Here is a 144,179-nt window from a genome sequence, read left to right on the forward strand (position 1 = left end):
CAGCAGTGTAACAAGGGTTATTATTCGAACCTTTTTGTGGTACCAAAACCGGATGGTCCAGTACGGCCTATTCTAAACTTAAAGTCTTTGAACCCTTATCTCAGGGAGTTTAAATTCAAGATGGAATCTCTGAGAGCTGTCATCTCAGGACTGATGGAGGGGGAGTTCCTGGTGTCACTGGACATCAAGGATGCTTACCTCCACATTTCCATTTGGTCGCCGCATCAGGCATACCTCAGGTTTGCACTGTTGGACGATCACTATCAGTTCCAGGTGCTGCCGTTTGGCCTCTCCACAGCACCAAGGATCTTCACCAAGGTGATGGCGGAGATGATGGTTCTCCTCCGCAAGCAGGGGATGAACATAATTCCATATCTGGATGATCTCCTGATCAAGACGTTGTCCAGGGAGAGGTTGTTGTGATCCATCGCGCTCACGACACAGCTGCTCAGGAAGCACGGTTGGATCCTGAACCTTCCAAAGTCTCATCTGGAGCCGACAAGGACGCTTTCTTTCCTGGGAATGATCCTCGACACGGAAGTGCAGAGTGTTTTTCTCCTGGTGGAGAAAGCATTGGTGATTCAAACAATGGTCCGGGATGTCTTAAAGGCTACCCGGTTATCAATTCATCAATGCATCCGCCTTCTGGGGAAGACTGTTGCCACCTACGAGGCTCTGCAGTACGGCAGGTTTCATGCTCGACCTTTTCAGCTGAACCTATTGGACCAGTGGTCGGGCTCTCACCTACACATGCACAAAAGGATACGCCTGTCTCCAAAAGCCAGGATTTTGCTCCTCTGGTGGATACAACTTCCTCACCTTCTGGAAGGCCGAAGGTTCGGAGTGCAGGACTGGATCCTTCTAACCACAAATGCAAGTCTAAGAGAAAAAACAGACTGGAACTGCGCTTAATATCCAATTAAAGATTTTATTCACTCTAATAAAAATGATATATATTTATACAATCACCGGCCGGATTTTATAAATTTGCACATACCATAAATATCCTAATAGAAACCTTCAACGCTTCTATAGCACATAATTAGCACATAATTGGCATGTTTAAAAAACATATATTAAAAACTCATTGCACACATAGTCGTTCTACTGACTATACGACTGCTCATAGGTGACTCCTATAACCTTGCAGGTGTCCCTGCAGTATATAACATTACGTCTACTATCCGTGTTATTTAATTCTGTAACAGCAACGGGAAGAAATATTCTTGTAGCGCCCCTTAATCTGCAGAGTTAGACTGAATGTCCGTCATCAGTTATAACTGTCCCATGAGCCTTAGGTCAGCAAAGCGGTGTAATTAATGCGGTTATGGCAAGCTTGTGAATGTCCTTCCCATTAGCACTATGGTACCAAGGCTGTCTCTGACTGCAATTTGGCTGTAATATAACTCAGGTCTGGGAGCACACTCCCTATTCCCCCTTAGCACTGGGGTCCGGGTACCGAGCTGATTAGTTGGTTAGTAAGCCGTCATGCAGAGTATGCCTAGTAATCACTTGGTATATAACTTAGCCGGCCGGCTAACAACTCACTTATCCACTCCTCCACATACGCGTTTCACCGCCTCGATGTACCGTCGGCGGCTTCTTCAGTGAGGCGGTACATCGAGGCGGTGAAACGCGTATGTGGAGGAGTGGATAAGTCAGTTGTTAGCCGGCCGGCTAAGTTATATACCAAGTGATAACTAGGCATACTCTGCATGACGGCTTACTAACCAACTAATCAGCTCGGTACCCGGACACCCGGACCCCAGTGCTAAGGGGGAATAGGGAGTGTGCTCCCAGACCTGAGTTATATTACAGCCAAATTGCTGTCAGAGACAGCCTTGGTACCATAGTGCTAATGGGAAGGACATTCACAAGCTTGCCATAACTGCATTAATAACACCGCTTTGCTGACCTAAGGCTCATGGGACAGTTATAACTGATGACGGACATTCAGTCTAACTCTGCAGATTAAGGGGCGCTACAAGAATATTTCTTCCCGTTGCTGTTACAGAATTAAATAACACGGATAGTAGACGTAATGTTATATACTGCAGGTACGCCTGCAAGGTTATAGGAGTCACCTATGAGCAGTCGTATAGTCAGTAGAACGACTATGTGTGCAATGAGTTTTTAATATATGTTTTTTAAACATGCCAATTATGTGCTAATTATGTGCTATAGAAGCGTTGAAGGTTTCTATTAGGATATTTATGGTATGTGCAAATTTATAAAATCCGGCCGGTGATTGTATAAATATATATCATTTTTATTAGAGTGAATAAAATCTTTAATTGGATATTAAGCGCAGTTCCAGTCTGTTTTTTCTTGTTCTATTAAAGTGGTGGCAGAGGAACCAAGCCCCAGGAATGTGCGGCTAACATCCAATTGAAACACTAGCGCCCAATTTTGTGTTTTCTTTTTGGTATAGCAAGTCTAAGAGGTTGGGGAGCAGTCGCTCAGGGGGAAACCTTCCGAGGACGGTGGTCAGATCAGGAATCCCTTCTCCCGATAAACAAACAGCACACCTTCTACAGGAACGGGCTGTTCAGGTGCAGTCAGACAATGTGACCACAGTGGCCTACATAAACCGACAAGGCGGAACGAAGAGCAGGGCTGCCATGTCAGAGGTGTCAAAAATCCTCCTCTGGGCAGAAAGGCACGCGGTGGCGATGTCAGCAATCTTCATTCCAGGTGTAGACTACTGGGAAGCAGACTTCCTCAGCAGACACGATCTCCATCCAGGAGAGTGGGGCCTCCATTCGGGGTTGTTCGAGGAGGTAACCGGTTGGTGGCGGGTTCCTCACATAGACATGATGGCCTCCCGCCTCAACAAGAAGCTGCGGAGGTACTGGTCCAGGTCAAGAGACCCACAGGCAGTGGACGCACTGGTAACACCATGTGTGTTCACGTCGGTGTATGTGTTCCCTCCACTTCCACTGATACCAAAAGTTCTTCAACTGGTAAGAAGAACAAAGGTTCTGGCAATCCTCATTGCTCCGGACTGGCCAAGGAGGTCTTGGTACGCGGACCTGCTGGATCTTCTGTTGGAGGATCCAAGGCCCTTACCTCTTCTGGAGGATCTGCTACTGCAGGGGCCGTTCGCTTATCAAGACTTACCAGGGCTACATTTGACGGCATGGCAGTTGAACACTAGATCTTAGCTCGGAAGGGTATCCCGAGTGAGGTCATTCCTACCCTGATACAGGCTAGGAAGGGAGTAATGTCTAAACATTACCATCGCATTTGTAAAAAATATGTTTCTTGGTGTGAAGTTTCAACTTGGACGTTTTCTCCTTTTCCTGCAAGCAGGGGTGGATATGGGGCTGACATTGGGCTCCATCAAGGTCCAGATCTCTGCTTTGTCCATCTTCTTCCAAAAATAATTGGCTGTCCTCCCTGAGGTTCAGACCTTTTTGAAAGGGGTTCTGCACATCCAGCATCCCTTTGTGGTGCCAACGGCACCCTGGGATCTAGATGTGGTGTTGCAGTTCCTACAATCTGCTTGGTTTGAGCCTCTGCAGGAGGCTGATCTTAAGTTTCTCACATGGAAGGCGGTCACTTTGTTAGCCTTGGCTTCTGCACGACGCATGTCGGAATTGGGGGCTTTATCTTGTAAAAGCCCCTATCTGATCTTCCATGAAGACAGGGCGGAACTTAGGACTTGTCCACAGTTCCTGCCTAAGGTTGTATCGGCTTTCCATATCAACCAACCTATTGTGGTGCCAGTGGCTACTGACTCCTCAGTTGCTTCAAAGGCCTTGGATGTAGTGAGGACTTTGAAGATTTATGTGCAGAGGACGGCTCGTCATAGGAAAAGTGACTCTCTGTTTGTCCTCTATGATCCCAAGAAGATTGGGTGTCCTGCTCCTAAGCAGTCGATTGCACGCTGGATCAGGTTCACTATACAGCATGCTTATTCCATGCCAGGATTGCCGTGTTCAAAATCTGCAAAGGCCCACTCTTCTCGTACAGTGGGCTCTTCCTGGGCGGCTGCCTGGGGTGTCTCGGCTGTGCAACTCTGCCGAGCAGCTACTTGGTCTGGGTCGAACACGTTTGCCAAGTTTTACAAGTTCGACACTTTGGTCTCTGATGACGTCAAGTTTGGTCCGCGCTCTCCCTCCCGTACTGGGAGCTTTGGTACATCCCCATGGTACTAATATGGACCCCAACATCCTCTAGGACGTAAGAGAAAATAGAATTTTAATTACCTACCGGTAAATCCTTTTCTCGTAGTCCGTAGAGGATGCTGGGCGTCCGCCCAGCGCTGCGTTTTGCTGCATTGGTTTTATAGTTCAGTACTGCCTGGTTCCTAGGTAATCTCTGTGTTATTTACTGTTTCAGCTGTTGCTGAGTTGTTCCGGCATGTTAGCCGGATTTGCATGTTGTGTGAGCTGGTATGAATCTCGCCACTATCTGTGTAATTTCTTCTCTCGAAGTATGTTGTCTCCTCTGGCACAGTTTCTAGACTGAGTCTGGTAGGAGGGGCATTGAGGGAGGAGCCAGCCCACACTATTAAACTCTTAAAGTGCCAATGGCTCCTGGTGGACCCATCTATACCCCATGGTACTAATATGGACCCCAGCATCCTCTATGGACTACGAGAAAAGGATTTACTGGTAGGTAATTAAAATCCTATTTTTGTAGTATCAGCCTAGGCAAAAGCACAAACATGCTGGAAACACATCGGAATACTTGAGGTATGGCCTTAGAATCCGACGCACATTGCTGCAAAATTGTTGGCTAATGGGGGTAATTCCAAGTTGATCGCAGCAGTATTTTTTTTAGTAGTTGGGCAAAACCATGGGGGTGATTCCGAGTTGTTCGCTATTTTTTTCGTTCGCACAACATATTCGCAAAATTACGAATACATTGCACAAAAGCGAAAATCCGCCCCCAACGTATTTTTGCAATTTCGTACGCAGTAATACACAAAGTAGGCATAAGCCAAATGACATTGCACTAATGCGAACCCATCGCAATACCACAAACCTCATCGTATAAAACCTAACTTCTCGTAGATTTACACATTCCTCTTAAAATTGCACACGCTTTTGGTAAAAAACGCACAGCAATGGTTTTTTTTCCCTTTTAAGTTAAATAAGGCTCCACAAGCCTTCCTCAATTACGAATCCAATTAGTGTAATGATTGTTAATGGTCATGACCAATTAAGTCTCCAAATAATACCTGAAGAACACTTTGTAGGCGTAATTGGCCATTAACATTAAAAATAAGTAATTTTAAATATAGATGTGGTAAATGTGGCTTGTTTTTTTTTCTGTAGAGGTGTAGTGTGTGCATAAATGTGTTAACATGTTTTTTAAATCAATAAGCTCCTAACAATTTTTTATGTTTATTTTCGGTTTTAATTTTAAATTCACATTCTTAAGTTACATGTCAGAAATGTTTAAGCTAACCAATTTCTGCTAGCAAATCTGCAGTTCCTTTATTGCATAAATAAACACCCGATTAACTTGAAACAAAAATGTTTATTTGTACATTTTTTTATTTATTTTTTACATTTTTTGAAATAATAGAAGTGTTTTTTTTAAACAAATTTTTGCAGCAAATCAACTGTTGCCATTAAATTTAGAAGTTGCTGGCGCATGCTGGCCAGAATTCCTCCCAAACTTGTGGGATGTCCAACCGCAACATCTGAAATTAAGATGCAAAATAAACATTACTAACTTCCTCACATTACCTATTATACAAACAAGGCACAAAGCACACTTTAATGCAGGCATGTCCAAACTGCGGCTCTCCAGCTGTTTGTAAAATACATATCCCAGCATGCCTTGACCCAGTTTTGCTGTCAGAGAATGCAAAAGCTGTGTCTGGCCATGCTGGGATGTGTAGTTTCTCAACAGCTGGAGGGCCGCAGATTGGACAGGCCTGCTTTAATGGCCAAGTAACTACATCATGGATGTTTTAATGAGAAAACGTTAGCAGAACAACACACAAGCCTGCTCAGCAAGGTTTTTTATTTTTTACTTAAACAAAGTGTACGACACCATGGGGTACATACAGTAATATGGGAGTTATATTGTAGATGGAACGTTACCCATAGCAACCAATCAAAATCAACATATTATCTTGTAGAAGGTGCAAAATAATTGAAAAGTATGATCTGCTTGGTTGCTATGGCCAACATCCCAACTTAAATAGTAATACCATCTTAGTAAATGTAGCCTCAAGCAGGGATTCATTCACATCTTTAGTGAAGTAGTCTTTTCTTTTTTGTTTTTGGCCCTGCATCATCACACTGCATATCCACATCTTCAGAAGGACCACATATCGTAGCATGCCCACACTCCATGAAAGCCTGCCTTACAACATAAGGTCTAACAGCTTTCTAAATGTATAAATCCTAAATAGTAGGAGTGTAACTTTCACAACACAAATCACTGTGTCCTTAGCCTGCCTAACAAAGTGAATCCTGCGACTTTAATGTGAAAATATTGCAATACCCAGGCACAATTGTAAAAGTAAAACCACACAAAAAGTACCACTCAGGTCTAAATGTTTTGCATATAATGTATCACATACAAACCCTGTTGTGCAGCCAAACCTGTCGACATAGTGATTCGCGACCCAGAGTGGGCATCCTCAACATTGCAAATGTAGACACTGTACATATAATGTTCCTCACACAAATGTAAATGCATCATCCATACCATGATGAAGACAAGCATTTAACCTTGACAAAAGATTGGCCACAGTACAACACTGCATTTATTTGAATGTGTCGTAAATTTATTTTTAAAAATAAAAATGAATGTGTGTGAACTTACTCTCCTCTGCCACTTGCCCACCTCCCTCAAGTGGCTCCGGGGCCTCTGCTGCCCATTCGGATGGCGGCGAAGGTGGCTGGCTGGGGGATGTAGACTGGATGGGTGTTGTTGGCTGGATGGGGGATGTGGGCTGGATGGGGGAAGGAGGCAGGATGGGGGAAGGAGGGTCTATTTCTGTAAGAGGATGGAAGGGGGAGGACCTTACAGAGGGGGTTTGAGAATGATAGGGTGAGGGTGGTGGAAAGGATTTTTGGGACACAGAGGGGGAGGGGGGCAGAGAGAGGAATTGTGAAAGAGAGGTGTATTGGGCCGGAGAGGGTGATTGGTCGGGAGAGGGGGATTGGGCAAGAGAGTGGGATTGGGCCGAAGAGGGGGATTGGGAAAGAGAGTGGGATTGGGCCGGAGAGGGTGAGGGGGCCGGAGAGGGTGAGGTGGCCGGAGAGGGGGAGTGGGCCGGAGAGGGGGAGGTGGCTGGAGAGAAGGAGGGGGCCGGAGAGGGGGAGTGGGCCGGAGAGGGGGTGTGGGCTGGAGAGGGGGAGTGGGCCGGAGAGGGGGTGTGGGCTGGAGAGGGGGAGGTGGTTGGAGAGGGGGAGTGTGCCGGAGAGGGGGTGTGGGCTGGAGAGGGGGAGTGGGCCAGAGAGGGGAAGGTGGCTGGAGAGGGGGAGGTTGCTGGAGAGGGGGAGGGTGCCGGAGATGGGGGGTGGGCCACAGAAGGGGAGGTTTGTGGGGAAGGGGCTTGGGCTGGAGGGATTCTTCTGCGAGCCAATGCTCGCCGTTGTGCTTGCCCTAGAATGACATATGTAATAATTAGGTTGTGTCTTTTATTGCTTACAAAACATCATGTTTAAAAAACATTGTTAGTTACCATGTTAAATACACATATAAAGTTATTTTGTTGAGCCGATAGCATGTGTACCAACTCTGTTCTACGCCATTAACAGTTTCACAAGCTTTTTGCTACACACTCAGTACTGCAAACCATAAACACACACAATGTAGTAACTTGTGTAAGTTTTGGCCTACAATAGTGTCATTACACAGTCATCAAAATGTATAAGTATAGGTCCTCTTAGTGTAAATGTGATTTATAGACAATTTAAAAGTGCAGCAAATAATCTCAGTGTAATCAAAATTTATTTAGTGTTCAACTTACTGCGTCTACGCCGTATGCAGATTCATTGGTGTAGCTCCGCCAACAGCTCCGGCGTGCGACGGCGGAGGTCGCTCCACCGCCTCTCTAATTAGATGATGCTCCTGTATGCGGTGGACCTCCGCGTAGTCCTCGCGCTTAACCCTATTAGGGATCACGGGCCATGCACGGCCTACGCGGCGGTCCATCACAGCCACAAGCACGCGCAGCTCCCGGCGTGAGAAGGCAGCTGCGCGCATGGTGCCAATGGCGTTTTCCATACATGGACATATATTTATAGTGTGTGGGGTGCATTTTGATTGGTTGAGATGGGATGGTGTCATCTGTATTAAACTTTATTGATATGTGTACATTAATGTTTAGGACAGTGTGTATATTTAGCATCAGCGGAAATGCGCATCTGCGTACATTTAGTGTAAAAAAATGGAAAATAAACATTCACACACAAACTCAATCGCAATCATACTCACACACACACTTTTTGTTACAAATTTGGTGTCCACATACAGGATTTAAAATTACTAGCATTGTAGATTTGTATGATAAAAAAAAAAAAAAAAAGTACATTTGTCTGCAATATACTGAAACAAAAACTCACTCAGCAAAGTTTGTCCAAACACGACCACCTTGTCTGAAAATCCACAGAACTCCATCTGCCATCATACACTAACTCACACAGGCTGCAATCCAGCCTTTTAAATAGGCTGGACAATTACTGGAAGTATTAGCATAATTGACACCTGTGCGAATTACCGAACTGGACACGCAGCTATAAATAGCTACACACCTGTGCGAACACACATGCCACCAGCAACATGGCTACTCGTGAGCAGATGGCAGCAGAGCTGGACCGCGTGCAGCAGCAGATGTCTGCTTTGACACATAGGCGCCTAGCACTGCGGAGGCAGATGCTCGAAGCTGGAAGTTCTGAATTTCAGATAGCAGGACCCAGTACTGTACAAAATCAATCTTCTGATACCCAGGAGTTAGAAGTGAATCCCCTGTCAGACATAGATACTGGGGTAACTGAGGGAGATTCTGGAATCCCATCTCAAACACAAAGTACACAAGCAGCTAGTGAAGAGGAAGATGGTGATGAGGGACAGGACGATAGCTCACAGGCTACATAAAAAAAAAAGACAGCCCACCTTCACTAAGAGGGAGTTACGTGTTTTGGTCACACAGGCCATGGCCAAAATTCGAGGACCGAAAAACATGGGTGCTGCATCCAAAGAGCGAATCTGGAGGGACATCACTGATTCTGTTAATGAAGTTGGCTCAATAGTCCGCACACCACAGAAAGTTAGAAGACGGTAAGTGTATATTTAAACACCATTTTCTGAGCCAAGTATTATTAAAACCTTAGTGATGTTGCCTATAGCAACCAAATACATAACATGTGTACTATCAATTAAAGCAGGTATTCATACTTTCTCTGTACTTTGCCTCTATTTCTCATCACATATGTAGTTGGGCCGACTTCAAATCCCGCCTGAAGGGCAAGAGGTCTGCGGAGTGGAATGCCTCGAGGGCAACAGGGGGAGGTCCAGCTGCCACTGTGGAGTACACAGATCTTGAGGAGATGGCGATGGAGTGTGTGAGTTATGAGGAGGGGGTTGGGGTGTCTCATATGGACACAGACCTGCCTGAAATACTGGATGCACATGACTTGCCAGGTAAGTTTACACACAGATTACAAAAAAAAAATTAGTGGTTCAAAAAGTCTCATGTTGTTTGTTTCTACTCTTTTCCCACTCATTCTTATTTTTGCTTTGAACATAACATAGCACAGGTGGGTGAGCAGGTAGAGTCAGAGGAGGGTTATGTGGCTGAGGTGGGGGGACCTAGTGTCTCTGGCACTGTGGGACCACAAATTCCATCCATCCAGATTCCAACTGGCCCCCCCACCCAACCCTCTGCTATCCCGGACATCCTGGCTGAAATTGCAAGGTATGGTGAGAGCCTGAATGCTTTTCAAGCCACGATGATCCGGGAGGTAAGTCAGATACCTGTCTGGCTCACTGAGCACAGAACCAGTGTGGAGCAAGGTGTAGCTCAACTCTGCCAAGGTCTGACAGAGATCAGGCAGGGCCAATAGCAACTCTCCTCCTCCTTCAAACAAATTGCAAATTCCATTCTGCAAGGGCTCCAGGACATCGCTGTCTCCCTTGCCCACAGTGGCAGAGAGCCAGCCACATCTGCTCCCACCCCTCCCTCTACCCAGGAAGAACATCCCACTGGGCAGGGCCCTCGAAGGTCGCTTCGCAGACCGAGCCGTGAAGAACTACATCAGGCGGGAAAAAAGAAGAGAAAGTGATTTCTCTCCAGATGGGCAGCACCCATGTTTTACATGTTGCCTCAATGTTTTTTTTTTATTTTTGGCTTGTGTTGCCAGAATGTAGAACTCCCTCAAAGTGAAAGGGTATATTTGTGCTTATTTGAATTTCAGCCCGTGAGTTATTTTCGTGTACACCTGAGCCATCTTCCTCTAACTAGCGTGCTGTGTATGGTTGTGTTTGTGTGTTGGTTCAAGAATCGAGATCAGTTCCCCTAAAACTTTTGTCTGGCTGGGGGTTCACAACATATACTTATTAAATATTAAACATCATATTTTGTCAGAAGATGGTGTTACCATAGTACTGGGTTCTGCTATGTATATTTTGTCAGTGGCATCTGCTTGTTGCTATGTACATCTTTGTATGTGATGCTCATCTGTAGCCATGTTGTGTTTCTGATTTAATATATTTTTAGAAGTAAAAAAATATTGCAGAAAAATTTGTTTGTGTGTTTTATTAAAGGTTATGCACTATGGAAAACTTAGCCATGTAAACTTTAGCATGGCATATAGACATTTGTGGAACAAGGGAACAATCAGAATATTTAGACAAACATTGCATATTCAAAATTTAAACAGGTATGCCTGGCACAACACTTAACTGGGCATCTAATTTAAAATTCAAAAATAGGACTTTGGGTTACTAGGGGCAACATTACATAATATTAGATATGGACACATATTAGCAACAAATTGAAATATAATTTTATTAAGTAACATTAAGTGTAGCCGGCATTATGTGGTTTATGTTATTTGGTATGTACAAAGGAATATGTCTATGTCGATAAGATTTAGCTGATGTAGTTTATAAGTTGGTTTATTCACACTTGATTGCATTTGCTACTATTAAAAAAAAAATACAACATGCATTTAACATCAATGTTTATTTTGCAAATATAAATAAAAACAAGATTATTTGGGAGCGTGTCAGATTTGTAGGTGCTAACAATAAAAATGTTATGTGTCCAGACAATTGCTGCTTGTAGTATTTTGGCTGAGCAGTGTTTGCTAAGTGATTGAACAACAGGTGACTTCATTGGCAAATTAATTGCTAATTAGGGCAGACACACTTGTAACAGTACTTCGCAAGTGCAGAGTAACTGCAGACTTACTCCTCGGCTGCGACAGGCTAGCGAACATTTGTTGTGTACATTTTACCATCGTATACGCATTTCTGCTCAAAACACGCCTACTGCTGATTGCATACTCCCACACTAGCCGCCCACTTTCACGACCATTTCGTTAGATAGCGAAGCCGTGCCTCTGTCACGCCTCCGTCACTCCCTGTTTTCGGTGGTGTAGTACGAGCAGATTTTCAGTTAGTAATTTTGCTCAAGCGTCGTATCGATCCCTTTGCGCACGCGCAGTCCAGCCGTTGTGCATGCGCAGTTTGCGGATTTTCGCCATTTTGCGATGCGATGAACTGCTACGATCAACTCGGAATGAGGGCCCATGTGCACTGCAGGGGAGGCAGATATAACATATGCAGAGAGAGTTAGATTTGGGTGTGGTGTGTTCAATCTGCTATCTAATTTGCAGTGTAAAAATAAAGCAGCCAGTATTTACCCTGCACAGAAATAAAATAACCCACCCAAATCTAACTCTCTCTGCACATGTTATATCTGCCTCCCCTGCAGTGCACATAGTTTTGCCCAACTGCTAATAAAAAATCCTGCTGCGATCAACTTGGAATTACCCCCAATATACTAGAGATGAGCGCCGGAAATTTTTCGGGTTTTGTGTTTTGGTTTTGGGTTCGGTTCCGCGGCCGTGTTTTGGGTTCGACCGCGTTTTGGCAAAACCTCACCGAATTTTTTTTGTCGGATTCGGGTGTGTTTTGGATTCGGGTGTTTTTTTCAAAAAACACTAAAAAACAGCTTAAATCATAGAATTTAGGGGTCATTTTGATCCCAAAGTATTATTAACCTCAAAAACCATAATTTACACTCATTTTCAGTCTATTCTGAATACCTCACACCTCACAATATTATTTTTAGTCCTAAAATTTGCACCTAGGTCGCTGGATGACTAAGCTAAGCGACCCTAGTGGCCGACACAAACACCGGGCCCATCTAGGAGTGGCACTGCAGTGTCACGCAGGATGTCCCTTCCAAAAAACCCTCCCCAAACAGCACATGACGCAAAGAAAAAAAGAGGCGCAATGAGGTAGCTGTGTGAGTAAGATAAGCGACCCTAGTGGTCGACACAAACACCGGGCCCATCTAGGAGTGTCACTGCAGTGTCACGCAGGATGTCCCTTCCAAAAAACCCTCCCCAAACAGCACATGACGCAAAGAAAAAAAGAGGCGCAATGAGGTAGCTGTGTGAGTAAGATAAGCGACCCTAGTGGTCGACACAAACACCGGGCCCATCTAGGAGTGTCACTGCAGTGTCACGCAGGATGTCCCTTCCAAAAAACCCTCCCCAAACAGCACATGACGCAAAGAAAAAATGAGGCGCAATGAGGTAGCTGTGTGAGTAAGATAAGCGACCCTAGTGGCCGACACAAACACCGGGCCCATCTAGGAGTGGCACTGCAGTGTCACGCAGGATGTCCCTTCCAAAAAACCCTCCCCAAACAGCACATGACGCAAAGAAAAAAAGAGGCGCAATGAGGTAGCTGTGTGAGTAAGATAAGCGACCCTAGTGGCCGACACAAACACCGGGCCCATCTAGGAGTGGCACTGCAGTGTCACGCAGGATGTCCCTTCCAAAAAACCCTCCCCAAACAGCACATGACGCAAAGAAAAAAAGAGGCGCAATGAGGTAGCTGTGTGAGTAAGATAAGCGACCCTAGTGGCCGACACAAACACCGGGCCCATCTAGGAGTGGCACTGCAGTGTCACGCAGGATGTCCCTTCCAAAAAACCCTCCCCAAACAGCACATGACGCAAAGAAAAAAAGAGGCGCAATGAGGTAGCTGTGTGAGTAAGATAAGCGACCCTAGTGGCCGACACAAACACCGGGCCCATCTAGGAGTGGCACTGCAGTGTCACGCAGGATGTCCCTTCCAAAAAACCCTCCCCAAACAGCACATGACGCAAAGAAAAAAAGAGGCGCAATGAGGTAGCTGTGTGAGTAAGATAAGCGACCCTAGTGGCCGACACAAACACCGGGCCCATCTAGGAGTGGCACTGCAGTGTCACGCAGGATGTCCCTTCCAAAAAACCCTCCCCAAACAGCACATGACGCAAAGAAAAAAAGAGGCGCAATGAGGTAGCTGTGTGAGTAAGATAAGCGACCCTAGTGGCCGACACAAACACCGGGCCCATCTAGGAGTGGCACTGCAGTGTCACGCAGGATGTCCCTTCCAAAAAACCCTCCCCAAACAGCACATGACGCAAAGAAAAATTAAAGAAAAAAGAGGTGCAAGATGGAATTGTCCTTGGGCCCTCCCACCCACCCTTATGTTGTATAAACAGGACATGCACACTTTAACCAACCCATCATTTCAGTGACAGGGTCTGCCACACGACTGTGACTGAAATGACGGGTTGGTTTGGACCCCCACCAAAAAAGAAGCAATTAATCTCTCCTTGCACAAACTGGCTCTACAGAGGCAAGATGTCCACCTCATCATCATCCTCCGATATATCACCGTGTACATCCCCCTCCTCACAGATTATCAATTCGTCCCCACTGGAATCCACCATCTCAGCTCCCTGTGTACTTTGTGGAGGCAATTGCTGCTGGTCAATGTCTCCACGGAGGAATTGATTATAATTCATTTTAATGAACATCATCTTCTCCACATTTTCTGGATGTAACCTCGTACGCCGATTGCTGACAAGGTGAGCGGCGGCACTAAACACTCTTTCGGAGTACACACTTGTGGGAGGGCAACTTAGGTAGAATAAAGCCAGTTTGTGCAAGGGCCTCCAAATTGCCTCTTTTTCCTGCCAGTATAAGTACGGACTGTGTGACGTGCCTACTTGGATGCGGTCACTCATATAATCCTCCACCATTCTTTCAATGGTGAGAGAATCATATGCAGTGACAGTAGACGACATGTCCGTAATCGTTGTCAGGTCCTTCAGTCCGGACCAGATGTCAGCATCAGCAGTCGCTCCAGACTGCCCTGCATCACCGCCAGCGGGTGGGCTCGGAATTCTGAGCCTTTTCCTCGCACCCCCAGTTGCGGGAGAATGTGAAGGAGGAGATGTTGACAGGTCGCGTTCCGCTTGACTTGACAATTTTCTCACCAGCAGGTCTTTCAACCCCAGCAGACTTGTGTCTGCCGGAAAGAGAGATCCAAGGTAGGCTTTAAATCTAGGATCGAGCACGGTGGCCAAAATGTAGTGCTCTGATTTCAACAGATTGACCACCCGTGAATCCTTGTTAAGCGAATTAAGGGCTCCATCCACAAGTCCCACATGCCTAGCGGAATCGCTCCGTGTTAGCTCCTCCTTCAATGTCTCCAGCTTCTTCTGCAAAAGCCTGATGAGGGGAATGACCTGACTCAGGCTGGCAGTGTCTGAACTGACTTCACGTGTGGCAAGTTCAAAGGGCATCAGAACCTTGCACAACGTTGAAATCATTCTCCACTGCACTTGAGACAGGTGCATTCCACCTCCTATATCGTGCTCAATTGTATAGGCTTGAATGGCCTTTTGCTGCTCCTCCAACCTCTGAAGCATATAGAGGGTTGAATTCCACCTCGTTACCACTTCTTGCTTCAGATGATGGCAGGGCAGGTTCAGTAGTTTTTGGTGGTGCTCCAGTCTTCTGTACGTGGTGCCTGTACGCCGAAAGTGTCCCGCAATTCTTCTGGCCACCGACAGCATCTCTTGCACGCCCCTGTCGTTTTTTAAAAAATTCTGCACCACCAAATTCAAGGTATGTGCAAAACATGGGACGTGCTGGAATTTGCCCAGATTTAATGCACACACAATATTGCTGGCGTTGTCCGATGCCACAAATCCACAGGAGAGTCCAATTGGGGTAAGCCATTCCGCGATGATCTTCCTCAGTTGCCGTAAGAGGTTTTCAGCTGTGTGCGTATTCTGGAAACCGGTGATACAAAGCGTAGCCTGCCTAGGAAAGAGTTGTCGTTTGCGAGATGCTGCTACTGGTGCCGCCGCTGCTGTTCTTGCGGCGGGAGTCCATACATCTACCCAGTGGGCTGTCACAGTCATATAGTCCTGACCCTGCCCTGCTCCACTTGTCCACATGTCCGTGGTTAAGTGGACATTGGGTACAGCTGCATTTTTTAGGACACTGGTGACTCTTTTTCTGAGGTCTGTGTACATTTTCGGTATCGCCTGCCTAGAGAAATGTAACCTAGATGGTATTTGGTACCGGGGACACAGTACCTCCAACAAGTCTCTAGTTGGCTCTGCAGTAATGATGGATACTGGAACCACGTTTCTCACCACCCAGGATGCCAAGGCCTCAGTTATCCGCTTTGCAGCAGGATGACTGCTGTGATATTTCATCTTCCTCGCAAAGGACTGTTGGACAGTCAATTGCTTACTGGAAGTAGTACAAGTGGTCTTCCGACTTCCCCTCTGGGATGACCATCGACTCCCAGCAGCAACAACAGCAGCGCCAGCAGCAGTAGGCGTTACACGCAAGGATGCATCGGAGGAATCCCAGGCAGGAGAGGACTCGTCAGAATTGCCAGTGACATGGCCTGCAGGACTATTGGCATTCCTGGGGAAGGAGGAAATTGACACTGAGGGAGTTGGTGGTGGGGTGGTTTGCGTGAGCTTGGTTACAAAAGGAAGGGATTTACTGGTCAGTGGACTGCTTCCGCTGTCACCCAAAGTTTTTGAACTTGTCACTGACTTATTATGAATGCGCTGCAGGTGACGTATAAGGGAGGATGTTCCGAGGTGGTTAACGTCCTTACCCCTACTTATTACAGCTTGACAAAGGCAACACACGGCTTGACAAATGTTGTCCGCATTTCTGTTGAAATACTTCCACACCGAAGAGCTGATTTTTTTGGTATTTTCACCAGGCATGTCAACGGCCCTATTCCTCCCACGGACAACAGGTGTCTCCCCGGGTGCCTGACTTAAACAAACCACCTCACCATCAGAATCCTCCTTGTCAATTTCCTCCCCAGCGCCAGCAACACCCATATCCTCCTCATCCTGGTGTACTTCAACACTGACATTTTCAATCTGACTATCAGGAACTGGACTGCGGGTGCTCCTTCCAGCACTTGCAGGGGGCGTGCAAATGGTGGAAGGCGCATGCTCTTCACGTCCAGTGTTGGGAAGGTCAGGCATCGCAACCGACACAATTGGACTCTCCTTGTGGATTTGGGATTTCGAAGAACGCACAGTTCTTTGCGGTGCTTTTGCCAGCTTGAGTCTTTTCAGTTTTCTAGCGAGAGGCTGAGTGCTTCCATCCTCATGTGAAGCTGAACCACTAGCCATGAACATAGGCCAGGGCCTCAGCCGTTCCTTGCCACTCCGTGTGGTAAATGGCATATTGGCAAGTTTACGCTTTTCCTCCGACAATTTTATTTTAGGTTTTGGAGTCCTTTTTTTACTGATATTTGGTGTTTTGGATTTGACATGCTCTGTACTATGACATTGGGCATCGGCCTTGGCAGACGACGTTGCTGGCATTTCATCGTCTCGGCCATGACTAGTGGCAGCAGCTTCAGCACGAGGTGGAAGTGGATCTTGATCTTTCCCTAATTTTGGAACCTCAACATTTTTGTTCTCCATATTTTAATAGGCACAACTAAAAGGCACCTCAGGTAAACAATGGAGATGGATGGATACTAGTATACTTATGGATGGACTGCCGAGTGCCGACACAGAGGTAGCTACAGCCGTGGACTACCGTACTGTGTCTGCTGCTAATACAGACTGGATGATAATGAGATGAAATCAATATATATATATGTATGTATATATAATATCACTAGTACTGCAGCCGGACAGGTAGATAATATATTTATTAGGTAATGATGACTGATGACGGACCTGCTGGACACTGTCAGCTCAGCAGCACCGCAGACTGCTACAGTAAGCTACTATACTATAGTAGTATGTACAAAGAAGAAAGAAAAGAAAAAAACCACGGGTAGGTGGTATACAATTATGGATGGACTGCCGAGTGCCGACACAGAGGTAGCTACAGCCGTGGACTAACGTACTGTGTCTGCTGCTAATATAGACTGGATGATTGATAATGAGATGAAATCAATATATATATGTATGTATATATAATATCACTAGTACTGCAGCCGGACAGGTAGATAATATATTTATTAGGTAATGATGACTGATGACGGACCTGCTGGACACTGTCAGCTCAGCAGCACCGCAGACTGCTACAGTAAGCTACTATACTATAGTAGTATGTACAAAGAAGAAAGAAAAAAAAAAACCACGGGTAGGTGGTATACAATTATGGATGGACTGCCGAGTGCCGACACAGAGGTAGCTACAGCCGTGGACTAACGTACTGTGTCTGCTGCTAATATAGACTGGATGATTGATAATGAGATGAAATCAATATATATATGTATGTATATATAATATCACTAGTACTGCAGCCGGACAGGTAGATAATATATTTATTAGGTAATGATGACTGATGACGGACCTGCTGGACACTGTCAGCTCAGCAGCACCGCAGACTGCTACAGTAAGCTACTATACTATAGTAGTATGTACAAAGAAGAAAGAAAAAAAAAAAACACGGGTAGGTGGTATACAATTATGGATGGACTGCTGAGTGCCGACACAGAGGTAGCTACAGCCGTGGACTAACGTACTGTGTCTGCTGCTAATATAGACTGGATGATTGATAATGAGATGAAATCAATATATATATGTATGTATATATAATATCACTAGTACTGCAGCCGGACAGGTAGATAATATATTTATTAGGTAATGATGACTGATGACGGACCTGCTGGACACTGTCAGCTCAGCAGCACCGCAGACTGCTACAGTAAGCTACTATACTCAGTCTATAGTAGTATGTACAAAGAAGAAAGAAAAAAAAAAACCACGGGTAGGTGGTAAACAATTATGGATGGACTGCCGAGTGCCGACACAGAGGTAGCTACAGCCGTGGACTAACGTACTGTGTCTGCTGCTAATATAGAGTCTAGACTGGATGATAAATTATTGATAATGAGATGAAATCAATATAATATCACTAGTACTGCAGCCGGACAGGTACTATATATATTTATTATGTAATGACTGATGACGGACCTGCTGGACACTGTCAGGTCAGCACAGCACCGCAGACTGCTACAGTAAGCTACTATAGTAGTATGTATAAAGAAGAATGAAAAAAAAAAAAAACCACGGGTAGGTGGTATACAATATTATATATATATATATATATATATATTATATACAATTATATATATATATATATATATTAAACTGGTGGTGATTGATTATTAAACTGGTGGTCACTTCAGGACAGGTCACGTTGCAACTTGCAACTAGTACTCCGAGGCCTAAGCAGACAATCACAAAATATATTATTATACTGGTGGTCAGTGTGGTCACAACAATGGCAGTGTGGCACTGACTCTGGCAGCAAAAGTGTGCACTGTACGTTATATGTACTCCTGAGTCCTGCTCTCAGACTCTAACTGCTCCCCACTGTCAGTGTCTCCCCCACAAGTCAGATAATACACTTACAGTCACACTATCTAATCTATAAATAAAATATCACTTCAGCAAGTAGTATTATAGTAGTATACAGTAGTACTCCTCCTAATAATGCTCCCCGAAAATACTGTGTCTCTCTCTTCTCTAAACGGAGAGGACGCCAGCCACGTCCTCTCCCTATGACTCTCAATGCACGTGTGAAAATGGCGGCGACGCGCGGCTCCTTATATAGAATCCGAGTCTCGCGATAGAATCCGAGCCTCGCGAGAATCCGACAGCGTGATGATGACGTTCGGGCGCGCTCGGGTTAGCCGAGCAAGGCGGGAAGATCCGAGCCTGCTCGGACCCGTGTAAAAAACCTGAAGTTCGGGCGGGTTCGGATTCAGAGGAACCGAACCCGCTCATCTCTACAATATACCCTGCAATTTAAGGGCCACAGTCTCCGGTACCTTGCAGTTTTTTAGAGTCCTAAGAGTTGCTAAAATTTGCCGACCCATTACATTCCATTCTTAGATACACAAGCACTTTTTTTTATTAGCTTTTTGTGTTGTTTGTATGTAAAAAGAAACTGGTAGTCCTGGCTTCCAGCTGGAGTTTTTGTTTTCCAAGACTGAAAATCAATAGCTTAAAAAATGGCTGGGGCACCTAGTGTACAAAATTTCTACAACTTCATTGGTTGTGAAAGGGTTAATAAATATAGTAAAAAAGAATACTAGTATGAGCAATACTAGCCAGTGCTGTAACTAGGGGTGTAACATAGGGCAGGCACTGTCACATACCCTCGACCCCAGCGCCTGGCCAGTAGGGCTGCTCCTTCTGATGTTCTAGCTATGCACCCTGCAGCCTTTACAGCTGCTCAGAGTATCCTTTGGCTGCTCCAGTCAGTCCCTTGCTGCTCCAGTCATGTCGCTATCGCCCAGCGACCCCCTGGGGTGCGGCTTTATAGAGTAATGCGCTCAGGAGAGGAAGTGATGTCAGCACAGGGTGCAGTGGTGGAACCAGCGAGTGGTGGGCCCAGGTGTGACAAAATGCTTTGTCCCCCCCCTCCCCCCTCACCCCTGGAGAGGATCTGGTGAGGGGGACCTGCTCAGGGCCAGAGAAATGGATACCTAGCAACAGTGCCGTAACTAGACATTTTATCACTGTGTGCAAGAAATGGCATCGGAGCCCCACCCCTGCATGCAAAACAGGGGCAGTGCGCACCGAAGGCACGTGCAAAAATACATAGGGGTGTGGCTTCGTGGGGAAGGGGTGTGGCCACAAAATAATACCAATTCATAAAACTGTTCACAGTAGTCTCCATTATTCAAATTATGCCGCACAGTAGCACCACTACACCAGGTAGAGACCCTTTTACACCTTACGGCGGACAGCATCCCCTTTTTACACATTACGGCAGACAGCATCCCCTTTTTACACATTACGGCAGACAGCATCCCCTTTTTACACATTACGGCAGACAGCGTCCCCTTTTTACACATTACGGCAGACAGCGCCCCCTTTTTACACATCAAGGCAGACAGCGTCCCCCTTTTTAAACATAACGGCAGACAGCATCCCCCTTTTTACACATAACGGCAGACAGCTCCCCCTTTTTACACATAACGGCAGACAGCGTCCCCTTTTTACACATAGCGGCAGACAGCGTCCCCTTTTCCCCTTTTTACACATAACGGCAGACAACGTCCCCTTTTTACACATTACGGCAGACAGCATCCCCATTTTACACATCACGGCAGACAGCGTCCCCTTTTTACACATTACGGCAGACAGTGTCCCCTTTTTACACATCAAGGCAGACAGCGTCCCCCTTTTTAAACATAACGGCAGACAGCATCCCCCTTTTTACACATAACGGCAGACAGCGTCCCCTTTTTACACATAGCGGCAGACAGCATCCCCTTTTCCCCTTTTTACACATAACGGCAGACAACGTCCCCTTTTTACACATTACGGCAGACAGCATCCCCTTTTTACACATTACGGCAGACAGCGTCCCCTTTTTACACATTACGGCAGACAGCATCCCCTTTTTACACATCAAGGCAGACAGCGTCCCCCTTTTTAAACATAACGGCAGACAGCGTCCCCCTTTTTACACATAACAGCAGACAGCGTCCCCTTTTTACACATAGCGGCAGACAGTGTCCCCTTTTCCCCTTTTTACACATAACGGCAGACAACGTCCCCTTTTTACACATTACGGCAGACAGCGTCCCCTTTTTACACATCACGGCAGACAGCGTCCCCTTTTTACACATCACGGCAGACAGCGTCCCCTTTTTACACATCAAGGCAGACAGCGTCCCCCTTTTTAAACATAACGGCAGACAGCATCCCCCTTTTTACACATAACGGCAGACAGCGTCCCCTTTTTACACATAGCGGCAGACAGCGTCCCCTTTTCCCCTTTTTACACATAACGGCAGACAACGTCCCCTTTTTACACACTACGGCAGACAGCATCCCCTTTTTACACATTACGGCAGACAGCGTCCCCTTTTTACACATTACGGCAGACAGCGTCCCCTTTTTACACATCAAGGCAGATAGCGTCCCCCTTTTTAAACATAACGGCAGACAGCGTCCCCCTTTTTACACATAACGGCAGACAGCGTCCCCTTTTTACACATAGCGGCAGACAGCGTCCCCTTTTCCCCTTTTTACACATAACGGCAGACAACGTCCCCTTTTTACACATTACAGCAGACAGCATCCCCTTTTTACACATTACGGCAGACAGCGTCCCCTTTTTACACATTACGGAAGACAGCGTCCCCTTTTTACACATCAAGGCAGACAGCGTCCCCCTTTTTAAACATAACGGCAGACAGCGTCCCCTTTTTACACCTAACGGCAGACAGCGTCCCCTTTTTACACATAGCGGCAGACAGCATCCCCTTTTCCCCTTTTTACACATAACGGCAGACAACGTCCCCTTTTTACACATTACGGCAGACAGCGTCCCCTTTTTACACATCACGGCAGACAGCGTCCCCTTTTTACACATTATGGCAGACAGCGTCCCCTTTTTACACATCAAGGCAGACAGCGTCCCCCTTTTTAAACATAATGGCAGACAGCATCCCCCTTTTTACACATAACGGCAGACAGCGTTCCCTTTTTACACATAGCGGCAGACAGCGTCCCCTTTTCCCCTTTTTACACATAACGGCAGACAATGTCCCCTTTTTACACATTACGGCAGACAGCGTCCCCTTTTTACACATTACAGCAGACAGCGTCCCCTTTTTACACATTAAGGCAGACAGCGTCCCCTTTTTACACATCAAGGCAGACAGCGTCCCCCTTTTTAAACCTAACGGCAGACAGCATCCCCTTTTTACACATAGCGGCAGACAGCATCCCCTTTTCCCCTTTTTACACATAACGGCAGACAACGTCCCCTTTTTACACATTACGGCAGACAGCGTCCCCTTTTTACACATTACAGCAGACAGCGTCCCCATTTTACACATTACGGCAGACAGCGTCCCCTTTTTACACATCAAGGCAGACAGCGTCCCCCTTTTTAAATCTAACGGCAGACAGCGTCCCCTTCTTACACATAGCGGCAGACAGCATCCCCTTTTCCCCTTTTTGCACATAACGGCAGACAACGTCCCCCTTTTTAAACATAACGGCAGACAGCGTCCCCCTTTTTACACATAACGGCAGACAGCGTCCCCTTTTCCCCTTTTTACACATAACGGCAGACAATGTCCCCTTTTTACACATTACGGCAGACAGCGTCCCCTTTTTACACATTACAGCAGACAGCGTCCCCTTTTTACACATTACGGCAAACAGCGTCCCCTTTTTACACATCAAGGCAGACAGCGTCCCCCTTTTTAAACCTAACGGCAGACAGCATCCCCTTTTTACACATAGCGGCAGACAGCATCCCCTTTTCTCCTTTTTACACATAACGGCAGACAACGTCCCCTTTTTACACATTACGGCAGACAGCGTCCCCTTTTTACACATTACAGCAGACAGCGTCCCCTTTTTACACATTACGGCAGACAGCGTCCCCTTTTTACACATCAAGGCAGACAGCGTCCCCCTTTTTAAACCTAACGGCAGACAGCGTCCCCTTTTTACACATAGCGGCAGACAGCATCCCCTTTTCCCCTTTTTACACATAACGGCAGACAACGTCCCCCTTTTTAAACATAACGGCAGACAGCGTCCCCCTTTTTACACATAACGGCAGACAGCGTCCCCTTTTTACAGATAGCGGCAGACAGCATCCCCTTTTCCCCTTTTTACACATAACGGCAGACAACGTCCCCTTTTTACACATTACGGCAGACAGCGTCCCCTTTTTACACATTACGGCAGACAGCGTCCCCTTTTTACACATTACGGCAGACAGCGTCCCCTTTTTACACATTACGGCAGACAGCGTCCCCTTTTTACACATCAAGGCAGACAGCGTCCCCCTTTTTACACATCAAGGCAGACAGCGTCCCCCTTTTTACACATCAAGGCAGACAGCGTCCCCCTTTTTACACATAACGGCAGACAGCGTCCCCTTTTTACACATAGCGGCAGACAGCGTCCCCTTTTCCCCTTTTTACACATAACGGCAGACAACTTCCCCTTTTTACACATTACGGCAGACAGCATCCCCTTTTTACACATTACGGCAGACAGCATCCCCTTTTTACACATTACGGCAGACAGCATCCCCTTTTTACACATTACGGCAGACAGCGTCCCCTTTTTACACATAACGACAGACAGCGTCCCCTTTTTACACATAACGGCAGACAACGTCCCCTTTTTACACATTACGGCAGACAACGTCCCCTTTTTACACATTACGGCAGACAGCATCCCCTTTTCACACATTACGGCAGACAGCGTCCCCTTTTCACACATTACGGCAGAAAGCGTCCCCTTTTTACACATCAAGGCAGACAACGTCCCCCTTTTTAAACATAACGGCAGACAGCGTCCCCCTTTTTACACATAGCGGCAGACAGCGTCCCCTTTTTACACATAGCGGCAGACAGCGTCCCCTTTTCCCCTTTTTACACATAACGGCAGACAACGTCCCCTTTTTACACATTATGGCAGACAGCGTCCCCTTTTTACACATTACGGCAGACAGCATCCCCTTTTTACACATTACGGCAGACAGCGTCCCCTTTTTACACACTACGGCAGGCAGCGTCCCCTTTTTGTGCACATCAAGGCAGACAGCGTCCCCTTTTTACACATAGCGGCAGACAGCGTCCCCTTTTCCCCTTTTTACACATAACGGCAGACAACGTCCCCTTTTTACACATTATGGCAGACAGCGCCCCCTTTTTACACATTACAGCAGACAGCGTCCCCTTTTTACACACTACGGCAGGCAGCGTCCCCTTTTTGTGCACATAGCGGCAGACAGCGTCCCCTTTTTACACATAGCGGCAGACAGCGTCCCCTTTTCCCCTTTTTACACATAACGGCAGACAACGTCCCCTTTTTACACATTATGGCAGACAGCGTCCCCTTTTTACACATTACGGCAGACAGCGTCCCCTTTTTACACATTACGGCAGACAGCGTCCCCTTTTTACACACTACGGCAGGCAGCGTCCCCTTTTTGTGCACATCAAGGCAGACAGCGTCCCCTTTTTACACATAGCGGCAGACAGCGTCCCCTTTTCCCCTTTTTACACATAACGGCAGACAACGTCCCCTTTTTACACATTACGGCAGACAGCATCCCCTTTTTACGAAGGAAGGAAGGAAAAGGAAGGAAGGAAGGGAAGGAAGAAAGGAAGGAAGAAAGGAAGGAAGGAAGGAAGGCAGGCAGGCTCCTCGGTGTAGCTTCTGGCAGACATCACAATTCCCGGGCAGGAGAGGAGGAGCAGGGAGCTGCAGCAGCGCTGTGTTATTGGTGGAGGCGCTGCTGTCCCAGTCCTTCAACATAGGCTGTTCTCCGCCGCTGTGAATGCTGGGATGCACTTCACAGCGGTGGAAGACAGCCTATAGTGAAGCAGAGGGACAGCAGCGCCTCCACCAATGAAACAGCGCTGCTGCGGCTCCCTCCTCCACCTCCCTCCTTCCCCTCGTGTCCGCTGTGCTCCTCTCCGGGCGGCTGTGTGCTGTAGGCAACCGGCATGTAATGAGTCAGTTCGACTCATTACATGCTTTGGGCCCCTGGACAGAGGCGGGCCCCAGTGCAATGCACTGGTTGCACAGGCGGTAGTTCCGCCTCTGACAGAGTGCATAGAAGCCCTGTTATGGAGCTGATACTAAACAGCACAAACAATGAAGTACTGATATTATACATTTGTGGGATATATACAGTGGTGCAAGTAGAAATTGTTTCTTAGTGGTATGATAGTAAAAATGGGCATGGTCACATGTCATGAGGGGGCATGGTCACATGAAACTAGGGAGCAGCTACATGACAATAGGGGCATGGCCACATTATGCCACACACCGTAATGCCCCTTACACATTATGCCAAACACTGTAATGCCCATTACACATTATGCCACACACCGTAATGCCATCCTACTTTCAGCACTGGATATACAGTATATAGCATATATCTACAAAAAAATTCTGTCTATTAAAACACTGTTCTATTTTAAATAACAGCCAAATACTTTCCATTAATTAGATATTGAATTAAACTATTCAAGTGGATTTACAAAAACAATTTTAATTTTTTTGCATATTTGCTTTATAACAAATAGTATGTAAAAACTGAGGAGGCCATAAGTTGGCGTAATTTAGGTCAGTTTCTCAGGTCCTTATAAGCTGCTAATTTGCTTTTTACATATGGATTGTACATATTGTGCAGCCATGAGATTGGCCAGTGTAGATGAGATAAAATGCTGGTGTTATAGTAAGATGCAGAGCATCAATTGGCAGCCCTACATGATGATGTCATGGATGAAGGGAACGATGGAAACTATCAAACCTTGGAGAGGGATCACATGGAGAAGTTGCCCATAGCAACCAAACAGCACCTGGCTGTTATTTTATAGACTGTACTAGATAAATGATAACTATATCAATAGTAAATTCTCCACTTTTCTGTCTCCAAGTATTGATACATCTTCGCCTACTGTATGTGTTTGCAGTGACTTAACTGACGTTTTCAGTAAAGAAGACTTTTTACTCAAATACTCATTGTGGGAGTCTTTGTACCCTTAAGTATTGTTCTGCACACATCTAAGAACTTGCTGTATTGTTCATTATTTTTATGAAGTTGATCTATGTGTCACTTATCAGCATGTGATAACACGTCCATAGGGATGGGCTCTCCTACCCATGAAAGGGATGGGTGGTGTTACTTCATGATACATAGTATAAATCTAAATCTGGATCCAAAATAAGTGGTTGACCGGCTGTATACAGTATGTGAAATTAAGTTGCACTAGGCACTTACAAATGAAACATAAACCAATAAAATGACACCAACAAAAAGCTTTCATTTAGAAACCTAGAACTTACTGTACTTTTCCATTTGCCTTAACAAAGAATATTAAAGCTCAAGTGATCTATTTACCTGGCGGTTACTATTCATTATGTATTATTGCTGCATAGTGTGTCAGCTTAACCTTTTCACTGCTGAGGGCTTTTCACACCTGTGCTGAGTTTATATTTCCACATTAGCACCCTTCACATTCCAATATCAAAATCAATGATTTTCTTTATGCTGCTCCCACACAAATTCTACCTTGTAGTTTTCAGAAGACTTTGCAGTTTGTTTCAGAAAATATCATTAGACTTTTTCTCATTCTAACACATCAAATAAAATGTAACTAAAATGGGCAAAATACATTTTTTCTATTGAAATTTCAGGAAATAGAGAAAAAGCAGAAAGAAGATGTGATTTTTGAGTACTGGTATTTTAAATACTTTGTGGTTCTTGCTGCAGCATTAATTCACCATTTAACAATTGAAACCCCCCTCTCTTGGCCAGTGCCTCAAATTATGACCACAATATGGTATTTTCAGAATGAGTTGTAGTTTTGCAAGAAATCGCAAAACTACAACTCACGTCTGTAGCATGCGGAGGGCAGCCCAGCGCAGGGCAAGGCTGCCCCACATGCCGGGTCATCCCCCCACTAAAATGCATGATAAGGGTAGCTGTGAAGGCAGTCACCGGGCAGCCATGTTTCGGGTTGCGGCGGTTGCATGTGACATCACGCAGCCATCGCGGCCCGCCCCACATACGGTCTGGACACTCCTCCTTTGTCCGGATCACGCTCCACGAACTGAGCATTGACACCTACAAAACGCTGCATCGACACCCCATTCCTGCCCCCCCCCCCCCCCCCCTGCCGGGACTTAGGCTGCGATCGCATGTGATCACAGTTTAAGTCCTCACACATGTGTGCAGCAGCATGCACACATGCGCAGAAGTGCTGATATCAGCAAATAGCGATTTTAGCACTTCAGCGACCCATGCTGAATTAGGCCCATAAACCGATTACTAGAGCTGCCACTACAACATGCAGTTTAAGGGACAGAGCAGAGCTACTGCACATGCCCAGTGGTAGCAGCTTCTTCTACCACATTTGCTCTGTGTGATTCTGAGCCCTCAATCAGTGCACAGGACCAGAGAGTAGCTGCCAGGAAAAAGAGACAGGAGCCTTACCATGGGTTGGAAGAATGTGTGCTTAGAAGTGCAGTTCTGTCTCCTACTGGTTCTGTTATGTTTGTGTATTTTACTATTTATTTATCATGGGATGGTTAACCTTTTGCTGACCATTTATTTTATTTATATTAGATAAATATGTTTGATACAACCTATACTAAAGACCATCTACATTGTTAAATATTAATTCTGTATTCCATACAGTATCCAGTGTATAAAAAAAAGAAATGTGTATATTAATGTCTATGGTCCCCCAGACTCCAGCACTTGCTCCAATGTTCCGCAGAGTGGGAGATTGTGGATTACATTTGAAAGGCCCCCCCCCCCCCCCCATCCTCTTTAGAAATCCTGTGTTTGCACCTGTCCAGCTGTGTGTGGAATTAATTTTTATAAGCATGTGCTGTTTAAGTGATGATCTGGTAATAATAACTGCTAAGGGGGACATCCATTATTAAACAAGGGTATCCCCATGCGAGTGCAGGCCAGTATGGAAGAGTTAGGGACAATGTGTCTTCCCACCCACATACAGAAAACTTGATTTCTGTAGCAGGGTGATATTCACCAGACAATAGCTACTAGGGGGCCACATCACTTGAAAGAGGGTACTCTTCTCTTTCATATGTGGGAGCCTCCACATGTACAGGTAAAACACTGGGTTAAGAGAGCACGTAGTGCCTTCCCATCCATATTCAGTAAATCCATGTTATGTTATGTTTCCATAAACAGCCCTATCGTTTCCATAAACAGCCCTGTACTGGCTCAACTAGGACTCTATACTTTAACAAAGCAAATTTTGAAAAGATGAGGGTATTTTTCAGGGATATTGAATGGGAAGGTTTGTTTTTAGGAAAAAATACTACGGAGAAATGGGAGGTACTAAAATTCCTGCTAGCTAAAAATACACTCAAATTTATTCCTACGAGCAGCAAAAAAAGGAATAAAAATCATAAACCGATGTGGCTTAACAAAAAGATTAAGGAACTTATGGGCAAGAAAAGGTGAGCATTTAAAAAATACAAATCTGACGGGGAAGCAGAGTCATTTCAGCACTATAAGGAATGTAACAAAATATGCAAAAAGGAAATAAGAGCGGCTAAAGTAGAAACTGAAAAACTAGTAGCAAAGGAAAGCAAAGCGAATCCCCAAAAATTCTTTAAATACATTAATAGCAAGAGATTAAAGAAGGAGAGTATATGCCCTTTAAAAGACAAGTTGGGAGTCTTAAGCAAAAAGGATAATGACATAGCGGACACACTAAATTAGTTTTTTTCAACAGTATTTACTAGAGAGGACCCAATTCAGGGACTAACATATAATCTCAATAATGAGAATATCCCACTGATAGGTACTTATTTAAGCAAGGAAGTAGTCTGTGACCGATTAAAACATTTAAAGATTAATAAGTCACCAGGTCCCGATGGTATTCACCCAAGGGTTCTAATGGAGCTATTTTTGTTCTTTAAGGATTCAGTAATATCAGGTATGGTTTCCAAAGACTGGCGTATAGCGAAAGTAGTGCCTATATTCAAAAAGGGAAGTAAAGCTGAACCAGGTAATTATAGACCAGTTAGTCTTACATCTATAGTGGGGAAAGTATTGGAAGGTATTCTAAGAGATAGTATTCAGAAGTTCCTTGAAGTCAATAAGGTCATTAAAAGGAATCAATATGGGTTTATGAAGGACAGATCCTGTCAAACCAACTTACTTGGCTTTTATGAAACAGTAAGCGCAAACCTAGATCAGGGTAAAGAGGTGGATGTAATCTTTTTAGATTTTGCCAAAGCGTTCGATACTGTACCACACATGAGACTTATCTACAAGCTACAAGAATCAGGGCTAGGATGCACAATATGCACTTGGGTCAAAAACTGGTTAGATAATAGGGAGCAGCGCGTTGTTGTTAATGGATCTTTTTCAACTTGGACTGAAGTGCTAAGTGGTGTGCCGCAAGGCTCGGTATTAGGACCGCTATTGTTCAATATTTTCATTAATGACCTAACAGAAGGTCTAGAGAGCATGGTGTCAATTTTTGCAGATGATACCAAATTGTGTAAAGTTATAAATGCGGAAGGGGATGCTGAGTGTAAGGTAATGCACTGTGGTAACAAGAACAAAAATAACACCTACCTACTAAATGGGGTAAAATTAGGGGATTCTGTACTGGAAAAGGACTTAGGTGTCCTCATAGATAGCAAAATAAGCAGTAGTACCCAAAGTAGGACTGCAGCAAAGAAGGCTAATAAGATATTAGCATGCATAAAACGGGGAATTGATGCTAGGGACGAGAGTATTATACTCCCGTTATATAAATCACTTGTGAGGCCACACCTTGAATACTGTGTACAATTCTGGGCACCTTACTACAAATAGGATATCCTGGAGCTAGAAAAGGTTCAAAGGCGGGCGACCAAACTAATTAAGGGTATGGAGACCCTGGAATACAAGGAAAGGCTTGCAAGACTAGGCATGTTTACACTGGAAAAGAGGAGATTAAGAGGGGACATGATCAACATTTACAAATTTATAAGGGGACAATATACAGATCTTGCGCAGGACCTGTTTTTGGTTAGATCAACACAGAGAACTTGTGGACACTCGCTCAGGTTAGAGGAGAGGAGATTCCACACAATACGGCGTAAAGGCTTTTTTACGGTAAGGACGATACGTGTTTGGAATTCCCTGCCTGAGGGAGTTGTAATGGCCAACTCAGTCAACACCTTTAAGAATGGGTTAGATAAATTCCTAATGGATAAGGATATCCAGGGTTACGGAGCATAGTCACGCACTATGGTTATTATAAAAAAGAGGGGTTAATGGGAACGGCAGTCAGCAACTTCAGTCAAAATTTTATACAAAATAATCGTGCAAAGGAGACCACACATAGGTTGAACCCGATGGACAATTGTCTTTTTTCAACCTTAGAAACTATGTTACTATGTATGTTATTTATAGTGCTGGGTAATATTGTCTAGTGATCATAGCTACATTTGAAAGAAGGGTCCCCTTATTCTAAAGTGGGGTTTCCCTTCACTGGAAAACAACATTTTTGCTACTATGCAAACTCTTTGGTGGGATTCAATTGGGGGCGAGATTTAGTGTGGTAAAAAACCTTGCGCCCAATTTTGGATTACAGAGGGTATGCGCGCTCCCGATACCCATGGTATCCAATTCAAAAAAGTGGTTGCAGGGTTTTCAAAGCCAAAAACCCTGCAGTGTGTGTAAAAAAATAGGATTTTAATACCTACCGGTAAATTGTTTTCTCGTAGTCCATAAGGGATATTGGGGACACATTAGTATGATGGGTATAGACGGGGTCCAAAGGAGCCAGTGCACTTTAAATTTCTTCAACTGGGTGTGCTGGCTCCTCCCCTCTATGCCCCCTCCCACAGGCAGTTATAGGTAAAACAGTGCCCGAATGAGAAAGGACATACTCGAGAGAAGAATCATTAGCAACAAAAAACAGTAGTGAGATTTATACACCAACGCACCAACAACACGAACAAGACCAGCAACGGCTGGCAACAAAAACAGCAACAGCTGAACAGATAAGACCAGCAACAGCTGGCAACCAAACAGCAACAGCTGAACAGGGAACCACCAATAGACAACATGCAGAAAAGTCACCGCACTGAGGGGGTGATTCCGAGTTGATCGTAGCTCTGTAAAATTTTGCAGGGTTACGATCATGCCCATAGACATGTGGGGGGACGCCCAGCACAGGGCTATCCCACCCCGCATGTCAGTGCCACCCACCCCAACTTGCAGAAGTGCAAAAGCATCGCACAGTGGCGATGCTTTTGCACTTTAGGAGTAGCTCCCGGCAAGCGCAGCTTTAGCGTGCTGGCCGGGAGCTACTCATCGCTCCCCGGCCTGCAGCGGCTGCATGTGACATCACACATTCGCTGCGGCCCGCCCCACCGCATGGTCCAGCCACACGGCGGGCAAACGAAATGACGGGCAAACGCCGCCATTCCACCCCCCTGCCCAGCGACTACCTCTGCCTGTCAATCAGGCAGAGGCGATCGTAGCGCAGCGATGGCCTTTCGGCCATCTGGCATGTGCCGGCGCACTGCGCAGTTCTGACCTGATCGCACCGCTGCAATAAACTGCAGCGTGCGATCGGGTCAGAATGGCCCCCTGGGGCGGGCGCCCAATATCCCTTATGGACTATGAGAATAGGATTTACCGGTAGGTATTAAAATCCTATTTTCTCTAGCATCCATAAGGGATATTTGGGACACATTAGTACAATGGGGATGTCCCAAAGCTTCCAGAACGGGTGGGAATGTGCGGAGACTGCTGCAGTACCGACTGTCCAAACTGGGTATCCTCTTTGGCCAGGGTATCAAAACCGTAGAACTTCACAAAAGTGTTCTCCGACCAGGTAGCAGCTCGGCACAGTTGCAGGGCCGAGACTACATGGGCAGCCACCAAGGAAGACCCCACTGATCTTGTAGAGTGGGCCTTCAGAGATTGTGGAACAGACAAGGCTGCCAACATATAGGCTTGTTGGATAGTGAGCTGAAGCCAACGAGCAATGGACTGCTTGGAAGCAGGGCAACCTTTTTTCTGCGCATCATACAGCACGAACAAGGAATCCATCTTTCTGATTCAAGACATTCTCTTGACACAGATCTTTAAGGCTCTCACATCATCCAATGCTTCCGAAGGAGCAGAAACGTCAGAACTAGACGAAATTACAATAGGTTGATTCAAATGGAATACGGACTTTTACACAATAAGGCACCCAATTCTGAGACACGTCTAGCAGAAGCCAGGGCCAGTAACGTCACAGTCTGCCACGTGAGGTATTTGTCTTCTACCAATATCAGAGGTTCAAACTAGTGATGAGCGGGTTCGGTTTCTCGGAAACCGAACCCCCCCGAACTTCACCCTTTTTACACGGGTCCGAGGCAGGTTCGAACCTTCCCGCCTTGCTCGGCTAACCCGAGCGCGCCCGAACGTCATCATCCCACTGTCGGATTCTCGCGAGATTCGGATTCTATATAAACAGCCGCGCGTCGCCGCCATTTTCACTCGTGCATTGGAGATGATAGGGAGAGGACGTGGCTGGCGTCCTCTCCGTTTATTGTTGAAGTTGATTGCTTTATTGCTTAATTGTGGGGAGGACTGGGGAGCAGCTGTTAGGAGGAGTACAGTGCAGAGTTTTGCTGATAAGTGACCACCAGTTTTTATCCGTTCTCTGCCTGAAAAAAACGCTCCATACCATATCTGTGCTCAGTGTGCTGCATAATATATCTGTGCTGAGTGCTCACACTGCTTAATTGTGGGGACTGGGGAGCAGCATATAGCAGGAGTACAGTGCAGAGTTTTGCTGACAGTGACCACCAGTATACGTTGTCTGCCTGAAAAACACTCCATATCTGTGCTCAGTGGGCTGCTTTATTGTGGGGACTTGGGACCACCAGTATAATTAATATTATATAGGAGGAGTACAGTGCAGAGTGCACTGCTGTACCTACCTCTGTGTCGTCATCCATTAAGTATACTATCCATCTACATTCTATACCTGTGGTGCATTTTAGTTTTGCAGTTTGCTGACACAGTGACCACCAGTAAACTATATATAGCAGTACGGTAGGCCACTGCTGTACCTACCTCTGTGTCGTCATCCATTAAGTATACTATCCATCTACATTCTATACCTGTGGTGCATTTTAGTTTTGCAGTTTGCTGACACAGTGACCACCAGTGTACTATATATAGCAGTACGGTAGGCCACTGCTGTACCTACCTCTGTGTCGTCATCCATTAAGTATACTATCCATCTACATTCTATACCTGTGGTGCATTTTAGTTTTGCAGTTTGCTGACACAGTGACCACCAGTATACTATATATAGCAGTACGGTAGGCCACTACTGTACCTACCTCTGTGTCGTCATCCATTAAGTATACTATCCATCTACATTCTATACCTGTGGTGCATTTTAGTTTTGCAGTTTGTTGACACAGTGACCACCAGTATACTATATATAGCAGTACGGTAGGCCACTGCTGTACCTACCTCTGTGTCGTCATCCATTAAGTATACTATCCATCTACATTCTATACCTGTGGTGCATTTTAGTTTTGCAGTTTGCTGACACAGTGACCACCAGTATACTATATATAGCAGTACGGTAGGCCACTACTGTACCTACCTCTGTGTCGTCATCCATTAAGTATACTATCCATCTACATTCTATACCTGTGGTGCATTTTAGTTTTGCAGTTTGCTGACACAGTGACCACCAGTATACTATATATAGCAGTACGGTAGGCCACTGCTGTACCTACCTCTGTGTCGTCATCCATTAAGTATACTATCCATCTACATTCTATACCTGTGGTGCATTTTAGTTTTGCAGTTTGCTGACACAGTGACCACCAGTATACTATATATAGCAGTACGGTAGGCCACTGCTGTACCTACCTCTGTGTCGTCATCCATTAAGTATACTTTCCATCTACATTCTATACCTGTGGTGCATTTTAGTTTTGCAGTTTGCTGACACAGTGACCACCAGTATACTATATATAGCAGTACGGTAGGCCACTGCTGTACCTACCTCTGTGTCGTCATCCATTAAGTATACTATCCATCTACATTCTATACCTGTGGTGCATTTTAGTTTTGCAGTTTGCTGACACAGTGACCACCAGTATACTATATATAGCAGTACGGTAGGCCACTGCTGTACCTACCTCTGTGTCGTCATTCATTAAGTATACTATCCATCTACATTCTATACCTGTGGTGCGCCTCTTTTTTTCTTTGCATCATGTGCTGTTTGGGGACAATTTTTTTTAAGTGCCATCCTGTCTTGATTGACACTGCAGTGCCACTCCTAGATGGGCCAGGTGTTTGTGTCGGCCACTTGTGTCGCTTAGCTTAGTCACACAGCGACCTTGGTGCGCCTCTTTTTTTCTTTGCATCATGTGCTGTTTGGGGACAATTTTTTTGAAGTGCCATCCTGCCTGACACTGCAGTGCCACTCCTAGATGGAGCAGGTGTTTGTGTCGGCCACTTGTGTCGCTTAGCTTAGCCATCCAGCGACCTTGGTGCGCCTCTTTTTTTCTTTGCATCATGTGCTGTTTGGGGACTATTTTTTTGAAGTGCCATCCTGCCTGACTCTGCAGTGCCACTCCTAGATGGGCCAGGTGTTTGTGTCGGCCACTTGTGTCGCTTAGCTTAGCCACACAGCGACCTTGGTGCGCCTCTTTTTTTCTTTGCATCATGTGCTGTTTGGGGACAATTTTTTGGAAGGGCCATCCTGCCTGACACTGCAGTGCCACTCCTAGATGGGCCAGGTGTTTGTGTCGGCCACTTGTGTCGCTTAGCTTAGCCATCCAGCGACCTCGGTGCAAATTGTAGGACTAAAAATAATATTGTGAGGTGTGAGGTGTTCAGAATAGACTGGAAATGAGTGGAAATTATGGTAATTGAGGTTAATAATACTATGGGATCAAAATGACCCCCAAATTCTATGATTTAAGCTGTTTTTTAGGGTTTTTTGAAAAAAAACACCCGAATCCAAAACACACCCGAATCCGACAAAAAAATTTCGGTGAGGTTTTGCCAAAACACGTCCGAATCCAAAACACGGCCGCGGAACCGAATCCAAAACCAAAACACAAAACCCGAAAAATGTCCAGTGCACATCACTAGTTCAAACCAGAATGACTGTAGAAAATTCAACACCACAGTCAAATCCCAAGGTGCCGTGGGTGGCACAAATGGAGGTTGTATGTGAAGCACCCCTTGCAAGAAGGTCTGAACTTATGGCAACACTGACAATTTCTTCTAGAAGAAAATTGAGAGGGCTGAAATCTGGATCTTAATGGAACCCAGACGTAAGCCCTTATCCACACCAGCCTGCAGGAAACGGAGGAAATGTCCCAAGTGGAACTCTGGAGGCGGATACGAACGTTCCTCGCACCAAGAGACATCTCTTCTCCAGATATGATGATAGTGTTTTGACGTCACAGGTTTCCTGGCCTGAACCATGGTAGCAATGACCTTCTTGGAAAGGCCCTTGTGAGCTAGGATGTTCCGCTCAACCTCCATGCCGTCAAATGAAGCTGCCGTAAGTCCGTACCAAGTTCTCCGGGGCCAATCCGGGGCAATCAGGATTGCCTGAACTCCCTGGTGTCTGATCCTCTTTAGTACACGTGGGGTCAACGAAATTGAAGGAAACAGGTAGACCAATACATCCAAGGTGACGTTAGTGCATCCACTGCGCTCGCCTGAGGGTCCCTGGTTCGCAAGCAATAGTAGCGAAGCTTCTTGTTGAGGTGAGACGCCATCATGTCGATTTTGGGCAACCCCACGGGTCAATGAGCTGTTGGAACACCTGAAGGTGTAGTCCCCACTCCCCTGGGTGGAGATCGTGACGACTCAGGAAGTCCGCTTCCCAGTTGTCCACTCCCAGAATGAAAATTGCGGACAGTGCTCTTGCATTTCTTTCTGCCCAGAGGAGTATTTTTGACACCTCTCGCATGTAGGCCCTGCTTTTTGTCCCTCCTTGTCGATTGATGTACGCCACTGCCGTGGCGTTGTCCAACTGAACCTGGATCGCCTGATCCCTGAGTAGAGGAGAGGCCTGAATCAGCATTGTAGATTGCCTGAAGTTCCAGAATGTTGATCGGAAGTAGGGCTTCTTGGGCAGACTACCTGCCCTGGAACTGAGCCCCTTGGGTGACAGCACCCAATGACATATCAGACATCATATTTTTGATTGCACCCAGCCAGGAAGGCTCTGGACCCTCCAAGACAGCCTCCTCAGTGATTTGTGAGGACTGACTACATTGCTCACAAGAAATGGAGTCAGAGGATAGAGGAGAGAATCTGGTGTACACTCACTGGACAACTTGTGTTTTACCATGATTGGAGTAACAACACAGACATACTGTATGCATACACACAGAAAAGTGTAAAACAAGCCTGCCCTTACTGTATGTGAGGTGGAGACAGAGAGAAGGCACCAGCACGCCATGCTACCCAGTCCCACTGAGGCTGTTAGCTGATTTTTACTCAGTGAAACACTGTAAATATATATATTCCCCCTGGGACACAGACTGTGCACAATAGCAGCTCTACCCCTGAGACACACCCTGTACTAAGTTTCCAGCGTGTTCCTGCTTGTCTGGAGGAGCAGTGCACGCCTGCTGCTGTGCAGAGGAAGGTGCCAAAATGCAGCCGAGCCCGCTCTGAGGAAGCTCCCCCCGCAATGGCGCCGGAGCTTCAGAATTACTTATACTGGCAATATCTCCCAAAAGTGTAAAAAATAAGAATTTACTTACCGATAATTCTATTTCTCGGAGTCCGTAGTGGATGCTGGGGTTCCTGAAAGGACCATGGGGAACAGCGGCTCCGCAGGAGACAGGGCACAAAAAAGTAAAGCTTTACTAGGTCAGGTGGTGTGCACTGGCTCCTCCCCCTATGACCCTCCTCCAGACTCCAGTTAGGTACTGTGCCCGGACGAGCATACACAATAAGGGAGGCATTTTGAATCCCGGGTAAGACTCATACCAGCCACACCAATCACACCGTACAACTTGTGATCTAAACCCAGTTAACAGTATGACAACAGAAAGGGCCTCTTAAAGATGGCTCCTTAACAATAACCCGAATTAGTTAACAATAACTATGTACAAGTATTGCAGATAATCCGCACTTGGGATGGGCGCCCAGCATCCACTACGGACTCCGAGAAATAGAATTATCGGTAAGTAAATTCTTATTTTCTCTATCGTCCTAAGTGGATGCTGGGGTTCCTGAAAGGACCATGGGGATTATACCAAAGCTCCCAAACGGGCGGGAGAGTGCGGATGACTCTGCAGCACCGAATGAGAGAACTCCAGGTCCTCCTTTGCCAGGGTATCAAATTTGTAAAATTTTACAAACGTGTTCTCCCCCGACCACGTAGCTGCTCGGCAGAGTTGTAATGCCGAGACCCCTCGGGCAGCCGCCCAAGATGAGCCCACCTTCCTTGTGGAGTGGGCTTTTACAGTTTTAGGCTGTGGCAGGCCTGCCACAGAATGTGCAAGTTGAATTGTGTTACAAATCCAACGAGCAATCGACTGCTTAGAAGCAGGTGCGCCCAACTTGTTGGGTGCATACAATATAAACAGCGAGTCAGATTTTCTGACTCCAGCCGTCCTTGCAATGTATATTTTTAAGGCTCTGACAACGTCCAACAACTTGGAGTCCTCCAAGTCGCTAGTGGCCGCAGGCACCACAATAGGTTGGTTCAGATGAAATGCTGATACCACTTTAGGGAGAAAATGCGGACGAGTCCGCAGTTCTGCCCTATCCGAATGGAAGATTAGATAAGGACTTTTATAAGATAAAGCCGCCAATTCAGATACTCTCCTGGCAGAGGCCAGGGCTAGTAACATAGTCACTTTCAATGTGAGATATTTCAAATCCACCTTTTTCAATGGTTCAAACCAATGGGATTTGAGGAAATCTAAAACTACATTTAGATCCCACGGTGCCACCGGAGGCACCACAGGAGGCTGTATATGCAGTACTCCCTTGACAAAAGTCTGGACCTCAGGGACAGAGGCCAATTCTTTTTGGAAGAATATTGACAGGGCCGAAATTTGAACCTTAATGGATCCCAATTTGAGACCCATAGATAATCCTGATTGCAGGAAATGTAGGAAACGACCCAGTTGGAATTCCTCCGTCGGAACCCTCCGATCCTCGCACCACGCTACATATTTTCGCCAAATGCGGTGATAATGTTTCACGGTGACTTCCTTCCGTGCCTTAATCAAGGTAGGAATGACTTCTTCTGGAATGCCTTTCCCTTTTAGGATCTGGCGTTCAACCGCCATGCCGTCAAACGCAGCCGCGGTAAGTCTTGAAAAAGACAGGGACCCTGCTGTAGCAGGTCCCTTCTCAGAGGTAGAGGCCACGGTTCGTCCGTGAGCATCTCTTGAAGTTCCGGATACCAAGTCCTTCTCGGCCAATCCGGAACCACTAGTATTGTTCTTACTCTTCTTTGCCGTATGATCTTCAATACCTTTGGTATGAGCGGCAGAGGAGGAAACACATACACTGACTGGTACACCCAAGGAGTTACCAGTGCGTCCACAGCTATTGCCTGTGGATCTCTTGACCTGGCGCAATATTTGTCCAGTTTCTTGTTGAGGCGAGACGCCATCATGTCTACAATTGGTCTTTCCCAACGGTCTATTAACATGTTGAAGACTTCTGGATGTAGACCCCACTCTCCCGGATGAAGATCGTGTCTGCTGAGGAAGTCTGCTTCCCAGTTGTCCACGCCCGGGATGAACACTGCTGACAGTGCTATCACGTGATTCTCCGCCCAGCGAAGAATCTTGGCAGCTTCTGCCATTGCACTCCTGCTTCTTGTGCCGCCCTGCCTGTTTACATGGGCGACCGCCGTGATGTTGTCCGACTGAATCAACACCGGCTTTCCTTGCAGGAGAAGTTCCGCCTGGCTTAGAGCATTGTAGATTGCTCTTAGTTCCAGAATGTTTATGTGAAGAGACTTTTCCAGACTCGTCCATACTCCCTGGAAGTTTCTTCCTTGTGTGACTGCTCCCCAGCCTCTCAGGCTGGCGTCCGTGGTCACCAGGATCCAATCCTGAATGCCGAATCTGCGGCCTTCTAATAGGTGAGCCTTCTGCAACCACCACAGAAGTGACACCCTTGTCTTTGGTGACAGGGTTATTCGCAGGTGCATCTGCAGATGCGACCCTGACCATTTGTCCAACAGATCCCTTTGGAATATTCTTGCATGGAATCTGCCGAATGGAATTGCTTCGTAAGAAGCCACCATTTTTCCCAGGACTCTTGTGCATTGATGTACTGACACTTTTCCTGGTTTTAGGAGGTTCCTGACCAGATCGGATAACTCCTTGGCTTTTTCCTCTGGAAGGAAAACCTTTTTCTGAACCGTGTCCAGAATCATTCCTAGGAACAGCAGACGAGTTGTCGGGATTAAATGGGATTTTGGAATATTCAGAATCCACCCGTGTTGTCTTAGCACCTCTTGAGATAGTGCTAAAGCTGTCTCCAGCTGTTCTCTGGACCTTGCCCTTATTAGGAGATCGTCCAAGTATGGGATAACTAATACGCCTTTTCTTCGAAGAAGAATCATCATCTCAGCCATTACCTTGGTAAAGACCCGAGGCGCCGTGGACAATCCGAACGGCAGCGTCTGAAACTGATAGTGACAGTTTTGAACAATGAACCTGAGGTACCCCTGGTGTGCGGGGTAAATCGGAACGTGTAGATACGCATCCTTGATGTCCAAGGATACCATAAAGTCCCCTTCTTCCAGGTTCGCTATCACTGCTCTGAGTGACTCCATCTTGAACTTGAACTTTTTTATGTAGAGGTTCAAGGACTTCAGATTTAGAATAGGCCTTACCGAGCCATCCGGCTTCGGTACCACAAATAGAGTGGAATAATACCCCTTTCCTTGTTGTAATAGGGGTACTTTGACTATCACCTGCTGAGCGTACAGCTTGTGAATGGCTTCCAACACCCTCACCCTTTCGGAAGAGACGGTTGGTAAGGCAGACTTCAGGAAACGATGAGGAGGATCCGTCTCTAATTCCAACCTGTACCCCTGAGATATTATCTGCAGGATCCAGGGGTCTACCTGCGAGTGAGCCCACTGCGCGCTGTAATTTTTGAGACGGCCCCCCACTGTCCCCGAGTCCGCTTGAGAGGCCCCAGCGTCATGCTGAGGTTTTTGCAGGAGCCGGGGAGGGCTTCTGTTCCTGGGAAGGAGCTGCCTGTTGGTGTCTCTTCCCTCTTCCTCTGCCTCGTGGCAGGTACGACAAGCCCTTTGCTCTCTTATTTTTGTAGGAGCGAAAAGGCTGCGGTTGAAAGGTCGGTGCCTTTCTCTGTTGGGGAGTGACTTGAGGTAAAAAAGTGGATTTCCCGGCAGTAGCCGTGGCCACCAAGTCTGATAGACCAACTCCAAATAACTCCTCCCCTTTATACGGCAAAACCTCCATGTGACGTTTTGAATCCGCATCGCCTGTCCACTGTCGTGTCCATAAGGCTCTTCTGGCTGAAATGGACATAGCACTCACCCGAGATGCCAGTGTGCAAATATCCCTCTGTGCATCACGCATATAGATAAATGCATCCTTTATTTGTTCTAACGACAGTAAAACATTGTCCCTATCTAGGGTATCAATATTTTCAATCAGGGATTCTGACCAAACTACTCCAGCACTGCACATCCAGGCAGTTGCTATAGCTGGTCGTAGTATAACACCTGCATGTGTGTATATATTCTTTTGAATAACTTCCATCTTTCTATCTGATGGATCCTTAAGTGCGGCCGTCTCAGGAGAGGGTAACGCCACTTGTTTGGATAAGCGTGTGAGCGCCTTGTCCACCTTAGGGGGTGTTTCCCAGCGCGCCCTAACCTCTGGCGGGAAAGGGTATAATGCCAATAACTTTTTTGAAATTATCAACTTTTTATCAGGAGCAACCCACGCTTCATCACACACGTCATTTAATTCTTCTGATTCAGGAAAAACTGTTTGTAGTTTTTTCACACCATACATAATACCCTGTTTTACGGTATCTGTAGTATCAGCTAAATGTAACGTCTCCTTCATTGCCAAAATCATATAACGTGTGGCCCTACTGGAAAATACGTTTGAATTTCTACCGTCGTCACTGGAATCAGTGCCCGTGTCTGGGTCTGTGTCGACCGACTGAGGCAAAGGGCGTTTTACAGCCCCTGACGGTGTTTGAGGCGCCTGGACAGGCATTAATTGATTGTCCGGCCGCCTCATGTCCTCAACTGACTGTTTAAGGGAAGATAAACCATCACGTAATTCCACAAATAAAGGCATCCATTCTGGTGTCGACCCCCTGGGGGGTGACATCTGCATATTTGGCAATTGCTCCGCCTCCACACCAATATCGTCCTCATACATGTCGACACCACGTACCGACACACACCGCAAACTCACAGGGAATGCTCTAATGAAGACAGGACCCACTAGCCCTTTTGGGGAGACAGAGGGAGAGTCTGCCAGCACACACCACAAAGCGCTATATATACAAGGGATATCCTTATATTAAGTGCTCCCTTATAGCTGCTTTAATATATATATATATAGCCATTAATGTGCCCCCCCTCTCTGTTTTACCCTGTTTCTGTAGTGCAGTGCAGGGGAGAGACCTGGGAGCCGTTCTGACCAGCGGAGCTGTGACAGAAAATGGCGCCGTGTGCTGAGGAGATAGGCCCCGCCCCTTTTTCGGCGGGTTCTTCTCCCGCTATTTTTCCAGTCAGGCAGGGGTTAAATATCTCCATATAGCCCCTATGGGCTATATGTGAGGTATTTTTAGCCTTGTATAAGGTTTATATTTGCCTCTCAGAGCGCCCCCCCCCAGCGCTCTGCACCCTCAGTGACTGCCCAGTGAAGTGTGCTGAGAGGAAAATGGCGCACAGCTGCAGTGCTGTGCGCTACCTTATGAAGACTGAGGAGTCTTCAGCCGCCGGTTTCCGGACCTCTTCACGCTTCAGCATCTGCAAGGGGGTCGGCGGCGCGGCTCCGGGACCGGACTCCACGGCTGGGCCTGTGTTCGATCCCTCTGGAGCTAATGGTGTCCAGTAGCCAAGCAGCAAATCCACTCTGCATGCAGGTGAGTTTACTACTTTCCCCCTAAGTCCCACGTTGCAGTGATCCTGTTGCCAGCAGGACTCACTGTAAAGAAAAAAACCTAAACTAAACTTTCTCTAAGCAGCTCTTTAGGAGAGCCACCTAGATTGCACCCTTCTCGTTCGGGCACAAAATCTAACTGGAGTCTGGAGGAGGGTCATAGGGGGAGGAGCCAGTGCACACCACCTGACCTAGTAAAGCTTTACTTTTTTGTGCCCTGTCTCCTGCGGAGCCGCTGTTCCCCATGGTCCTTTCAGGAACCCCAGCATCCACTTAGGACGATAGAGAAACAACAAATACATGCAAATTTTTCACTAACCGCTGCCAGTGTACACAGGGAACTGTAGTGGGATACCACACCAGGAGGGTCCCTTATGCCTCCCCTGCGTGTCAGCCACACCTGAAACCGATGGACTCCCCTAGCGGGGCCCCCGGTCTGTACTCACCACTGATGTCACCTTGCACCTTCAGACAATGTTAGGGGCGTGCGGCATGCTGCGATTGCGACAGCCAAGGCGCAGTGCCCTGCTGAACAAAGAACCTCTCAGGACGGTGGTCCTGCAGTGGGAAAGCGGCTCTGACACCTCGCAAGGCCGGTGGCCGTTCTCCCCCTAACTCCCACGGTGCATAGAGCATACCTGCCTACTTCTGAAAAAGCATTTCAGGGAGATGTGAAAGTAACATCTATCAGTGCGGAGGTGTACTGCTACATCTGAGCAGGGCCGTAACTAGGTGTGTGCGGAAGGGGCACCGCACATAGCGCTGCAAGATAGGGGGCGGCTGTTGGTAGCACTTGTAAATTATCTATTTTAATTCCTTTTCACTTGCAGCTTTCTCCCTTTGTGAAACCCAGCATCTCCTGTCCACCCCTGTCTCCTACCCTGACCCATTCTGTCTCTAATACCAATACAACATTCATGAACTCAACTTGAGATTTCTTTGTTAGTCAGTCACACTGTCCTTTATTACATTTCAAGATGCTGACATACACGGGATTCAAACCCATTGCCTGTGGCATTGCAGTCAGACAATCTATTAATTGAGCTGTTGGCCCTAGCATAGAAAGCTAGAGAATTTTAAGCTAGAGAATTCTAACTATTTGAAGCTTACCTTGTACTTTGTGAAAAATATTCAGCATTGCAGCTGAGCAGATTTATGTAGTGTGTGGCAGCAAGAGATTGGATGTGTGGCTCTACACTACATAGATCTGCTCAATTGCAATGCTGATTATTTTTTTATACATAGCACCAGTAGCTTCATATAGTGTTCATAGTTTTAATGTAGGATCAAATAGCTCAGTGAGTAGGGTGTGTGATTACAATTCAACAGGTTATAGGTTTGAATCCTGGGTATGGCAGTATATTCAATACTGCCATACCCAGGATTTAATAAAGGGTATTGTAACTGAATAACAACAAGCTCTCAAGTTAAGTGCATGAATGTGGTATAAAGAGGATTCTTGTTAAATGTGTGTGTAATATATACTGTATATATAATGTGGGAATGGGCATCATAACATGGGCTTTCTCTTTGTATCAATCTTGTCAAGCCCCTTCCCCATGAGGCATGTACCTTATGCCCCTATTGGAAAAATGGAAAATGGGGGGGCAACTCTCTCTATGGCACCAAAAAGTCTAGTTACGGCTCTGGGCGCTACTGTGCGGTGTAATTTGAATAATGGAGACTACTGTGCAGCGGACTATAAATTGGTATTATTTTGTGGCCACGCCCCTTCCCCATGAAGCCACGCTCCTATATTTTGCCTTATTCAAAATATGAATGGGGGGCGGGGCGATGATATTCCTTGCACACAGCGCTAAAATGTCTAGTTACGGCACTGCATCTGAGAGGCGTGTCATAACAATGACTTACATCCTGTCACGATCCAGGTAATTCCTTATTAGTATTTACCTTCCAAATGCCTCCTGAGACTGTCCCAGTGTCCCAAGCCTGGATTCCATCTGCGCTGTCTGTGTGCAGCATGCTGCATCTCATTGTCTCAAATCTCTTTACTGTGATTCTGGCAGCTTCATGGTTAAAACTCACATGCAAGTTACAAACAGTCTTTCCCTCCAAGTTCAAACATGGGCGCAGCCATGTTTGTTTTCATCACATGTTACTTTTCAGCCAATCAGCTGCACTCTGCTCCCAGCCTGATTACACAGCAGCTGCACTCTGGTCTCTGGTTAATTGCCCACCAATCCCTGCTAACCTGTGGGTTTAAATAGCCTGTCCCAGCATTGAAGGATGTCAGTGCTTCAATGGTCTTCAGTGTTTCCAGTGAGCAGTTCTTCCATGGACTTTCTCTGCAGTGCTTCATTTGTCTCCAGTGGTTCCTGTGTGCAGTCTTCTACAGATTCTCCAGTGAACTCTCCTGCATTCAAGCATGGCTCCTCCTAAGTTCAAGTACCCGTCAGCCCCTACAGCTGAGGCTCCCAGTCAGGGTCTCCAACCCTCAGTTGTGACAGTAAGCACTGACCTAATGGATCTGGCCGGAGACCAGGCCCAAGCGTTTAACCCGATGCAACGACTTGCAGCACGCTTAGAACTTCTGGAGGCTGCACAGGGTCACGTTTTTCACTGTCTCCAGGGCCTTTTCACCCGGCTGGATGGAATCCAAGTAACCCTTAATGGTTCAGGGGCATCCAGTGTCCTGACTCTCAGTCAACTGTTGGTTCAGTTACAAGACCTTCTTTCTAGCATCGTTCCAGTTATTTCAAAGTGTCTCTGTGATACTCCTATTATCTCTGCTCCCGTCTCCATGAAAGCCTTCCCACAGTCTGCTGAGAACACAGATGCAACAGCTGCCAATCTCTCTATGTCCAAGTCGTTTCCCCTTGCTCCAAGTAAAGATAAGTTCCGGAGTAAGCCACGGTCTAGACTTTCTGAAGAGGAACGCAAGCGTCGCATGCAGTTTCAACTCTGCTTCTACTGTGGGGGTTCTGATCACTTTATTAAAGAATGTTCTCTCCGTAAGCCGAGGAAGTGGGATAGATCTCCACATCACAGCATTCATAGTTACAAACCTTCCTATGTGGAATCTTCAGCTCCTTCTGAGCCGGTCAAGAAAAATATAAAAGTTGATCAAAGAAAAACCCAATTCTACAATTGGGGTCCTGTGTCCAGGAGCCCCATTTCCAATTCCGGGAAACAAAAGAGATTTAATGAGACTTTCTTCACCAAAGGGAAATCCAATTCCGCAGCCAAAGACGGGGCGTCTGTTTCTGCAGCCCAAGACGGGTCGTCTGTTTCTACAGCTCCAGGAAAGGTATCCAATGTTCAAGCTCTACTAGGGGCATATGAGTCTTCTCAAAAAGGAGTTTCTGATCTGTTAACCCCAGGAGGGGTGCTGGAGAAAACAACCCTGAGAGAGGTGTCTGATTCGTCAACCCCAGGAGGGGTCACCGAAATTTCAGCCCCAAGGGAAGTATCCAGAGCCAAGTTCCCAGATGGAAATTTTTGTGCTACAGATGCAGTTATGAACTCCTGTTTGCCGTTTTCAGAGAGCACCACCCTGTTGGCATCCAGCATGGACCAGGTCCAGGATGGTCTAACTGAACACTTGGATACTACTCATTCCGGTTCCAACCGGATTCTGACTCCTTCGGTTCCAGCCGATTCCAGTAAGCCTCCTTCAGTTCCAGCCGATTCCAGCACCTTCGAATCTAATCAAGTCCTATCCGTTAGTCCAAAGACTCCTCTGGTTCCAGCCAGTTCAAGTTCATCAGGATTCAATTCAGGTTCCGAAGGTGAATTTGTTGATGACTCAAGCTACATTATGGGAGGTCCTGCTCTTTCCTGTTATGCTTTCACGCATGAAGAGGTTCCAGAATTACCAAAAAGTTCTACAGGTTTCTGTATGAAAAGTCCTCGTTCTAGAAGAAGATTTAATTTAAGACTTAGTGGAGTGCTAGCTTCAAAAGCACGATTTTCTCGTACTTCTAATCCAGGAAAGGGACCTTCTACAGGTTATTCCTCAGTCCTTTCAGATGAAGAAGATTGGGAGGACTTCTAGCAATCCAGTTGCTTCAGGCTTTCCACGCCAGATTTCCTCCTCAAGCCTAAGAAGTGTCCTGGGGCCACTCCTAAAGGGGAGGGTACTGTCACGATCCAGGTAATTCCTTATTAGTATTTACCTTCCAAATGCCTCCTGAGACTGTCCCAGTGTCCCAAGCCTGGATTCCATCTGCGCTGTCTGTGTGCAGCATGCTGCATCTCATTGTCTCAAATCTCTTTACTGTGATTCTGGCAGCTTCATGGTTAAAACTCACATGCAAGTTACAAACAGTCTTTCCCTCCAAGTTCAAACATGGGCGCAGCCATGTTTGTTTTCATCACATGTTACTTTTCAGCCAATCAGCTGCACTCTGCTCCCAGCCTGATTACACAGCAGCTGCACTCTGGTCTCTGGTTAATTGCCCACCAATCCCTGCTAACCTGTGGGTTTAAATAGCCTGTCCCAGCATTGAAGGATGTCAGTGCTTCAATGGTCTTCAGTGTTTCCAGTGAGCAGTTCTTCCATGGACTTTCTCTGCAGTGCTTCATTTGTCTCCAGTGGTTCCTGTGTGCAGTCTTCTACAGATTCTCCAGTGAACTCTCCTGCATTCAAGCATGGCTCTTCCTAAGTTCAAGTACCCGTCAGCCCCTACAGCTGAGGCTCCCAGTCAGGGTCTCCAACCCTCAGTTGTGACACATCCAAATGTAAATGAGCCCCAAAGTTAGTAACATCTACTTGTTGAAGAAAAGACTCTTATATTTTGCAGAATTTGTGTATTATGCTTTACAAGAGGTTCCGTATACTGTAAGTGGTCACGAAAAACTTTATTTAAAATGCATGTAGCCATAGGGATCATTGGTGGTCATTCCGAGTTGATCGCAGCAGCAATTTTGTTAGCAGTTGGGCAAAACCATGTGCACTGCAGGGGAGGCAGATATAACATGTGCAGAGAGAGTTATTATGAGTTATTATGCCACCAGGGTCTCAGAGTAAGTCCCACTGAGTTATTATGCCACCAGGGTCTCAGAGTAAGTCCCACTGATTTTCCCTAAAAATTATGATTTTAGGAAAAATCAGACTTGCCCTGGAGGTGCTAGAAAAAAGACAAAGTGATTTCTATAGAAATCACTGCGTCTAATTTTCTATCCAGCAATTGAATACCAAAACCCCACGGCTGCAAGAAAAACCCTGCCCACGTTTTTTTTTTTCTTTATTTCCCACCTGCAATTGAATTACTTTGGTGTTCTAGGCTAATTTGAGTGTGCCGATTTAAAATCTGAAATCAAAATTTACCTAGAACATCAGGATATCAAGTTATAGACATTAGCAATGTTTAAACTGTACTGGGAGGAATGTAATAGGACACCCTTTATACTTCCTTTAGTTTAGGCTGCAAGGTGATTTAAGAGCGCAGGTGGTTCATTTTGTTTGCAGTATGAAATGTAATAGGGTATGAGAATCAAAAAGTGAGAGAGTTTGTGAGAGTTGTCTAATATAATGTTAGAGGTGGAGTGTTCTACTGCACAGTCTGCAACAAAATGGTTCCTCTTAGGAAACTTCATTCCCTAACCAAGATGGCTGCCTATAGTGTATCTGCACATGCGCCGCGCCATCGTGCCACTGTGTATGAGCAGCATGGTGGAGGATGGACGTCCTGAGACTTGCAAGTTCACCCTGCTATTACCACTGTTCCAGAACCCTGCACCACTACCTGAAACAAAGAGACACTAACTGGTCGGTGAATTGCCTACACCCCTCCCCCGCTACAGGCTCTGCTGCATCACTGAGCCAACCAGTGTAACAGTGAGTATGGCTGTATATTCGCTTGTGCCCAATAATCCAAAAATACCTGGTTAAGCCACTGGCCTGGTCATTGCCTACATTATAGCTGCTGGTGTGTACAGTACTCTGCTCACCCACAAAACTGCACACACAGTCCCAACAAATTATTGTATGCCAGGTTGGAGGAGATCTTCCCCCATCCCTGGACTCTATGATATTTCTGTAGTGCATTTTGTACACAATGCCGATGTTCACGTAATTCAGCGATTATTTGCAACTACATGGCAAAAAAATCAGAAAATCCTTACGACAAATGTCGGGAACGATGGTATCAGATATGGAGGTGGCTATAAGTGAACTCAAAAAAGTCAGTCTCCGTGAGCTGGTTATGGGAGAGCAGAAAGTGTGTCAGTGAAAGCAGCTGTGTAATTGTTGGGTTGGCCCAGCTCCCATATTTCTAGGTGCCATGGTGGGGATGAAGAGTGACAGAAAATCCCTCCTCTCATAATTTTCATTCTTTTTTTTTTGTGACATGAGGTGTTGGAATCGGCTAGATTCTGTCAATGTTCCAGATATTTAAATGGCAAGATTGAATGATGGCCTGAATGTGTGGAATGAGAGAATGATGTAGTCAATAGAGAAATAGGTGGGAAGAAGAGAAAGGACCATGGAAGGGAAAAAAAAACAATAAGATCGCTCTTGGCCATATAAAATTTCAGGAGCGCTAGGCCGAAGGCCGTCTCGATGCGCTTATGTTTTTGCCCCCACTACCCTGTCCAGGTATCCTGCTAGCTAGAGGCAAAGAATGTGGGGCAGCGACAGTGACATACCTCTAGTTACATTTAGTGTCAGCAATGGCAGTGCTGCATAATCACAGGGAAAATGGCACTGCATCTGTGCATGTGCAGTAGAAAAATTGCCATGAAAATGGCAGCAGTGCCATTTTTCAGGAGACCTGTGCATGTGCTGTAGTTTCTGGCACAGCACCAGAGTCTACTCACTTGTACCACTGGCTAGAGAGGAGGTGGCCCTGGTGGAGACTGCACATGGGCCCCTTCTTCTCCTAATATGGAAACATAGAATTTGACACCAGTTAAGAACCATTTGTCCCATCCAGGGCCGGATTAAAGGCCACATGGGCCTGGGACTGAAAATGTTCAAGTGCCTACACGAAGAAGGAAAGGGCTTTGACCAGTGCTGTGTGGGAGGGGCCAAAACCACATGGGTGTGTACCCCTACACTACCCCCCTACACTATCAGCCCTTCTATCACTCTATATACAGAAAAATAGACAAATTGCTTAATTTTGAGAAAAAAAAACCCATAGAAATACAATTTGAATTCTTCTAATTTATGGCTGCTGTAGACTTGCACATGCACAGTAGAATCTGGCCCCTAACAGAGAGGAATGGGCCCGCTACGAGCCTGCACATTGGCCCCCTACTCTCTTAATCCGCCCCTGCTTACATGTCCTCAGAGCTATCTGCTAACTGCACACAGAGAGTGGGGAATTAGGGCAGGGAGCTGTGGTCTGGCCCTGGCTGTGCATTGTCATTAGGATACAAGACGTACATATTATTATACCCCATTAGTATACCTAGGGCCATTTTAACAGCAGTGTGGGCTCCTGGGAATAGCAATGCATGGGGACCCATATTCACCTATCCTCCGCGAGAGGCAGTGGCAGTTGTTTTATCTGCAATGGCTGCGCCCATTTTTAGTCAAACCCTCCACCCCCCACCCCCAGGGACTGGGTCCACTGCATACCTGCATAGGGAACACCCCCAGCTACTCCGTGGACAGCCTCTTCATGTGAGCTGCCACCAGCTGTGCCTCTTCCAGGATGAAGAAGTTTGATTCTGCCCAGGAAGGTGTCCAGGGGCAGCCAGGGAGCAGAGGATGAATAAGGGAAGGTTAGCCCTCTCCCTGGCCCCATGGCTCTCTGCAGCCAAACTACTGCCGAAATCTTCTGCTGGGGAAGTTCTCAGCCCTCTCTCAGCAGCTAATGCTGGCCAGGGTTGCAGCTGGGCAGGGAGCAGGGATTGCACTTGTTCTCCTGGGCGACTCATGTTTCGGATCTGCCAGAGTCCCGGGGAAAGTGCGAACTGATGAGGACGGGGAAGGAATGTGAGAGGTGGGGGGTTGGTGGTATCAGCAACAGGTAGGCGCGTGGTCTTTTTGGCCACTGACCCAAGGAATTCTGGGGCCCTTGAGCAACTGCCAATTTAGGCAATAGTTAGAGAACAATCCTGAGTATACTGTACTGTGGCCACCGTCATTCCATTAGCAAACAAAATTACACCTAAGTTGTGACCAACATTATCATAACATGCTGTACACAACTTTATTCCAGCAATACTCACAGTGATAACAACAGTGTCAAAAATAATAAGATGCAGCAGCCACTTTTATGCCAGCAGTAATCTGTGTGACCAGCTTTATAAGGGCTGAGGTAATGGGTATATTTTAGTTGAAGTACAGTTCTACCAGACCTTGTAATCTCTGGAATTTTACCAGCCCAGTGTTAGAGGGCTCCGCCTGAATGCACAATGTCATCACATCCTCCAATATGAACTGTGCAGCTGTAAAGTACATCTGACCAGCTTTGGGGATAAAAAAATAAACTATGCATTTCCGTGTTACCGGGTCCCTTTCTCAGGAGGAAGAGGGTCAGGAAGCCCTAATACACACATTCCTGTGCCTTCTGCTCTTTGAGTTTTTTTTTTTTTTTACATGTTAATTTACAAAATTGATGATCACAGCCTGAGAACGCTATAGGAGAATACTGGCTAAATCTGAAAGGCCAGTAAACCTATGCTGTGTGAGTAAAATTATTTTCTTGCATCTTTCCCACAGGTTCCACGTATCTTGTGCAACATCCAAAAGTCAGTAGCCCCTCATTAAAATGCCTTTCAAATGAATTACTATGATGAAACATTTGAAGTGTAGAACATACTGTCACTAGCATTATTCATTGAATACTCAGGAGTATGGAGTGTAATAGGAAACTCAGCTTTTGAGAACCCCCACAAAAGAGTGATGAGGGCAGCTGCTGACTAAACAGAAGGATGGTCAAGTACAGGCCAAGGTTGGGGCTGGCAGCACTTTTTTCATTTCAATCCAAGGTCAGAACAGACAATGCAGATTCATAAAAAGATAATTATGGCAACGTCAGAGTCACAACAAACAAAAAAGAAAAAGAAAGAACACTCTTTTTGGGTGCACTCTTAATGAAATCAGATAGAAAACTACAGTGTAGAGAAATTAAAATATATTATATTTATTAATTCATATTAAGAGATTAGAACTTAGAATTAGAATTGGTATGTCAAACATATAGTAAACAGACACAAAGTTTAAAAATTACACATCAGAAATTCCTGCAGTATAAACAATACATGAGATGATCTCATATAAACTAGATCGTAGATGTGTTATGGACATTTTCAATCTAGTTTATATGAGATCATCTCATGTATTGTTTATACTGCAGGAATTTCTGATGTGTAATTTTTAAACTTTGTGTCTGTTTACTATATGTTTGACATACCAATTCTAATTCTAAATTCTAATCTCTTAATATGAATTAATAAATATAATATATTTTAATTTCTCTACACTGTAGTTTTCTATCTGATTTAATTAAGAGTGCACCCAAAAAGAGTCTTCTTTCTTTTTCTTTTTTGTTTGTTGTTCGGAATCATACTGACTCAGAGTGTACCACCAATTTAAACATCTAGAGGAATTTTGCTCTCAAAATTATGTAATTTCGGTTTTATTTCATGCTGACTAGCGCAATATCTATGATCAGTGCGGTATCCCCCATACTTTTTTAAACTTCAGAGTTACAAGCAAATGAGTGAGTTCAGAATAAGGCAATAATATATATTTATATATTAAAAATGAAAAGTAGCTTCAACAACTAAAGGTAAAAAAAAACAGTAAAAGAGCTGGGAAAGTTTGACCCAAAGTTCCCCAACCAGCACATAACTAGGCAAACCTAGTCATTCAGTAGCATTAGTAAAGCCAGCAATTATACAGCAGTACAAGTGCCAGACAAAGTTAACAGGAGCAGAGCACCATACAAAAGATAATGTACAATTTCTTACTTATTATATCATGTGTTTATTTTATATTATCAAAAATATATTTATATTTTGAGCTGTATAATTGTGGTTACCAAGCTTATGTTGTATTCCAAAAGTTAAAGTAGACCCTTTCATCACCGAGGAAATATCTTCTTAATAGATCTTCCAATTTGGGGTATATTTTACGTGTTCAGGCCTGTTCAGTATTCATAAACTTTTTTGTATTTTTAATCTTCTAATATTTTACTACCTCCCTGGGTATTGCTATATAAAACAAAAAGAAAAAAGAAAGAAAGAAAAAGGAAGAAAAAAAGAGAAAGAAAGAAAGAAAGAAAGAAAGAAAGAAAGAAAGAAAGAAAGAAAGAAAGAAAGAAAGAAAGAAAAAGAAAACGGAGGAAAGAAAACGGAGGAGGAGATGAAGTATACATTTTAGTCTTACCCTTCACATGTTGCCCAAATTTCAAAACACAAACAAAAAGTTCAGCCTTTTTCAACAGGGAAATTGGATGTATATAATTTTTTTTTACCAATATTCGTTTTCCAGTAAACCTTTCTCTCTTCTTTCCTGGGCAGCAGCTTCACTTACTAACATTAGCAGTTCCAATGGCTAGAGAATCGCAATTGCATGTGCATACAAATATGCATTCTGCTCATAATACAGTGCTGCTGCACGTGTTCAATCCTCAAGGAGATTTGTGTTTTGACATACACTGTAGGGCACAATTAGTGTTGTTCACAGCCTCCAAGAAAATGTGTAGACTCATCTTTGGCATAGGGGTATATTCAATTGAAGTCAAAAGCTGCCGTCTGTTGAAAAGACGGCAGTTTTCGACTTTTTTAGGTCGGAAGGGGTTCCGACCTATTCAATATAACCCCAAACTTTTCGACAAGTCAAGTAATTCGACTTGTCGAAAAGCACGTGGATCGGCGGAATAGCTGCCGATCCACGTGCTTGTGTCAAAAAAGGGGCCAAACTTTATGACCATCTCACTTCGACTTTAAAAAAAAGTCGAAGTGAGATGGGGAGAGCAGCGCCGGAGACGGGGAGAGCAGTGAGCGGCAGCTGTGATGCAGGGACTTCAGAGAGGAGGTACGGGGAGAGGCAGAGAGACTGGGGGGGAGACGGATGAGAGCCGCGGGCAGACGGGGGAGAGCAGCATTACAGCAGCGGCTATATAGTACTGCTGCTGTAGCGCTGCTCTCCCCCATCTGCCCGTGGCTCTCCCCGTCTCCCCTCCCGCATCTCAATTCGACTTTTTTAAAAGTTGAATTGAGATGTAATTGAATAGCCCAGGTCGGATGCATTCCGACAAATGAATGTCGGAATGGATCCGACTTCAATTGAATATACCCCATAGTCTGCACTCTTGCATTTGTGAAAGATTTGTAGTAGCAAGGGGTCATGAGAGCTTATCAGGCATACAATATATATCAATTATTTGGTTTTGGACCCAGTAATTGTAATTATTGGCAGATGACTACAAGTTCATAGGTGCATAATGGATGTGAGTAAGGAGGTTAGTCCACAAGTTGACGCCAAACCAGGGGTTTTATTGAAGACCTTTGCACACATCTTCGCTAGCGTATATATCTTCCGAAAATAGAAAATTCTTGACCTTTGCTCACGTATATGTCTTCCGAAAATAGAAAATTCTTGTCCATAGTTCATAAACAGTCCCTAGAAGTATATTTCTCCCCCAAAAAATTATATTTATAAACATAGTCATTTTGAGCTTGTGGAGCCTGCACACTGCACGTGCCGAGTGTCAAGCATCTGGTTTTTCCTTTATGGTTCATCTCCCTCAATTTCTTCCTAGGTCACTAAGCTATCCAATCAGTGGCGTAAGTTCGTCCTAGACGCCCGGAGGCAATATAAATACAGGTGCCCCCCTATATAGAGGCAAAAAAATAAAATTATATATATATATATATATATATACATACATACATACACACACACCACACCAATATTGATCCTGCAGGCTATATATATATTTTATATATATATATATATATATATATATATATATATATATATATATATATATATATATATATCCTGCCATTCTTTGCAAGCATAATGGCGTATGCATGAAGAAATTTCCAAAGGACAGCTCTTGCGGTGAGAGCTATTCTTTGCCATGATACAGTAGAACTTCCCGGTGTATGATCCGGAGTCCTATCTGTGCATGCGTGGGCTGATGCGCCCCACTGGGGGGTGCTGGGAGGGGTCCAATGGGAAATGTGATAGAAGCCCATCTAAAGATGGTGTTGCCCACCGCATCCAAGCCCTGGGGTCTAGGCTTGGTGGATAAGTAGTAAGCCGCCAAACCTATGAAAACTGCATTTTTGGAGGTTTGGCTGCATTTTTAACCTTGTGCTAATGATACATCCCAGCAGACCAGTGCCAGTTTAGGGTCCACATGGGCCTGGAGCTGAAAGTGAGTCTATTATGTGACCGATACTGCGGGAGGGGAGGCAATCATTTTGCTGGCTGTCGGGATTCCTAGCGGTCAGGATACCGACACCAGAATACCGTCTCACAGGTTTTATTCCCATTCGTGGGTGTCCACAACACCAATAGAGTGGGATGGGAACCACCGAGACCACTGAGTTGCGAGCGCAACAAGCAAGGGCCTTCATTGCGCACGCCCCCTGCCAGCATTCTGACGGACGGGATGCTGCTGTCAGGATGCTGACAGACGGCATCCCGTCTGTCGGTAAAACATATGTATTCCCTGCGGGAGGACAATTAATTATGGGAGGAAGATGGGGAGGGATGGTCGCGGACGGGCAGAAGGACTTGGCAAATGGGGGGGGGGCAGATGGAGTAACAGAGGTCTGGAGGACGGGATGAGGCAGAATGGGGGTCATTGTATATATGACAAAAATGCAGATTCATTAAACGGACATTGAAACGTTGCACTACTTCAATTGGTGTCAGTGTGCAAATCATTGGAGTGCTGCACCACCTCTATTTTGCTAAACTACTTTGCTGTGAGGGCACCCAATGTATTAGTCTATTATGTGGCTGTGCCAGACCCCTACCTCTATCTATATATACAAACATACATACCGTATACTGGCAGTGCACTTATACAGGGAGAAAGGGAGCATAGATGGATACCTTGTGTAGTGAAAGAAGGCTCTTCTCTCCTCCCCAATTACCGGAGGCAGAGCGCAATTAGGAAGTGGAATACAAGGCAAGCGTGGTACCAGCTCTTAAACACCGCCTCGCACGTGTGTCCATCCATCCCGTCCCCCCCTTCCCCACAGCAGCGGGGCAACGGTAGCAGCAGCTCCTCTCCTACCTCCCACAGCAGGCGCGCACCAGCGTACTCTCCTTCATTACAGGAATGAGTCAGTTCAGTGACGCAACTAGAAATTTTTCTCCCCCAAGCCAAAAAATTATTTGCCCCCCCCCCCTCCATAATTGGCAGTATAGAGTGTGTGGCTTCGTTGGGATGGGCGTGGCTTACCATAAAGGGGCGTGACATTGCAGGAAAAGACTGCGTTATACCCCAGTTTTCCAACCTGCACGCCCAGACGGGAAAGAAAAATAATCCTGATTCATGCCCCTTACATTATTTGTAATTTTTCCTCCTTATAGTAATGCCCAGTATACATTATTCCACATACTGCAGTGGCCCTTAGACATTATGCCACACACAATAATGCACATGACACAATATGCACACACCATAATGCCCACGACACATTATGCCACACACCGTAATGCCCCCGACACATTATGCCACACACCGTAATGCCCCCGACACATTATGACAGGAATCGCAATGCCCGTTATACATTATGCTACACACTGCACTGCCCCTGATACATTATACCACACACCGTAATGCCTGTGACACATTATGACAGGAATCACAATGCCCATTATACATTATGCTACACACTGCAATGCCCTTGATACATTATAGCACATACAATGTCTTTGACACAGTATAACACACACCACAATGAGCCTGAGACATTATACCACATATCACAATGCCCGCGATATAGTATACCATACACCGTAATGCCCGACACATTATGACACACACCGCAATGTCCGTGATACATTATGCCACACACCGTAATGCCCATTACACATTAAGTTCTACAGTAAGGCTTCTAATTACTTTTAAATTACCTGCTCGTTGCCAGGGGTTTCATGCTCTTGGTTCCATGCACGGTGCCAGGGGTTTTCATGCTCAGGGTGTCATGCTCGTTGCCAGGGGTTTCATGCACTGGGTGTCATGTTCGTTGCCAGCGGTTTCATGCTCTTGGTTCCATGCACGGTGCCAGGGGTTTTCATGCTCAGGGTGTCATGCTCGTTGCCAGGGGGTTCATGCACTGGGTGTCATGCTCGTTGCTAGGGGGTAGTGCTTGTTGCTAGGGCCGTGCTCCCAGTGCCACATATGCCCCCAGTGCCAGATATTCCCCCACAGTGTCAGGTATATGCCTCCAGTGCCAGGTACATGCCCCCAGTGCCAAATATACCCCCCCCAGTGCCACATATGCCCCCTCAGTGCCTGCTCCCCCCAGTGCCAAATATTCCACCACAGTGCCACATATGCCCCCTCAGTGCCTACTCCCCCACAGTGCCAGCTATATGCCCCCAGTGCCTGATATTCCTCCACAGTGCCAGGCATATGCCCCCACAGGGCCAGATATTCCCCCACAGGGCCAGGTATATGCCCCCAGTGCCAGATCTTCCCCCACAGTGCCAGGTGTATGCCCCCAGTGCCAGATATTCCCCCACAGTGCCAGGTATATGCCCCCAGTGCCAGATATTCCCCCACAGGGCCAGGTATATGCACCCAGTGCCAGGTATATGCCCCCAGTGCCAGATATTCCCCCACAGGGCCAGGTATATGCCCCCAGTGCCAGATCTTCCCCCACAGTGCCAGGTATATGCCCCCAGTGCCAAATATATCCCTCTCCCCAGTGCCACATATGCCCCCCGCCCCAGTGCCAGGTATATGCCCCCCAGTGCCAGGTATATGCCCCCCAGTGCCAGGTCTTCCCCCACAGTGCCATGTATATGCCCCCCAGTGCCAGGTATATGCCCCCCAGTGCCAGGTATATGCCCCCCAGTGCCAGGTCTCCCCCCCCCCCTCGTGCCAGGTATATACCCCCCAGTGCCAGGTATATGCCCCCCAGTGCCAGGTCTTCCCCCACAGTGCTATGTATATGCCCCCCAGTGCCAGGTATATGCCCCCCAGTGCCAGGTCTCCCCCCCCCCTCGTGCCAGGTATATGCCCCCCAGTGCCAGGTATATGCCCCCAGTGCCTGCCCCCCCCCCTTGTGTTGGAGGGACACGGAGTGCATAGAGCGTTTCTCCTGTGTCCCTCCCTGGCTCTCTCCCCCGGCTGGTCTAATACAGGAAGTGCTGGTTCGTGAGCCAATCAGAGCTCACGAACGGCACTTCCTGTATTAGACCGCCGGGGGAGAGAGCCAGAGAGGGACACAGGAGAGACGCTCTATGCGCTCCGTGTCCCTCCAACACAGCAGGGAGGGAGACCGCAGATTGACATGCGGACGCTCGTCCGCATGTCAATCTGTGTAAAGTCAGTGGCGCCACTGCGAGGCGCCCTCTGCAGGTCAGGAGCCCGGCGGCAGCCGACTCCGCTGCCTCCCGGACTTCCGCCCCTGTATCCAATAGTGAAAACCCCATCCAAATTCATCCAGTAGTTTTTGCGTGATGCCTGAACGAACAGACAGACAACCAAAAAATACAACTTTATTATATTATTACTATTATTATCCTTTATTTATATGGCACCACAAGGGATCCGCAGTGCCCAATTACAGAGTATATAAACAATTAATCGAAACAGGAAAACAATGACTTACAGTTAAAGACAATATAGGACAAATAGATGGTAAATAAACCGCTACATCAGCAGACGACACTGAAATAAGTATCAGGGTGGCAGAAAACTGTGGGATTAGGTGCAGTCGAAGATATGAGGGAAGAGGGCCCTGCTCGTGAAAGCTTACATTCTATAGGGAAGGGGCAGACAGACCGGGGTGACACAGATGGGAGAGCCTGTTTAAAGTTTTGTAGAGAGGTGGACAGTAGAAACCAGAAAGAAAGAAGTAATAATGCCACTGTATAGGTCATTGGTATGGCCTCATCTAGAATACTATGTTCAATTCTGGAGGCCATATTTTCAAAAGGATATTAATGCATTAGAGCAGAGCTGGCCAAACCGGTCCTCGAGATCTACCAACAGTTCATGTTTTCCTGGCCTCTTGGAGATCTCTAGAACTTATTCGAAAGATTTAAATCTGCACAGGATATAGCAATTATAGAGAGATAAATGGATAATATTGTTAGACCAACGTAAAAGCCTACTTTGGTAATTAGTTCAGCAAATGGTTGGTGGTGTTCCCGGAAGATAGTTATAACAACTATGAAACAACGGGTGTGGTCTTTTGGAAAGACAAAAGACAAAAAGCAACTATATGCCTTTTCCAGGGTACACTTGAAAATTGAAATTGTGAAATTATTAATACATAACTTTTATTATAGTATACTTAAAAAAGGCGAGAGCAAGCATTCATAATCTAAGAGCATTAATACTCATAAACATTGATATTCATATTTTAGGCGAAATAATGGTGTAAGTGAGCGAAAATAAATGGTCCCTCATTCCAGAAAGGACGTATTCATATCCTCTATAATAGAGATTCTAATAGAATGAGGTCACTCCCTCGGGTCTGATAGGGTCCAATAATTATTGGAACCTAGAGTCAATTCCTGACCGTGGGTCCTGAGGTTATATTGTGCGTGGGAAAATAAAATACCTACGGTACCTAGTATTCCCTGGTGGTTCCCCATCCAGGTACTGACCAGGCCCTGCAGTGCTTGGCTTCCAAGATCAGACGAGTTTGGGCATACTCAGTGCGGTCTGACCGTAGGTGGATAAGTCTCCCAGGTGCACCGTATTCCAAATATGTGGGGACCCACAGGTGTCAGTAACAGTATCGGTAAGTATTGGGCTGGTTAATTTATCAAAAAATTGTCAAGAAATCAAGTTGTGGTAAGGATATATCATTACTGTAAGCTATCTCTTTGCATTGCATTCACTGATAATCCAAAGCCCCACCCTTGTGGCCTTGCAACAATTTGTTCAAAAAGAATATATAAGAACCAAAGGGTTAACAAAAACCACACATAGGAGGCAATGCCAAATTAACATAGACAGAAGTATTGAACACAAGTATGTATTTTTCTCAAATGAAATGGGGAACACTGTAAAAGAATATGCTGCTAGATTTAGTATATAGATGTCCTAAAGGTCTCTCCACTTCCCATACATTTGTGAGCAGATGCCCAAAAAAATGTTTCAAGCAGTTTTGAATGAGGCAATGTTGTCAGCAAAAAATGGAGCTTAATAATGGCCACAACTATTTACCAACAAAACAATATGTAAACCACATAAAGTAAAATTCAGTGTATTGCCCAATACTGTGAACCCTGAAATTTATTGGATTCTTAAATCCTGGATGCATTTATCCCTTATATGCTGATCCTCATATGTCCACTCTTATGTAGTAATCCTGCACAAATATTGGTATTTGGTGCAAGAGGCCATAGATATTATAAGTGCAGAAAAGGAACCAGAACTCCACCATATCCTCTATTGGCTGGGTATTGTGTGGTGATCCCTATGGATAAAGAGAGGAGAGCCCTGGTTGGGCAAAAAGGCCCCGTATTCCGGCCAAGGCCGATGACAGTCTTACCCAACCTGGGAGAGGTGTTCCTGGGCCAAGGGACGAATTCAGGAGCCGAGGAGTGAGGTGCCGGCGGCCGCGGTCCGTGCGACCGGAAGTTCGGGTACCGGAACCGAAAGTGACACGCGTTTCGCTCCGAGAGCTTGGTCACATGATCGCCTGCTCTCGGAGCTCCCCGCTGCCTTTCTTAAAGGGGTGGATGGCCTATCAAAGATGAGAGGGGTGTCACAGACACGCCCATACTCACCTTAGTTTGTAAATTAGGAAATAATGGTATAAATTTGGAAAGGCTGGGACTGATTAATTTCGGGAAGGAATGATCATTAAAGACATGAGATACAACAACATTTTGTGTACTGGTTTCTTAAGTTTGGAGAGCAGGTGATGATTATAATTATGAATATGGAGAAAATTATGTATATAATGCATATAATGCACAAAACGTTAGGTGGGCATGAGTATAAGCCTAAGAAAAGGGGGGAAGAAAGGGGATATTTTTTAATAATTGAGTATAATTGATGCTGAGGATATGGTAAAAAATCCCTGGGCTGAAACAGTATTAATTATATACTAGTAGACAGTTGCTTAATTGAAAAAAGAAAGAAAAAATATTAAATAAAAAAAAAATTGAAAAAAAAATTGAAAAATATGAAAAATTACATTTGTAAAAAATATATATGTATCTGTGACCAATGTGCAAACATATATCCTATTATGGGGGATTAAAATAGGTGAATGTGGTGAAAGATGAAGGAATGAGAATCTATATTATGTTATGCTGTGTGAAAAGAGGGGCAGCATTAGAAAACCATACTCGTGGGTTAGATAGTTGAAACCCCGGAATGGGGCTAAACGTATAATCAAAGCTAGCTTGGTATTGTGTTGGTTGCAGGTATAAAAGTTTATGGAGAGTGAAGGTGAGAGGAGAATGGAATGAACTGGAATTGGTGGGGAGTTGGAATAAGTGACAACCCTATGGATGCGGTGGAAAGGGGTGAGTGGATGGGAGAATGATGGGGGGGGGGAGTGGGGAGGGGAAAAAATAAAAAAATAAAAAGGGGGGGAAAGGGGAGGGGGGAGAGGAAAGAAGGGATAGAAAAGAGTGTAAGGGAAAAGGAACAAAGGGGAGGTTTGTATAAAAAGGGGAGGTTTGTATAAAAAGGGGGGGTAGCTTGAGGAGAATGGATTGGGTGGGGAGAAAAGTGGGGAGATGGGTGATGGAAGGGAGATAGGGGCAAAAGTGTAGGGTGGTTTGGAAGAGGTGGGGCAGGAGTTCATGTTGGTGAAGTAAGTGATCTGAATGTGCAGATTGCAGGTAGGGAAAAGGGTAAGGTCTGATGATGATTATCAGTGAATGCAATGCAAAGAGATAGCTTACAGTAATGAAATATCCTTACCACAACTTGATTTCTTGACAATTTTTTGATAAATTAACCAGCCCAATACTTACCGATACTGTTACTGACACCTGTGGGTCCCCACATATTTGGAATACGGTGCACCTGGGAGACTTATCCACCTACGGTCAGACCGCACTGAGTATGCCCAAACTCGTCTGATCTTGGAAGCCAAGTACTGCAGGGCCTGGTCAGTACCTGGATGGGGAACCACCAGGGAATACTAGGTACCGTAGTTATTTTATTCTCCCACGCACAATATAACCTCAGGACCCACGGTCAGGAATTGACTCTAGGTTCCAATAATTATTGGACCCTATCAGACCCGAGGGAGTGACCTCATTCTATTAGAATCTCTATTATAGTGGATATGAATACGTCCTTTTTGGAATGAGGGACCATTTATTTTCGCTCACTTACACCATTATTTCGCCTAAAATATGAATATCAATGTTTATGAGTATTAATGCTCTTAGATTATGAATGCTTGCTCTCGCCTTTTTTAAGTATACTATAATAAAAGTTATGTACAGGTTGAGTATCCCATATCCAAATATTCCGAAATACGGAATATTCCGAAATACGGACTTTTTTTGCATGAGATTGAGATAGTGAAACCTTTGTTTTTTGATGGCTCAATGTACACAAACTTTGTTTAATACACATAGGTATTAAAAATATTGTATTGAATGACCTTCAGGCTGTGTGTATAAGGTGTATGTGAAACATAAATGAATTGTGTGAATGTACACACACTTTGTTTAATGCACAAAGTTATAAAAAATATTGGCTAAAATTACCTTCAGGCTGTGTGTATAAGGTGTCAATGTAACATAAATGCATTATGTGCTTAGATTTAGGTCCCATCATCATGATATCTCATTATGGTATGCAATTATTCCAAAATACGGAAAAATCCCATATCCAAAATACCTCTGGTCCCAAGCATTTTGGATAAGGGATACTCAACCTGTATTAATAATTTCACAATTTCAATTTTCAAGTGTACCCTGGAAAAGGCATATAGTTGCTTTTTGTCTTTTCAAAAGACCACACCCGTTGTTTCATAGATCTCTAGAACTGTCAGTTAGGAATGAATACAGCAAATCTTAATCAGTAACGACTACACCTGTGCACCAGCTAGGTGACCTGTAAAATGTGAAGTGTTGGTAGATATCGAGGACTGGTTTGGCCAGCCCTGCATTAGAGACTGTACAAAGAAGGGCAAAATGGTGCATGTCCTACATCACAAAACATACCCAGAAAGACTAAAAAAATCTCAATATGTATAGTTTGGAGCAGAGAAGGGAAAGGGGGGTCATGATAGAAACTTTCAAATATATCAAGGGTTTTAACAAAGTCCAGGAGGGAAACATTCTCCAAATGAAGAGGAGCAATAGGACACAAGGACATGCACTGAGACTGGAGGAGGGGAGGTTCAGGGGAAATTTGAGGAAAAATTCCTTCACAAAAATGGTAGTGGACAAGTGGGATAGCCTCCCATCAGAGGTGGTAGAGGCTAAGAAGGTAGAGCAATTTAAACATGCATGGGATAGACATAAGGATAGCCTTACAAAGAAATAAGGATCAAATAAGCTTTAAGATAAAAATATGGTAATAAAAAGGGGCAGACTAGATCAGCTAAGTGGTTCTCATCTGCCGTCAAATTCTATGTTTCTAAGAGTCTGAGGGGGAGAGGTAGAGAATTCCAGAGAAAGGGATCCACATGTGAAAAATCTTGGATGTAAGAGTGAGAGGAGGTAATCAGTAGGCAGGAGAGGCTGCGTGCATTAGCAGAGTGAAGAGGATGGGTGGGAGTGTAAAAGGATATAAGGTCAGAGATGTAAATGGGAGAAGAGTGGGTGAGGGCTTTGTAAGTGAGTGTGAGAAGCTTGAATTGGATTCTAAAAAGGAAGGGGGGCCAGTGAAGAGCTTGTAGGAGAGGGGAGGTGGACATAGTGTGTTTGGTGAGGAAGATAAGCCGGGCTGCAGCATTGAGGATAGACTGGAGTGGAGAGAGGCATTTGTCAGGGATGCCAGTCAGGAAGAGATTACAGTAGTCTAGTCTGGAGATGACAGGATAGTGGATAAGGGTCTTAGTAGCATCCTGGGTGAGAAAGGGTCTGATACTGGAATTATTTTTAGATGAAAACGGCAGGTGCTGAATGTGTGGTTTTAAGGAGAGGGAGCTGTTAAGGAATACTCCAAGACAGAACACTTGGGGGCTAGAGGAGATACTTGTGCAATCAAAAGTTAATGAAATTGTGGGAGGTGAGGTTGTGCAGGAGGGTGGGAAGATGATAAGCTCAGTCTTAGACATGTTAAGTTTAAGAAAGCGCTGGGACATTCAAGAATAGATAGCAGAGAGACAGTTGGAGATACGTGTGAAGAGAGTGGGGGAGAGGTCCAGAGAAGAAAGTTAGATTTGAGTATAATCAGCATATAGATGATATTGGGAGTCAAAAGGATTAATGCGATCACCGAAAGAGTAGGTATAGAGAGAGAAAAGGAGAGGACCGAGGACAGAACCTTGGGGGACACCTACCGTTAGTGGTAGTGGGGGAGGGGGAGGTAAAGTCATGAGAGGATACAGAGAAGGATTGGTCAGATAGGTAGGAAGACAGCCAAGAGAGGGAAGTATTATGTAGATCAATGGAGTGATTGGCAGAAGGAGAGGGTTGTCCACAGTGTCAAAACCAGCAGAGAGGTCAAGAAGAATAAGCAGAGAGTAGTGGCACTTATAGTTGGCAGCATGGAGGTCATTGCAAACTTTTGTGAGGGCAGTTTCAGTGGAGTGGAGGGACAGAAGCCAGACTGGAATGGGTCAAGCAGTGAGTGTGTGAGGAAAGAAAGGCAGTAAGGCAGTTGTAGACAATACGCTCAAGGTGTTTAGACGCAAATGAGAGGAGAGAGATGGGTCGGTATTTGGAGAGGGAGTTTGGATCAAGGGTAGATTTTTTAAGAATAGGGGAGATAAGTGCATGCTTCAAGGCAAAGGGACAGTGCCTGATAAGAGGGCAAGATTGAGAAGGTGGGCAAGATGGAAACAGGCAGAAGGAGAGAGGTAGCGGAGGAGGTGGGAGGGGATATGGTCAAGTGGGGAGGTGGTGGGGTGGGAGGAACAGATGAGGGCCATGACTTCCTCACCAGATACATGGGAGAAAGATGTGGTAAGGGATAGGTGTTGGCTTGTTGCTGATTGGTGGGATGTGATGTCTTCATGCATGGAGTCAATTTTGGATGTGAAGTAAGTGGCAAAATCAAGATTAGAGAGTGATGAGGGGAGACCAGGTGGGGGTGGGCAGAGGAGAGAGTTGAGAGTGGCAAAAAGGCACCAAGGGTTGGAAGACTGGGAGGAGATGAGATTCTTGAAGTCCTTCTGCTGCGATGGCTCTGCTGTTGTATATCGTATATGGCTTGGTAAGATGAAATGCCAGACCAAAATGTATTTATTTACCAGTTATTTATATGGCGCACACATATTCCGCAGCGCTTTACAGAGAATATTTGGCCATTCACATACGTCCCTGCCCCAGTGGAGCTTACAGTCTATGGGGGTAATTCAGACATGATCGTAGCAGCAAATTTGTTAGCAGTTGGGCAAAACCATGTGCACTGCAGGGGAGGCAGATGTAACATGTGCAGAGAGAGTTAGATCTGGGTGGGGAGTGTTCAAACAAATCTAAATTGCAGTGCAAAAATAAAGCAGCCAGTATTTACCCCGCACAGAAACAAACTTACCCACCCAAATCTAACTCTCTCTGCACATGTTATATCTGTCCCCCCCCTCCCCCCCTGCAGTGCATATGGTTTTGCCCAACTGCTAATAAATTAGCTGCTACGATCAGGTCTGAATTCCCCCCTATATTCCTTACAACATGTACACGCATTCACACTAGGGTTAATATTTGTTGCAAGTCAATTAATCTACCAGTATATTTTTGGATTGTGGGAGGAAACCGGAGTACCCGAAGGAAACCCACGCAAGCACAGGGAAAATATACAAACTCCACACAGTTAGGGCCATGGTGGGAATTACACCTATCACCTCAGTGCTGTGAGGCAGTAATGCTAACCATTACACCATCCGTGCTGCCCCAAAATGTTGCAAAATTGAATTAATGCAAAATTAATTGGAAGCCTTCCATGTTACTCTAAACTTTAATATCTATAAAAATTTGATGCATATTTAACAATTATTTGGAGAGTGCCTATTTCATTGGATGTTATATATATATATATATATATATATATATATATATAGAGAGAGAGAGAGAGAGAGAGAGAGAGAGGGAGAGGGAGAGAGAGAGAGAGAGAGAGAGAGAGAAAGAGAGAGAGAGATAACAGGGTACAGGTGATAGAAGAAAACCAGCAGCCAATATAATAAGGTATCAAGCCCTCCTGGGTTAAGTATTGTACAGCCGTACAGCATTGTGACACTCCAATAACACAGTGACAGACTTGGTCATATGAAGACTCACCTCCAGTCTAATCAGCCTGCCCATTAAGTCTGGTAACTCAGACATTTGAAGTTATTGTGGTTGATGGGTCATGCACAATAACACAGACGTGATGTAACTGTGGAGGATGAGTCATCGCAATGGAATATACTGCGCTATATAAAAAACTGTTAATAAAATAAATGCACAAATAACATTCAGTTAAGAGACAGCTTGTAGTGTTTAACAGTTTAACTACTTCAAAAGTACTTATTTATCAATGCTATTTGCGAAAACTTAGGATTTTAATTAACTACCAGTAAATCCTTTTCTCGTAGTCTGTAGAGGATATTGGGAATCTATTTAGTACCATGGGGTATAGACGGCTCCACTGGGAGCCCTGGGCACTTTAAGAATTTGATAGTGTGCGCTGGCTTCTCCCTCTATGACCCTCCTACCAGACTCAGTCTAGGAAACTGCCTGAGGAGACGGACATACTTTGAGAGAAGTATAGATAAGAAAAGTGGTTGAGATTATGAACCAGCACACAGAAGAATAGGAAAGCCATGCTAACCAAACTTGAAACATGAACAGCAACAGCTGAACAAACCAGAATACTTAACCAAGTAACAGTGCAGGAAGAACGAAGCAACGGGCGGTCGCCCAGTATCCTCTACGGACTAGGAGAAAAGGCTTTACCGGTAGGTAACTAAATCCTATTTTCTTACGTCCAAGAGGATACTAGGGTCCACATTAGTACCATGGGGATGTACCAAAGCTCCCAAACTGGGTGGGAGAGTGCTGAGGTTCCTGCATAACTGATTGACCAAACTGAAGGTCAAAGTATCGAACTTGTTAAACTTTGCAAACGTGTTCGAACCTGACCAAGTAGCTGCTTGGCAGAGCTGTAAAACCGAGACACCCCGGGCAGCCGCCCAAGAGGAACCCACCGACCTAGTAGAGTGGGCCTGTACAGATTTTGGAATCGGCAATCCTGCAGTGGAAGAAGCATGCTGGATAGTGAGCCTGATCCAGCGTGCAATTGACTGCTTTGAAGCAGGACACCCAATATTATTGGGATCATAGAGAACGAACAGCGAATTGGATTTTCTGTGACGAGCTGTTCTCTTTACATACACCTTCAAAGCCCTCACAACATCCAAAGACTTTGAAGCAGCAGAGGTGTCCGTCACAGCCGGAACCACAACAGGGTAGTTTATGTGAAAAGTGGTCACCACCTTAGGAAGAAATTGCTGACGAGTTCTGAGTTCAGCTCTGTCCTCATGGAAAATTAAGTAGGGACTCTTGTTAAACAAAGCCCCTAGTTCCGACACACGTCTTGCTGAGACCAAGGCCAACAGTGTGATTGTCTTCCACGTAAGGTACTTTACATCAACCTCCTGTAATGGTTCAAACCAGTCCGATTGGAGGAACTGCACCACCAAATTGAAATCCAAGGTGCCGCGGGAGGCACAAAGGGAGGCTGGATGTGCAGAACACCTTTCAAGAACGTCTGGACCTCAGGGAGAGAAGCCAATTGTTTCTGAAAGAAAATAGACAAAGCCAAAATCTGAAATCAAAGTTCACAAATTGCAGATGCGCGCTCCTTCTGGGAATAACTTCTAATGTATAACCCTGGGGATCTTCCGCCACTCCTTTGGTCTCAAGATTAAACACACTTCATCTTCAACACTTTATATCCCCATGTCCATATCCCTCAAATAAAAACAGAGGTGGGAGATAATAGTGAAGTACAGTTTTAATAGAGAAATGGTACAGTAAAAACCACTCAACGAACAATTTTCAATGGCAATCCACCACAATCTAAGGTCAGAGTGTGCGTACCACGATACGAGGAGTGTCATACGATGCCCACCCAATAGCACTTATAAATCAGGTACCTCCCGGGATATCAGCACCCTTACGCCACTGGTCAGGAACCTTCCTCCTCGCATTTGGTCTGCTGCAATCTGTGCCAAAGGTGGTATCTTGGTGGTAGCAACGGAACCTAAGCATAGGCCCACATCCACTCCTGACTGCAGAAAAAGCAGGAGACATCCCAGATGAAATTCCACTGCGCAATATTGTCTGCTCTCACACCAAGAGACATACTTCTTCCGTATACGGTAGTAATGTTTAGACATTACCCCTTTCCTGGCTTGGATCATAGTCAGGATGACCTTGTCAGGAATCCCTCTCATTGGCTAGGATCAGCCGTTTAACCTCCATGCCGTTAAACGTGGTATGTCTTGATAGACGAATGGGCCCTATTGCAGAAGATCCTCGCGAAGAGGCAGATGCTACAGATCTTTGAGGCGCATCTCCAGAAGGTCCGTGTACCAGGCCCTTCTTGGCCAGTCTGGAGCAATGAGTATTGCTTGAACCTTTTCCTTTCTTATTCTTTTTAGAATTCTTGGGATCAGAGGAAGTGGAGGAAACACGTACACCATCTGGTAGACCCATGGAGTCATCAGAGCGTCTACCTCCCACTGCCAGTGGGTCTCTCAACCTGGAACAATACCGCTTGAGCTTCTTGTTGAGATGAGAAGCCAGCATGTCGATCTGTGGATATCCCCACCGACGTGTCAAGAACCTGAACACTTATGGGTGAAGGCTCCACTCCCCCGGGTGCAGGTTGTGTCTGCTGAGGAAGTCCGCTTCCCAGTTGTCTACTCCCGGAATGAAGACCACCGACAATGCCACGGCATGTTTTTCCACCCAGAGGACAATTCTTGACACCTCTGACATTGCTGCAGAGAGTAGTGGCACTTATAGTTGGCAGCATGGAGGTCATTGCAAACTTTTGTGAGGGCAGTTTCAGTGGAGTGGAGGGACAGAAGCCAGACTGGAATGGGTCAAGCAGTGAGTGTGTGAGGAAAGAAAGGCAGTAAGGCAGTTGTAGACAATACGCTCAAGGTGTTTAGAGGCAAATGAGAGGAGAGAGATTGGTCGGTATTTGGAGAGGGAGTTTGGATCAAGGGTAGATTTTTTAAGAATAGGGGAGATAAGTGCATGCTTCAAGGCAAAGAGACAGTGCCTGATAAGAGGGCAAGATTGAGAAGGTGGGCAAGATGGAAACAGGCAGAAGGAGAGAGGTAGCGGAGGAGGTGGGAGGGGATATGGTCAAGTGGGGAGGTGGTGGGGTGGGAGGAACAGATGAGGGCCATGACTTCCTCACCAGATACATGGGAGAAAGATGTGGTAAGGGATAGGTGTTGGCTTGTTGCTGATTGGTGGGATGTGATGTCTTCATGCATGGAGTCAATTTTGGATGTGAAGTAAGTGGCAAAATCAAGATTAGAGAGTGATGAGGGGAGACCTGGTGGGGGTGGGCAGAGGAGAGAGTTGAGAGTGGCAAAAAGGCACCAAGGGTTGGAAGACTGGGAGGAGATGAGATTCTTGAAGTCCTTCTGCTGCGATGGCTCTGCTGTTGTATATCGTATATGGCTTGGTAAGATGAAATGCCAGACCAAAATGTATTTATTTACCAGTTATTTATATGGCGCACACATATTCTGCAGCGCTTTACAGAGAATATTTGGCCATTCACATACGTCCCTGCCCCAGTGGAGCTTACAGTCTATGGGGGTAATTCAGACATGATCGTAGCAGCAAATTTGTTAGCAGTTGGGCAAAACCATGTGCACTGCAGGGGAGGCAGATGTAACATGTGCAGAGAGAGTTAGATCTGGGTGGGGAGTGTTCAAACAAATCTAAATTGCAGTGCAAAAATAAAGCAGCCAGTATTTACCCTGCACAGAAACAAACTTACCCACCCAAATCTAACTCTCTCTGCACATGTTATATCTGTCCCCCCCCTCCCCCCCTGCAGTTCATATGGTTTTGCCCAACTGCTAATAAATTAGCTGCTACGATCAGGTCTGAAGTACCCCCTATATTCCTTACAACATGTACACGCATTCACACTAGGGTTAATATTTGTTGCAAGTCAATTAATCTACCAGTATATGTTTGGATTGTGGGAGGAAACCGGAGTACCCGAAGGAAACCCACGCAAGCACAGGGAAAATATACAAACTCCACACAGTTAGGGCCATGGTGGGAATTACACCTATCACCTCAGTGCTGTGAGGCAGTAATGCTAACCATTACACCATCCGTGCTGCCCCAAAATGTTGCAAAATTTAAGTAATGCAAAATTAATTGGAAGCCTTCCATGTTACTCTAAACTTTAATATCTATAAAAATTTGATGCATATTTAACAATTATTTGGAGAGTGCCTATTTCATTGGATGTTATATATATATATATATATATATGTGTATGGGGTGAACTGACAGCGCCAGAAAAATTTGTAGATAAAGTTTTTCACTGTATGTCTATTATACTCCCTATGAAATGTTAGTTCTCTACGATACCACTCCCCTTTCTTTATGGGGCGTCTGCTCAATCTTAAATAAAACCTACACTTGTACGTGTGTAGGAAAAAGAGATTTTCGAAAAAGTGGATAAGATCAGAGCGACCACCGGTGGTAAAAAAGTATAAAACTAGAGATATATATTTAAAAGCACAGGCGGGATTTATTTAAAACGAACGTAATCAGTTAAAAAAATTCTTTGACACACATGTCAACAATATAAAAGGTATTTTTTTCTAAAAAAGTTTTCTGTTTAAAAGTATACAGTAAAATATATTCAGAAAAAAGGCATACAAAAAGACACAAATGAGTACTAAAAACAGGTCCTCATGGTCGTAATATAGGTATCATGCGAGGTATAAATATATCTAAAATTAGTTAAAAAAAGAGAAGTGATGAATATAATGAACAGCTTATCTTTGGATTTTCAGTAATGGCAGGAATCACCCAGGTGATTCCTGCCATTACTGAAAATCCAAAGATAAGCTTTGGATTTTAAATATATATCTCTAGTTTTATACTTTTTTACCACCGGTGGTCGCTCTGATCTTATCCACTTTTTCGAAAATATATATATATATATATGTGTACTGGAAAGATATCAGCGCCACGGATGCAGTATCTTATGTGTTAACACTAGAATGGGAACCCTACAGGTAGTGTGACAAAAAACTGCTTGATATGTTTGCACTCCCTTTTGTATCTCAGGGTGTCAGCTCGTTACCTCAAATAGATATAGGTATTGGTACCGTTACCTATGAAAGTGGTTATGTGGACAAGGGATGAGGTGGTAGAGAGCGACCAAAGGTGCCAAATAATTGTTAAAAGCAGTGTGATGTTATAAAAAAAGGGGTATACAAATTTATTGCAGTGGAACGCACTATACAAAACTGGTTATAAAATCATACAAGCTCATATAAAAAAGATATATATATGACTCATGTAAAAAACATAAAAAATAAAAAATTTTACAATTTAAAAAAGAGGAAGAAAAGAAAAAGGCATGGTGACATAAAACACATGTGTTGTTAAAAAATCTTAGAAGTATCACTCCGGTATAGAAGGTAAAAAATACTTAAAAAAGGTTTAAAAGGCACATGGGAATAAAAAAAAAACTTTCAAAAGATTTTAAAAAGAGGAATCAAGAATAGCTTAACTTAGTAGTGAGGTTGTGATCAAGGAGTAGCACCCAACGCGTTTCGTCCTATCTGGACTTCATCAAGGGGTAATTTGAGACTAGAGACAAACCATACTTATATATCCAAAATAAAAGGAAGTGATGTCCACATCACTTCCTGTGATCAATTAGCATAACTATTCAGATAATGTAAAAAATAGGTGGTAACACACTATATGAGATGCAGATATTGATTTGAGCCTTGGAGAGGAAAAAACGAGTGAGAAACAATAATAGAAACAACTAAAATTCATAATAGACGCTCAGAGCCGCAGACTTCCGGTCCGGGCTCTGCGTGACGTCATATCCGCCCCACATCCGGTGTCCGGCGCATCGTACTGCGCCTGCGTTGTTCTTGTGCGGCGGAGGTTGCTGTGTTGTTGATTCCCTCTGGACGGTTGCCTGGTTACCCGGCGGGCTTGTTATGTGGAAACATCAAAATCTTGCGGCAGCCATTTTCTTGTAGTCTGAATGCACGGCGGACATTCTTAGGTAATATGAGAAAGACTTGTGGCGGACATGCTTTGAGAGTCTGTATTAACAGAGTATCGTCTGTATGTAAAAACTGGATCCACAACTGGGTCAGCTCCGGATTGAGTATAAAACAGAAGAAGGATAGATTCAGTGTAAATGGTCAATAATTATAAATATGAAAGAAACAGTTGCTTCATTAAAACTGTATGGAAATTAGGGATTCTTAGGTTTTTTAGGATAGAATACTTAATAATAGCCCATAAGAGGACCAACATGGGAAATTTATAAGTGGAAAAATTATGATCCTATGTACATATAAGTATTATATAAAAAAATATAAAAAAATATATATATATAAAAAAAATATATATACATAAAAATATATATAAAAAAAATATATATATAAAAAAATATCCAAAAAATATACAGAGTCTGCAAATGAGGATGCACTAAAATAAATATAGTAATTTCCATACTTTGGAAATATCTTAAGACGTCATTCATGAGTTGCTGCATATACACAGTTTTTCATCATGCATTTACAACACCCGGTCTTCCAAGTGGGTCTCCCATCCTTGTACTAGCCGAGCCCAGCCTTGCTTAGCTTCCAAGTTCGGACGGTATTGGGCGTCTCCAGACTGGTATGATTGTAATAGTAATAAGGAGAGGCCTTTAGTGTATGCAGCAGACTGATGACGAGAGATATTCGCTAATTTAGAGTATGGTTTTAGTAAAGCAGGGACCCGGACATAGATAAATAATGTAGAAAGACAGGGAGGCAGCATATATCAATAAAATAAGGGTTGAGATCGGGATATTGCTGGGTTTGGGATTCCTTATGCAATCTTTTCTTACAGCACCTGGTCTCCCCTGGAGGTCACCCATCCAGGTACTGGCCAGGCCCAACACTGCTTCGCTTCCAAGATCGGCCGGAATTGGGCATGTCCAATGTGGTATGGCTGTAATGAGGAAGCAGAGGTTCCTTGTAAACCAGAGACAGGGAGGGAAGATAGGTGGGGAAAGGGGAGGGGGGGGGGGGCGGAGGTAGGAGAGAGTGTGGAACCAAGATTGTATGAAGGAGCGATGGCTTACGTTACAAGAAGGGTGCTATCTCGTATCCTTCATTGAAGCCGTCCGGATGGAGAGTGTTCAATTCATAAATCCAGAACATTTCTCTCCTAGAGAGGAGGTTGGAAAGGTCTCCTCCTCTTTCTCCCAACGATACCAATTCGATACCTTTAAAAGTCAATGACTCTGGATCCGAGTTGTGGCATTGATGGAAATGTCTTGATACTGCGTGTGTGAGGACTTTGTTCTTTATATTCCTGATATGTTCTTGGATACGAAGTTTCAGGATTCTTTTGGTTTTGCCAATATACTTCAGACCACAGGGACATTCCAGAAGATATATTACAGATGGTGTGTTACAATTGATGAACTGTTTAATTCGATATTCCTTCTTAGTGGTAGTGTTGTTAAAGGATTTCCTGTTGCGATGAAGGTATTTACAAATGTTGCACTTTCCACACTTAAAGCTGCCTACACATTTTGGCATGGGGTTCCTAGTTTCAGGGTTTCTTAGCATGCTAGGTGCCACCAGGTCCTTCAAACTTTGCGACTTTCGGAAAACTAGTTTGGGTTCTTGAGTAAGGTATTCCTTTAAAATGGGGTCCATTAGTAAGATATGCCAGTGTTTTTTGAGTGTTTGTTTGATAAATTTCTCATGTCTGCTGTATGTCGTGATGAACTTAACATTCTCGTCCATATTTTCCTTAACTTTGTACTTCAGAAGTTCGCCCCTTTCCAATTCTTTGGTTCTAGCCATAGCTCCTTCCAAGAGTTGTGCAGGGTACCCCTTTTCCTTGAATCTCTCCTTATAGATTTCCAGTTGCTGATCCCTTTCTTCATTTCTCTTACAGTTACGTGCTACTCTGTTGAACTGGGAGAAAGGGATGTTGTCTTTCCACTGTTGTCGGTGATTACTCTTGTAGTGCACGTAGCTATTCATATCTACCTTCTTAATAAAGTTGCTCGTGATGATATCACTACCTGAGTGTGTCAAGACCAGGTCTAGAAATTCAATTCTTTCGGTGTCCTCCATTGCTGTGAAGCTGAGATTCATATTGTTTACCGAGATATGTGTTAAAAACTCTTTAAAAACCTGTTGATCCCCTTCCCATACAATCAAAATGTCATCAATATATCGTTTATAAAAAATGATGTTGTGTTGGTACGGATTATTTGTAAAAATGTGTTTGTTCTCCCATTGTCCCATGAAAAGATTTGCAAAGCTCGGTGCAAAGATAGTCCCCATGGCTGTGCCACAGATCTGGAGATAAAATCCATCTAAAAACTTAAAATAATTATGTTTTAAAATGAAAAGCATAATTTCGCACAGGAAAATTCTGTGCTCCTCTGTGATTAGATGGTCCTTGCTGAGGAATTCGTTGCAGGCTTCAATCCCTTTGTCATGTTCTATGCAGGTGTATAAAGATTGTACATCTATTGTGACCCATCTGTATGTATCCTTCCACTGGAAATTCTCCATCAGGTTCAAAACCGTTGTAGTGTCCTTCAGATAAGCCGGTAGTTCCATGACGTATTTTCTTAAAAAGTGGTCTACGTACTCTGAAAGGTGTGAAGTCAGGGAATCAATACCTGCCACTATGGGTCTCCCCGGGGGATTTTCCAAAGACTTATGTATTTTCGTGAGGAAGTAAAATATGGGGGTGGTGGGGTTGGAATTTAAAAGATACTGGAATTCCTCTTTAGTGATGATTTCACGTCTAAAACCTTTTAAAAGCATTGTCCTTAATTCTTCTACAAAGGTTTCCTTAGGGTCGTTTTGTAATGGAATATATGAAGCTCTATCACCCAGTAATCTGTTAGCTTCTGTGGTATAGGCTTCTCTATCCATAATAACCAACCCCCCCCCCTTATCAGCCGCTTTTATAACGATGTTTCTATTCTCCTGAAGTCTTTTTATTGCTTCTGTTTCTTTATTCGTGAGGTTTCTTTCCTTAATTGGTGTGGTGGTAGTGTCACAGAGGTCCTTTTTCACTAAGTCGTAGAACAGGCCCACATAATGTCCCTTGGATTCAAGGGGGTAGAATCTGGAAGTGGGCTTTAGGCCAGATTTTGATTGTTCATAGTTTTGTATAATTGCATCCTCTTTTTTAAGGAAATGACGTTTGAGGGTGATTTTCCGTATAAATTTGTTTAAGTCAATGAAGACATCAAATTTATTCATTCCTTTGGTGGGTGCAAACGAAAGACCTTTACTTAGCAAGGTGGTTTCGTGTTCCGTCAATACGTGGCTGGAGAGGTTATGGATACCTTTTGGGGCTGCCGGTTCTATTCGAGATTTCTTCTTTTGAACAGGTTCTTTCCTCCTACCCCCACGGCGTCCTCTTCTTCTTCGAACCTTCTTTTCCGTGGGGATGTGTTGGTGGTTTTCCATTTTTCTGTGGTCCTTGTCATACCTCTGGGATGGTGAGCAGTACTTGGTGATAAAAAAGGCTCCTCTGTGTTGGAGTCCAATCTCTGTAATGTCGAGAATCGATTGGTGGTTCTGATAGGGTTCAAGGGTTTTCCCCTTGTAGTGGTCTGCGGGTACCTCTGTTTTCTGGGGATGGATTGCCAGTAGTCCTTATTTCCTTTTGGCTCCTGTCGTTCTCCTCTGTTGAACCTACCCCAATTTTTCACCATATTGTTCTCATAGTCCTGTCTGTCTCTAGTAAACTTCTTTTCTTTGTTCTTGATCACTTCTTCCTCTATACGTTCTAGTTTCTTATTTAGAACTTTTTCATTGATTCTGAAATCCTCTTTATCCTTATGCGTCTCCATTTTGTTCTCAGCCTCTTTGATCTCTGATTCCAGGTCTGAGATAATGCGTTTCTTTTCTGCTATGAGTAGTTTCATAAGGTTAATGGAACAGTTATGTAATGTGTTGTCCCACTCCTTCATAAAATCCTGGTTGTCCATACCAAAGGTTGGTTGTTTCGATAGCCTAAGTCCTCTGGGGATCCTATTTACACTGACATAGTGTTCCAGGCCCCTGATGTCCCACCATGCTTTGACTTCTTTCGTCAGAAGTCTTTCTATACTCCAAAACATATCGTCGAGATTGTTGGTATTTTGTTCAATCTCTGGAGTAGCAGTTTCATTGAAAATTCTTTGACATAAGTTACTCCTTTTGTTGGTGCGTTCCTTTGTTCCAAACATACTGTGTGTGATGCTGGTCTCCTCCAGGCGGCTGAAAGCAATAATACCAAGAGAGAAAATGTGTACTGGAAAGATATCAGCGCCACGGATGCAGTATCTTATGTGTTAACACTAGAATGGGAACCCTACAGGTAGTGTGACAAAAAACTGCTTGATATGTTTGCACTCCCTTTTGTATCTCAGGGTGTCAGCTCGTTACCTCAAATAGATATAGGTATTGGTACCGTTACCTATGAAAGTGGTTATGTGGACAAGGGATGAGGTGGTAGAGAGCGACCAAAGGTGCCAAATAATTGTTAAAAGCAGTGTGATGTTATAAAAAAAGGGGTATACAAATTTATTGCAGTGGAACGCACTATACAAAACTGGTTATAAAATCATACAAGCTCATATAAAAAAGATATATATATGACTCATGTAAAAAACATAAAAAATAAAAAATTTTACAATTTAAAAAAGAGGAAGAAAAGAAAAAGGCATGGTGACATAAAACACATGTGTTGTTAAAAAATCTTAGAAGTATCACTCCGGTATAGAAGGTAAAAAATACTTAAAAAAGGTTTAAAAGGCACATGGGAATAAAAAAAAAAACTTTCAAAAGATTTTAAAAAGAGGAATCAAGAATAGCTTAACTTAGTAGTGAGGTTGTGATCAAGGAGTAGCACCCAACGCGTTTCGTCCTATCTGGACTTCATCAAGGGGTAATTTGAGACTAGAGACAAACCATACTTATATATCCAAAATAAAAGGAAGTGATGTCCACATCACTTCCTGTGATCAATTAGCATAACTATTCAGATAATGTAAAAAATAGGTGGTAACACACTATATGAGATGCAGATATTGATTTGAGCCTTGGAGAGGAAAAAACGAGTGAGAAACAATAATAGAAACAACTAAAATTCATAATAGACGCTCAGAGCCGCAGACTTCCGGTCCGGGCTCTGCGTGACGTCATATCCGCCCCACATCCGGTGTCCGGCGCATCGTACTGCGCCTGCGTTGTTCTTGTGCGGCGGAGGTTGCTGTGTTGTTGATTCCCTCTGGACGGTTGCCTGGTTACCCGGCGGGCTTGTTATGTGGAAACATCAAAATCTTGCGGCAGCCATTTTCTTGTAGTCTGAATGCACGGCGGACATTCTTAGGTAATATGAGAAAGACTTGTGGCGGACATGCTTTGAGAGTCTGTATTAACAGAGTATCGTCTGTATGTAAAAACTGGATCCACAACTGGGTCAGCTCCGGATTGAGTATAAAACAGAAGAAGGATAGATTCAGTGTAAATGGTCAATAATTATAAATATGAAAGAAACAGTTGCTTCATTAAAACTGTATGGAAATTAGGGATTCTTAGGTTTTTTAGGATAGAATACTTAATAATAGCCCATAAGAGGACCAACATGGGAAATTTATAAGTGGAAAAATTATGATCCTATGTACATATAAGTATTATATAGAAAAATATAAAAAAAAATATATATATAAAAAAAATATATATACATAAAAATATATATAAAAAAAAAATATATATAAAAAAATATCCAAAAAATATACAGAGTCTGCAAATGAGGATGCACTAAAATAAATATAGTAATTTCCATACTTTGGAAATATCTTAAGACGTCATTCATGAGTTGCTGCATATACACAGTTTTTCATCATGCATTTACAACACCCGGTCTTCCAAGTGGGTCTCCCATCCTTGTACTAGCCGAGCCCAGCCTTGCTTAGCTTCCAAGTTCGGACGGTATTGGGCGTCTCCAGACTGGTATGATTGTAATAGTAATAAGGAGAGGCCTTTAGTGTATGCAGCAGACTGATGACGAGAGATATTCGCTAATTTAGAGTATGGTTTTAGTAAAGCAGGGACCCGGACATAGATAAATAATGTAGAAAGACAGGGAGGCAGCATATATCAATAAAATAAGGGTTGAGATCGGGATATTGCTGGGTTTGGGATTCCTTATGCAATCTTTTCTTACAGCACCTGGTCTCCCCTGGAGGTCACCCATCCAGGTACTGGCCAGGCCCAACACTGCTTCGCTTCCATATCAAGCAGTTTTTTGTCACACTACCTGTAGGGTTCCCATTCTAGTGTTAACACATAAGATACTGCATCCGTGGCGCTGATATCTTTCCAGTACACATTTTCTCTCTTGGTATTATTGCTTTCAGCCGCCTGGAGGAGACCAGCATCACACACAGTATGTTTGGAACAAAGGAACGCACCAACAAAAGGAGTAACTTATGTCAAAGAATTTTCAATGAAACTGCTACTCCAGAGATTGAACAAAATACCAACAATCTCGACGATATATTTTGGAGTATAGAAAGACTTCTGACGAAAGAAGTCAAAGCATGGTGGGACATCAGGGGCCTGGAACACTATGTCAGTGTAAATAGGATTCCCAGAGGACTTAGGCTATCGAAACAACCAACCTTTGGTATGGACAACCAGGATTTTATGAAGGAGTGGGACAACACATTACATAACTGTTCCATTAACCTTATGAAACTACTCATAGCAGAAAAGAAACGCATTATCTCAGACCTGGAATCAGAGATCAAAGAGGCTGAGAACAAAATGGAGACGCATAAGGATAAAGAGGATTTCAGAATCAATGAAAAAGTTCTAAATAAGAAACTAGAACGTATAGAGGAAGAAGTGATCAAGAACAAAGAAAAGAAGTTTACTAGAGACAGACAGGACTATGAGAACAATATGGTGAAAAATTGGGGTAGGTTCAACAGAGGAGAACGACAGGAGCCAAAAGGAAATAAGGACTACTGGCAATCCATCCCCAGAAAACAGAGGTACCCGCAGACCACTACAAGGGGAAAACCCTTGAACCCTATCAGAACCACCAATCGATTCTCGACATTACAGAGATTGGACTCCAACACAGAGGAGCCTTTTTTATCACCAAGTACTGCTCACCATCCCAGAGGTATGACAAGGACCACAGAAAAATGGAAAACCACCAACACATCCCCACGGAAAAGAAGGTTCGAAGAAGAAGAGGATGCCGTGGGGGTAGGAGGAAAGAACCTGTTCAAAAGAAGAAATCTCGAATAGAACCGGCAGCCCCAAAAGGTATCCATAACCTCTCCAGCCACGTATTGACGGAACACGAAACCACCTTGCTAAGTAAAGGTCTTTCGTTTGCACCCACCAAAGGAATGAATAAATTTGATGTCTTCATTGACTTAAACAAATTTATACGGAAAATCACCCTCAAACGTCATTTCCTTAAAAAAGAGGATGCAATTATACAAAACTATGAACAATCAAAATCTGGCCTAAAGCCCACTTCCAGATTCTACCCCCTTGAATCCAAGGGACATTATGTGGGCCTGTTCTACGACTTAGTGAAAAAGGACCTCTGTGACACTACCACCACACCAATTAAGGAAAGAAACCTCACGAATAAAGAAACAGAAGCAATAAAAAGACTTCAGGAGAATAGAAACATCGTTATAAAAGCGGCTGACAAGGGGGGGGGGTTGGTTATTATGGATAGAGAAGCCTATACCACAGAAGCTAACAGATTACTGGGTGATAGAGCTTCATATATTCCATTACAAAATGACCCTAAGGAAACCTTTGTAGAAGAATTAAGGACAATGCTTTTAAAAGGTTTTAGACGTGAAATCATCACTAAAGAGGAATTCCAGTATCTTTTAAATTCCAACCCCACCACCCCCATATTTTACTTCCTCCCGAAAATACATAAGTCTTTGGAAAATCCCCCGGGGAGACCCATAGTGGCAGGTATTGATTCCCTGACTTCACACCTTTCAGAGTACGTAGACCACTTTTTAAGAAAATACGTCATGGAACTACCGGCTTATCTGAAGGACACTACAACGGTTTTGAACCTGATGGAGAATTTCCAGTGGAAGGATACATACAGATGGGTCACAATAGATGTACAATCTTTATACACCTGCATAGAACATGACAAAGGGATTGAAGCCTGCAACGAATTCCTCAGCAAGGACCATCTAATCACAGAGGAGCACAGAATTTTCCTGTGCGAAATTATGCTTTTCATTTTAAAACATAATTATTTTAAGTTTTTAGATGGATTTTATCTCCAGATCTGTGGCACAGCCATGGGGACTATCTTTTCACCGAGCTTCGCAAATCTTTTCATGGGACAATGGGAGAACAAATACATTTTTACAAATAATCCGTACCAACACAACATCATTTTTTATAAACGATATATTGATGACATTTTGATTGTATGGGAAGGGGATCAACAGGTTTTTAAAGAGTTTTTAACACATATCTCGGTAAACAATATGAATCTCAGCTTCACAGCAATGGAGGACACCGAAAGAATTGAATTTCTAGACCTGGTCTTGACACACTCAGGTAGTGATATCATCACGAGCAACTTTATTAAGAAGGTAGATATGAATAGCTACGTGCACTACAAGAGTAATCACCGACAACAGTGGAAAGACAACATCCCTTTCTCCCAGTTCAACAGAGTAGCACGTAACTGTAAGAGAAATGAAGAAAGGGATCAGCAACTGGAAATCTATAAGGAGAGATTCAAGGAAAAGGGGTACCCTGCACAACTCTTGGAAGGAGCTATGGCTAGAACCAAAGAATTGGAAAGGGGCGAACTTCTGAAGTACAAAGTTAAGGAAAATATGGAAGAGAATGTTAAGTTCATCACGACATACAGCAGACATGAGAAATTTATCAAACAAACACTCAAAAAACACTGGCATATCTTACTAATGGACCCCATTTTAAAGGAATACCTTACTCAAGAACCCAAACTAGTTTTCCGAAAGTCGCAAAGTTTGAAGGACCTGGTGGCACCTAGCATGCTAAGAAACCCTGAAACTAGGAACCCCATGCCAAAATGTGTAGGCAGCTTTAAGTGTGGAAAGTGCAACATTTGTAAATACCTTCATCGCAACAGGAAATCCTTTAACAACACTACCACTAAGAAGGAATATCGAATTAAACAGTTCATCAATTGTAACACACCATCTGTAATATATCTTCTGGAATGTCCCTGTGGTCTGAAGTATATTGGCAAAACCAAAAGAATCCTGAAACTTCGTATCCAAGAACATATCAGGAATATAAAGAACAAAGTCCTCACACACGCAGTATCAAGACATTTCCATCAATGCCACAACTCGGATCCAGAGTCATTGACTTTTAAAGGTATCGAATTGGTATCGTTGGGAGAAAGAGGAGGAGACCTTTCCAACCTCCTCTCTAGGAGAGAAATGTTCTGGATTTATGAATTGAACACTCTCCAGTGATCGCGCTGTGCAGAAAAAATTGTGGGTCCCGGGGACCCCTCACTTTAAAAAATTGGGGTCCTACTTCACAGTTTCTGGGTCCCATAGCAATGTATGCTTTTGAGCTCCCCTTATGCCTCCCCACATAGCATTAGACCACCCCACATGGTAGACAGCAGTTATGGCAGTATTGCGGGGCAAATGGGGGGTTAGGTGCAGGAAGTGCTGTAGGCAGTGTTAGGGGTAGGGAGGCATCAGTACCCAGGATTCGGTGAGTCCTGCTCCCCGTCAACTTTTAAGATCAGCTTCTCTGTGTCCTTGTTGAAGCCTTACCGCTATAACACGAGGTGTGTGCATATGCTGGGCACTGCTTTGGTTTGGGGATTGTTTGTGTCTATGCTGAGCACTGTGTATGGATATGGGAGTTTGTTTGCTGGTCACTGTGTATGGGGGGATGTATCATGGGCACTGTGGGTATGGAGTACCCATATGCTAGGCGCTGGGGGGGGGGGGAGGGGTGTATAATGAGCACTGTGTGGGTATGGGTGGTGCGTATGATGGCCAGTGTGTGGGTATAGAGGGTGCTATGAGCATTGTAAGTGTGTATAATGGGCACTGTGTGGTATAGGGGTGTTCGTGTGATGGGCGCTGTGTGTCACGGGTGTGCGTATGATAGGCGCTATGTGGCATGGGTGTGCGTATGATGGGCGCTGTGTGGCATGGGTGTGCGTATGATGGGCGCTGTGTGGCATGGGTGTGCGTATGATGGGCGCTGTGTGGCATGGGTGTGCGCATGATGGGCGCTGTGTGGTATGGGTGTGCGCATGATGGACGCTGTGTGGTATGGGTGTGCGCATGATGGACGCTGTGTGGCATGGGTGTGCGTATGATGGGTGCTGTGTGGCATGGGTGTGCATATGATGGGCGCTGTGTGGCATGGGTGTGCGTATGATGGGCGCTGTGTGGTATGGGTGTGCGCATGATGGGCGCTGTGTGGTATGGGTGTGCATATGATGGACGCTGTGTGGTATGGGTGTGCGCATGATGGGCGCTGTGTGGTATGGGTGTGCATATGATGGGCGCTGTGTGGTATGGGTGTGCATATGATGGACGCTGTGTGGTATGGGTGTGCGCATGATGGACGCTGTGTGGTATGGGTGTGCGCATGATGGACGCTGTGTGGTATGGGTGTGCATATGATGGGGGCTGTGTGGTATGGGTGTGCATATGATGGGCGCTGTGTGGTATGGGTGTGCATATGATGGGCGCTGTGTGGTATGGGTGTGCATATGATGGGCGCTGTGTGGTATGGGTGCGCGTATGATGGGCGCTGTGTGGTATGGGTGCGCGTATGATGGGCGCTGTGTATACTGGGCATTGTGAATAATGAGCACTGTGTGGGTATGGGGGTGTTTATAATGGGCACTGTGTGGGTATGTGGGATAGAATGGGTGCAGTAGAGGTGGAAGGGGGTAGGATAGGTGCAGTACTGGTAGCAGGATTTGAGCAGTAGTGGTAGCAGGGGCAGGATGAGTGCAGTAGTAGTAAGGGGTAGGATAGGTGCAGTAGTGGTAGCAGGGGCAGGATGAGTGCAGTAGTAGTAAGGGGTAGGATAGGTGCAGTAGTGGTAGCAGGGGGTAAGATAGGTGCAGTAGTGGTAGGGGGCAGGATGGGTGCAGTAGTGGTGGTAGCAGGGGGCAGGATGGGTGCAGTAGGGGGTAGGATAGGTGCAGTAGTGGTAGCAGGGGGTAAGATAGGTGTGGTAGGGGGTAGGATAGGTGCAGTAGTGGTAGCAGGGGGTAGGATAGGTGCAGCAGTGGTAGGGGGCAGGATCGGTGCAGCAGTGGTAGGGGGTATGATAGGTGCAGTAGTGGTAGCAGGGGGTAAGATAGGTGCAGCAGTGGTAGGGGGCAGGATTGGTGAAGTAGTGGTGGTAGCAGGGGCAGGATGGGTGCAGTAGGGGGTAGGATAGGTGCAGTAGTGGTAGCAGTGGGTAAGATAGGTGCAGTAGTGGTAGGAGGCAGGATGGGTGCAGTAGTGGTGGTAGCAGGGGGCAGGATGGGTGCAGTAGGGGGTAGGATAGGTGCAGTAGTGGTAGCAGGGGGTAAGATAGGTGCAGTAGTGGTAGGTGGCAGGATTGGTGAAGTAGTGGTGGTAGCAGGGGCAGGATGGGTGCAGTAGTAGTAGGGGGTAGGATAGGTGCAGTAGTGGTAGCAGTGGGTAAGATAGGTGCAGTAGTGGTAGGGGGCAGGATGGGTGCAGTAGTGGTGGTAGCATGGGGCAGGATGGGTGCAGTAGGGGGTAGGATAGGTGCAGTAGTGGTAGCAGGGGGTAAGATAGGTGCAGTAGTGGTAGGGGGCAGGATTGGTGAAGTAGTGGTGGTAGCATGGGGCAGGATGGGTGCAGTAGGGGGTAGGATAGGTGCAGTAGTGGTAGCAGGGGGCAGGATGGGTGCAGTAGTAGGGGGTAGGATAGGTGCAGTAGTGGTAGCAGGGGGTAAGATAGGTGCAGTAGTGGTGGTAGCAGGATGGGTGCAGTAGTGGTGGTAGCGGGATGGGTGCAGTAGTAGTAGGGGGTAGGTGGTGATTCACCACATAACCTGTAGTGATGGGGGAAAACACAGCCGACCACAGCTCCAGCCCCCCTCCTCCCTCCCTCCCACCGAAGACGCCAGCCAGCCAAGGAACCTTTACAGCGCCTGCAATTACTGACAACTTAGTCTCCCGGCGGGAACCCCGGACACCAGTCAGCAAACCCAGGCATAGTGACTGACACGGCCGTGACTAACACGCGTCACGGCCGCAGCTATACATTACCGCCACCAAGTTCACCGGGTCTCCATAGCGGACATACTCACGGGATTCGAGCGCACCTTGTCAGCAGGGATCGGCGTCCGTGATCTAGTGGCTAAAGCTGGGCAAAGTGACTGGGGCTACCCGCGCTGCCGTCTGAGGCAGTGGCCGCGCTGCCGCTCTTGCTTTGAGAGAACACATCAAAGGCAAGAGCGGCAGCGCGGCCACTGCCTCAGACGGCACCGCGGGAAGCCCCAGTCACTTTGCCCAGCTTTAGCCACTAGATCACGGACGCCGATCCCTGCACATTGCCAGCACCTCTCATCCCTGTGACAGCCCCCGTCCCCCCGATACACTTACAGTCACCGCAAGTCAGCCGGCCTCCGCAAGCAGCCAGGCGCCAAAGAGGAGGGGAAACTGGCTCCACCTCCTCTTTCTAGCATTCACCACGAGGCCAGCATGTCAATCAAACAAATCCCCCTTACGGATTCGCGGAATGAGGAGCGCGTCCCCGGGGACCCTCCCACTTTGCATACTGGAGTCCCGTGTCTTCAAAAATGGGTAAAAAACGCGCTATGGCGCGTTTTTGCGATCACTGCTCTCCATCCGGACGGCTTCAATGAAGGATACGAGATAGCACCCTTCTTGTAACGTAAGCCATCGCTCCTTCATACAATCTTGGTTCCACACTCTCTCCTACCTCCGCCCCCCCCCCCCGCTCCCCTTTCCCCACCTATCTTCCCTCCCTGTCTCTGGTTTACAAGGAACCTCTGCTTCCTTATTACAGCCATACCACATTGGACATGCCCAATTCCGGCCGATCTTGGAAGCGAAGCAGTGTTGGGCCTGGCCAGTACCTGGATGGGTGACCTCCAGGGGAGACCAGGTGCTGTAAGAAAAGATTGCATAAGGAATCCCAAACCCAGCAATATCCCGATCTCAACCCTTATTTTATTGATATATGCTGCCTCCCTGTCTTTCTACATTATTTATCTATGTCCGGGTCCCTGCTTTACTAAAACCATACTCTAAATTAGCGAATATCTCTCGTCATCAGTCTGCTGCATACACTAAAGGCCTCTCCTTATTACTATTACAATCATACCAGTCTGGAGACGCCCAATACCGTCCGAACTTGGAAGCTAAGCAAGGCTGGGAGACCCACTTGGAAGACCGGGTGTTGTAAATGCATGATGAAAAAACTGTGTATATGCAGCAACTCATGAATGACGTCTTAAGATATTTCCAAAGTATGGAAATTACTATATTTATTTTAGTGCATCCTCATTTGCAGACTCTGTATATTTTTTGGATATTTTTTTATATATATTTTTTTTTTATATATATTTTTATGTATATATATATATTTTTTTATATATATATTTTTTTTTTATATTTTTTTATATAATACTTATATGTACATAGGATCATAATTTTTCCACTTATAAATTTCCCATGTTGGTCCTCTTATGGGCTATTATTAAGTATTCTATCCTAAAAAACCTAAGAATCCCTAATTTCCATACAGTTTTAATGAAGCAACTGTTTCTTTCATATTTATAATTATTGACCATTTACACTGAATCTATCCTTCTTCTGTTTTATACTCAATCCGGAGCTGACCCAGTTGTGGATCCAGTTTTTACATACAGACGATACTCTGTTAATACAGACTCTCAAAGCATGTCCGCCACAAGTCTTTCTCATATTACCTAAGAATGTCCGCCGTGCATTCAGACTACAAGAAAATGGCTGCCGCAAGATTTTGATGTTTCCACATAACAAGCCCGCCGGGTAACCAGGCAACCGTCCAGAGGGAATCAACAACACAGCAACCTCCGCCGCACAAGAACAACGCAGGCGCAGTACGATGCGCCGGACACCGGATGTGGGGCGGATATGACGTCACGCAGAGCCCGGACCGGAAGTCTGCGGCTCTGAGCGTCTATTATGAATTTTAGTTGTTTCTATTATTGTTTCTCACTCGTTTTTTCCTCTCCAAGGCTCAAATCAATATCTGCATCTCATATAGTGTGTTACCACCTATTTTTTACATTATCTGAATAGTTATGCTAATTGATCACAGGAAGTGATGTGGACATCACTTCCTTTTATTTTGGATATATAAGTATGGTTTGTCTCTAGTCTCAAATTACCCCTTGATGAAGTCCAGATAGGACGAAACGCGTTGGGTGCTACTCCTTGATCACAACCTCACTACTAAGTTAAGCTATTCTTGATTCCTCTTTTTAAAATCTTTTGAAAGTTTTTTTTTTTATTCCCATGTGCCTTTTAAACCTTTTTCAAGTATTTTTTACCTTCTATACCGGAGTGATACTTCTAAGATTTTTTAACAACACATGTGTTTTATGTCACCATGCCTTTTTCTTTTCTTCCTCTTTTTTAAATTGTAAAATTTTTTATTTTTTATGTTTTTTACATGAGTCATATATATATCTTTTTTATATGAGCTTGTATGATTTTATAACCAGTTTTGTATAGTGCGTTCCACTGCAATAAATTTGTATACCCCTTTTTTTATAACATCACACTGCTTTTAACAATTATTTGGCACCTTTGGTCGCTCTCTACCACCTCATCCCTTGTCCACATATATATATATATAGAGAGAGAGAGAGAGAGAGAGAGAGAGAGAGAGATAACAGGGTACAGGTGATAGAAGAAAACCAGCAGCCAATATAATAAGGTATCAAGCCCTCCTGGGTTAAGTATTGTACAGCCGTACAGCATTGTGACACTCCAATAACACAGTGACAGACTTGGTCATATGAAGACTCACCTCCAGTCTAATCAGCCTGCCCATTAGGTCTGGTGACTCAGACTTTTGAAGTTATTGTGGTTGATGGGTCATGCACAATAACACAGACGTGATGTAACTGTGGAGGATGAGTCATCGCAATGGAATATACTGCGCTATATAAAAAACTGTTAATAAAATAAATGCACAAATAACATTCAGTTAAGAGACAGCTTGTAGTGTTTAACAGTTTAACTACTTCAAAAGTACTTATTTATCAATGCTATTTGCGAAAACTTAGGATTTTAATTAACTACCAGTAAATCCTTTTCTCGTAGTCTGTAGAGGATATTGGGAATCTATTTAGTACCATGGGGTATAGACGGCTCCACTGGGAGCCCTGGGCACTTTAAGAATTTGATAGTGTGCGCTGGCTTCTCCCTCTATGACCCTCCTACCAGACTCAGTCTAGGAAACTGCCTGAGGAGACGGACATACTTTGAGAGAAGTATAGATAAGAAAAGTGGTTGAGATTATGAACCAGCACACAGAAGAATAGGAAAGCCATGCTAACCAAACTTGAAACATGAACAGCAACAGCTGAACAAACCAGAATACTTAACCAAGTAACAGTGCAGGAAGAACGAAGCAACGGGCGGTCGCCCAGTATCCTCTACGGACTAGGAGAAAAGGCTTTACCGGTAGGTAACTAAATCCTATTTTCTTACGTCCAAGAGGATACTAGGGTCCACATTAGTACCATGGGGATGTACCAAAGTTCCCAAACTGGGTGGGAGAGTGCTGAGGTTCCTGCATAACTGATTGACCAAACTGAAGGTCAAAGTATCGAACTTGTTAAACTTTGCAAACGTGTTCGAACCTGACCAAGTAGCTGCTTGGCAGAGCTGTAAAACCGAGACACCCCGGGCAGCCGCCCAAGAGGAACCCACCGACCTAGTAGAGTGGGCCTGTACAGATTTTGGAATCGGCAATCCTGCAGTGGAAGAAGCATGCTGGATAGTGAGCCTGATCCAGCGTGCAATTGACTGCTTTGAAGCAGGACACCCAATATTATTGGGATCATAGAGAACGAACAGCGAATTGGATTTTCTGTGACGAGCTGTTCTCTTTACATACACCTTCAAAGCCCTCACAACATCCAAAGACTTTGAAGCAGCAGAGGTGTCCGTCACAGCCGGAACCACAACAGGGTAGTTTATGTGAAAAATGGTCACCACCTTAGGAAGAAATTGCTGACGAGTTCTGAGTTCAGCTCTGTCCTCATGGAAAATTAAGTAGGGACTCTTGTTAAACAAAGCCCCTAGTTCCGACACACGTCTTGCTGAGACCAAGGCCAACAGTGTGATTGTCTTCCACGTAAGGTACTTTACATCAACCTCCTGTAATGGTTCAAACCAGTCCGATTGGAGGAACTGCACCACCAAATTGAAATCCAAGGTGCCGCGGGAGGCACAAAGGGAGGCTGGATGTGCAGAACACCTTTCAAGAACGTCTGGACCTCAGGGAGAGAAGCCAATTGTTTCTGAAAGAAAATAGACAAAGCCAAAATCTGAAATCAAAGTTCACAAACTGCAGATGCGCGCTCCTTCTGGGAATAACTTCTAATGTATAACCCTGGGGATCTTCCGCCACTCCTTTGGTCTCAAGATTAAACACACTTCATCTTCAACACTTTATATCCCCATGTCCATATCCCTCAAATAAAAACAGAGGTGGGAGATAATAGTGAAGTACAGTTTTAATAGAGAAATGGTACAGTAAAAACCACTCAACGAACAATTTTCAATGGCAATCCACCACAATCTAAGGTCAGAGTGTGCGTACCACGATACGAGGAGTGTCATACGATGCCCACCCAATAGCACTTATAAATCAGGTACCTCCCGGGATATCAGCACCCTTACGCCACTGGTCAGGAACCTTCCTCCTCGCATTTGGTCTGCTGCAATCTGTGCCAAAGGTGTTATCTTGGTGGTAGCAACGGAACCTAAGCATAGGCCCACATCCACTCCTGACTGCAGAAAAAGCAGGAGACATCCCAGATGAAATTCCACTGCGGAATATTGTCTGCTCTCACACCAAGAGACATACTTCTTCCGTATACGGTAGTAATGTTTAGACATTACCCCTTTCCTGGCTTGGATCATAGTCAGGATGACCTTGTCAGGAATCCCTCTCATTGGCTAGGATCAGCCGTTTAACCTCCATGCCGTTAAACGTGGTATGTCTTGATAGACGAATGGGCCCTATTGCAGAAGATCCTCGCAAAGAGGCAGATGCTACAGATCTTTGAGGCGCATCTCCAGAAGGTCCGTGTACCAGGCCCTTCTTGGCCAGTCTGGAGCAATGAGTATTGCTTGAACCTTTTCCTTTCTTATTCTTTTTAGAATTCTTGGGATCAGAGGAAGTGGAGGAAACACGTACACCATCTGGTAGACCCATGGAGTCATCAGAGCGTCTACCTCCCACTGCCAGTGGGTCTCTCAACCTGGAACAATACCGCTTGAGCTTCTTGTTGAGATGAGAAGCCAGCATGTCGATCTGTGGATATCCCCACCGACGTGTCAAGAACCTGAACACTTATGGGTGAAGGCTCCACTCCCCCGGGTGCAGGTTGTGTCTGCTGAGGAAGTCCGCTTCCCAGTTGTCTACTCCCGGAATGAAGACCACCGACAATGCCACGGCATGTTTTTCCACCCAGAGGACAATTCTTGACACCTCTGACATTGCTGCTCTGCTTTTCGTTCCGCCCTGTCGGTTTATGTACATTATCGCAGTTACATTGTCTGACTGGAGTTGAATGGCCTGATTCCAAAGTAGAGATGAGGCCTGCAGAAGGGCATTGTAGATTGCCCTGAGTTCCAAGATGTTTATTGGAAGGACGACTTCCTGACTTGACCATCTTCCTTGAAACTGCACCACCTGGGTGACTGCTCACCAACTGCTGAGGCTTGTTTCTGTGGTTAGCAGAATCCAATTCGGAATCTCAAACCTCCGTCCCTCGATGAGGTGAGAAGTCTGTAGCCACCAAAGAAGGGAGATTCGGGCTTTTGGCGACAGACAGATCCTCTGGTGCATGTGAAGATGCGATCTGGACCATTTGTCCAACAAATGCAGCTGGAAGGGCCTCGCATGAAACCTTCTGTACTGAAGTGCCTCGTAAGAGGCTATCATTTTCCCCAGAAGGCGAATGCACAGATACACCGAGATCTGAGTTGGCTTCAGGACAGCCTGAACCATCGACTGGATTTCCATAGACTTCTCCAAGGGACGGAACACTCTCAATCCAATTATTTTTCTACAAATATAATATCATGCCAATCATATGGTGATGCTAATAATGGCTATTATTAGCATCACTATATGATTGACACGACATTATATTTGTAGAAAAATAATTGGATTGGGTGATCCCAAATGAAAGCTGACAATACAGTAGAAGGAAAATGTACATCAAGAATCCCCACTAACCTTTCTTTATTTATAGGGGGACTACAAAGGACAACATTGGGGGTCATTCCAAGTTGTTCGCTAGCAGCTTTCGGTCGCAGTGATGCGATCAGCTCAAAAAGCTGCATTTCTGCGCATGCATATGGTGCGCAGTGCGCACGCGCGACATACTTTCACACAAAACTATGTAGTTTCACGCAAGGTCTAGCGACACTTTTCAGTCGCACTGCTGGCCGCAGAGTGATTGACAGGAAGTGGGTGTTTCTGGGTGGTAACTGACCGTTTTCGGGGAGTGTGTGTAAAAACACAGGCGTGCCCGATAAAAACGCAGGAGTGGCTGGGGAAACGGGGGAGTGGCTGGTCGAACGCAGGGCGTGTTTGTAACGTCAAAACAGGAACTAAACAGTCTGAAGTGATCGCTTGCTAGGAGTAAGTCTCGAGCTACTCTGAAACTGCACAATCTTTATTGTAGCAGTTCTGTGATCCTTTCGGTCGCACTTCTGCTAAGCTAAGATACACTCCCAGAGGGAGGCGGCTTAGCGTTTGCACTGCTGCTAAAAACAGCTAGCGAGCGATCAAACTCGGCATGAGGGCTTTTGTGAGATAGACATCCACGATAAGTAGGACAAATTATATGTACCAGACAGGACATGATATTGTCTTATCATTGTATATAGAATATATTCTTGGAGACAGTGGTGCGCACACTGCCAAGATTGAGAGAGACTGTCAATTAAGAAAGACAATCTAGTCCTAAACAGTGGAATTAGCTACCTCACAGAGTTACATTAAAACAATACGATTGTTTCCATTAGGACACTAAGGAAAAGAATATTTCAACAAATATGGATACATTCTGAACACTTGAGAGAGTGAAGAATTAAAAGGTTGCAGTGACTGAATTTTTACTTCACATTTGTTTATTATTTTTACACTTGTTTTCACTTGCACAATATTTTCGCAGATGTTTTAAGATAACAAATAAAAGCTATATTTTAATATTAGTGGTCAAATATCACTGTTGATATCTGACTTTAAGAATATTGTCACAAAGTCCGAGCGTGCCCACAATAGGGAATACTTCCTTCTCTTGGTCCTTACATGTATACAATTTATTCCCAGGAGCACCTTCCATATAATAAAACTGATAGATACAATAATGAGATTTAAATTTATGGGAAAGGATTCTATGTGACTTATTGAAATTATTGACACAGTACATATACATGTCTGTGCGACCCCCCCTCTTTTTTGCTATAGTCTGAAGTGATCGCAAGGTAGGAGTGGGATGCGGTCAAGATGCCGCCGGCCGGAATCCCGGCGGTCGAAATACCGACGCCGGAATCCCGACATATTCTCCCTCCGTGGGTGTCCACGACACCCATAGAGGGAGAATATAATAGTGTGCCGAGCGTAGCGAGGCACCGTGCCCGCAGCGTGGCGAGCGAAGCGAGCCCGCAAGGGGCTGCGTTCCGCTCACCACCCCTGTCGGGATTGTGTGGTCGGGATTCCGGCGTCGGGATTTCGACCGCCGGGATTCCGACCGGCGGCATTTAGTACTGATCCCGTAGGAGTAGGTCTGGAGCTGCTCAGAAACTACACAATCTTTTTTTGTAGCCTAGCTGGGATCCTTTCGTTCGCACTTCTGCTAAGCTAAGATACACTCCCAGAGGGCGGCGGCTTAGCGTTTGCACGGCTGCTAAAAGCAGCTAGCGAGCGAACAACTCGGAATGAGGGCCTCAGTACACTAGTAAGCACTCCCCCCCTGCTATGACCCCCTGGTACCGCTGAGGTAATCTGTAGTCTCTCCGGAGGAGATGTGCGTCTCTGTCAGTCAGCGTCTCTGTCCACTGCAGAGGGAAAATGACGCTGGTAAGCAGCTGGATCCACTCACAGTGAAGCCCCGCCCCTTCAGTAACACGCAGTCTTCCCGCTTTTTTATGCTGGCTGAGGTGATTTTAAATTTAAAATGGAGCTTAAGCTTAAAATGGAGACCGCCGCTTTTTAAGTCTGTAATGCCAGCCTGGGTACTGTGTACACCCGTACTGTACTCAGTTAGCTCCCTCAGAAGCGGTGCGTCCGCACTGTGTATTGAGTCTGGAGACCCAGCCGCCCCGCGTAGAAGCCGTGCATCTCCGTACCCTCATGCCACCATAATGGCCGTCGACCTGCTAACTGGGACGTCGGCTTAGCACTCACCACTCTTCTATCTTCTGGCTCTGTTAGGGGTAGCGGCGTGCTGCGGGAATGTACGCTTGCCGTGTTGTGGCTTGCGAATAGTTCCCTCAGGCAGTGGCATAACTACTGCCCCCGCAGTCCTCGCGGTGGCTTGGGGGCGAGGGGCTGCGGGGGCGCCACTGATTTAGCACAGATTGACATGCGGACGAGCGTCCGCATGTCAATCTGCTCCTACTAACCCTCCCTGCTGTGTTGGAGGGACACGGAGGGCACAGCGCGCGCCTCTCCTGTGTCCCTCCTGCATCATCTCCGGCGGCCGCGAGTCTAATAAACGAAGTGCCGTTTGTGAGCTCTGATTGGCTCACGAACCGGCACTTCCTCTATTAGACCCGCGGCCGCCGGAGATGATGCAGGAGGGACACAGGAGAGGCGTGCGCTGTGCCCTCCGTGTCCCTCCAACACAAACCAGCGGGGGAGCGGCGGCGGCGGAGGGGCACGCCCTGAGGGGGCATATATGGCACTGGGGGGAATATCTGGCACTGGGGGCATATGTGGCACGGGGGGGGGGGAAATCTGGCACTGGGGGCATACGTGGCACTGGGGGGGGAGGAAATCTGGCACTGGGGGCATATGTGGCACTGGGGGGAATATCTGGCACTGGGGGCATATGTGGCACTGGGGGGCATATGTGGCACTGGGGGCATATGTGGCACTGGGGGGAATATCTGGCACTGGGGGCATATGTGGCACTGGGGGGGGGGGAATCTGGCACTGGGAGCAGATCTGGCACTGGGGGGGAATATCTGGCACTGGGGGCATATGTGGCACTGGGGGTGGAAATCTGGCACTGGGGGCATATGTGGCACTGTGGGGGAATATCTGGCACTGGGGGGGAATATCTGGCACTGGGGGCATATGTGGCACTGGGGTGGTATATGTGTACCTGGCACACAGGGGGGGGCTATATTGTGCACTGGGGTCATGTGAGTACCTGGCACCGTGGGGTAATATCTGGCACTGGGGACATATGTGGCACTGGGAGCACAGCCCTAGCAACAAGCACTACCCCCTAGCAACGAGCATGACACCCAGTGCATTAAACCCCTGGCAACGAGCATGACACCCAGTGCATGAAACACCTGGCAACGAGCATGACACCCAGTGCATGATACCCCTGGCAACGAGCATGACACCCTGAGCATGAAAACCCCTGGCACCGTGCATGGAACCAAGAGCATGAAACCCCTGGCAACGAGCATGACACCCAGTGCATGAAACCCCTGGCAACGAGCATGACACCCAGTGCATGAAACCCCTGGCAACGAGCAGGTAATTTAAAAGTAATTAGAAGCCTTACTGTAGGACTTAATGTTTAATGGGCATTACGGTGTGTGGCATAATGTATCACGGACATTGCGGTGTGTGTCATAATGTGTCACAGGCATTACGGTGTGTGGCATACTATATCACGGGCATTGTGGTATGTGGTATAATGTCTCAGGGTCATTGCAGTGTGGCATAATGTATAACGGGCATTGCAGTGTGTGGCATAATGTATCACGGACATTGCGGTGTGTGTCATAATGTATCAGGCATTACGGTGTGTTGTATACTATATCACGGGCATTGTTGTATAATGTATCAGGGGCATTGCAGTGTGTAGCATAATGTATAACGGGCATTGCGATTCCTGTCATAATGTGTCAGGCATTACGGTGTGTTGTATACTATATCACGGGCATTGTGGTATGTGGTATAATGTATCAGGGGCATTGCAGTGTGTAGCATAATGTATAACGGGCATTGCGATTCCTGTCATAATGTGTCGGGGGCATTACGGTGTGTGGCATAATGTGTCGGGAGGCATTATGGTGTGTGCATATTGTGTCATGTGCATTATTGTGTGTGGCATAATGTCTAAGGGCCATTGCAGTATGTGGCATAATGTATACTGGGCATTACTATAAGGAGGAAAAATTACAAATAATGTAAGGGGCATGAATCAGGATTATTTTTCTTCCCTGTGGTGGCTAACGTCTGGGCGTGCAGGTTGGAAAACTGGGGTATAACGTAGTCTTTTCCTGCAATGCCACGCCCCTTTATGTGAAGCCACGCCCATCCCAACGAAGCCACACACCCTATTTTGCGGCGCGCTCCTTCGGCGCGCGCACATTTATCCCTTTAATAGTGCCAATTATGGGGGATGGGGGGGGGGGGGGGGGGGCGCCGAAGAATTTTTTGGCTTGGGGGAGAAAAATTTCTAGTTACGCCACTGCCCTCAGGAGCTTAGTGTCCTGTCAGCAGGGCACGGGACCATTAACCCTTCAAGAGGTTGGGCCGTTCCCCCCTTCCCTAACTCTCACGAAAGTGCCCAAGGCTCCTAGTGGACCCGTCTATACCACATGGTACTAAATTGATTCCCAGTAAGAGAAAATAAATAATTTACCACCCTGAATGTATAAAAAAACACATGCAGAGACAGGGGCTCCGAAAAGCGCACCTCCCTGTGATGTATTAGTAGTGAAGTGATCGCATTAGCAGTCACTTCACTACTAAAACGGGACCACCAGTGCGCTACTGTGCATGCGTGGTCCACTGACAATGCATGTGCAATGGACATTGCCGGTAAGGGTTACAGTAAATTTTTGTGACGTGTAGCCCATAGACTACAGCTGCCTGTATATATGACAGCTTTGCAGCCCCCATAAAAACCTATGAGAGCTGTGGCTGCTGTTGGAAATGGAGGGACAGCAGCAGATATTGCAGGGCGTTGGGATTGATTTGCCGGCGTTTGGGATGATGGCGGTCAGAATACCGACACAGTCATCCCGATAATCTGAATCCCGACAGGGGAAGGTAAGTATACTTACCTCCTCCCCGGCCCCCTAACCCACCCTCCTTTCAGCCTAAACCTAACCCTCCCCCCAGCCTAACCCTCCCTAACCCTCACCTGGGGGGTGCCTAAACCTAACCCCCCCTCCAGGCAGCCTAAACCTTACCCCCTGGGGTGCTGCCTAATCGTAGCACTCCCCCCACAGCTAGACCTAACCTCTTTCCCCCCGCCCCCTTTGGCTTACATGCCCTGCATCCCGGTGGCTGGTCATTCGGTATTCCGGCTGTTGAGATTCTGGTTCCGGGATGGTGACCCTATTCAGGATGCCGGTGTTGGCATTCCGAAAAGTGTCAGGATTCTGACTGGCAGGATCCCGACAGCTGGGATCCTGTCCGGTTCGAATTGGAGGATCCATTCAGTGGATCCATAATATTTGTGGATATCCCACGAAAACAGGTACTTTCGAGGGATATACCACAAATATTTGATAACTAGGACTCTCTATATCTTGACCTGTTATTAACAGTGTGGGAAGGGGGGGGGGGGTGATTCAGGTGCTGTTGGATTTAGCATAGCCTGTTGCATTAGTTTATGTTTACATAAGCTAATGTAGCAGACAGAGTCGGCCCTAGGCATAGGCAAACTAGGCAAATGCCTAGGGCATTTGGAATGCCTAAGGGCACAAGCAGCTTCTGCTGATTAAAATGATATGCAGCATGCCTATATTATGTGTGTGACTGTGGCTGTATCTGCATATGAAATGGTACGTGCAGAGAAGAGAAAGGGGGGAAATGACAGAAACTTTCAAATATATCAAGGGTTTTAACAAAGTCCAGGACCAAAACATTCTCCAAATGAAGAGAAGCAATAGGACACGAGGACATGTACTGAGACTGGAGGGAGGTAGGTTCAGGGGAAATTTGAGGAAAAATTACTTCACAGAAAGGGTAGTGGACAAGTGGAATTTCCTCCCATCAGAGGTGTTAGAGGCTAAGACAGTAGAGAAATGTAAACATGCATGGGATAGACATAAGGATATCCTTACAAATAAATAAGGATCAAATAAGTTTTGAGATAAAAAATGGTAAAAAGAAAAAGAAAAAAGGGCAGTCTAGATGGGCCAAGTGGTTCTTATCTGCCGTAAAATTCAATGTTTCTATGTTATGTTACAATGTATTCCTGGAAATCATTGTAATTTAGCATTTTGTATGCAGATGCAGCCACAGTCGCACACAGAATATAGGCATGCCACATATCATTTTAATCAACAGAAGCTGCTTGTGCATCCTAGTCACATAGCTATGAAAATAAGACACATTTTCTGCAAAAAAGGTGCCCAACGTTAGCAGAGCTGGCAGAGAGCTGCCAGTTGACTCATGTCAGGCATCTCCTGCTGCATTGTGTTTTGAGGCAAGATGTATGAGGACACATCTGTATCCAAGCAGAGGCAGAGGTCACAGTGTTAGCAGGCCGTGTGAGTGCTGTGTACAGGTGGGTTGGTTGTGCAGTAGTGTTTGGCATATGTGTAAGTAAGGGGCATTATGTGTGATGTGTATAAATGCATTATTAATGTGCCACATACTGTAGGTGTAAGTTGCACTATGTGCGTCATTATATGTATAAGGGCAGGCGCATTATATTTATAAGGACATTAATAATGTGTGTCATGTGTAAGGGACATTATGTGCATAATGGCATTACTAATGTGTGGCATTATGTGTATAAGGTGCTCTACTGAGTGGCGTACCGTACAGAAAGGGCACTACTGTGTGGTCTAATGTGAATAAAGAGCAATATGGTGTGGTGTAATGTGAATAAGGAGCAATTCAGTGTGATGTAGTGTGAATAAGGGGCACTACTGTGAGGAGTTTATAAAGGTAAAGTGGTACTACTGTGTGATGTAATGTGAATAAAGGACACGGGTGGTCATTCTGAGTTGTTCGCTCGCTAGCTGTTTTTAGCAGCTGTGCAAACGCTATGCCGCCTCCCACTGGGAGTGTATTTTAGCTTAGCAGAAGTGCGAGCGAAAGGATCGCAGAGCGGCAGCAAATTTTTTTCTGCAGTTTTAGAGTAGCTCAATACCTACTCAGCGCTTGCGATCACTTCAGACTATTTAGTTCCTGTTTTGACATCACAAACACGCCCTGCATTCGCCCAGTCACGCCTGCATTTTTCCTGGCATGCCTGCCTTTTTTCGAACACTCCCTGAAAATGGTCAGTTGACACCCAGAAACGCCCACTTCATGTCAATCACTCTGCGGCCAGCAGTGCGACAGAAAAGCTTTGCTAGACCCTGTGTGAAACTACATCGCCGGTTGTAAAAGTACGTCATGCATGCGCATTGCGCTGCATACGCGTGCACAGAAGTGCCATTCTTTGCCTCATCGCTGCACAGCGACCGAAAGCAGCTAGCGATCAACTCGGAATGACCCCCACTATCGCATGATATAATGTGAATAAAGTTGCACTACTGTGTGGCGTAATTTGAATTAGGGGTACTATTGTGTATCTATGCCCCTTCCCAGCAAGAACACGCCACTTTTTGGGCTGTGCGCAAAATGTGCGTACTGTTCTATTTAAAATATAGGGGGTAGGAGCACCAAAATGAGGACTGCTATGGGTGAGGAATGATGGTGCCAGGAATGGGGTGCCGGGTCAGTGGCAGAACTAGCGGTGCATGATACCCCTGGCAACGAGCATGACACCCTGAGCATGAAAACCCCTGGCACCGTGCATGGAACCAAGAGCATGAAACCCCTGGCAACGAGCATGACACCCAGTGCATGAAACCCCTGGCAACGAGCATGACACCCAGTGCATGAAACCCCTGGCAACGAGCAGGTAATTTAAAAGTAATTAGAAGCCTTACTGTAGGACTTAATGTTTAATGGGCATTACGGTGTGTGGCATAATGTATCACGGACATTGCGGTGTGTGTCATAATGTGTCACAGGCATTACGGTGTGTGGCATACTATATCACGGGCATTGTGGTATGTGGTATAATGTCTCAGGGTCATTGCAGTGTGGCATAATGTATAACGGGCATTGCAGTGTGTGGCATAATGTATCACGGACATTGCGGTGTGTGTCATAATGTATCAGGCATTACGGTGTGTTGTATACTATATCACGGGCATTGTTGTATAATGTATCAGGGGCATTGCAGTGTGTAGCATAATGTATAACGGGCATTGCGATTCCTGTCATAATGTGTCAGGCATTACGGTGTGTTGTATACTATATCACGGGCATTGTGGTATGTGGTATAATGTATCAGGGGCATTGCAGTGTGTAGCATAATGTATAACGGGCATTGCGATTCCTGTCATAATGTGTCGGGGGCATTACGGTGTGTGGCATAATGTGTCGGGGGCATTATGGTGTGTGCATATTGTGTCATGTGCATTATTGTGTGTGGCATAATGTCTAAGGGCCATTGCAGTATGTGGCATAATGTATACTGGGCATTACTATAAGGAGGAAAAATGACAAATAATGTAAGGGGCATGAATCAGGATTATTTTTCTTCCCTGTGGTGGCTAACGTCTGGGCGTGCAGGTTGGAAAACTGGGGTATAACGTAGTCTTTTCCTGCAATGCCACGCCCCTTTATGTGAAGCCACGCCCATCCCAACGAAGCCACACACCCTATTTTGTGGCGCGCACCCTCGGCGCGCGCACATTTATCCCTTTAATAGTACCAATTATGGGGGATGGGGGGGGGGGGGCGCCGAAGAATTTTTTGGCTTGGGGGAGAAAAATTTCTAGTTACGCCACTGCCCTCAGGAGCTTAGTGTCCTGTCAGCAGGGCACGGGACCATTAACCCTTCAAGAGGTTGGGCCATTCCCCCCTTCCCTAACTCTCACGAAAGTGCCCAAGGCTCCTAGTGGACCCGTCTATACCACGTGGTACTAAATTGATTCCCAGTAAGAGAAAATAAATAATTTACCACCCTGAATGTATAAAAAAACACATGCAGAGACAGGGGCTCCGAAAAGCGCACCTCCCTGTGATGTATTAGTAGTGAAGTGATCGCATTAGCAGTCACTTCACTACTAAAACGGGACCACCAGTGCGCTACTGTGCATGCGTGGTCCACTGACAATGCATGTGCAATGGACATTGCCGGTGAGGGTTACAGTAAATTTTTGTGACGTGTATCCCATAGACTACAGCTGCCTGTATATATGACAGCTTTGCAGCCCCCATAAAAACCTATGAGAGCTGTGGCTGCTGTTGGAAATGGAGGGACAGCAGCAGATATTGCAGGGCATTGGGATTGATTTGCCGGCGTTTGGGATGATGGCGGTCAGAATACCGACACAGTCATCCCGATAATCTGAATCCCGACAGGGGAAGGTAAGTATACTTACCTCCTCCCCGGCCCCCTAACCCACCCTCCTTTCAGCCTAAACCTAACCCTCCCCCCAGCCTAACCCTCCATAACCCTCACCTGGGGGGTGCCTAAACCTAACCCCCCCTCCAGGCAGCCTAAACCTTACCCCCTGGGGTGCTGCCTAATCGTAGCACTCCCCCCACAGCTAGACCTAACCTCTTTCCCCCCACCCCCTTTGGCTTACATGCCCTGCATCCCGGTGGCTGGTCATTCGGTATTCCGGCTGTTGAGATTCTGGTTCCGGGATGGTGACCCTATTCAGGATGCCGGTGTTGGCATTCCGAAAAGTGTCAGGATTCTGACTGGCAGGATCCCGACAGCTGGGATCCTGTCCGGTTCGAATTGGAGGATCCATTCAGTGGATCCATAATATTTGTGGATATCCCACGAAAACAGGTACTTTCGAGGGATATACCACAAATATTTGATAACTAGGACTCTCTATATCATGACCTGTTATTAACAGTGTGGGAAGGGGGGGGGGGGGGGGCAGTGATTCAGGTGCTGTTGGATTTAGCATAGCCTGTTGCATTAGTTTATGTTTACATAAGCTAATGTAGCAGACAGAGTCGGCCCTAGGCATAGGCAAACTAGGCAAATGCCTAGGGCATTTGGAATGCCTAGGGGCACAAGCAGCTTCTGCTGATTAAAATGATATGCAGCATGCCTATATTATGTGTGTGACTGTGGCTGTATCTGCATATGAAATGGTACGTGCAGAGAAGAGAAAGGGGGGAAATGACAGAAACTTTCAAATATATCAAGGGTTTTAACAAAGTCCAGGACCAAAACATTCTCCAAATGAAGAGAAGCAATAGGACACGAGGACATGTACTGAGACTGGAGGGAGGTAGGTTCAGGGGAAATTTGAGGAAAAATTACTTCACAGAAAGGGTAGTGGACAAGTGGAATTTCCTCCCATCAGAGGTGTTAGAGGCTAAGACAGTAGAGAAATTTAAACATGCATGGGATAGACATAAGGATATCCTTACAAATAAATAAGGATCAAATAAGTTTTGAGATAAAAAATGGTAAAAAGAAAAAGAAAAAAGGGCAGTCTAGATGGGCCAAGTGGTTCTTATCTGCCGTAAAATTCAATGTTTCTATGTTATGTTACAATGTATTCCTGGAAATCATTGTAATTTAGCATTTTGTATGCAGATGCAGCCACAGTCGCACACAGAATATAGGCATGCCACATATCATTTTAATCAACAGAAGCTGCTTGTGCATCCTAGTCACATAGCTATGAAAATAAGACACATTTTCTGCAAAAAAGGTGCCCAACGTTAGCAGAGCTGGCAGAGAGCTGCCAGTTGACTCATGTCAGGCATCTCCTGCTGCATTGTGTTTTGAGGCAAGATGTATGAGGACACATCTGTATCCAAGCAGAGGCAGAGGTCACAGTGTTAGCAGGCCGTGTGAGTGCTGTGTACAGGTGGGTTGGTTGTGCAGTAGTGTTTGGCATATGTGTAAGTAAGGGGCATTATGTGTGATGTGTATAAATGCATTATTAATGTGCCACATACTGTAGGTGTAAGTTGCACTATGTGCGTCATTATATGTATAAGGGCAGGCGCATTATATTTATAAGGACATTAATAATGTGTGTCATGTGTAAGGGACATTATGTGCATAATGGCATTACTAATGTGTGGCATTATGTGTATAAGGTGCTCTACTGAGTGGCGTACCGTACAGAAAGGGCACTACTGTGTGGTCTAATGTGAATAAAGAGCAATATGGTGTGGTGTAATGTGAATAAGGAGCAATTCAGTGTGATGTAGTGTGAATAAGGGGCACTACTGTGAGGAGTTTATAAAGGTAAAGTGGTACTACTGTGTGATGTAATGTGAATAAAGGACACGGGTGGTCATTCTGAGTTGTTCGCTCGCTAGCTGTTTTTAGCAGCTGTGCAAACGCTATGCCGCCTCCCACTGGGAGTGTATTTTAGCTTAGCAGAAGTGCGAGCGAAAGGATCGCAGAGCGGCAGCAAATTTTTTTCTGCAGTTTTAGAGTAGCTCAATACCTACTCAGCGCTTGCGATCACTTCAGACTATTTAGTTCCTGTTTTGACATCACAAACACGCCCTGCATTCGCCCAGTCACGCCTGCATTTTTCCTGGCATGCCTGCCTTTTTTCGAACACTCCCTGAAAATGGTCAGTTGACACCCAGAAACGCCCACTTCATGTCAATCACTCTGCGGCCAGCAGTGCGACAGAAAAGCTTTGCTAGACCCTGTGTGAAACTACATCGCCGGTTGTAAAAGTACGTCATGCATGCGCATTGCGCTGCATACGCGTGCACAGAAGTGCCATTCTTTGCCTCATCGCTGCACAGCGACCGAAAGCAGCTAGCGATCAACTCGGAATGACCCCCACTATCGCATGATATAATGTGAATAAAGTTGCACTACTGTGTGGCGTAATTTGAATTAGGGGCAGTGATCGCGCTGTGCAGAAAAAATTGTGGGTCCCGGGGACCCCTCACTTTAAAAAATTGGGGTCCTACTTCACAGTTTCTGGGTCCCATAGCAATGTATGCTTTTGAGCTCCCCTTATGCCTCCCCACATAGCATTAGACCACCCCACATGGTAGACAGCAGTTATGGCAGTATTGCGGGGCAAATGGGGGGTTAGGTGCAGGAAGTGCTGTAGGCAGTGTTAGGGGTAGGGAGGCATCAGTACCCAGGATTCGGTGAGTCCTGCTCCCCGTCAACTTTTAAGATCAGCTTCTCTGTGTCCTTGTTGAAGCCTTACCGCTATAACACGAGGTGTGTGCATATGCTGGGCACTGCTTTGGTTTGGGGATTGTTTGTGTCTATGCTGAGCACTGTGTATGGATATGGGAGTTTGTTTGCTGGTCACTGTGTATGGGGGGATGTATCATGGGCACTGTGGGTATGGAGTACCCATATGCTAGGCGCTGGGGGGGGGGGGAGGGGTGTATAATGAGCACTGTGTGGGTATGGGTGGTGCGTATGATGGCCAGTGTGTGGGTATAGAGGGTGCTATGAGCATTGTAAGTGTGTATAATGGGCACTGTGTGGTATAGGGGTGTTCGTGTGATGGGCGCTGTGTGTCACGGGTGTGCGTATGATAGGCGCTATGTGGCATGGGTGTGCGTATGATGGGCGCTGTGTGGCATGGGTGTGCGTATGATGGGCGCTGTGTGGCATGGGTGTGCGTATGATGGGCGCTGTGTGGCATGGGTGTGCGCATGATGGGCGCTGTGTGGTATGGGTGTGCGCATGATGGACGCTGTGTGGTATGGGTGTGCGCATGATGGACGCTGTGTGGCATGGGTGTGCGTATGATGGGTGCTGTGTGGCATGGGTGTGCATATGATGGGCGCTGTGTGGCATGGGTGTGCGTATGATGGGCGCTGTGTGGTATGGGTGTGCGCATGATGGGCGCTGTGTGGTATGGGTGTGCATATGATGGACGCTGTGTGGTATGGGTGTGCGCATGATGGGCGCTGTGTGGTATGGGTGTGCATATGATGGGCGCTGTGTGGTATGGGTGTGCATATGATGGACGCTGTGTGGTATGGGTGTGCGCATGATGGACGCTGTGTGGTATGGGTGTGCGCATGATGGACGCTGTGTGGTATGGGTGTGCATATGATGGGGGCTGTGTGGTATGGGTGTGCATATGATGGGCGCTGTGTGGTATGGGTGTGCATATGATGGGCGCTGTGTGGTATGGGTGTGCATATGATGGGCGCTGTGTGGTATGGGTGCGCGTATGATGGGCGCTGTGTGGTATGGGTGCGCGTATGATGGGCGCTGTGTATACTGGGCATTGTGAATAATGAGCACTGTGTGGGTATGGGGGTGTTTATAATGGGCACTGTGTGGGTATGTGGGATAGAATGGGTGCAGTAGAGGTGGAAGGGGGTAGGATAGGTGCAGTACTGGTAGCAGGATTTGAGCAGTAGTGGTAGCAGGGGCAGGATGAGTGCAGTAGTAGTAAGGGGTAGGATAGGTGCAGTAGTGGTAGCAGGGGCAGGATGAGTGCAGTAGTAGTAAGGGGTAGGATAGGTGCAGTAGTGGTAGCAGGGGGTAAGATAGGTGCAGTAGTGGTAGGGGGCAGGATGGGTGCAGTAGTGGTGGTAGCAGGGGGCAGGATGGGTGCAGTAGGGGGTAGGATAGGTGCAGTAGTGGTAGCAGGGGGTAAGATAGGTGTGGTAGGGGGTAGGATAGGTGCAGTAGTGGTAGCAGGGGGTAGGATAGGTGCAGCAGTGGTAGGGGGCAGGATCGGTGCAGCAGTGGTAGGGGGTATGATAGGTGCAGTAGTGGTAGCAGGGGGTAAGATAGGTGCAGCAGTGGTAGGGGGCAGGATTGGTGAAGTAGTGGTGGTAGCAGGGGCAGGATGGGTGCAGTAGGGGGTAGGATAGGTGCAGTAGTGGTAGCAGTGGGTAAGATAGGTGCAGTAGTGGTAGGAGGCAGGATGGGTGCAGTAGTGGTGGTAGCAGGGGGCAGGATGGGTGCAGTAGGGGGTAGGATAGGTGCAGTAGTGGTAGCAGGGGGTAAGATAGGTGCAGTAGTGGTAGGTGGCAGGATTGGTGAAGTAGTGGTGGTAGCAGGGGCAGGATGGGTGCAGTAGTAGTAGGGGGTAGGATAGGTGCAGTAGTGGTAGCAGTGGGTAAGATAGGTGCAGTAGTGGTAGGGGGCAGGATGGGTGCAGTAGTGGTGGTAGCATGGGGCAGGATGGGTGCAGTAGGGGGTAGGATAGGTGCAGTAGTGGTAGCAGGGGGTAAGATAGGTGCAGTAGTGGTAGGGGGCAGGATTGGTGAAGTAGTGGTGGTAGCATGGGGCAGGATGGGTGCAGTAGGGGGTAGGATAGGTGCAGTAGTGGTAGCAGGGGGCAGGATGGGTGCAGTAGTAGGGGGTAGGATAGGTGCAGTAGTGGTAGCAGGGGGTAAGATAGGTGCAGTAGTGGTGGTAGCAGGATGGGTGCAGTAGTGGTGGTAGCGGGATGGGTGCAGTAGTAGTAGGGGGTAGGTGGTGATTCACCACATAACCTGTAGTGATGGGGGAAAACACAGCCGACCACAGCTCCAGCCCCCCTCCTCCCTCCCTCCCACCGAAGACGCCAGCCAGCCAAGGAACCTTTACAGCGCCTGCAATTACTGACAACTTAGTCTCCCGGCGGGAACCCCGGACACCAGTCAGCAAACCCAGGCATAGTGACTGACACGGCCGTGACTAACACGCGTCACGGCCGCAGCTATACATTACCGCCACCAAGTTCACCGGGTCTCCATAGCGGACATACTCACGGGATTCGAGCGCACCTTGTCAGCAGGGATCGGCGTCCGTGATCTAGTGGCTAAAGCTGGGCAAAGTGACTGGGGCTACCCGCGCTGCCGTCTGAGGCAGTGGCCGCGCTGCCGCTCTTGCTTTGAGAGAACACATCAAAGGCAAGAGCGGCAGCGCGGCCACTGCCTCAGACGGCACCGCGGGAAGCCCCAGTCACTTTGCCCAGCTTTAGCCACTAGATCACGGACGCCGATCCCTGCACATTGCCAGCACCTCTCATCCCTGTGACAGCCCCCGTCCCCCCGATACACTTACAGTCACCGCAAGTCAGCCGGCCTCCGCAAGCAGCCAGGCGCCAAAGAGGAGGGGAAACTGGCTCCACCTCCTCTTTCTAGCATTCACCACGAGGCCAGCATGTCAATCAAACAAATCCCCCTTACGGATTCGCGGAATGAGGAGCGCGTCCCCGGGGACCCTCCCACTTTGCATACTGGAGTCCCGTGTCTTCAAAAATGGGTAAAAAACGCGCTATGGCGCGTTTTTGCGATCACTGAGGGGTACTATTGTGTATCTATGCCCCTTCCCAGCAAGAACACGCCACTTTTTGGGCTGTGCGCAAAATGTGCGTACTGTTCTATTTAAAATATAGGGGGTAGGAGCACCAAAATGAGGACTGCTATGGGTGAGGAATGATGGTGCCAGGAATGGGGTGCCGGGTCAGTGGCAGAACTAGCGGTGGTGCTAAGAGGCACCAGCCAAAATCTTGCCTAGGGCATCATATTGGTTAGGGCCGGCTCTGGCAGCTGGTGTCCGGTATAAATAGACACCTCCTGCATGTATGTGTGATCCTCTGCTGCATCCATGGACACATCCTCGAATCACCTGTGTCACCGGCTGAGTAACCCTGGAGTCCATTGCTGAGACTAGGAAATCTCCATTGAATGACGGAAACTCTGGCTTTGGCACTCCCACAAAACGGATGAGCCCCCAAACGGCTGCAGACTGTGAACCACCTGATATCTGCAGCCGCTCTGCACGTGATGACACAGGACCCATACACTGCACATGTGCAATACGGGTCCTGCGCACAAGTAATGTATCAAACATCGGAACATTGCAAAGTTTCCAGATTAGTGACAGGACCTGAATCAGGCTCAATATGTCACAGGATATATTCAAATACTATTCAAATTCTGATTATGCGTTCTGTTATTTTTTTTTTTCAGTGCTACTCACTTACCTGGAAACACATCTAGACAAACGTTTTGCATACGGTATAGATGTATTCCTATATAAATGAACTAATTATTTTTACTTCAGGTTTAATAATTTTCCATGGGATTTACAGTTTTCTATTATGGCCGACACATGGTAAGGTGGCCCAGACAGTATTTCCATGCTACAGATAATTTCAGCATCCCACAAGAAGTAGGTCAGTGTGTAATAAGCTCCTGGGTCATCTCATTGCTAGAGGAGAGCACAGCTCTGTAAGCAACAGCTGGGGCACAAATAGTGTGGAAAACATTTCTCTGTAATCACAAACAGATTGGATTGAATGGGTTTAGTTTGCGAGGAACAAGTACAATCGTATGCTGCCAGAAAAAAAAAATTCATTACAGTAATTATTTTACAATATATAAAAGAGTGCAACATAATTATTACCCAGCATGGTGGGCCTAATTTAGACCTGATTGCAGCAGCAACATCTTTCTCTAATGGGCAAAACCATGTGCACTGCAGGTGGGGCAGATATAACATTTGCAGAGAGCGTTAGATTTGGGTAGGTTATTTTGTTTCTGTGCAGGGTAAATACTGGCTGTTTTATTTTTACACTGCAATTTAGATTTCCGTTTGAACACACCCCACCCAAATCTAAATATCTCTGCACATTTTACATCTGCCCCACATGGGGGGTAATTCCAAGTTGATCGCAGCAGGAAATTTTTTAGCAATTGGGCAAACCATGGTGGTCATTCCGAGTTGTTCGCTCGCAAGCTGCTTTTAGCAGCATTGCACACGCTAAGCCGCCGCCTACTGGGAGTGAATCTTAGCTTAGCAAAATTGCGAACGAAAGATTCTCTAAATTGCGAATAGAAATTTCTTTGCAGTTTCTGAGTAGCTCGATACTTACTCTGCCACTGCGATCAGTTCAGTCAGTTTCGTTCCTGGTTTGACGTCACAAACACACCCAGCGTTCGCCCAGACACTCCCCCGTTTCTCCAGCCACTCCCGCGTTTTTCCCAGAAACGGTAGCGTTTTTTCACACACCCCCATAAAACGGCCAGTTTCCGCCCAGAAACACCCACTTCCTGCCAATCACACTACGATCACCAGAACGAAGAAAAAACCTTGTAATGCCGTGAGTAAAATACCAAACTTCTTAGCAAATTTACTTGGCGCAGTCGAAGTGCGAACATTGCGCATGCGCAATTAGCGGAAAATCGCTGCGATGCGAAGAAAATTACAGAGCAAACAACTCGGAATGAGGGCCCATGTGCAGTGCAGGGGAGGCAGATTTAACATGTGCAGAGAGAGTTAGATTTGGGTGTGGTGTGTTCAATCTGCAATCTAAATTGCAGTGTAAAAATAAAGCAGCCAGTATTTACCCTGCACAGAAACAAAATAACCCACCCAAATCTAACTCTCTCTGCACATGTTATATCTGCCTCCCCTGCAGTGCACATGGTTTTGCCCAATTGCTAACAAACTTGCTGCTGCGATCAATTCAGAATTACCCCCATGGTTTTGACCATTAGAGAAAAAAAATTGCTGCTGCGATCAGGTCTGAATTAGACCCTGTATTAGAGAGGTTATTTAGGTTTGTTAGCAAACCAAAAAAGTTAGCAATTGGGCAAAACCATGTGCACTGCAGGGGGGGGGGGGGGGGGCAGATATAACATTTGCAGAGAGAGTTAGATTTGGGTGGGTTATTTTGTTTCTGTGCAGGGTAAATACTGGCTGCTTTATTTTTACACTGCACTTTAGATTTCAGTTTGAACACACCCCACCCAAATCTAAATCTCTCTGCACATGCTACATCTGGCCCACCTGCAGCGCAACATGGTTTTTCCTAGTTGTTCGCTTTTTTGCTTTACTTACAAACACCAATCAGGCCCACAATCTGCTGCATCAAATCAGAGGAATTCAGGAAAATTAGCATTTTCCAGATAGTAGGACAGTATGGCCTGACCTCCCTCTCATCAATCTTACCAGTAGCATAAAACAGGTACAAATTTGTACTCCAAGCTGGTGGAAAACCGCAAGAGTGATTGCGCAGCAGAAAAGCAATAAATATCCCCGGAACCAGAAGAGGAAGGAGGTTCATTAAGGGTAAGTGGCGGAGGACAGTTATGATCACTAGCAGCTGACTGTTTGTTTGTACAGTCAGCGGCTTATGTTTCATGCCTCCACATTCAGCTGTCTCTCCTTGTTCCAACCATGACGCAGCACTGAGAGCTGCACAGAAATGCAAGTCACCCATGACTGCTTTACTATTGGTGGATGGAAATGCTGGTGCCTCAGAGTATCCACACACACACTCTCCCCCTCCAGCAGACACAGTACAATTGTTATTCAGCTACATTATGTGTCATATGTGTTGACCCCATTTCTTAGACAATAAGTTCATTTGGGCAGGGGCACCTTTACCGTCTGTTTCATGCCGTTATACAGTATGTTATTTATTTGTCTCATGGCCTCTATATGTGCAGCACTGCAGTGCTTTATGTAAAAAGATAAAAAAGTGTACATCTAGAAAGCCGAGAGCTCAGGGTTGTCATGGTATAATGATTGTGAGCACTGAGGTCTCTCCCTTATACAACATCAAACATTAAATAAGGATTCCTCTGGATGTGTAAAGATGAGAGTGGCAGCTACCTAGAGCTGACAGAGGATGCTGTGGTAGGAAATAAATCTTTGCTGCAGCTGTCCCTTTGGCTCTCTGCTACAGCAGGCTACAAATGAATGAGCACAGAACTGGGACAGCAGTCAGAGGGAAATAACAGGGGCGCCTGTACTGCTAGATGAAGAGTACAGATGGAAAGTGAAACCTTTCCTCCTGTCTGGATAGAAAAAGTGGCACTTACACCCATCTGTGTCTGTTCCTAATTGCCCAAAAATGTCCTTTGTGATGTTTCCTTCTAGTATGTGTCTAAACAACAGAGGGAAGATACAGTAAGCCTGGGATTTTCAAAACCTTCTCTCTGCATCTATTACTCTGTCAGGCACACACATAATAACAAGAGCTTAGTAACACAAAGGCTCTTGGTTCTTCAGCAAGCAGCGTTCACATTGATACTGGGCTATGTCAGTGGCCATAGGGAAGCTGGGAACCACAGACCACTTCCCCCACTGATACCTAAAAGACCACAGTTGTACTGACAAGCATTAAGGGGTGAATGTACTAAGCCTTGGAGAGAGTTAAAGCAGAGAGAGATAAAGTACCAGCCAATTAGCTTCTAACTGCCAGGTTGCAGGCTGTTTTTGAAAATGACAGTTAGGAGCTGGTAGTTTCTCTCTACTTTGGCCCTCATTCCGAGTTGTTCGCTCGTTAGCTGCTTTTAGCAGCATTGCACACGCTAAGCCGCCGCCTACTGGGAGTGCATAGTAGAATTGCTAACGAAAGCTTCGCTAATTTCCTCGTAACGATTACCCCGCAGTTTCTGAGTAGCTCCAGACTTACTCTGCCATTGCGACCAGCTCAGTCCTTTTCGTTCCTGGTTTGACGTCACAAACACACCCAGCGTTCGCCCAGCCACTCCCCCGTTTCTCCAGACACTCCTGTGTTTTCAACTAGCACGCCTGCGTTTTTCCGCACACTCCCATAAAACGGCCAGTTTCCGCCCAGAAACACCCACTTCCTGTCAATCACATAACGATCAGCACAGCAATGGAAAAGCTTCGTTATGCCGTGAGTAAAATACCTAACTTTTGTGTAAAATAACTAAGCGCATGCGCTCTGCGTATCGTGCGCATGCGCAGTAAGCGACTAATCGCAGTATAGCGAAAATCGGCAACGAGCGAACAATTCGGAATGACCCCCTTTATCACTCTCCAAGGCTTCTGTCTCCCACTTCCCCTAATGATAATCAAAAACAGTTGTACTGAGAAGTCTTCAAACTGGCATAATATAAATAATAATAATAATAATAATAATAATAATAATAATAATAATATAATACGCATACGTGGCAATATACAGGAATAATAATAATAATAATAATAATAAATATATTTATATAGCACTTTTCAACAGTAATACTCAAAGTTGCTTTATAAGCGTCAAAAACATACTATAGTAGAAAGGTTCAGTATTACAGCAAAAGGAAAATAATATGCAGCAAGATCTGTGTCCATCTCCTCATATGCTGGGGGCCATCCAGCACAGGTCCTGGCTGCACTGTCAGGCAGTCCACCGCCATCTTTTTAATCAGAGCGGCTGCATGTAACATCATGCAGCCGCTCCGAAAATTTTCCCTGCACCCCCTCCCCTTCCCCCCCCGTTTGGTCAGTGAAAGGCCGCATCAATGCCTCCCGGCTGCCACCTCTGTCAATCACCTTGTGGCCGTACCCTAGCCGCAAGGTGTAGGGTCGCGCACGCGCACTGTGGCGTGTGCAGACCACCCGAATGCAGATGCGGCGTACAGATGAGCGGCTATGTTCGGGTCTCAATGACCCCCATAATGTACAGAAAGCATACCTCCCAACTATCCCAATTTTGGCGGGACAGTCACGTTTTTTTGGGACTGACTTGCTGTCTTACCCGTGGGTTGCAGTTTCCCACAGTGGGGGGCCAGTTGGGAGACCCTCTCACCCACTGCAGTGCTGTGAAAACAGGGGCATGGCCACAACCAGAAAACTTCCCGCGAGACCATGCCCTTTGGCGTGCACAAGTGTCCCACCTACCAGCATAATGAACTGAATGCAGAGTTAGAAAACTAAACAAGAGAGCGCAGGCAGACTCCACTAAAATTTCACAATTTTAATAATAAAATGTACACAATGATCACATATTAAAGTATACATATAGCTATTGATACTAAAATGTAGCCAATGAAAGGTCTGCACTAAACTTCATACAATTCCACACAGATCGGTGCACTGATAGACTGATATAGTGGTGATATTAAAATTGATATATCCTGAAAATTGGCAGCTGATGTTTAGCGCTGAAAGTCTGGATATTATCCATAGATCAGTCCCATACTTGAAGATAATTTTGTCAGGTTAGAGTCAATAAATGTATAACAAGTGCACTGTTGGTTTTAAATTAGGCCTCTATTAGTTACCCCAAGTCGACACCGCACCAGTTCTAACTGCTGCTCTAGTTAGTGTAGCAGCATATCGGGATGATAACGCTTACCACTTCCTCGATGTGCATACGGCACTGACAAGTGCTCGGGTGCCGCTGGCTCCGGCAGCTGAGTCCAATGCTCTCTCCTTACTGCAGCGTGTCAGACTGGAGACCGCTCACCGCTTCTAAGGATCGTCTGGCGGTACTGTGAATATCCAAGACGCCGTTAATTCGAAGGGATAAGCTGGCAGCCACGGTCCCCGTATTGCAAATGGGACCAGTGCAAGTGGCTCTGCTCGGGCAAATTTGACCCAACAGTGGAGTGGAGCTGGAACGGGTAAAAGGCCGTGAGAAGGTTAAGGTGGTCAGATGAAAGTAGTCGGATCCTGGGAACAGCCATTTTAGTATCAATAGGTATATGTATAATAGGTATATGTATATTTTAATATGTGATCATTGTGTACATTTTATTATTAAAATTGTGAAATTTTAGTGGAGTCTGCCTGCACTCTCTTGTTTAGTTTTCTGGTTTCCATTTGTTTAGGGATTGCTAATACCCTATTCCTCTGAGAGCGGCAAGCAGCATTTCAACATAGGCTCAAGGAGCCGCCTTTCTTTCTTGTAGGTTTGAATGCAGAGTTGTCAGTGTTCGGGGCCGCGGCAGCCGCCGGGCTTACCGCTGGCTCCTTCTCTGTGCAGCTGGCGCATGCCGCTCTCCTCCCCCGGGTTGCTTCCTGGCCACGCCGGGTGGCACCGCATGCAGAGTGCAGGGAACGGAGTCCCTGCTGTCCTCGGTCTGGGGGCACGGCCATTGTTCCTGGTGATCACATGCTGGGAATAGACCAATGGTGGTCCCCGGCCGTCACATGATCCCAGCAACCAATAGGAGCAAGGTGGGAGATACAAAAGGAAGCGCTGGGCAGAGACCCAGCACCTGAGTATTGTTGTTACCACAGCTTCACCACAGGCTCTGGTTGTGATTCCTGGAGTCCTTTGCCTTTGGATACTTTCCAGATTCCTGCAGTGTGAACCGAGAACAGAATCAGTTCAGTTCTCCGTTTCCAGCTTCTGTGTTGTCAACGCCAGTCTGCTGCTAACCCGTAATATCCGGTACCAGCCCGGATCATTGCCGCAAACCCGATATATCCGGTACCAGCCCGGATCATTTCTGCAAACCCATTATATCCGATACCAACCCGGATCATTGTTGCAAACCCGATATATCCGGTACCAGCCCGGATCGTTGCTGCAAACCCAATATATCCGGTACCAGCCCGGATCGTTGCTGCAAACCCGTTATATCCGGTACCAGCTCAGATCGTTGCTGCAAACCAGTTATATCCTGTACCCGCCCGGATCATTACCACAACGCTTTATACCCGGTACCAGCCCGGATCACTGCTGCAAACTTGTTATATCTGGTAACAGACCGGATCATTTATGCGAGCCCGACATACATACATACCCGGTACCAGCCCAGATCACTGTCACGCTCCCAGTTATACAACAGTACCCGACGTGGTCACACACTACCAGACTTTTACCAAGACCTCAATCACCACATTGAACACCACCCCTTCTACGTCAGAGTAGCTGCATGAGGAGGACTTACATCCGACCCTCTTTGTTCCGACCCAGCCTCAGTTCCCCGTCCCGTACATCGGACGAATCCCTGAGTGCACAAGCATCTAGCACCAGTTCAGTGACAGTATACTCAGGCCAGATGGACTCCGAGGCGTGTGCCATTCAGAATTTGTCTTCTCGTGTACAGAGTCAGGTGGTGGCCGATGGGCAGGTGATGCAGTATCTCCGAGAGTTATTGGGTCATCTGGATGAAATTCAAGCGACACTGTCTTCAGGGGTTCCTCCCGCTTCAGCTCCAGCTTCAGCTCCGGTAGCAGTTTCTAGTACCATCCAGCAACAGGCGGCAGTCAGGTCTCGTCTTCAGCTTCCCACTCCATCCCGTTATAATGGAGATCCCAAACATTGCTGCGGGTTCCTAGACAAGTGCGAGGTACATTTTGAACTGCTCTCCCATAATTTTCCCAAAGACAGATCCAAAGTGGCATATATTATTTCTCTACTTGAAGGTTCTGCATTGGACTGGGTTTCTCCGTTATGGGAACGTTCTAATCCACTAGTCTCCAACTATGTTAACTTTATTGCATCCTTTCGAAGGACTTTCGATGAGCCTGGCAAGTACTCTGCGGCTTCTGCAGATTTACTCCATGTTTGGCAGGGTTCCCGTTTTGTTGGGCAATACGTGATTTAAATCCAGACCATTGTTTCGGAATTACGTTGGAATAATGAGGCCCTCTGGGCAGCCTTTTGGAATGGCCTTTTGGATCGACTTAAAGATGAATTAGTCACCAGGGACCTACCCAATATTCTCGGGTTGCTGATCTCCCTGTGTGTCAAAGTGGATCTTCGTATGCGGGAGCAAGAAAATGAGCGAAGCTGGGCTGATCAGGCAAAGGTTCATCTCCCATCTCCCAGGCATGTTTCTCCGTCGAGTCAGGATGAGCCAATGCAGATCAAACGCTCCCGGTTGTCTCCCGAAGAACGTCAGCGTCGCCGAGAGGGAAGACTGTGACTCTATTGCGGAGCCGCTGATCAAAATCCTGCAAGTCCCGTCCGGGAAACAGACAAGCTTAGCTTGTTCCACAGGAGTCAAGTTAGGTACTATGGCCAAATCTTCTCCAGGGAAGGAGTGTTTACTTTCAGTACAGCTGTCCACTGGGTCTTCTACTAAGACTCTACTAGCATTATTGGATTCCGGAGCTGCTGGGAACTTTATCGCTGGCAGTTGCATCCAAGAATTTCACCTGAAATTGAGGTCCATCGACCGACCCATTAAATTAATTTCTTACTGCACGGAGTCACTCAACTTACAGGTTGGAGCATTACATCGCGAATATCTGGAGTTCCTGGTGATTCTGGAGATGTCACATGACTTACTTCTCGGCTTACCCTGGCTCAAAATTCATAATCCTCATATTGAATGGGAGACTTCACAAGTTTTGTCCTGGGGTCATACAAATTGTCATACAAATTGTCTCACGTTGGTCTGTCCTTTGCGTGCTTCTACCAAGCCTATCAAAGAATTCCTCCCAGAGCCCTATCAGGAATTTGCAGATGTATTCTCAGAGCAAGCAGCTGACCGGTTGCCACCCCATAGACCCTGGGACTGCCCAATTGACCTGATCCCTGGAAAGATACCACCACGTGGTCGTACGTACCCTCTGTCTTTGCCCGAAATGCAAGCAATGTCGGAAAATATCAAGGAGAACCTTCAAAAGGGATTCATTTGGCCCCCTGCTTCTCCGGCGGGGGCTGGATTCTTTTTCGTGAAAAAAAAGACTGCTGATTAAGACCCTGCATAGACTACCGGGGGTTGAATGATATTACTGTCAAGAATGGATACCCATTACCACTGATTACAGAGCTGTTTGATAAAATTTGTGGTTCCAAGTTCTTCACGAAACTCGACTTGAGGGGAGCCTATAATCTCATACGTATAAAACAGGAGGATGAATGGAAGACCGCTTTTAACACCAGAGACGGGCATTATGAGTAGAGATGAGCGGGTTCGGTTCCTCGGGATCCGAACCCCCCCTCCCCGAACTTCACCCATTTTACACAGTTCCGAGGCAGCCTTGGATCTTCCCGCCTTGCTCGGTTAACCAGAACGCGCCTGAACGTCATCATCCCGCTGTCGGATTCGGTGCCGCGCGTCGCCGTCATTTTCACTCGTGCTTTGGAGATTGAACGGAGAGGACGTGGCAGCGTTCTCTCCCTGAAAAGCTCCATAATCTGTGCTCAGTGTGCTGAAAATATCTACGTTCTCTGCTTGAAAACGCTCCATATCTGTGCTCAGTGTGCTGCAAATATCTGATCAGTGTGCTGCATTGTGGGGACTGGGGACCACCAGTATATAATATATATACTGTTCTATAGCTTCTATACTGCTTGTGAGGACACATGGTCACATTTACACTGCTCTGTACTGATATATACAGTAATATATATACTTTTCTATAGCTTCTATACTGCTTGTCAGGACACACATGTGTCACAGTTACACCGCTCTGTACTACTACTGAAATACAGTAATATATATACTTTTCTATAGCTTCTATACTGCTTGTCAGGACACACATGTGTCACAGTTACACCGCTCTGTACTGATATATACAATAATTTTAAATCATTTTCTATAGCTTCTATACTGCTTGTCAGGACACACATGTGTCACAGTTACACCGCTCTGTACTGATATATACAATAATTTTAAATCATTTTCTATAGCTTCTATACTGCTTGTCAGGACACACATGTGTCACAGTTACACCGCTCTGTACTGATATATACAATCATTTTAAATCATTTTCTATGGCTTCTATACTGCTTGTCAGGACACACATGTGTCACAGTTACACCGCTCTGTACTGATATATACAATAATTTTAAATCATTTTCTATAGCTTCTATACTGCTTGTCAGGACACACATGTGTCACAGTTACACCACTCTGTACTGATATATACAATAATTTAAAATCATTTTCTATAGCTTCTATACTGCTTGTCAGGACACACATGTGTCACAGTTACACCGCTCTGTACTGATATATAAAATAATTTGAAATCATTTTCTATAGCTTCTATACTGCTTGTCAGGACACATGGGTCACAGTTACACTGCTCTGTACTGATATACAGTAATATTATATATACTTTTCTATAGATTCTATACTGCTTGTCAGGACACATGGGTCACAGTTACACCGCTCTGTCTGTACTGATATATACAATAATATATATACTTTTCTATAGCTTCTAGTATTACAGTGCAGCATTTTGGTGACTAACAGTATATAGTTGTACAGTAGGCCAATGCTGTATCTTGCAGCTCTGTGTCACTGCAAGTATCCATCCATTCCATTTTCACCAAGTGATTTGGACCAATAATACCATTGATTAGAACGAATAATTCCAGTGATTTTGTCATTTTCTTCCAGTGATTTGGACCAACAATACCATTGATTAGAACGAATAATTCCAGTGATTTTGTCATTTTCTTCCAGTGATTTGGACCAATAATAGCACTGATTAGAATGAATAATTCCAGTGATTTTGTCATTTTCTTCCAGTGATTTGGACCAATATTACCATTGATTAGAAGTTAGAATGAATAATTCCAGTGATTTTGGCATTTTCTTCCAGTGATTTGGACCAATAATACCATTAATTAGAACGAATAATTCCAGTGATTTTGTCATTTTCTTCCAGTGATTTGGACCAATAATAGCACTGATTAGAATGAATAATTCCAGTGATTTTGTCATTTTCTTCCAGTGATTTGGACCAATATTACCATTGATTAGAAGTTAGAATGAATAATTCCAGTGATTTTGGCATTTTCTTCCAGTGATTTGGACCAATAATACCATTGATTAGAACGAATAATTCCAGTGATTTTGTCATTTTCTTCCAGTGATTTGGACCAATAATACCATTGATTAGAACAAATAATTCCTGTGATATTGAGGTGTTTGTGTCGCTTAGCTTAGCCGTCCAGCGACCACAGTGCACCTCTTTTTTTCTCTTTTTTTTGCATCATGTGCTGTTTGGGGCCAATTTTTTTAAGTGCCATCCTGTCTGACACTGCAGTGCCACTCCTAGATGGGCCAGGTGTTTGTGCCACCCTCTTGGGTCACTTTGCTTAGCCATCCAGCGACCTCGGTGCAAATTTTAGGACTAAAAATAGTATTGTGAGGTGTGAGGTGTTCAGAATAGACTGGAAATGAGTGGAAATTGTGGTTATTGAGGTTAATAATACTATAGGATCAAAATTACCCCCAAATTCTATGATTTAAGCTGTTTTTGAGGGGGTTTTGAAAAAAAACCACCCAAATCCAAAACACACTCGAATCTGACAAAAAAAATTCAGGGACGTTTTGCCAAAACGCGTCCGAATCCAAAACACGGCCGCGGAACCCAAAACCAAAACACAAAACCCGAAAAATGTCCGGTGCACATCTCTAATTATGAGTATCTGGTAATGCCGTTTGGTCTCAGTAATGCTCCGGCCGTCTTCCAGGGGTTCGTCAACGAGATCTTTCGGGATATGCTATATCAATGTGTTGTGGTGTACCTGGACGACATACTTATTTTTTCCCGCGACATTTCCGAACACAGGATTCAGGTCAAAGAGATGCTACGTCGTCTTCGCAAGAACCACTTGTATGGCAAGATTTCCAAGTGCACTTTTTCGAAGTGCCGATAATTCCATTCCTCGGATATATAATTTCGGGCATGGAGCTCCATATGGATCCGGAGAAGGTCAAGGCCATCCGAGATTGGACTAAACCGCAATCCTTAAAAGCTGTGCAAAGGCTATTGGACTTTGCTAATTACTATAGGAAGTTCATAAAGGGTTTCTACTCCTTATTAGCGTCCATTACTGCCCTGACCAGAAAGGGTGCAAACCCGAGTCTATGGTCTCCGGAAGCTCTTGAGGCCTTTAATCTCTTGAAAACAGCATTTGTATCAGCACCAGTGCTACGACAGGGTGATTTTGAGAAGTCCTTTGTCTTGGAGATGGACGCCTCTTTAGTTGGAGTGGGAGCCGTTCTGTCACAGTACTCCTCAGATGGGAAATTCCATCCATGCGGGTTCTAATCCTGGAAGTTTACACCGATGGAATAAAATTACTCCATAGGAGATCAGGAGCGCTTTGCAATCAAATCAGCCTTGGAAGAATAAAGATACTGGAAGGGGACAAGCATCCCATTACTATTTACATGGACCATAAGAATCTCTTATACATTAAGTCTGCCCAATTTCTCAATCCCTGTCAAGCTAGATGGGCACTGTTCTTCACGCGTTTCTCTTTTATCATCAAGTATCGGCTGGAGTCCTTAATGCAAAGGCTGACACTTTGTCTCACTCTGTGTCCACCTCTGACGAGGAGAATTCTGCTGAAAGAAGTCTGATCATCAAGCCTATTTCCATTACTGCGGCTCCAACCTCATTCAACCCTCCTCCAGGCAGGTCATCCGTGCCAGTTGAGCTCTGTCCAAAGTTACTCCAATGGGCTCATGTCTCCAAGTTCGCCAGTCACCCTGGCGCTCAAAAAATGTTTGAATTCTTACATAGGGCATACTGGTGGCCCTCCATGAGGAATGATGTACAAGACTATGTAAGTGCGTGCTCATAGTGCACTCAACATAAGATTCCTCGTCTCCCTCTAGCTGGGTTACTGCATCCTCTGTCCATTCCGAGACAACCTTGGACTCATATCTCTATGGAAATCATCACAGATTTACCTCTTACCAAGGGATATAATACAATCTGGGTGATTGTTGACCGCTTTTCTAAGATGGCACATTTTACTCCTTTGACGGGACTTCCCACCGCTCCCAAGTTAGCTCAGTTGTTCATTCGAGAACACTTCCGGTTACATGGTCTACCTCAGGAAGTGATTTCTGATCATGGAGCTCAGTTCACCGCAAGATTCTGGAGAGCTCTTTGTGCTGCTTTACAAATCAACCTCAAGTTTTCTTCCACTCACCACCCGCAAACAAATGGGCAGACCGAAAGAGTAAACCAAGATCTCAAGCCCTTTCTCCTGATTAACCTCTCTCCCTCACAGGACAACTGGGTAGAGTTATTGCCATGGGTATAATTCGTTCACAATTATCAGTACCATACTTCCACTGGTGAGACTCCATTCCTTATCAACTATGGTTTTCATCCGCGTGTTTCTGAAATACAGTCTTCTCTTTCACCTGATGTTCCTGCTGTGTCTTCCTCTATCCAACACTTTGGTCACATCTGGAACAGAGTACATGCGAATCTAAAGAGAATTTCTGTCAAGTACAAACTCTTTGCAGACAGGAAGCACAGAGCAGTTCCTCAATTCAAAGTTGGCGACAGAGTATGGCTTTCCACTCGCAACCTTAGGCTTAAGGTGCCCACCATGAAGTTTGCTCCCAAATACATCGGTCCTTTTACAGTTTTGCGAATTTTTAATCCAGTTGTGTATAAGTTGAGGCTACCGTCTCATTTCCGGATACCATATCCCTTCCATATATCCTTGCTTCACCCTCTCACCTTAAACCGCTTTAGTCCGGATCCTCCTAAGGTCACTCCAGTTCACACTGAGGCTGGGACAGAGTTTGAAGTCAAGGAAATCCTGGATTCTCGTTACTATCGTAAGAATTTACAGTACTTGGTGGAATGGAGGGGTTATGGACCAGAGGAGAGGAGTTGAATGAATGCTACAGATGTCACTGCACCACGATTTGTCTGGATCTTCCACTCCAAGTATCCACAGAGACCAGGAAAGTGTCCAGTGGCCACTCCTAGAGGAGGGGGTACTGTCAGTGTCCGTGAGCAGCAGTCGCCACACTTACCACACTGCTGTCTCCGTCTCAGTGCGGCTGGCGCATGCAGCTCTCGCCCGGGCTGCTTCCTGGCCATGCTGGGTAGCACCGCATGCAGAGTGCAGGGAATGGAGTCCCTTCCGTCCTCGGTCCGGGGGTGTCGCCATTGTTCCAGGCGATCACATGCTGGGAATAGACCAATGGTGGTCCCCGGCCATCACATGATCCCAGCAACCAATAGGAGCAAGGCGGGAGATACAAAAGGAAGCACTGGGCAGAGACCCAGCACCTGAGTATTGTTGTTACCACAGTTTCACCACTGGCTCTTGCTGTGATTCCTGGAGTTCTTTGCCTCTGGATACTTTCCAGATTCCTGGCCTGTGACCCGAGACCAGAATCAGTTTCGTTCTCCGTTTCCAGCTTCTGTGTTGCCAACGTCAGTCTGCTGCTAACCCGTTATATCTGGTACTAGTCCGGATCGTTTCCGCAAGCCTGATATATCCGGCACCAGCCCGGATTGTTGCTGCAAACTCATTATATCCGGTACCAACCCGGATCGTTTTTGCTAACTCGTTATATCCGGTACCAACCTGAATCATTGCTGCAAACCCTTATATCCGGTACCAGCCCGGATCGTTGCTGCAAACCCGATATATCTGGTAACAGCCCGAATCGTTACTGCAAACCCACTATATCCGGTACCAGCCCAGATCGTTGTTGCAAACCCGATATATCTGGTACCAGCCCGGATTGTTGCTGCAAGCCCGTTATATCCAGAACCAGCCCGGATCGTTGCTGCAAACCTGTTATATCCGGTACCAGCCCGGATCGTTGTTGCAAACCCAATATATCTGCTACCAGCCTGGATCGTTGCTGCAAACCCGTTATATCTGGTACCAGCCCGGATCATTGTTGCAAACCTGATATATCCGGTACCAGCCCAGATCGTTGCTGCAAACCAGTTATTTCTGGTACCAGCCCGGATAGTTACCACAACCCGTCATACCCGGTACCAGCCCAGATCACTGCTGCAAACTCGTTATATCCGGTACCTGCCCGGATCAGTGTTGCAAGCCCGACATACATACATACCCGGTACCAGCCCAGATCACTGTCACGTTCCCAGTTATACAACAGTACCCAACATGGTCATGCACTACCAGACTTTTACCAAGACCTCAATCACAACGTTGAACACCACCCCTCGTACATCAGAGTAGCTGCATGAGGAGGACTTACATCCGACCCTCTTTGTTCCGACCCAGCTTCAGTTCCCCGTCCCAGACATCGGACGAATCCCAGAGTGCACAAGCATCTAGCGCCAGTTCCGTGACAAGAGTTGGTGCAGCCATTTTGGGTAATAAATTCCACAGGGTACATACAGAGGCGTAGTGTGGAGACATGACACCCGGAGCAGGGTCATGTCACGGCGCCCCCACCCACCACCACACACAAATATATACATACGTACGTACATAGATTCACACACATTTAGGCACAGACATACATAAATACACAAATACAATATACACAAATATATATATACACACACACACACACACACACACATAAACACACACATATACACACACAGATATACACAGACATAAACATATACACACAGACATACATAAACATACACATATACTCACACATACTGTATACAAAGATATATATACACAAACACACAAATACATGTATATATAGCACACAGACATATACACACACATTGTCAAAGTCAAAAAAAATATTACATAAAGAGAACATACAAACTACACACATTATGAGTCGCTATACTTGCAAATACGCGCAGCGAGCACAGCAATATATGGTAACACACGCATTTACACGGACATGCCACAGAGATGGATTCGACGCTTATTTCATACAGTACATAACTATAATAATATCAAGCGCCAGACATCATGATGATTTAAAATTATATATATATAATGAAGTAATGTCATGTATGTGTATTATTTGAACAAAAGCAGATAGACCGGTCATGTTTGCTATTGAAGCAACCAGATTGATGTTTAGATTCATTTGATGCTTGTTATGAAGTTGTGGGACATTGCAGCTGATAATTATGGTTACATGTATGAAAGCTAAAAATCACTCTTATTAGGACAGTGGACAGGAAGCTCAGGCCAGCCCCTTTGGACATCCCCAAGGCTGAACCTGTTCAGCATATACAAAGAGACTAGTGATTCATCATGAATGAGAAAGAGTCCCCTCCCCCAAACTAGATAACACATTGCTGATCACACAGGAAGGCAGTTCCTGTTTTTTGGTCTCAGAGTTGCTGTAAGGTCTGAGACGATGATGGACTTGCTGGCAGATCAGTTCCTGTATTTATTTACAGAGAGAGAGACATAAGATGCATTGGAGGGAATGGTAATTGTATCGCTGGCCTGTAACTGAAACTGTATGTAATGGCATGTAACTGTATGTAACTTTATGTATTAACTGCTTACTGTGTGAGTTGTAATCATGTAACTATAGGTATACTGTACTTTGTAATATATATTGAATCCATATCCTTTTAATAACAAATATATACATCAATGAGCTTTGGAACTCAGATAATGTGTGAGTGTATTGTTTTCTCTTATGGGATGCAGTGTTTTGCGATATATAGCGCACATTCATGGGATATGGTAATAAGAGGTGCAGGCATTTACAATATATATTAGAGCGGGCATTTTAAATATTTGTGAGAAATCAATTTGGCATTCACAGATGAGGGCTCTTACGGGATATCAGGGTCTTAATGATGCACTGTACATTACAAACGCGGCTGTAATTGACCGGCTCCGATGGACGCATCGAGAAGCTGATGAAAATAACATCCACGTTAATGTATTGTTGTGTAATTAGTAAGCCAATGATATGAAATTTCAAGGGCGAATGCGTTTCTCATAATATGTAAGATGCTAAAATGTAATTTTATTGTTGCAAAACAAGGTTCAAATAAGTCATATTGTGTTTAATTCAGATTGGATTGTTTATCTGTTTAAGTAGGTTTAAAAGTATATTTAAAAGTTGCTGCATAGCCTTGATGTAGTTTTTATTTTTAACTCAGGCCTAAAAATAACTTCTGGTGCTTGTATGATGTGTGATTTCTTTGTGACAAAGGAAGCCGCATGGTCTGACCTCCATTTTGGACTAACCACATGGCCTGTCCACCATTTTGTGTAACCCTCATGGATGTGGAAGGGGGAGGAGCAGCGGCCATTTTGAGAAGGTCAGTTTTTAAATGGCTGCTTTTCACTGCTCAGAATAATCAGCTTTCCTTGGTCACATCAAACACCATTTATGAGTTACCCATGCCATAGTCAATTACAAATAGTTTCAGCTGGGCCTAGTGAGAGTTAATAGATGAATACTTGATGTAAGAATTACACACAGATATAAACAAAGTTTTTTTTTCTTTTTCCTCCAGGATTTAGTTAAATCGGCTTGCTAGTTTAGGATAGCCATTGAAATGTTAATTAACCTGTGTAACTGCTTTTTCTTAGCAGTGAAAACCACTTTTACAGGCAGGCAAAAGCACATAGCTTTGATATGCAAATTAGAAGCACTGAATGGGTAAATGAGTCTCATAGGAGACAAGTGAATGGTACATATATATAATATTATTATAATTATGTGTGTGTTTATATCAGTGTATGTTCTGCAGGATAGCTATCCAATCTGAATCATATCATTTAAATTATTGATTATTGCTAGAGTCATTATAGATCTGTGTGAAACCGGTTACATTTTGTTGCTATATAGTTAAAACTAAAATAAATGTTTAAGGAAGTAAGTGTAAAGCACAAACGCAGTCTGGCCTGGTTGTAAAGGTTTATACAGAAAGAAACTGTGTGTTGTGTTAAGTGAGCGATTATAGTTTTTATTGCTCACATTTATCGAAGTTGTGTGAGTTGTTTTATTGCGTACGCACATTGGTACACGTGATACGGAACGTTAGGACAGCGTACAAAAACGTGCACGTGGCGCAAGGCCGCACACGTGGCATAGAGGTACCCACGGTTGCATAATTATGCAAGCTTGCGTAGGGTTGTGTGCGCATAATAAAACTACACAATAGTTTGTTTAGTTTAAAGGTGGGACAGTAGCCACACTACAATAGCACAAAACTGCCCAGTTTCTAAAGCAGATTAATATAAAAAAAAAATTCAATTGCCTCTGGGGTAAAGCTGCCAACCTGAATGAATCCAAATTTTCTGTACAGAAAAACAAAGTGTATTTGAGTGTGCAAATGTAGGAGTGAGTGGATATTTGAACCCAGGGAATTCGGGATCCCGTCGTGTGGTACATCAAGTAAGTGGAGGCTTGGTGGCGTGAGGCGGCTGACTCACGTTAGTATAAGGTTTAATACGCAAATCGTGAGGTGATTTGCAAAGGAGCGTGATAGTGCATAAGTATTGCAAAGTATTGACGTAAAAAGGTTTTTGTATTACGCTCCGGGCAGAGGGTCACAGTTTGTACATTGACCTGTGGTTGTACAGCAGATAGGTAACAAGTACCTATATGCTGTGCAATTGGACCACGCGTTTGTGGGTGCGATATGTACAGCGCAACTTGATACCCCTTTACAAACTTTTGCGTAAAATCGTGGTATCATTAGCGCTGTGTAGAGCATACGCAAGCGTGATTTGTGTATAAGTGTATAGGGAGTTTTCGCTGGTCTCTCTCAGGAAAATCTCCAATGGTGTATATTCACTGGAATAGGTAAGTCACTCCTAAACACTTCCAGTGAATAGAAACCAGATAGGGGCCTCACTGGGTTCGCGGTGGTCACTATTTGGAGTGAGTCGTGGTACTCAGCGGAGAAGGAGTGGGTGAAAGCGCTCTAAGAACTTTTACCGTCACCTTATATTGAGTACTTTGGTGTTTGTGGGAAAAGGCCCTCAATTATGGGAGCCAGTTGCTCAAGTAAGGGACGTTTAACTAGGGTTCAGGTTGAAGAGCCACGGCCCAGGGGGTCAGCGAAGTTTAAAGGAAAAAGTATTATGTGTGGGAAATATGGTCCACACGCTGAAGACTTTTTGTCTGAATGGGTACGTATGACTGACAAAGATAGGGTACCATTCCCTAAGGTGAGCAGCTTTGAACCAGAGGTATTGCAGAACTTAAGGATAAGAATATGTCTGATAAAATCCCGAAAACAAAGGGTCAGACATACAAAGTGTTTAAACCTGTGGCAGCAAGAGGGGTTGGTGAGTTTGATCCTAAGGTATTGCAGGTGGTATGTTTAACCAAAGTCATATAAGACAAGAATGGAAGTATAAGTACTGTTTGAACTTGTAGCAACAATAAATAAGTTGGGGAAAAAAAGAGACTGCAAGTACACCGCCATATGTAGATGTGCAAGCAGTTACAGCCAGCGTACAAACTATAGAAAATAATAAAAATATGAAAAATATGACTGTAACCTATATATGTACTAATGAATGTTGAAGTTTTATTTTGGAGGAGAAGGTGACCTGATCGTTTTCAGCCATTTCTCATGCACCCAGAGGAGTATCCAACTGGTAAAAGAAGAGCAGTAGCCTGTGGGGGAAGTGGCTGAGACCAGTGGAACAGGTAAGTATGGTATAATTCGTGTACATATATAGTAAAACAAAAAAATAAAAATAAAAAAAATAAAAAATCAAGAAAGTAACGACAGAAATGGAGAAAAACCTGTCCGCACATTAGTATTTGCCAGTAAGAAAGCGGACAGAGACAAGGTAACCCCCGGGTATTTCTTTCAGTCACCATATAAGAAGTATTCATTCCAAGTAATGCCCATAGTAAAGATGAGCTTGGCAATGTTTGTTGGACCATGTACAGACCCTTAATACGGGATGAGAAGGATTGAAGGAAATACTTTGCATGACCTAGAAACTTGTTAAACTTTTTTTTGTTTTTGTCTCTTGCAGAAATAGAAAACTCTCCATCTGGATAATATCACTGGTAAACACTAATTCGGCAAATGTGAGATGGCTGTCTCTGTGCAAATGGACGGGCTCAATAAGGCATTGAGTGTCAGGGTGCAGACTTCTTTGCAAAATTGGAAAGGGGTCACAGTAGCTAATCTTAGATAGTGTGCTATTGAAAATCACCAGAATAGTGCTAGGCGCAGAGAACAACAGGTGGAGAGGTTGAGGACGGTAAGTATACTGGCACATACAGGAAAGACCCATCAGTCCAAACCCCAGATCCCTAATGGTCAATAATATGTTACACTTGTAGGAAGGAAGGGCATTTTGCCAGAGTTTGTAGGAGTAGTAGGACACATAGTCAATATAGATCCCCTAGACAGAAAACACAAGCCACATTATTAAACACATAGACGGGACCAAGGGACATATAGTAAGGAATCATAAGCTATATAGAAAACACAGATTTGGTTAATGGGAAGAACAGAATAAATGCAACTTACTAATGTTACATTTCACTGTTCTAGATGCATGTCCATCACAGGTAGAGGAAATTATCTTACAGATACCGGGTTCCCTATGAACTTAGGATGGACAGGACACTGGATTGATGGCTGGGATAGTCCCAGTAGAGATAAGACACACATAATTTTTTTTTTTAGGGGTATAGACCAAGTAGAGAATCACTTCCCCTTAGTGCCCAATCCAGTTGTCAAATTTTTATCAAATCTTCTTCACCTCTACAAACTCATCTGTCACCAACCTCTATTCTGTTTCTCTACAGTTTCCTCTTCATCTTTTGCGTTCACACAGGGTGGTACAAGACATGGACCCAAGTACAGTTCAAACTCCACATGCCTAGGTCCTTCAGAGTTCTGCCCGAACCTAGTATATCTCAACATTATGATGACACCAGTATTACTGCAGTGTGCCTTGTCATGCACAAAGGGTGGAGAATGGGAATACTGGTGAAGGGAAATTTTGTATAGACAATGATATGCCTGTTGGTGAATGGCAAACCTGACATTTTCTTTTTCATTTTCTTCTTCTTTCTCTTCTCTAGAGATGTTTCTTTTTTTTTAGTTATGCTCATGGTACTCTACATTGTAAACACACGATAGTTAAATTAAGATACAAAAAATGTGTGTTCCCTGCAGGAAGAGACAGTCTGGAGGACAAAGGGGTATGGCCAGGAGTCCTCAGGACTGTGGGCAGGTGGACACTGTAAGCCAGAAGCCCCCAGAGCATACCTTCCAAGTCTAGCTGAGGTGGCACACGGTCTGACTCATCTAGGCAAAGAGGGTAGGTGCAGGCTGATGAGAGCCTACTGGCGTGCGCCAGGATTCTATTCTCATGCAGGAAAAGAGAGCAATAACCTGTCTTACTTGCTTGAGGAAGAATATTGGTAAAGCAATACCAACAGAGCCATCCCATAACCCTCCTGCAGACGGATCTTTTCAGGAAATACAAATCGACTTCGTACAATTAACACCCTTTAGGAATTATTGTTATGTATTGGTGTGCACTGATGTTTTCTCAAACTGGGTAGAGGCATTTCCTGCCACCACGGATGCTGCTGTGTTTACCGCAAAGGAAAATTGCGCAGAAATTTGTGTGTAGATAATGGTACCCCTAGAAGTAGGAGCAAAGCTTGAAATTGTACTATTGTGATCATAGATACTGCCACTAGTATTATGTAGCTTCGGAACCACTCCCAGATCTTCACTCAACGAATCACCCTCTTCGAAATTTGTTTTTGTTTTTGTTTTGGTATTTGTGTTTTTTTTGGGGTTGTTTCTGGAAGACAACCTCATGTCATGATTGATCCGCACAATGATCAGAAAGATACACCAATGAGGTGACAGTACAGTACCTTGTTGAGATGAGCCAGCATTTGAGAACTTGACAAAGAACTTGAAATTGTTGATTGCTGGTATGCCAAATACTAACTGCCTTGATTGTGAACCAAGAGACTGTGTGATTGTCCTTACGCTCAGGTTGCCTTATAGACAGGTGGGAAGGACCATACCAAGTTTTGTTGACAGCACTAAAGGTCGCCGAAAGAGAGATTTGGGTCCACTCGTCTCACTGCAAGAAGGTCGCTGACCCGGAGAGAACTCGTGACAAAGTAGTTTATTGCTCACATTCATCGAGTTTGTGAACTGTGTGTTCCAAGTGAACTGTGTGTTCAAAGAGCAAGGCAAAGAGAACCTCGTATCACCAGAGACTCTGTTCCGTGAAGACTGAGAGGCGGCACTGTTGAACACTACCTGAGCGTACTAAAGGATTGCAGAAAGACCAGTCATTGTAATTGATTTGTTATGAACAAGAGTTGTTTTGTTCTATTTCTCTTTTCTCTCTTTCCCGCTGACAAACATTTTTTTTCAGGATATTCTATTTTTGCGAGTTTTTTTTTATGAGGAGTCGAGTGTGGGACTGGAACTGGTTCTGTAGGAAGGAGTGATTTCCTTATAGGATCCCAGGATTAGCCGATCAGTTTGTTAAAGTCAGAGAAAAATCAAAGTTCTAGTAGTTATGGAGTTCAGAGGTAATCAGGAACAGTCAGACAATGGCTATTCACACATTGCAGATAAAGAGCTCATTAATATATGTGGAAGAAAGGTTATTGAGTGGCTCTCCCCGAACTCCGAAGGTTTATGTTATTTAGGAAGGACACTACTTATAACCCTTGTTCAATGATTAAACAGACCCAGCATACGTTCCAGAAATGGAAACAATGTTCAGAAAATGATAGGAATATATAGTTCATGAAAATTTTATATGTCACTGTCACGATTGGTTTGTGTCTTCTTCATCTACCCAGCAGAACCTCAATCGAATCCAAACATCAGTGTACAAAGACGTAGGTACATGTATGTGTGAAATGTTCGTCGCAAATCAGACATTATAGGCCAAAGCACTGTCCCAGCATACTCTATAGGTTGAATGTTGTCCCACACCCAACCAGTGGTCCCGTGACCGCTGAGTGCATATAGAGGATGTCTCGTCCTCCTCCCTGTCTTCCCCAAATATAGTCAAGTGTCTGATTTGCGAAATGCATACATACTTGTGTCTAGGTCACCGATTATTGTATGAAATATTTTTTCTTATGTTAATAATTGATGGCAGTTATTGTTTGCTGCCAAGGGGTGGACTGTCGAAGTAAAAAAAAATATTACATAAAGAGAACATACAAACTACACACATTATGAGTCGCTATACTTGCAAATACGCGCAGCGAGCACAGCAATATATGGTAACACACGCATTTACACGGACATGCCACAGAGATGGATTCGACACTTATTTCATACAGTACATAACTATAATAATATCAAGCGCCAGACATCATGATGATTTAAAATTATATATATATAATGAAGTAATGTCATGTATGTGTATTATTTGAACAAAAGCAGATAGACCGATCATGTTTACTATTGAAGCAACCAGATTGATGTGTAGATTCATTTGATGCTTGTTGTGAAGTTGTGGGACATTGCCGCAGATAATTATGATTACATGTATGAAAGCTAAAAATTATTAGGACAGTGGACAGGAAGCTCAGGCCAGCCCCTTTGGACGTCCCCAAGGCTGAACCTGTTCAGCATATACAAAGAGACTAGTGACTCATCATGAATGAGAGAGAGTCCCCTCCCCCAAACTAGATAACACATTGCTGATCACACAGGAAGGCAGTTCCTGTTTTTTGGTCTCAGAGTTGCTGTAAGGTCTGAGACGATTATGGACTTGCTGGCAGATCAGTTCCTGTACTTATTTACAGAGAGAGAGAGACATAAGATGCATTGGAGGGAATGGTAATTGTATCGCTGGCCTGTAACTGAAACTGTATGTAATGGCATGTAACTGTATGTAACTTTATGTATTAACTGCTTACTGTGTGAGTTGTAATCATGTAACTATAGGTATACTGTACTTTGTAATATATATTGAATCCATCCTTTTAATAACAAATATATACATCAATGATCTTTGGAACTCAGATAATGTGTGGGTGTATTGTTTTCTCTTATGGGATGCAGTGTTTTGCGATGTATAGCGCACATTCATGGGATATTGTAATAGGAGGTGCAGGCATTTACAATATATATTAGAGCGGGCATTTTAAATATTTGTGAGAAATCAATTTGGCATTCACAACATTTACACACAAACACAGACATATACACATAAACACACAGTATACACAGACATAAACACACAGTAATTCTCACCAAGAGGCCAGCAGCAGAGCAGCTCCTCATTCCAGCCTGGAGGGGCGGAGCTTCGATGTGATTGACAGGCTGGACCTCCGTGGGTAGAAGGAAAGGACTGAGGAAAGGGAAGGGGTGGCCACCACACTGCCTGCATGTTCCAGATCACTGAATGCAGATCCCTGACAGCCAGGAAAGTTCTTCTGACAAGCCTTCAAACCTTCCCTCTTCCCTAACAACACACCACACTGCACTGGACTCTCTGCACTGTGCAATCAGTGATCTGCAACATGCAGGCAGTGTGGTGGCCACCCCTTCCCTCTCTTCTAGTCATTTCCTCCTACCCCTGCCCGAGATCCCGGCTCTCAGATGTGCAGTGAGCCGGCGCCTTCTGTCCCCAGCGGCGCCTGGAGCTCGAGCTCCACTTGTTCCACCCTCCCTACGCCCCTGGTTACATAACCCACCCATGAAAGGTACCAGACTAGGCAGCCATTTCGGCCGCACTACATAGACTACTCTGGTTGGAATATGCAACGCCTAGAAGAGATGACACAAAATGAGGAATTTGCAGTGTACTAAAGCTAGAAGCAGAACCCTTATATAACCATCTGTTGCAAGTATTTTTCTTCCTACCCATGGGTAAACCAGGTGATGCAGCCATCTTGGGTTATAATGTGTGAGATAAACCATACAAGAAACTAAGACATTTACAGATGACTGAAATATGTGTAGTATTATATGCACTGAATGGATAGTTCCACATGTTGTGCATCTTGACCAAGAAAGAACAATCCAAGGTAGTCATGTGGGGTGCACTGTGTAGGTCACATCTGAAGGATATAACCTATGCTTGAAGAAAGGGATGAGGCACAGCCAGTATGGGTTAGGCTGCAGTTAGACGTTTGAACCCTTTTTACTTGGTAGCATTAGCATTTCTATAATAGATGCAATGTGTGCGGTGCATACGGGCCCCTCGGTCCAGAGGGTTACACTCCGCACACACTGCACCCATGTTTTATTACTAACCTTTCCAGAGTCCTGCAACAGCGCTGCAACCATGGCAAAAAATCACTCCCAAAATATGCATGCGAAATATCGATTAGTCTCCGGAACATGGTTGGCACCATATTTCCAGAGACCTGTCTATGCGCAATGCCAGGGCCTACTATGCCAGGAAGAAGGAGGGGACCAACTCAGAGTCTGCACACAGCCCCCTCCTCTGCTAAAACGCCGTTGCTTGGTGGAATGATTTACGGCAATTATGAATGTATTAAATGGATAAAATCTTTGAAATGGAAATTAATTTATCATATGGGAACATGAATGTTGGGATTATAATGAATAAAAGTATGGTGCATACGCTGGAAACCAGGAACATTAATCAATCAGAAGAGAAAAATGGATCAACTGCATACCTCCCAACATTTGCACGTGCACCCGAAAGGGGGCATGTCCTACTGAAAAGGGGTGTGGCTTCGTGGGGCCACATTCGCTGGCCATGCCCCCATTTTTGTCACTGAGGGGGCATGCCCAGCACTCTGTGAGCTACTGGCATGCCCCCTCTCCCTCTGTCTCCATTCACCACTGCTCTGCTAAACAGAGCAGTGAGTGACAGAGCCTCCCAACTGCCCCCCCCCCCCCCCCACCGTGGGACACTGCGACCCGCGGGTGGTACAGCGGGGCAGTCCCAAAAACGGGATAAGTATAAGTATTTTTGTACATTTTATCTCATAATATGGCAATATTATGCTGCATATATACATATGTAGAAGGAGGACTGGCAACTACCCTCACAAAGAGGACTTGCTTTATTCTATTTATTCACCAGTATATTGTCCTTGTTGCTCATGCACTAAAACAAATAGCGTCACTTATTATCACAAACCCCTTTAATTATTTGTACATACTACTGTATAACAAAGAAATACAGACAGACCATTATTTAACTTAAAAGTGTAAAGATATCAAGGTGTAAAGTGTCATCCCTGACGTAGTCCTGGTGATGGAATGTGTTGGGTGGCCTCCAAAGTGTTTTCGACAAATGCTGCAGGAGTCTGGTTACGTTGAGCAGAGTTTCTTCTGGTTGATCAGATAAACCTTGTGAATTTTTATGAAAAGATTTTAAGCCTTTTATTCTGAAATAAATAAGTGCTTTGATAATACTGGTTGTCAAGGTGTCAAAGCATATGGTTGTAGGATTACCTCTCGTAATATTGATGAGCCTGAACCACATCTTTTATATGTATGTAACGATTCTTCTAGATAGTATTTAACTGTTCACTATCACACTAGGGTCCGATACAGAGGTGGATGTAGACATGACCATGCACGCATACACTTCAGCAAGATGCCCTCCTTAAGATGGCCCATTTCTGTGTGTCTGTATAGCTACTGCCTAGTCACTGCCCAGGAACAGGCGGACTCTATGGTGAAGATTTTTAGTGGAAGGGGATATCCCCACTCACCATTAAAGAAAGCCCTTAGGGAGGTCTCAGATTTGGAGAGGGATACTTTACTTAGACCCAACAAAACATATAATAAAGAAAGGGATTCAAAGGATAAACTAGAAAGTTTGGCCTTTATATCTACATTTAATAATGAAAGTATGCAGATTAAAAAGATTGTATGTAAAAATTTCAGTATCTTAAATCAGGACAAATTACTTAGAAATCAATTACCACACAAACCGAAATTTATTTTTAAAAAGAATAAATCACTTAAAAATATTCTTGCTCCCAGCTTTATCAAAAAAGTTCCTACCCAACAGACTATAGGGCATAGGTCTTCAACCTGTGGCCCTCCAGCTGCTGCGGAACTACACATCCCAGCATGCCCTGCCTCAGTTTTACCATGCCTTAATAGCAAAACTGTGGCAGGGCATGGTGGGATGTGTAGTTCCGCAGCAGCTGGAGGGCCACAGGTTGAAGACCCATGCTATAGGGGATACTTGGTTGATGTCAAAACCCAAAGGGTTCTTCAGATGCGGAGCCACCAGGTGTACGACCTGCAAACATATGTATAAAAAAACTACACATGTCAGGGATGGGGAGAATTATGAACTTTTGAGTTTCATGAATTGTAATTCGACTTATATTATATACCTCCTCTCCTGTGGATGTGACCTAAGGTACGTAGGATGGACAACCAGAAGCATTAAAATCCGCTTCATGGAGCACCGTCGTAACATCATTAGAAAAGTCCCCACACATAGTGTCTCTCGACACTTTAGAGATCATCATGGTGGGGACCCTAGCTCACTCCATTTAATAGCGATTGAACAGGTGGATTTAACAAAGAGGGGGGGGATAGGTATAATATTTTGTGTAAACAGGAGCTATATTAGATGTTCAAATTGAACACCATACTTCCGAATGGTTTAAACGAAACAGTGGAACTTAACACAGTGTTATGATTATCTTCCTTTTACCTTCAATGCCATGTATTTGTTGCTGTTTCTTTCCCCTCTTTCCTATTCTTCCTTTTGTCTGTAGGCACAAATATCTCTGACTGAAACATGATATGACGTCTATGATAAGAATGTCCAGTTTAGAGAGATATAATGCATTAAAAAGCCATTCTACATATTAGATTGCGGGGACACCATTATGCAGGACACAACATGATGGATGGTATGGGTGCCGTCTGGCTGAGACGGGGAAGCGCCTGTGACGAAGCGTTGCCCCGACAACCAGAACGATGCCTCCCACGTCAAGATACGCGCGCCTGGCGCGCGAGAATGACGCGGCGTTGGAGGCCCGACCGCGTTACTGCACGCGGCCGGACGGCCATGGATGACGCGACGGGATGGGATCCGATCGCGCCATCCTTACCCTATCTAGATCAATAGATAAACAATCTCAGGTGAGAGTTTTCGGGCCCTCACGGGGTCACTATGAAAATGTGGCATGGGATTACACTCTAGTATAACTTTATAGGATTAGATTAATGGGATATTACTCCCTGTTTTACGTATAACATCTTAGGTGAGGTATTCCTCAAGCGGTCATGTGACTACTAGATATGTGAGAAAAAATATAATATTAAACTAGTTTAAGTATTTTCCAAATGCACTAGCATGTGGTTCATTCTGGATATATATGTCTGTCATAAATTGGTCATATTATGAGATGAGCTGATTAATTTCAATATTGTATGCAAATGAGCAGCCATATTGTTTGGGTATATAAACCCCTATCTACAGCCCAGTTAGCACCTTGGAAAAGTTGTGTGACCACAACGAAATGCGTTGGTGTGAGCTGCTCTCCTGCAATACTCCCTGGACCTACAAACACTTGGAGATAGAGGACCTGAACCATGCCCCCATACTGAACCTCATGGACCTTTGCTGGAGGTAAACCATCTCAATTGAGGAACTTATTATTTCCACTGCACCAAGGAACTGCAATACTGCGGAATGCGGAGCCGCTTAATAATCCATGATCATCTGTGGTAACTATTGCTAACAAAAGACTATCCTATTGGTACAATTGGATACAGAAGGGGACTTTCTACATAGGAACAGGTCCTAATATCTTCTTCATTATTTCAGCTAAATGTGTCTGGGAGTTATGCCATACACCCTTTTCTAGGGTATTCTATTATCATACATTTTATTATATATATGTATATTTTTTATTTTTCTTATTTATTTGTTCAATTCCATGGATGTTTTAGTGAATTTTATATGAATTAAATACAATTGTATATTGATTTGCTCATCTCATTTATGACCGTTTAGCGCTAGAAATTCTATTGCCACTGCCCAGGAACACCCAGCACTTTTCCAAGACATCTCTGATACTGACAGCCTCAATCACAATATCACCGTTATGCGTACAATGGGGGTAATTCAGATGTGGTTGGAGTAGCATTACATGGAGCAAAGTACCGATTCACTGGTCTACAAAAATAAACTTTTTTCTTTCACAAGAACTAAATAAACTGAATCTAAATGTATTTTTTGTGCTGAATTCGAATATTCCATTGGGGAAGGTTTTTTGTGACATATGTTTAAAGTTTTATTAAAGTAGTACTTATGTAAGTCTAAAAGATAAATATACACCTCACTCTGGCTGATCTAAATAGTTGTAGATGATGATTTTGGGCATTTTTGCATTTGAGGTGTCTCTCTTCATGGTCCAGACAGCATAATGCAGCGCCACAAAATCTGAACACTTTGGTACAGGAAACTCTTAACTATGTAAGACGGGATAGGTATGGTATCCTGCCGCATGGGATGCCGAAGGTCAGTATACCGACATCGGCATCCCGAGCAGTGGAATGCTGGCAGGGGGGCGAGCACAACAAAGCCCCTTGTGGGCTCGCTGCGCTCACCACGCTGCAAGCTCGGTGGTGAGTTACGCTCGCCACAGGTTCTATTCTCCCTCTATGGGTGTTGTGGACACCGATTGATGGGGAATCACCTACCTCACCAGCATACCGGTGTCAGTATGGTGCCCCAGTCGGGATACCAGCGTCGGTATTGTGACATCCGAGATCCCGACGAGTGGTATGCTTACCGCATACCTGTAAGACAGGCCTCATTGCAGATGAGAAGTTAGGATAGTTATCTGTATATTTTGTTTTAGATGTAATTCCTCTAATGTTAGTTAAGCAGAAATAGCAGTCAGTTGAAAGGTCCTTCAGTTCCCTCCAAATCAAAGGAATAGTAAATGGCATATGATGTGAACCATTTTTCCAGCCAGTGAGAAGCCTAACACGTGACTTACAGCATATGTGCGGGCCCCAGTTCTTAGCCAGATCACCAACTTTACACCCGAAGTAAAGTTCGTAACACTTTTTTACAAGTGGCGTGAAATTTAGCCTCTGAGATTATAAGGTTGCAGTACTTCACCATACACATAACAGAAATTGTATGGATTATTTAAACTTTCTTGGCATTATTGAAAATATTCGAACATCTAATGCAACAAATAGTTGTGTTAACAGGCTCCTCTATGGTGAGAGACACCCAGGGATCACAGGGCAATGTGCTGAGCCCTGACACATGCTCCTCTGACCCAACCAGAGGGTCGGGTGTACACCGGAAGGTCAAGCTGCATAGAGGAGGCGGAGGAAGCTGTTGAAGGCTCCATATAAAGGTGAGAGGGGAGAGTGGGGATTGTAAAGCTGCGGCAAGGTACTATGATCAGTGCCAGATTAAGGTCCTCATGGGCCTGGAGCTGAATTTTATGAAGGGCCTATTGTGTACCGCCTTAGGGGATGTGACCGGCATGGTGAGTGCGTGACTACTGATATAAGGGTGTGGCCAGTGATGTGGGTGTGTGGTTTGTGCAGTGGGGTGTGGCTAGCACCAAGGGCAGCATAGCTACTCACGGGATCCGGTCTCTAGGTCGACAGTAACTAGGTCGACAATGTCTAGGTCGTCCACTATTGGGCGACAGTAACTAGGTCAACAGGGTCACTAGGTCGACAGGGTCTCTAGGTCGACATGTTCTTGGTCGACAGGTCAAAAGGTCGACATGAGTTTTTCCACTTTTTAACATTTTTTCAACTTTTTTATACTTAACAATCCACGCAGACTACGATTGGGAATGGTAACCTGTGCTGAGCGCAGCGGTAGCGGAGCGAGGCACCTTGCCTGAAGTTAGCTCGCCATGCGAGGGGAAATGGTGCACTAATTGGGGTTCCCGGTCACTGTACAGAGAAAACGACACCAAAAAAACATAAAAAACTCATGTCGACCTTTTGACCTAGAACATGTCGATCTAGAGACCCTGTCAACCTAGCATCCCTGTCGACCTAGTTACTGTCGACCAATAGTGGTTGACCTAGACACTGTCGACCTTTAATACCACACCTGCTACTCACCTACCTTCCACCTCATTATCCCACCCCTCTTTGCTCAGATGAAGCATGCACCACCTGTTACATTATTGACCACTGAAGAAAATACATTTAAAAAAAATAAACTATGGTTTATTAATAAAATGCAACAATTTGTGTTTATACAGTGCTGTAACAGAAGCTTCACCCCTCTCACACAGATAGTTTGCGGTCACACACTGTTCTAACAAATTGTGTTTTTCCCGTGCACCATAAAAAAATGGTTAGTAGAGGAACGTGTTAACTTAAATGCTTTAGTTAAATTAAATAGAAAAAGTCCAACAAATATTTCTGTATGCTAACCAACACTTACGGGGCAGATTGTATGTCATGTGTACATGTGTTTAAGTGGTACAAAAGATTGTGACGATTGAGAGGATGTGGAAGATAATGTGGTACATGATGTCATAGCGTGTCACGTTCATATGCACGGTCCCACTATGCATTCACCACAATTGGGGTGGCGGGTGTTGCATATGCATGCAGCATGCCGCGATGCGTCCTGCTACAGAACACTGCTATATGTAGGAAAGATGTAGCCGGACAGATTTGTATCAAGTAAAGAAGTGCGGCGGGCACTTTTCGTGTTTTGTGCTTTGGTTTTGGTTCTAGTTCCAAGGTCGGGTTTTGAATCTGGATTGGTTTTGCCAAAACCACCCTTTCGTGTTTTGGTTTTGGATCTGGATGATTTTTGCAGACAGGATGGCACTTAAAAAAACTAGGCCCCAAACAGCACATTATGCAAAGAAGTAAAAGAGGTGCAATGAGGTAGCTGTATGACTAAGATAAGCGACACAAGTGTGCGGCACAGACAACATGGAACGTGCTGGAATTTTCCCATATGTAATACACGTACAATATTGGTGGCACAGGAGAGCGTACCCCTAAACCACACACACACACACACACACACACACACACATGGCAAAGCCTGTAAAATTAATTTGGATAATAATAACCCTTTTATTCGGAGCCATTATAATAATATGCAGCACAGGCGAGCGTACCTCTACATCACACAGGGCAAACCCTGTAAAAATTAATTGGATAATAATATAAGTAATATACAGTATATAACCCTTTTATTTGGAGTAAATAATATACAGCACAAGACACAACCACTGGACTGATGCAGCACAAGACAGCACCACTTGACTGGACTTATACGCCAGTACCACTGGACTTATACGCCAGTACCACTGGACTTATACGCCAGTACCACTGGACTTATACGCCAGTACCACTGGACTTATACGCCAGTACCACTGGACATATACGGCAGTATCACTGGATTTATACTGCAGTACCACTGGACTTATGTGTCAGTATCACTGGACATATACGGCAGTCTCACTGGACATATACGGCAGTCTCACTGGATTTATACGGCAGTACCACTGGACTTATGTGTCAGTATCACTGGACATATATGGCAGTATCACTGGACTGGATTTATACTCCACTACCACTGGACATATACGGCAGTATCACTGGATTTATACGGCAGTACCACTGGACTTATGTGTCAGTATCACTGGACATATACGGCAGTATCACTGGACATATACGGCAGTATCACTGGATTTATACGGCAGTACCACTGGACTTATGTGTCAGTATCACTGGACATATATGGCAGTATCAATGGACTGGATTTATACGCCACTACCACTGGACATATACGGCAGTATCACTGGATTTATACGGCAGTACCACTGGACTTATGTGTCAGTATCACTGGACATATACGGCAGTATCACTGGACATATACGGCAGTATCACTGGATTTATACGGCAGTACCACTGGACTTATGTGTCAGTATCACTGGACATATATGGCAGTATCACTGGACTGGATTTATACGCCAGTACCACTGGACATATACGGCAGTATCACTGGAATTATATGGCAGTACCACTGGACATATACGGAAGTATCACTGGACATATATGGCAGTATCACTGGATTGGATTTATACGCCAGTACCACTGGATTTATACGGCAGTACCACTGGACATATACGGCAGTATCACTGGAATTATATGGCAGTACCACTGGACATATACGGCAGTATCACTGGACATATACGGCAGTACCTCTGGACTGGATTTGTACGGCAGTATCACTGCTTATACGGCAGTACCACTGGACTTATACAGAAGCACAGGGACACAACCACTGGACTGATACAGGACAACACAGCACCACTGCAATGGACTGGATTTATACAGCAGCACTGGACATATGGCAGCAGAGGACACCACCACTGTGGCTGGAATGATGCAGCATAAGACACTTGTCAAAGTCGGAAAAATATCATGCTACACGTTGCCATATATCCACCCCATGCGCGTGCCTGCTGCACGTGCACATTCTCTCCCGTGCGTGCGGATACTCGCAGCCGCGTGATGGCGCCTCCTCGGCCATGCGCTCGAGCGCGTGGTATGTGCATTTACGGTAGAGTTTGTGTGCGTCTGGCAGGCGACTCAATCATTAAATAATAAAACCAAATAGTATGTTTTATAGATAATGTTCCCCTTAATAATGACTGTAAGTTTGTTTAATGTAAATGGTCGCTGGACAGAGGAATTCCTCTTTGTATGGTACGAAGGGTCAGACAGGGTTTGAGCAGCTGTGTCTGGTACCTAACTAAAGAACATTTTATTAGAAACAATCCGGTGCTGGTTAGGTAAAGATTAATCGCTCCTGCGTATAGTTATGGCCATTAGTATTTTCTGGACATTTACTGTATTTGCGATTCATTACCCATGCGGCGGGAATCTTCAGATTCCATCCCACCTGAGCAGTTTGATATAGTCGCAGCCCACCTGTTCAAACTAACCTATGACCTTTTGTTATGATGCGAGGAGACATTCCTGTGTCCAATGAACAATGAGATTATAGGTCCCTTTGTAGTGTACTGTACTCAGTGTATATAAGATCAGCCAGCCTGGGCAGCTCTCTCACTCTCCACAAACGGTTTTCATCTTGACTAACTTGTAGCTGGTACTAGAAGCTGCGCAGCGATCGTTCCCAGTGTGTGTAAGTAATTCTCTGTAACCAGCTTGTTCTCTGTTTGTATTGGCCATACTCTCTCTCTCTCTCTGTTATAGTATAGGATTGTGACGCTATTGTATATTTCTGTCTAGATATTCTGTTAGAATGATATGTTAGCTTGTAGTGTATGACTTGTAAACTGTTTCCCCTTTTCGATATAACTAAAAGCTTGTTAGTAAAGGTGTTGGAACCTTAGCAAGGTATCGTGTGTTTATTATATTGCAGAGGGTAATAGGAGCGTCTCAAACGCCCAAGCAGCTTTAGCATTAACAAGGTTAAGCAGCGTTACATCGCTACAGTATTTCAGTACAAAGTTTACAGTATAAGAGTATCCTTTCTGTGTGTTATATTCAAGGTTTACTGATTGTCATCCCGTGAGAGCGTCTGCGCCGCTCGTGTTCTCCTCGTGGACTCGAGCGTCCGCTACGCTGGTAGCGTAGCATTACGGTAGTCGGCCGCCTATAGCGTGCTCGACACCACGCATTAAGCTGTGAGCGAGTGTGTCGCATGTGCGTCTCGATCACGGCTGAGCGTATGCTACGCTAAGTGCGTACCCTTACGGTACCCCACACGCCAGTTGCGTACTGAGTCTCTTACCCATTTATAGTGAATGTTATAAGATAAATAGTTAGCTTTATCAATTGGCGGCTCGTCCGTCCTCCACATATCCGCACTAGCGAACACAGACTTTATCTGTCAGCAAGGGCGGGAAGGCAGTATCCCTTCGTATCGGGATACAGTAGTGCTGGCTAGATAAGCGTCTGTTTCGCTACGTTGAAGGAGTGCTGGTGGAATCCGGAACCGGAGGTAAGAACAATACGCTATTGTCTTTTAAAACTGTTTATTTCTGTTTTGCGTACACACGCACACACCTGTATTTCTTTTCATTTCTGTATTTTCACATATCACTTTCCTGTTTGCCATTTCACAATTGATAACGTGCTGAGAAAGATGTGTTGCTATTGGTAGTTAAAAGTAATATTAATACGTTAAGGAGTAATTTGTAAAACACGCGCACGGCTTGCCTAAGATACAAGGAAGTTCGGTGTGGTGTTCGGTAGATGATTACAGTTAAAGATCATCAACATTGATATAAACGTGTTAATTGTATTTCTGTGGATATACCTGGCTTGCGTACACGTGTCTCTAACAAAGGGCGGGACTAGCGTACGCGATGCAAGGGCCGACGCACGGAGCGTATATTACGCAACGGAGCGTCTGGGTACGCCCACATAATACAAATCACACAATAGTATTGTTTTAGTTAGGCGATAAGGAGGCAACGCGATAATAGCGCAAATCGATCTCAGTGTCCAAAATTTTAAGCTAATAGATCCTTCTCTAGTTGCAACTCCTCGGGATTAGCCTGCGATACTGAATGAAAGGGATTTCTGCGCAGAAACGAAAGTAAAGAGTATATGAGGTGAAAGAGTGTGTATACATATATATAAGTTTCTAATTTTTGGGGTTGAACCACAGGAAATCATCGAGTTTTCGTGAGGTACATACGTGTAAATGACTGCACGGTGGCTTGGGAGGCATCCCTTGTTAAACATTTAAAAAAAGAGCATTAGAGTATAGCAGACCAGGAGGTCTACTGTAGCACAGACCAGGAGGTCCAGACAGACCAGGAGGTCCAGGTACAGCAGGCTAAGAAGTCCGCTATAGATAAAGAGTAAAAGAGCACAACACCAGAAAGGGTTGGTGCGGTACCCATATAGGCCATTAAGCTCAGGCTGAAGGAATTCGCAGCCACAATTTTCGATTCCACTGGTCTCTCCGCACATAAGATTAGTTGCTTATGTGCAGAACGATTGTACCGCACGTAATTGTGTGCATTAGTTAGTAACTTGACCCAGTACCATTTGCGTACGCTAGAGGGGTCATAAACGCTATTTGTACATTCTAACGTGATTTGTGTAATTTTTTTTTATTTTAAGGGAGGTTCGCTGGTCACTTGGGAACTATCCAACAACCAGTAGTTACTGGAAAGGGTTAAGTGCTCTGCGGATCACACCCACATGTTCCAGTAAATAGAGGTTCAGGTCGCAGGGGCCCTAGGTCGAGTACGCCAGCGCTAAGGCAGTGTGTGGGCGTATTTGTCGACGTGGGCGAGTGAGTGGAGTACTCGGTAAACTTCTGCTGCCGGCCTACCCCGGACATCTTGGTTTTTGTAAGGGTTCGCTGAAGACCCTGATTTGAAGGTCAGAGGTAGTGAAAGCAACACCTGCAAAGATGGGGGCCAGTTGTTCAGGTAGGGGGCGATCAACCTCGGTTCGGGTTGACTTAGTAAACCGACCAATCGGGTCGGCAAGGTATGTAATGTGTGAGAAATACGGTTCACACACAGAAGTTTTGTGCGATGAATGGGATAGAATGACTGTGCACGATGGGGAAAAGTTCCCACGGGTAGGCAGTTTTAGTCCCAAGGTGTTACAGAATCTAAGAGAAGGATATGTCTCATTAAATCTGCAAAGAGACAGATCAAAAATTATGATTATTTACAGTTATGGCAACAGGAAGGTGAAATACAAAGAGGATTGGCTCAAGCGGGTGGATCTAACCCTATCAGAAAACTGATAGCCACCGCGCCACCACCACCATACATAACGGGAGAGAAGGTGGTTGCAGAGAATGGCACACTGGTGAATGATAAACATGCACTTAGTAACTGTATAAATGTTATGACTAATGTAACCAAGATTGTTGATGCTAATATTAACCCGTGCAAGCTGTACCCTGTTTTAAACTTTCCCCAGGATTGTGACCAAGAGGATGAACCAACAACAATATCGGCACTCTCTCTAGCAGCCACCATAGCAGAAACAACAGTGGGCACGTCCCAACCAGTAAGAGCAGTATCAAAGGCCCCTAGTGGAGGGACAGGTGAGGTCGTATCAACTGGTAAGTACGGCACTATACAATATGCTGAAACCATTTCACCACATGCTGTAGAATCTACTCAGAATGATGTTATTGAATTTAATCCCGTTAGGGTAATTGCAGTGCCAAATGGGAAAACTGACACTTCAGGAGTCACTCCTCTCAGACACATCGCCATGCACTGCCCCTTTTCCCGAATGGAATTAAGATCAATGGTGTCTGAATTCCCTGATCCTAGGAAAGATCTAGTTGCAAGCCAGGAATACATTAGAGAGCTAGGAAATACTGTGGAGCCCAATAACAAAGACTGGCAGATATTGCTGAGGGCATGTTTACCCTCCAATGTCGACTCAGCGAGATTTTTAGCTGACTGTAAATTAGATGAAGAGGTACCCCTTACGGATGTGTACAACCAAGATAATGTAAAGAGAATAAATTTACAGTTAAAAGAGTATTTTCCAGCTGTTGTCAAATGGAACAAAATTTTCTCCATCAAACAGAAAGAGGGAGAAACAGCTACTGATTATTTTCATCGGGCACTACAGGAAATGGCTAAGTATACAGGCATAGAAGACATTAAGACAAATGTGAATCATAGAGAAGTAGCAGTATCTGTGTTAATGGATGGTTTAAAGGAAGTATTGAGGACGAGGGTACAGACCACCCAACCATGTTGGCGAGGTCTGTCGGTGGCTACTTTGAGAGAGGCCGCTATTGATCATGATCGGAATATCACCAGACACAGGAAGTCACAAAGTGATAAGTTAATGGCCGTAAGTATACAGGCCCTGACCACAAGGCCACCTCTGTATAAATCTCCGACCCCTGTGGGTAAGTCAAATGTGGTAACTTGTTATTGCTGTCATAAAGAGGGACATTTTGCACGAGACTGTAGATCAAAGAATGCACAAAAATCATATCAACCCCCTAGACAACGACATGACACACGAAATTGGGATCAAGGACCGCAGAGACGGAGTTATGAGCCACACGCAGGGGAAACAAATAGGTATCCCCCAAAAAGACACTGGCAAGTCACTGATAGATCCCATTTACCCCCTTCACAGGTAATAGCTGCCAGCGCAATGCAGGGAGGCCACCACGCACCATAGGGGCGAGGCCACACCTGTAATCTGCAGCCAGTGAAACTAATTGCGAGCCTTGGAAGTGAACCCGAGGTCACAATTGATGTAGCTGGTAAAATCTCTAAATTTCCTTGTAGATACGGGGGCAGCCAAGTCAGTGAAAAATTCGACCGTGGGCATGAGAACCACTGGTAAAACAATTCCAGCCATGGGAGTAACAGGAGTAGTACAGCACTACCCTTTAAGCAAACCTGCAGAGATTACGATAGGGCCTTTGCATACCAAGCATTCTTTTCTGCTGGCTGCATCGGCTCCGACTAATCTCCTAGGGAGAGATTTACTGTGCAAAATGGGATGCGTCATATACTGTACTCCTGAAGGTGTGTTCTTGGACATACCCGAAAACCACGCTCAGGAAGCGCAGGATATGCTAGACTCCCCAACAAGATTAATGTCACACACTGTTGTTGTAAATAGGTGTCCGTCCGAGGTAGAGGAAATTATTTCCCAGATACCGGAATCACTTTGGACCAAGGATGGACAAGACACTGGATTGATGGCAAACGTAGCCCCAGTAGTTGTGCAAGTAAAAGATGGTAGGATAGCTCCAAAAATCCCACAATATCCTCTG

At 45.2% G+C, this 144,179-nt stretch overlaps 1 protein-coding gene, 1 long non-coding RNA gene and 6 pseudogenes across 2 annotated transcripts; 2 read left to right on the top strand and 6 right to left on the bottom strand.

Moving 5' to 3' along the window:
• Positions 1-5,475: 5,475 nt before the first annotated feature.
• On the bottom strand, positions 5,476-108,195 carry LOC134970057 (uncharacterized). Its single transcript, XM_063946160.1, has 3 exons — positions 108,059-108,195; positions 6,793-7,578; positions 5,476-5,656 (listed from the first exon to the last, which is right to left on the bottom strand). The coding sequence occupies exons 1-3, from the start codon at positions 108,171-108,173 to the stop codon at positions 5,550-5,552; spliced, it is 1,008 nt and encodes a 335-aa protein (XP_063802230.1). The 5' UTR covers positions 108,174-108,195; the 3' UTR covers positions 5,476-5,549.
• On the bottom strand, positions 53,570-84,371 carry LOC134970058 (uncharacterized). The gene is made up of 2 exons (XR_010189634.1): positions 84,306-84,371; positions 53,570-53,929 (listed from the first exon to the last, which is right to left on the bottom strand). It is a non-coding gene; the product is annotated as an uncharacterized LOC134970058 (long non-coding RNA).
• Positions 58,856-58,974, bottom strand: LOC134971153 (5S ribosomal RNA; annotated as a pseudogene).
• Positions 61,306-61,424, top strand: LOC134971353 (5S ribosomal RNA; annotated as a pseudogene).
• Positions 72,192-72,310, bottom strand: LOC134971437 (5S ribosomal RNA; annotated as a pseudogene).
• Positions 72,504-72,622, bottom strand: LOC134970596 (5S ribosomal RNA; annotated as a pseudogene).
• LOC134971438 (5S ribosomal RNA) lies at positions 77,543-77,661 on the bottom strand (annotated as a pseudogene).
• On the top strand, positions 84,725-84,843 carry LOC134970423 (5S ribosomal RNA; annotated as a pseudogene).
• Positions 108,196-144,179: the final 35,984 nt, after the last annotated feature.

The sequence above is a fragment of the Pseudophryne corroboree genome, chromosome 11 (genome assembly GCF_028390025.1).
Source record: "Pseudophryne corroboree isolate aPseCor3 chromosome 11, aPseCor3.hap2, whole genome shotgun sequence".
NCBI lineage: Eukaryota > Metazoa > Chordata > Amphibia > Anura > Myobatrachidae > Pseudophryne > Pseudophryne corroboree.

What these genes read in the sequence shown, in the direction of transcription:
- LOC134970057 (XM_063946160.1), bottom strand. Translation starts at nt 108,173, where the DNA reads ATGAACCTCCTTCCTCTTCTGGTTCCGGGGATATTTATTGCTTTTCTG. An exon ending in GTACCTGTTTTATGCTACTG is followed by an intron (nt 7,579 to 108,058) that starts GTAAGATTGATG and finishes ATGTCATTCTAG; the next exon opens with GGCAAGCACAACGGCGAGCA. An exon ending in TGGGCAAGTGGCAGAGGAGA is followed by an intron (nt 5,657 to 6,792) that starts GTAAGTTCACAC and finishes TCTTAATTTCAG; the next exon opens with ATGTTGCGGTTGGACATCCC.